The 101,756-nt window shown below is 29.1% G+C and overlaps 9 protein-coding genes and 1 non-coding gene across 13 annotated transcripts in view; 3 read left to right on the top strand and 7 right to left on the bottom strand.

The window, feature by feature from the left end:
- Positions 1–12,580: 12,580 nt before the first annotated feature.
- LOC124932702 (geranylgeranyl pyrophosphate synthase, chloroplastic/chromoplastic-like) lies at positions 12,581–13,902 on the bottom strand. Its single transcript, XM_047473367.1, has one exon. It carries the CDS (start codon positions 13,830–13,832, stop codon positions 12,774–12,776), a length of 1,059 nt encoding a protein of 352 aa, XP_047329323.1. The 5' UTR covers positions 13,833–13,902; the 3' UTR covers positions 12,581–12,773.
- A 16,246-nt stretch (positions 13,903–30,148) lies between these two features.
- Positions 30,149–34,835, top strand: LOC124930942 (leishmanolysin-like peptidase). The gene is made up of 16 exons (XM_047471318.1): positions 30,149–30,513; positions 30,613–30,750; positions 30,982–31,114; positions 31,203–31,316; positions 31,403–31,476; positions 31,575–31,649; positions 31,746–31,838; positions 31,952–32,012; positions 32,091–32,423; positions 32,673–32,799; positions 32,875–32,974; positions 33,054–33,123; positions 33,200–33,352; positions 33,442–33,537; positions 33,789–34,120; positions 34,388–34,835. The coding sequence occupies exons 1-16, from the start codon at positions 30,151–30,153 to the stop codon at positions 34,601–34,603; spliced, it is 2,478 nt and encodes an 825-aa protein (XP_047327274.1). The 5' UTR covers positions 30,149–30,150; the 3' UTR covers positions 34,604–34,835.
- A 216-nt stretch (positions 34,836–35,051) lies between these two features.
- On the top strand, positions 35,052–35,132 carry TRNAL-AAG. The gene has a single exon. It is a non-coding gene; the product is annotated as a tRNA-Leu (tRNA).
- A 213-nt stretch (positions 35,133–35,345) lies between these two features.
- Positions 35,346–36,201, bottom strand: LOC124930589 (pathogenesis-related thaumatin-like protein 3.5). Its single transcript, XM_047470922.1, has one exon. It carries the CDS (start codon positions 36,199–36,201, stop codon positions 35,464–35,466), a length of 738 nt encoding a protein of 245 aa, XP_047326878.1. The 3' UTR covers positions 35,346–35,463.
- Positions 36,202–36,612: 411 nt separating this feature from the next.
- Positions 36,613–39,983, bottom strand: LOC124931977 (probable 1-acyl-sn-glycerol-3-phosphate acyltransferase 4). Of its 2 annotated transcripts, XM_047472571.1 has the most exons (5): positions 39,775–39,983; positions 38,244–38,319; positions 37,564–38,165; positions 37,338–37,468; positions 36,613–37,108 (listed from the first exon to the last, which is right to left on the bottom strand). In XM_047472571.1, exons 3-5 carry the CDS (start codon positions 38,112–38,114, stop codon positions 36,684–36,686), a joined length of 1,107 nt encoding a protein of 368 aa, XP_047328527.1. In that variant the 5' UTR covers positions 38,115–38,165; positions 38,244–38,319; positions 39,775–39,983; the 3' UTR covers positions 36,613–36,683. The 2 variants fall into 2 exon arrangements, with proteins under 2 accessions (XP_047328527.1, XP_047328526.1); XM_047472570.1 differs by lacking the exon at positions 39,775–39,983 and having other exon boundaries at positions 38,244–39,720.
- A 10,531-nt stretch (positions 39,984–50,514) lies between these two features.
- Positions 50,515–51,981, top strand: LOC124931192 (probable galacturonosyltransferase-like 1). The gene has a single exon (XM_047471588.1). The coding sequence runs from the start codon at positions 50,524–50,526 to the stop codon at positions 51,613–51,615; it is 1,092 nt and encodes a 363-aa protein (XP_047327544.1). The 5' UTR covers positions 50,515–50,523; the 3' UTR covers positions 51,616–51,981.
- A 1,381-nt stretch (positions 51,982–53,362) lies between these two features.
- LOC124932198 (type IV inositol polyphosphate 5-phosphatase 11) lies at positions 53,363–55,804 on the bottom strand. The gene is made up of 6 exons (XM_047472815.1): positions 55,454–55,804; positions 55,293–55,369; positions 54,390–54,515; positions 53,954–54,141; positions 53,740–53,877; positions 53,363–53,640 (listed from the first exon to the last, which is right to left on the bottom strand). Exons 1-6 carry the CDS (start codon positions 55,786–55,788, stop codon positions 53,485–53,487), a joined length of 1,020 nt encoding a protein of 339 aa, XP_047328771.1. The 5' UTR covers positions 55,789–55,804; the 3' UTR covers positions 53,363–53,484.
- A 4,137-nt stretch (positions 55,805–59,941) lies between these two features.
- LOC124931653 (60S acidic ribosomal protein P2-2-like) lies at positions 59,942–61,550 on the bottom strand. Its single transcript, XM_047472168.1, has 4 exons — positions 61,448–61,550; positions 61,271–61,364; positions 60,211–60,437; positions 59,942–60,124 (listed from the first exon to the last, which is right to left on the bottom strand). The coding sequence occupies exons 2-4, from the start codon at positions 61,356–61,358 to the stop codon at positions 60,098–60,100; spliced, it is 342 nt and encodes a 113-aa protein (XP_047328124.1). The 5' UTR covers positions 61,359–61,364; positions 61,448–61,550; the 3' UTR covers positions 59,942–60,097.
- A 1,477-nt stretch (positions 61,551–63,027) lies between these two features.
- LOC124932457 (wall-associated receptor kinase-like 14) lies at positions 63,028–66,749 on the bottom strand. Its single transcript, XM_047473087.1, has 3 exons — positions 65,930–66,749; positions 64,416–64,493; positions 63,028–64,332 (listed from the first exon to the last, which is right to left on the bottom strand). Exons 1-3 carry the CDS (start codon positions 66,675–66,677, stop codon positions 63,107–63,109), a joined length of 2,052 nt encoding a protein of 683 aa, XP_047329043.1. The 5' UTR covers positions 66,678–66,749; the 3' UTR covers positions 63,028–63,106.
- Positions 66,750–94,407: 27,658 nt separating this feature from the next.
- LOC124931705 (B3 domain-containing protein Os11g0197600-like) overlaps positions 94,408–101,756 on the bottom strand; it is a 7,870-nt gene continuing 521 nt past the window's right edge. For 2 of the 3 annotated variants that reach the window (XM_047472231.1, XM_047472232.1), the window contains exons 3-8: positions 100,868–101,384; positions 99,725–99,879; positions 97,201–97,672; positions 96,953–97,119; positions 95,752–96,090; positions 94,408–94,738 (exon numbers count right to left, since the gene is read on the bottom strand). In XM_047472231.1, coding sequence (XP_047328187.1) covers positions 95,773–96,090; positions 96,953–97,119; positions 97,201–97,672; positions 99,725–99,879; positions 100,868–101,384 — 1,629 coding nt within the window. In that variant the 3' untranslated portion in view covers positions 94,408–94,738; positions 95,752–95,772. The remainder of the gene's footprint in view (positions 94,739–95,751; positions 96,091–96,952; positions 97,120–97,200; positions 97,673–99,724; positions 99,880–100,867; positions 101,385–101,756) is intronic. The other variant, XR_007098708.1, reaches the window with a different exon arrangement.

The raw sequence follows: 101,756 nt of genomic DNA, 5'->3' as shown, positions 1-101,756 counted from the left end.
ATAGACTGTTAGATGGGGGCATCTAAGATGATCAGTTGATCAGATGGACGGCTAAGATGATTAGATGGGCTAGGGCTACAAATGAGCCGAGTTGAGCTCGAACTCGACTCGATTTAGTATTTATTAGCTCGACTCGAGCTCGAACGAGTTTATAAATTTGAGCTCGATATTGACTCGACTATTTACCTATAAGCTCAGCTCGACTCGAAAAGCTCGAACTCAAACTCGAATTCAAGAAAGATCGAGCTCGAACTCAAACTAAAATTTATTTTCAAAATGAAATATCAAACTTTCATACATATTCAACATTCAAAACATAATATTTAAAATTGAAAATATTAAAAAATTATAACTATTTAAAATTCCAAAATCATAATAATCCAAAAAGCATTCAACCACAATTACTAGTCAAAATTCTAAAATATAAAATTCTAAAATTAAAGTACAATACTATATAAATTGTTTGAACATTCAATAAATTAATATTTTGTAAGTCACTTTCTTCAAACATAGCACAAGTACACATACCTGCATTTAAGCTTAAAAATAATTAATATAAAAAATACATGTTAAAACAAATAACTAAAATTTAACTTACTTTAAGGTTTAAGGGAGATACGGACGAAAACAAATTCAACCTATTTTTCATTAAATATTATTATATATAATTAAATTATTTGGGTACAAATATAACAAGAATTTATTGACTTATTTATAGAAAAAATCTATTAATTTATTTATATATTACAATATATTATTATTATTATAAATTCATTTTTTCTCTCGACATATTATATATAATATATACTAACCTTTTTTTTATCTCTTCGTAACATGTACAAAATATATACTAACATTTTTTTTATCTTTTATTATATATAATATATTAATATTTCAATATATAATATAATATAATATAATATTGTTTACCATAATAGTGTTTTTCTATATAGATCTATGATAAATATATATTAAAAATATTTTTCTATATAGATCTATGAACACTATTAATATATATAATAGTGTTTTTCCATATAGATCTATGAACAATTAATATATATATATATATAATAGTGTTTTTTCATATAGATCTATGAACGATCTATATAAGCACAAATTTCTCATAATACAAAAAAATCAAAGTTATTTAAAAGTATGAGCAATAATTATAGTAGACATAAAAATATATTTAATTTACCTCTAGGTTTCTTGTGAATGAATGATAGAAATAGTGTAGATGAGAGATAACATAAAAAAATGTATATTATGAATGTGTGAAAGTAATGATGAAGACGAAAGAAGAAAAAATAGTAAAGAAGGAAGAAGAAGAAATGGTGGAGATAGAGGAAGAACAAGAAGAAAGAAGAAATGGTGAAGATGAGGAAGAAGAAGAAGAAACGATGAATACGGAAGAAAGAAGAAGAAAAAGAGATGAATAATCACTTATGATTTATACATTAGAAATTAGAGTTTTGTTTTATGACAATATAATATAATAATATGGATTATGGGCCTTCTATATGGGCTTTGAAAATAGAGAGAAAAAAATTGTTTTAAATTTTAAGTTTTTTTTATATTAAATAAATAAATAAATATATTATATATTATCAGGCTCGAAAAAGTTCGACAAGCCGTCGAGCAAGCATTATATGAGTTCGAGTTCGGCTCGAATATTAAACGAGTCGGCTCGAGCTCGACTCGAACTCGATCAAAGTCAAGCTCAAGCCGAACTTTGATCGAGCGGCTCGCGAGCAGCTCACGAGCGGCTTGACTCATTTGCAGCCCTAAGATGGGCATCTGAAGGCAGAAGGCAAATGCTCTTCCAAACAGCTGGCAGCAAAGTCTTCCAAGCAACTGACAAATGAATAACCGCCATGTATGTCATAATTCAAATTGAATGTATTGCATTGTACTACCACGATCTCAAGAATCTTTTTCTGCTATACTACCCAGTACCTCATGGATAGTACATCCAACGGAAAGATGACATGCGTCCAAAAGAAGGATTTGACCATTGAAACTTTTTAAGAATAAATTGCTGCCTAAGACAACGAAAAAAATGGTGGCTGAAAAATACAAGAAAGAGAGAGATGCTTCATTTTTCATTCAAGAAAATTCTTGAAATCAAACATCTCACTTATCATCTAGCTGTGAATACATTGTATTACATACTGTCTTTTCTGTGAGAAAACTTCAGTGCTGTAAGTTGAACAAAGGTTGTTTTGTTCAACAAAGAGTTAACTAGATTAGTGAACTGTATTTGATTCAAAGAAGTATATTGAATCCTTCCGGTGGTTGGAAGAAGGGGTGACGTAGGAGAGTTTGCTCCGAACATCCATAAACAACTTCTTGTGTTCTTTACTTTCTGTCATTCATCTTTCATTGGTTCAAAGCTTCAAATCTGACGAACATTTCCGCACTTGATTCTGTTTCAAGAGTTCGAAAGATTTGTGAAGAATAGAAAGAGATATTAATCCCTAACATAATTTCTATCAAACCGTTTATCCAAAGTCGTCATCAATAGCCAGACCCCGTCTCTATTGGTGTCGCTGATCCTATCAATTGGTATCAGAGCCTCGTTTTCTATTCTCAAGCTTCTAAGGAATTTGAATCATGACTATGACTGTCATCAACAATGTTCCCATGTTCTTAGAGGAAAACTATGTCGTGTGGAAGGCGAGAGTCCACGCTCATCTAGCTGCCATAGATGATGACATGTGGTTTGTCATCACCAACGGTCCGATAAAGATTGAGAAGACTAAATCTGAGTGGACCAGTGAAAATAAAAGAAAGAACAACCTCGACAACATAGCAAAAGACATCCTCTACAAGACATTGGATGACAACATGGTACACAAGATTATCACATGTCCCACTGCCAAAGATATTTGGGAGAAGCTGACTAAACTGTGTGAGAGCAACGAACAAACAAAAGAAAACAGACTCATGGTTGCCACTCAACAGTTCGATAACTTCAAGATGCGTCCTAGAGAGACGATGACTGAGTTCGATGAGAGATTTAGTAAGGTTATCACTTCTCTATCCACTCTGGGAAAGACTTACAGCAACAGAGAGGTTGCGATCAAGGTCATGCGTGCTTTGCCTAGAGAGTAGGATATTAAGACGATGGCGATGAGGGAGTCTAAAGACCTAAATAAGATGGATCTCTTTGACTTGTTGGCCCATCTGAAGGCCTATGAGTTCGAGTTGAACTATAGAAATGAAGAGGAGCACCCCACATCCACCATCATAATAAAGGCATTGGTGACGGCTGAGGAGCCATCTACTATCACTGTTGTGAAGGTTGTTGCTATGCAGATTAGCAGCGATGCCATGGCTCTTTTCATGAAGAAAATCTGCAAATTCATGAAGAAGAGACACTTCAAGGAAGGAAACAGCAAGCCGAAGCTTGTTGAGAAAAAGAAAGATGAGAAAAAGAACAAGAAAGAGCTGAAGACTCTCATGGCGGATGAAAGCAAAGCCAAGTGGGCTGACATTGACTCAAATGATTCATCATCCAACGATAGTGATGATGAAGAGGTAACTTGCTTCATGGCAAGAGAAGAAGAAAACTATGAGGAATCTGAGGTATGTGATTTCTCTCTAAAAGAGTTTACACGAGATGAATTAGTGGCTGCACTCAATGACATGTTCATTGAGTACAAGAAACTGTCAAACACTTTTGATGAACTAAATTTGAAAAACAAATCTGACAGCTCTTCTTCATCTCGAAACAATGATTCTGAAGTTTTTAAAAACAAAATGGCTGAGCTCTCATATGAGAATGAAAAGCTTAAGGAAATGTTCAAACTCTATTTTCTGAAAACCAACGTTTGACATATGTGGTCGGTTCCTGGACGAAGTCTAGAGATGCAGTCAAACAACAGGTAAGTATGCTAAGGCCTGCCGGATGCAAATCTGGTTTAGGATTTGATGGCAATGACTTAGACAAGTCTTGTGAAAAGTTAAACCCAAAAACTGACAAGTTTAAGTCTATAAACTTTGTCAAAGAGAGATTAACTAAGAATGGAACTGATCCAAGCTGTGATGAGTTAACCTTAAAGGATGAGATTACTTATGTTCCGCCAACTGTTAGCTGGCTGAAACTTAAGATGGAAGCAGCCAGTAAGTCTGGCATATTAAAACTTGAAAGGAAGTCAAGGAGTTTTAGAAAAAAACCATCCTTTAAGATTAACAGTTCAGCTGCTAGCAGGAAGACGTCTGCTAAGCCTAAATCATACGCACCGATCACAACGCAACATGGAAAATCCATAAAAATAATCAAAGTATGAATTCCAAAGGGATTAATAAGCCATGGACCCAAAGAAAATTGGGAACCATATTTATTGTCTTTAAATGCAGGTAAAACAGGAAAGAAGCTTGGAAGAGCAAGACGGCATCTGGACAGCCGGCTGCTCGAACATAGCATATGATATTCAACAGCCTGAAGTGGCTGAAATCTTCACGAAGCCACTTCTCGAGTCTAAGTTTTCTTACCTTAGAAATATTTTTAGGATTGTTAGATTATGATAATGCCTAGATTATGTTTAAATCATGAACTCAACTAATTTTAATAAATTAGTTTAAATAATCAAAAAGGGAGAAATTGTTGGATTGAAATTTTTAATTTTTAAACTGGTTTTGATAATTTAGTTTAAATAATCAAAAAGGGAGAAATTGTTGGGTTGAGAATTTTAATTGATTTAAAATAAATTAACAATTTTGATTTGATGATTGATGAAATAGTTTTCGATAATAAATGGATAAAACTAAGTTCAATAATTGTTAGTCATATCAAATATATAAATATATATTTAGATATCAACATCTTAAGTGGTGTAGTGGTAAGCATGTCCGCCTGTCATACATGTGACTTGGGGTTGAATCTCACCAGGTGCAGAATTAATAATTAGAGTTTTGTTAATTTGCAGACACAGCTCAAAGTCAATGCGTAGTTAGACCGATTTTATGAAAAACGTCTAATGTTAGATGGGGCGTCTAATACAGATTGCGTCTAATAGACTGTTAGATGGGGGCATCTAAGCAGATGGACGGCCAAGATGATCAGATGGGGTATCTAACGTCTAAGATGAATAGTTGATCAGATGGACGGCTAAGATGATTAGATGGGCATCTGAAGGCTCTTCCAGACAGCTGACAGCAGAGATCAACAAATGAATAATCGCAACAGCAGAGATCAACAAATGAATAATCGCAACGTATGCCATAATTCAAATTGTTTGTACTGCATTGTACTACCACAATCTCAAGAATCTTTTTCTGCTGTACTACCCAGTACCTCATGGATAGTACATCCAACGGAAAGATGACATGTGTCCAAAAGAAGGATTTGACCGTTGAAGCTTTTCAAGAATAAATTACTGCCTAAGACAACGGAAAAATTGCTGGTTGAAAAATACAAGAAAGAGAGAGCTGCTTCATTTTTCATTCAAGAAAGTTCCTGAAATCAAACATCTCACTTATCATCTAGCTGTGAATACATTGTATTAGATTTAAAATAGGGGCTTTATTTTACTAATCAAGATTTTTCGGCAAGTTCTTGTTTATCCAATGTTGTTCCGGTGAGGGTTGTTTGGGTAGATTGGTGGTCCTAGGATAATAAGGATGAGTTATAAATGTAAACAATAGTATTAAAAATGATAGTTATTTCATACATTTATGGATAATTTATAACATCTTTAACAATAATTACACTAAAACTAAAATATAAACTAACTACTAACCCACTACTAAATAAGATAAGATTAAACTGCACTAAAACATAACTAAACAAAGGCATGTACAAAACATGTGCAATATCATAAACTTAATATAATAAACTATCATTAACAATCTCTCCTTGAACTATATTACATTAGCATTTCGTTATCTTCATTAACACCCATGGCACTTCGTAGTTTCTCAAAAATTTCCATCTTGAATGGCTTAGTCATAATGTTAGAAATTTGTTCAACAGTCTTGCAATGCACAAGTTCTATCAATTCTTCATTGGAAAAATCTATGATATAATGATAACAAATATCTATATGTTTGTTTCTCCCATGCATGACAACTTTTTTAGATAGTCTAATTGTAGACACATTATCACAATACATCAAAGTGCACTTCTTTTGTGGATAATGAAGAGCATCTAAAATCATCTTCATCGATATAGTCTGACATATTCCGGAAGTTGCTACAACTAATTCCTCTTCAGTAGTAGACAATGTTATAATTAGTTGTTTTTTCGAAGATCATGTCACAACAACTCTTCACATCATAAAGACATACCCATAAGTGCATTTTCTATCATCCATATCTCCAGCATAATCACTATCTGAATATCCCATTAGTTCTTATTGACTTTCTCCTTGGTATAAAATACTCATATTCAAAGGCTCACTTATATATCTGAGTATCATTTTCATTAGACCTAAGTGTAAATTTGTGAGTGTCTCCATGTATCGAATATCGATTCCAACAAAGACCATGATATCTGACCTAGAGACAATGAGATATCTCAAACATCCTACCATTTGCTTATGTAGTAGAATCCACTATATTCTCATCTTCATCCTTGCCATTTTTGGCTCTAAGAACCATCAGATTCCTAACTGAATTACACTTAACCAACACAAATATTTCAAGGACTTCCTTTATTTATTTCTTCTAAATAATGAAAACACCAATTTTGTTTTGCTTTACTTCTACTCCAAGGAAGATTCTCATACATCCAAGATCTGTCATTGCAAACTCTTGCATTATATTCTTCTAAAATATCCTTATCTTTTCATCATTGTTACTAGTAATAATTAAATCATCAACATACAAGTTTACAATAAGAATTTCACCTTCAAATTTAAACTTGACAAACAAACTAAGTTTTGCATGACACTTCTCAAAGTCTTGTTGCATAAAATATGTACCTATACGACTGTACCAAGCCCCCAAGGGCTTGCTTTAGGCCATACAGTGTTTTTTACCATTTATAGACTTTAGCTTCCTCCCCATACTTCAAAAAAAACCCTTTGGTTGTTCAACAAATACTTATTCACATATAAATAGTATAGGTTCCAGCCTTGTTAAGAAGCTATCGAAATAAACAACCTTATAGATGTGATCGATTTTTAAAACTTTTCATCAACAATTTTAAAAATTTTGGGATGCTCTTTAAAAGTTGATTTTGAAAATATGAGTGAGGAGAATTAATTTTAAGGTTATCGAAAATTTAAAGTTGAAAAATCGATGTTTTATAGACCACTCCATAACTTACTTTCCCGTAGAATCTGAGAGAGATTGAGAGTTTTTTTAATGGAAGTCGTCATAGGTCTTATTAAAAATTTTCAATATTAATTAACCTCACGACTAAAGAGTCGCCACCTAAGTTTTAAATTATAAAATTAAGAGATTCGAGTCGACGTTTGATTACGTGTGCGAAAGAGATTTTAGATGCTATATTCCACAACGCCCCTAAGGTCTCTACTAATTAACTTTGTAACATTTACGCTTTACGATTTAGAATTTTCCATTTGTAACATTTTAAGGGTTTGCATGAGATAAAAAAAGACAATGAAGGAAATAGATAAATACAAAACTTTAAAAGCCTAAACAAATAATCCACAAATAAAGTTATCCTAAAGAATCAAAACTAAGCACATTATGGATCAACATTTAATTGGCTTAAGTATAGATTAATTTTTAAGAATTTTATTGAAGTGAATTAGCAAATAATAAAGACTCTATTAATTTTTTATTATTTTTTAGTTTTATAAAAAAAAAATTGAGTTCAAGAGAACTCATAAAAGAAAAATCATACGTTTAAGTTAGGGCTAGGTTCAATTTTTAGTTAAAAGTTTGATTTTAATTTTTTTTCTAACTCAGATCAAGCAAGCTGAAAACTTTAGATAAAAAAAATGTTAAAAAAAATAAACCTAAGACTAAAATGCAGAAATATAAAAAATAAATACAAAATTAAAAAATAAATGGGTCGCGGCTAAGCCTTTGCGGTCGAAAAATCAGCCATCGGTCAAAAATCTGACTCAACTCGGTCGTATGCTGGTGCAAGTCCCTTTTATCGGTCCTGGAGTGCATCCTTGGTCGAATAGTGCGCAGTTGCAGCGGTCCTTGGTATCGGTCCTCAGTCTTCAGTCATCGGTACTCAGTCCTGGGTTAGCTTCAGGTGTAGGTTGTAGGTCCTAAGCATCACTAAAGTAGACAAATTATTGTTCTTTTATTTATTTTTTTAGATCATAACTAACTCACTAAGGATTTGGTGATCCAAAAGGATCTCAATTAACACAAAAATTAAATATTTATATAAACAGAAACCCTTAGATATAATCATTAAAAAAAAAATAAAAATAAATAAATAAATTAAACTATACAAAATGAGGCAGATTGTATATCTTTTTATTTTTAGTGTTCTTGGAAAAAATTTCTATTTTTTTCAGTTTTTATTTTTATTTATTTACATGGTACTTTTATTCTACCTATTTACATGATTAAGGTACATAAAATAAAACTTAAACGCTTATCAAAATAATAAATTTAAAGGGAATCATTCATAACATAAAATATAAAGAAAGAAAAATTCAAATTCAAAAAAAGAAAGACAAAAGAGCTTATAAAAGGGTTGCTCTTTTGATGTGAGGTGAATCTATCCAAGAAAACTTTAAACAAGAAATTTAAGACACAACCACATTGCTCTTGTTTAAGTTATAGAAATGGGTAGATTTGGTGTGTTTTGTGGAGGAATGGAAGGGGCAGTCTAAGGGCACTTGGAGATGAAATTTTTTATTTTTTTTCAAGGTACTTAGAGGGTGGTATTTATAGGGAGTCGAGTTAAACATTTAATCCCCAATTGAGTCACCAGAAAAGTTGTAACCCCTAGGAATCCCGCAACAACGCGTATTGGTGGACACATAGCATGCGGGCCCAAAGTGGCTCGAGGTTCGATGGTTTTAACATTGGTTTGCGTTTTAGACATCTTTTTAAAATAAAACATAATTTTTAAAAGATTTTGATAGTACGTGGCATTTTTTAAAATCAATTATGTAAAAATAATTAATTTTGTTCAAATTTTAATAATCTAGGGGATTTGTTGGAATCAAATGACAATTTGTTTTTTTTGTATGAAATCCGATTTAAATTAATTAAACATAACTAATTTAAGAAAAGATTATTTTTTTGAAGACAGAGTCGTCAATTGATTTTAGAAAAATCAATAAAAAAGAGTGTACGTGTATAAACGTATTTTGCACCAGAGTTTCGTTTTGGTTTGAAGTTTGTTGATATTTAGGAAAGGGCTTTCGCGCTATGTTCTCTGTACCCATTGTAAAAACAGTCTCTACTTATAAAGTTGATTTTTTAAAAATCGATTGTATAACATTTGAGTTTTAACCGTTTATTCTTTCAGTCATAATCATGCTTCTAGGTTTATCGTTATTTAAAATATTGAAACATCAATATTTAAATGCTGATACTTGTTGCGGATGATAGCTAGGGTGAAAATACCTGAAGAATGTCAGTCATTTTTAAAGGCATTATGTTTAGAAATAAACACCAAAATAAGCTTTTGTTGAAATTTTTTATGGAAATATCCCAAAAATATTTAAAATGAATTTTCTATTTTTTTTTTGGATTTTTAGAAATGATTTAGGGTCTCAAAATTACAAAAATAATTTTGGATTTTAAAAAATGAAACCAAACAGGCCTTAGGACCGGAGTCCTAAGGCTCGGGTACGTTTGAATCGATCGAGGTCAAAAGACTCTCGATCCGGGTCAAAGAACCTCTCGATCAAAAATGTTCAAAATTTTTTGAACATGTTGTTATATATATATATATATATATATATATATATATATATATATATATATATATATATAATATATAATTATATTAAATAATTAAAATAAATTCGATTAAATATCTTACAAAAGTAAATACCTAGTGAAGTTTGCTTCACTTCTATTAGCGCTGCAAATATTGAGTGAAGCAAGCTTCACTAGGTAGTGCTTGTTTAACTCATTTGAGCGCTGTATATACCCAGGTGAAGCTTGCTTCATCGGGTAACGCTTGTTTTATTTTTTTTTAATTTTTTTTTTGCAGACTTACATGAAGGCATAAATGTTTTTACATTAATGTATAAATGTTTTTACATAAATGTGTGAATGGTTTTACATGAACATTTATATATATTTAATATATAATTATATAAAATAATTTATATAATTTTTTTTAAATATCTTACAAATAAATATTAAAATATTTTATTTTACAAATTCATTTAAATATATTACAAAAAAATTATATATATATATATATATATTTAATATATAATTATATAAAAAATTTAAAATAAATCCATTTAAATATCTTACTTCACTAAATACGTTGTTTCACTTCTATCAGCGCGCTGCAAATATTGAGTGAATCAAGCTTCACTAGGTAGTGCTTGTTTCACTCATTTGAGTGTTGTAAATACCCAGGTGAAGCTTGCTTCATCGGGTAGTGCTTGTTTTATTTTTTTTATTCTTTTGCAGACTTACATGAAGATATAAATTCTTTTACATGAACGTATAAATGTTTTTTTCATAAATGTGTTAGTGGTTTTACATGAACATATATATATATATATATATTTAATATATAATTATATAAAATATAAAATAATTTAAATAAATTTTTTTAAATATCTTACAAATAAATTTTAAAATATTTTATTTTACAAATTCATTTAAACATATTATAAAAAAAATTTGAACATGTTGTTATATATATATATATATATATATAAAAATTATATAAAATAATTAAAGTAAATTCATTTAAATATCTTACAAATGTAAATACCTAGTGAAGTTTGCTTCACTTCTATCAGCGCTGCAAATATTGAGTGAAGCAAGCTTCACGAGATAGTGTTTGTTTCACTCATTTGAGCGTTGTAAATACTCAGGTCTTCACCGAGTAGTGTTTGTTTTATTTATTTTTATTCTTTTGCAGACTTACATGAAGACATGAATGTTCTTACATGAACGTATAAATGTTTTTACATAAATGTGTTATTGGTTTTACATGAACATTTATATTTATTTAATATTTAATTATATAAAATAATTTAAATAACTTTTTTTAAATATCTTACAAATATATTTTAAAATATTTTGTTTTACAAATTAATTTGAATATATTAAAAAAAAATTAAACATGTTGTTATATATATATATATATATATATATTATATAATTATATAAAATACTTAAAATAAATTCATTTAAATATCTTAAAAATGTAAATACCTAGTAAAGTTTGCTTCACTTCTATCAGCGCTGCATATATTGAGTGAAGCAAGCTTCACTAGGTATTGCTTGTTTCACTCATTTGAGCGCTGTAAATACTCAGGTAAAACTTGTTTCACCAAGTAGTGCTTTTTATTATTATTATTTTGCATACTTACATGAAGGCATAAATGTTTTTACATGAACTTACATAAATGTGTGAGTGGTTTTACATGAACATTTATATATATTTAATATATAATTATATAAAATAATTTAAATAAATTTTTTCAAATATCTTAAAATTAAATTTTTAAATATTTTGTTTTACAAATTTATTTAAATATATTTACAAAATATCTTTCAAAAATAATTAAAAATATGTTTTTATATGTATATATTTAATATATAATTATATAATTATATAAATTTTTAAATAATTTGTCAAAATATATTTCAATACATTACAAACAAATTTATGCATATTGAATATATAAATATATACATTATGAAATAATTTGTACAAATTCATTTGAATATATCACAATTATAAAATATAATTATAATCATTCATAAAAATTAATTTAAATATCTTAAATCACATAATTTATGATTATTATTTTAAATAGATCTTGAAATAAAATTATATTAATTCATAATTATAATTATATATATATTAGAAATAAAATTATATAAATTATTATTTAATCATTTAAATAAATCACAAATAAATTTATAAACATAATTTATAAATCGGAGTCAAATGAAGTTCGTTTCACTCAACGGTGAATATATGTCAATCAATTTTACATGGACAATCTCATATAAAAGTCTCTTCAATAGGTCATGTAAAACGGAATGAATCGAATGAAACTTCATCATTTCCGCCTTTGCTGAACCTGGAATGAAATACGGGTTCTGGGTTCTCTCTTCCTTTCAACCCAGTTTTAATTTATTAATATAATAATGCTGTTGAGTTTTTATTAGTCCGCAACATGGAAACACCTAATTCATAATTCATCTTTTATGGGTTTATTAATGGAAGAACTTAATTTAATAATATATTCTAAATATAAATTGACAAGTTATTACACATTTATTTAATAATTATATGTTTAACGTTTTTTAAGTATATAATTCTAAAAATTTAAAATAAATTATTTAATTTAAAATTTAATTATATTTAGTGAAATATCTTATATTTTTAATTATAACAATATATGATTGAATATAGTATTTAAATAATTAAATCATACTAAAATTAGCTAAGCAAATCATCTATGAAAAATTAATAATACAAAAGGACAATAATAACACCATAAATAAAAAACATACCATATCTAATAAATCAAACATGTTTCCAACAACAACAAAGAAAAACAAAGTTTTCAGAACAGTTAAACAAACACAGAAAAAGAACCAGATTGTCTTACTTATTCAACATAAAACAGAACATTTTATGATCAAACATGAAATCTTTTCAACTTTCTCTCTTTTTAATTCTGTCTATAAGCAATATAATGAGTCAAAGCAATCAAAGGGGCTGCTTTCTCTGAATCAAACCCAGAAAGTTGATCAATTGCTTCTTTCATTAACTCCTCTGCAAATTTCCTAGATTTCTCAATCCCCATTAACTTCGGATAAGTCGTCTTCCCCATAGCTATATCTTTTCCGGCAGTTTTCCCCAACTCTGACGAAGTTTTTGTCACATCCAAAATATCATCCACAACCTGAAACAACAACCCAATACACCTAGCATATTTCCTCAATTTCTCAATCTCCTCTTTATCTCCGCCGCCCATAGTTGCTCCGAGCACCACCGCAGCCTCTAGTAACGCCGCCGTCTTATGAATGTGGATGAATTCAAGAAGTTCTAACCCGATATCCACAACCCCAGTTGAGTCAATATCCACAACTTGCCCCGCCACCAAACCATCAGTCCCAATTGATTTTGCCAACTCCCCAACCGCATCTAAAATCCTCTCCGGCGAGACGTCGGATGATGTAGCTGTTGTCAAGTGCTCAAAGGCGAACGCGAGCAAAGCGTCCCCAGCCAGAACCGCTATGTCTTCACCGAAAACCTTGTGGTTGGTCGGTTTTCCACGGCGGAGATCGTCGTTATCCATACAGGGTAGGTCGTCGTGAATGAGAGACATGGTGTGGATCATCTCCACAGCGCATGCAGCCGGCATCGCTTGATATTCCAGTCCTCCGACGAGTTCGCAGGCGGCTATGCAGAGAATTGGCCGGACCCTCTTGCCGCCGGCGAGGAGAGAGTAACGCATTGCTTCGCAGATTTTGAGTGGGGTTTTTAGTATGATGGCATCGTCTAGGGCTCGATGAACAGAATCTCCTTTCTGAAACATGTATGTTTTGAAATCAAACAGAGAGGTTTCTTGTTCCATTTCTTTGGTGAGAATTGCGGAAATGGAGAGAGAAGAAACGGGTAATCGATATGATCTAGAACTGGGAGTTTTGAAGAACAAATTCATTAAGGATTTGCATCGATTAGGTCGACTGAGCACAAATGAATCAAGTGCATGCATTGATCCCATCTGTTCTAGTGTAGTACAAATGTAAAATAAAACTCTGTATTTTATTTTGCTTTACAGAGAGAAGAGATAAGGATGATGAAGGGATTACACGGATAGATAGAGGAACATTTTGGACCGACGTGTGGCCGATGTTTTTGGCTTTTTTTGAAATCACATGTTCTTTTTAGAATATTTATAAGTTTGTTCGGTTCTGGTTTATTTATTGAAATAATTCTTAAAATAATTTTAAAAATGTTGATGTTGGTTAATTTTTAGTAGGTGTTTTTTTTTAAAAAAATATTACAAGATATGAATATGTATAATAATAAATTAAAGAAAAATAGAATGTATTTTAATATTTAGTTATTGAATTAAATGAAATTAATGTTTAATTATGATTGAATTAAAAAAAATAAACAAAGTCATAGTTGATATTTGTAACTATAATTATTGGGTAACTGAGAGGTCTAATTTTAAAACATAGATTTTTTTTTTAATCATTCCGAGTATTTTATAGTTGGATGGTATGGTTGTAAAATAATTTTAAACTTTCAATAATTATCATAGTTTCATACATTTCATTCATAATATTATTATTATTATATTTTAAAATATTTATTCGAAAAATTAGGTATATTCAATTAGAGAAATTGTATTTATCGAAAATTGAGGAAATTGATAATATGTTTGACAACATGATTGTGTTCATTTTTTTCTTTTTTCATTTTTCATATGATTACTTTTTTATTTTTTTTATTTTCTCTATTGTTATTATTGTGTCTATGTGTTTATCATTTATATTATACTGGGTCATTTAAAAATAAAAATAAATATTAAGAAAAGATTGGTAATGTTTTCTACATTTTAGGTTAACAAATGCATGAGGTGTTTTTCAAAGAGTATACTTTTATTTTTCTTTGAATTCACTCCTACATTTACAACTTTAGAGTAAAAGTGTTTTTTTTTTAATAAATAGTATATTATTCATTTATTCTTCATAAAAATTATATTTATGGAAAAAATATTCAAGCAGGAAATTGAGTTCATAAAGCCCATATCAAGTTGGGTCTCTCCAACTAAGAGGACAAAACTCAACAAACTCCCCCAACCAACTAGTTGGAGGACAATGTCAACCCATCAACCGAGCGACATAACTCAAATTTATTTCGTGACAATATTTTTATCATCACATTTTATTCGTTATCATCTTTTCTTTACGAGAAACTTTTTACAACCAATTAAGCCTTATTTAAGTATGCTCATCTTGCTTCAATCGATAAAACCATCGATTTTTCAAAACCTTTTTGCCCTTAAACGGTTTTGTTAGCTAAAAGTGTTATTCACACGAGAAGATTGCATCTCATCCTCCATGGCCTTCTCATTTCTTTTTATTTCCACTTTCCAATGCTTCTTCAAAGCTCTCGGATTCTCCTCCATTAGTGAAAAGTACATACTCATTTGATGGATATCTAAATAAAGGACGTCTATGTCGAGTTGACCGTCTTGGTTCGTTAGAAGACATTGACACCTCAACATTTTCATTATCTTGCGCATTTTCATTTTTAGTATTAAGTTCATTGCTAGAGCCAACATCAACAAAATCATTAGTATTTAAAGGATTACCAACATGTAAATCTATAGCTTGATTTTCAGTTTGATTATTGTTGATACTTATCAAGTTACAAGCAACTGGAATTGAATTCATTTCAACCATCTCCTCATTTACTTGAGTGGAACAACCTCGTCTACCTTGTCGATATCTTTAATGGTGTAAACACTAAAAATCTACACTCCAATTTATAATATTAAAATAATTATTTTTAAATAAATAAGATCAAAATAATTAATCCCATGACCAAAAACATATTTAAAACAATTAAATAATATTGTGTTAATTAATCAAATTAAATAAGAGTTAAGGCCAAAATAAAAAATAATATTAATAATAAAATTATTTGGGGAAAATGTTTAACCCATAATGTCTCAAAATAATTTTAGAAAAATTAAAGAACGAAAATAAATATTCTAATGAATTGTTGTATACATTTCATCTAAAACAAAATTATTTATTTAAATCCTAAAAATATACAAAATAAAATAAAATAAATTGGTAAAATATTTACTATATTTATTTTAATATTTTGTGTATTTACAAAGATCAAATATAAAGTTAAAAGGGTTAAAGAATAATCAATTTCAAACAAACCTTTAAAGTTTTAAATAAAAACAAATATATGTAATCGGGTGTAGTCGAAAACAGATGAATTTATTACAGCTGAAGCCGCGTCCATTGGATGGACGCTGAAAATACATCCAACGCCCAGGAGAGCTCCGCATAGCTGGTTGTAGCCGAGGAGACGCGCACCCGAAGCCATAGTGTAGGAGACGATCGTTAGTTGTAAGGCTCACGACCACTCAAACACCACGGCGTCAAGACGAAATGCGTCTTGACATCCTAATGACGTTGTTTCACCTTGTGATTGCCTTCTTCGTCGCGACGCAGGAATGGATAAGAACGGCCTCCTTTGATCTTCAAGTCAAAGTGGAACTCCTCCGTTAGCCCGCCATTTTGGCTGATTCAAATTCCATAATAATCACCCTACGATGGTGATCATTCTCCCTACAAGAATAGGCCTTGTCATGGCCTTTTCCGGTGATTGTCAGCTTTTGGCTGATTCAAGCCACTAGACTTCTCCAACCGACCTTGGAGTAGTATAAATACCCTTCTCAAGTCATTCTAAAGCCAATCTACCAACATAGAAACCTCAAATCGAAGATAATCGAAATCCGCCGTTAAAGTTTCAAAGCTTCAGATTTTTCAAATTTTATGTTTAATGCCTTCAAGCTTGGATATGTGCATCCAAAAAGCTTTCCTAAGGATCAAGGAGTGTTCTTCAATCCTTAGTAAGGTTCCAATCAACCTCTAATTCATATTTACAGTATGAATTTGAAATTTTTATATTCCAAATTGCATATACTTGTATGCTTGTTGTTTATGGTGTTTTATGGTTGAGAATTCATCCCTGGATGATTTATAAATTATATGGATATGATAGAACTGATCAATCAATCTAAATAACAAAAACCCAAATTTGAATTTAAAAAAAAAACGGGTTTGTTGTTCTTGTGTTAATTCGATCGAATCACAGCCTAGAAATCTTCTCAATGTGATTGTAATGATGCTGGGCAACTATTTGAATTATGTTTGATCTATCCCGGTCATATTTGATCAAAATCAAAAATTTCAAAATAAAATGAAAATTTTGATTTCTTGAATTGGTCAAACTAGCCGTCAATGTTCTTATTTTGGTACAAATCAAGTATATATTTGTTATAAGGAAACTATTGGATAGCTCCTTTCACTTTAAAACAACCTTAAAATCAAAAACCCGGTTTTTTTTATCACAAACTATTTTGAATAAATTGATCATCATCCATGTCGATCCATACATTGAGAATATGATCTACATGTTCTTGGGAGCTTTGTAAAGCTACTCAAGCTCTTAGATCAAAGAATTAGACCTAAAAAATGGATTTAAAAATTGAATCATTGTGTTCTTGAGGATCGAAGCTTGTTAGTCTAGGACCGAGACCAATGACCAATAAAAATAAGTCAAGATCGAGACATAGGCCCCGTGTTCTTGAGTTAGGACTGAGACTTATGATCGATGTTCTTAAGTTAAGACCGAGAAGTCTGGTTGATGAATCTCACCTAGGACCGATAGAATTCGGACCTGGGACCAATAGGTCTGACCTGGGACTAAGACTCGTAGGGTTTACGACCAAGAAATCCAAACTTATGACCGAGACTCCTAGGACCTAGGACTGAGAGGTTCAAACCTGGGACCGAGAATCCCAGACTTGGGATCGAGAGTTCCCAAGTCTAGGACCGAGGAACTTAGCCTAAAGCTAGCCCCGAACAAAGAGGTTTTTATACACCTCTACCGAGAAACCTAGCCCTAGGCTAGTCCAAGACCGATAGGTTTTTACACTTAGACCAGTAAGATTAGAACGAGAGTCCTTAGCACCTCGACTGAGAGACTCCGGTACTCAGATGGAGAGCTCCCGAGCCCAAGCCTAGGGTCTTTGGATCCCGACCGATAAAATCAGACCCATGCCTTAGGACTCCGATCATAAGGCTAGTCTAGTTCCACTTTTCAAAATCCCAAATTATTTTTATAATTTTGGGACTCCAAATCATTTTCTAAAATTCTCAAAAAATTAGAAAATTCATTTTAAATATATTGGGATATTTCCACAAAAATATTTCAGTTGAAAATTACTGATTTCCTTCAAGTATTTCCACCCTAGTTATCATACGTAACAAGTATCAACATTTAAATATTGATGTTTCAATATTTTAAATAACGCTAAACCTAGAAGCATGACTAGGACCAGATGAATAATTGGTTAAAACTCAAACGTTATACAACCGATTTTCAAAAGTCAACTTATAAGTAGAGACCGTTTTAAAACGGGTACGAAGGATGAAGCGTGAAAACCCTTTCTCGAGTATCACCAAACTTCGAACCAAACAAAACTCTGATGCAAAATACGTTTGTATACGTACACATTTCTATTGATTTTTTTAAAATCAATTGGCGACTATGTCTTCAAATAATAATTTTTTCTTAAATTAGTTATGTTTAAATAATTTCAATTGAATTTCATAAAAATTTAAATTGTCATTTGATTTTAACAAATCCATAAATTATTAAAATTTGAATAAAATTAATTATTTTACATAATTAATTTTAAAAGAAGCTAGGTACTATCAAAATCTTTTAAAATAATGTTTTGTTTTAAAAGATGTCTAACACGCAAACCAATGTTGAAACCATTGAACCTCGAGCCACCTCGGACCCGTATTGCCACGTATCCACCAACATATGCTAAAATATAAATTGTATAATCCTCCATAAATACATTATCATGACTACGTAAGTTTTTTATTAATTAGATCAAATAACCGATATCCAAACTCATCTAGTCCATAGACGACAAACATACACTTATTGGTCTTGTCTTCAAACTTTGACCTCTAATCTTTGGGAACATGCACATAAACCATGCTCGAAGATGATCATAAGAGACATTTTTATCACTCCAAACATGGTTTGGCACATCAAAGTTCAAAGAAACACATGATGTAAGGTTTAACACATGTACAACTACACTCAATGTTTCATCCCAAAAGTATCTTGGCAACTTTGCTTATGAAAACACGCATTTCACCTTTCTACTAGTGTCATATTCATTCTTTCATTCAACTCATTTAATTGCGGTGTTTTCAGAGGCAATTTTTAGTGACGAATATCTTGTTGCCGACAATACTCATCAAAGGGTCCAATGTACTCTCCCCAGTTATCTATTCAAATACATTTCAAATGTTTCCCAATTTCCCTTTCAACTGAGGCTTGAAACATTTTGAATGTGTCTAGCACTTGATCTTTTTTCTTCAATAAATAGGCTCAAATCTTCCGAGAATAGTCATCAATAAAGTTTACAAAATAGTACACACCAACAATTGATCTTGACTCCATTGGCCCACATAAATCAGAATGCGCCAAGTCTAGTAATTATAACTTTCTCTTCGATTTAGATGATCAAAATGACATTCATCTTTGTTTTCCAGCCAAACAATCTGAACATCTCTTCAAGTGCACATTTTAGAAAATAAAAATAAAAAATCACATACAACAAATCTTCCATTTTAGTCTTTTAGATATTATAATTACAACGTGTTAAACGTGTCAAAATGTGCCAAAAACGTGAAAAAAATGTCAAACATGTCAAAACGTATTAAACGTACCAAAAACGTAAAAACGTGTGGAAAAACGTGTCAAACATGTTAAAAACGTGTTAAACGTGTCAAGAATGTGAAAAACATGAAAAACATGTTAAATGTGTTAAACGTGCTAAAAACGTGTCAAAATGTGTTAAATATGTCATAATCGTGAAAAACGTGTCAAACGTGTCAAAATGTGTTAAACATGGCAAAAACATGAAAAATGTGTTCAGTGTGTCAAAATTGTGTTAAACGTGCCAAAAACGTGTTAAGCGTGTCAAAATGTGTTAAACGTGTTAAACGTGTCAAAAACGTATTAAACGTGTCAAAAACGTGTTAAACGTGTCAAAAATATGTTAAATGTGTTAAACGTGTCAAAACGTGTCAAAAACGTAAAAATGTGAAAAACGTGTTAAATATGTTAAACGGATAAAAATATGTTAAATGAGTCAAATACATGTTAAATGAAAAAAATAAATAATAAATAATAATTTGGGTTACCCAACCCATATTAGTAAATAATATGGGTTGAATTATGGGTTGGGTAAATTTAATTTAGGTTGAATGTAAGTTGGGTAATACGGGTTGAGTTTACCCGTTTGCTTACCCCTAGTCACGATGTGTTAAATGAATAAAAATGTATCAAATAGGTCAAAACCGTATTTAACTATTAAAAAAATGTGTTGAACAAATTTAAATGTATTAAACTATTTAATCACATAATAAAAATGTAAAAATGTTAAAATGTTAAATGATTAAAAATGTGTTTAACATGTAAAAATCGTGTTAAATTAAGTTAATAAATTTAGTTATATAAAAATGTTATTCAATTTTAGTTACTTGACTGACCCATTTGAATGAATAAAGTAAATTTTAGTTAAATCTAGTTTGGGTTTAATATAGGTAGGGTTTACCACTAATAAAATATTCAATTAAATGTGAAAATAGATAAAAAAAAAAAAAAAAATTAGACATTATTAGTGAAATGTTGTCACAAATAAGACTACAAATTGTAAGTATTGAGAAAACATGCTCTCTTAATTTTAAGTCATTTTTGTCCCATTTTTTATGTGATTGATTATGCATTACCTTTACTCAATTCAAATTGTGGTCATAACTTTAACTTTTTAAAAGAATATAGTTTGTGAATGTGGTTTTTATCTTACCTTCTCAATCAATTTAAAAAAATTTAAGAATATTTGACGATCATTATGATTATTTAAGTGATAGGGGTTTGTCTTTAAATACCAAAAGTATTAAATTCGATTATTATGAATATATGAGTCGTTCTAGCATTTTTATCACTTTCTCAATAATTTTCAATCATATTGTACAAATATTCATCAAATTTTATATGTAATTAACTCTAAAATACCAAAATTTAAATCTCAATTAGGAATTCATGTAGACCATGTTTTAATTACAATCATGTTGTACAAATATACATCAAATCCAATAGATAATTAACTCATAAAATATCAATATTTAAGTCAAGTTATACTTACAAAATAATCGCTCATATTTGAACATAAAAAGTTAAACCACAACTTTTGAAATGGATTTTATTTGAGTTAAAGAAATTAAGTATGCTCTATCCAAAGCAAACTAACAAAGAGCATGTAACAAACAGAGATAAATTATTAAATAACATATACACAAATAATCTATTTTGTATAAAAAAATTTTAGAGTAAATAAAAAATTGAATTGACTCTTAATTAAAACAAAATTCCGGATTAAATATCTTTAGAAGATTATTTAGAGTAACAATATAATTCAAATGACAAAGGTTAGTAAAATGTTATGTTATTTGGTTCTTCATGGTGAGATTTAACATTGATTAGACTTAGGGTTATTCTATTTAAATTCATTTAAATGAATGAATTGAAATTTATATTTTCTACATTAGATAATTTTGAAAAACAAAATCCTAAATTTATTTGGGCTACTGAAGGAATGATTGGCCCGTTTACTTAGTTGGGCTAGAGTGTTTATTTGTTTAGTGGAACTTTGGAAGTAAAAATATAAAAATAACATTTTTTTTATATAAATAGTTAATTCACATTTAATTCAATAGAAGTTAATAATTTAATATATATATATATAAATAACATAAATAATGAATTATTTGATGTGAAATTGTATAATATCAAATTGTATAAACAAATTTAAAAAATAAAATTATTCATTGACAGATATCCAATGATTAAACAATTTATTAAGGGTTATTTCAAGATAAACTAAAATGAATTTTAAATGATGGGTCTCGAAATAAAACAAACTAATGAAACAGTGTCGAAACAGTTTCTACAAACTATTTTTAGTGACACTGAAAATTATCTTTGAACAATAGTTTATAAGAAATGCAGAAAAATGTCATACCAAATAAAATTTACTATCTAGAAATATGACCGAAGTAGTAAGAAACTCGTACGAAGAAACTTGCAAAAGTTCTTCATATAAAAAATAAGTTTCAATAACTATGCATTGCAAAGGTAAATAACATTTACAAATTCTACAATTTAGTATATTTAGCTATTAAAAATTAAACAGGTAAGAACCCAAAAAAGAATTAACAACACACTCAAAACTCAAAATGTAAGAGTAACAAAAAAAAAAAAAATTGATCCAACTAACAAATACCTCACTAAACAAAACATAACACAATCTTAAATTTAAATTGTAGAAAGAGAAACAAGACAATATCTGATGAAAAAAATCATCAAAAGAGAAAAAAAAAATAAAATAAAATAACTTTATAATAATTTTTAAATATATATATATATATATTCAATATGAGCTGATGGCTACAGAAATAGATATAGATAATTAATTGGTTTTTGTAGGCTGATTATTACTTTTAGAATAGGAGGATGTTTATAAATATTTTATTTTATTAAACTAATCACTTTTTTATTTAATAAAAAAAAAAGTTATAGTTTTAAATTTTTCCTCTTAATATTTTCATAATCTCATGTCTACATGAAGTAAATAATTCATTAATTCAAATAGAAGCATCGGAGAACACTTTAAATATGATGATGATACATATATAATTTGGAGAGAGAATAGTTCAATACAATTAAAAAATAAAGTCAATAAAAATCAAAGTTCAAATAGATAATAGTCTAATGGGATAATTAGAAAGTACATACTTTAAAGGAAGATTTCAAAATGTATCTATATTTTAAGTGTTAATATATATGTATTATCAATATTAAATATGTCATAGACAAGGATAGATGCTTAGGAAATTATTAAAAGACCAAAACAACATTAATCTTAATCTAATTATTTTAAGACAGGTAAAGAAGCTGGTCACCTAGCTAGAATAATGCGACCCAATCAACCAACCATTTCTTTATTTAAAGGAGTGTAAGCATCATGGTTTATGTTGGTTAAATTAGGTAATCTAATAATTAATTAATTGACTAATTGATCATATCTTTGGAATTCTACCTAAATTAATTAATGATATATAATAAAATAACTACTTTTTATGTCAATTTCAGCATTACTTATATTTTGTCTAATCTAATATTGATCTTCAATTTCTTAAGACTTTCAACATTCTCTGCTCCTCTCTTATTATTTTGTTTTTATTTTATTTTTATTTATTTATTTTCAATGATGATATTTTTTTTAAAAAAATTGTATTAAATTAATCTTTAATTAAAAAAAAAGTGAGTTATCTATGAAAAACTAATTTGAAAATAATTCAAAATAACATCTACAAAATAAAAACCACTAAACGAAGATATAAATGTTAGATAGTAATAACAAATTTATAAAAAATAAAATTCAATGAAAAAATCCAATCATCATGCAATTTTTTTAGTATGACTACAAAAACAAACTCATTTAAGTTCTATAAATATGAGTGATAAGTAGAGAAAAACAAACCAAAGAAGCCAGTGGTGTCGGAAAAATCTATACTAAATATTATGAATTACGGTAGAAATTGTCCTTACTTGTGAAAATATTTTGTTAAGTGATATCATCATTTATATGTGATCAAAATTAAATGAGAATACATATAAGAGAACCTTCAAATAGAATACAATTCAAATAATTCATTATTAAACAATGAGAAATAATTTCAAATTTGACAATATTATCCTTTTTGCTACTAGGAAAATGACGAATATAAATTCGAGAAAAAAGTTTTCAAAAGACTCATTAAAGGCTATGAATATTATTCGAATTATAAAAATCTGAGACGACAAATTTAATCTGATTAAACATGGTGTCGAATCAAACGAAATACAACATCAATTTAAATTTGAGTGAGGAAAATAAAACGAGATATTTACTAGAAAAAACATTATAAGGGACAAGAATAAAAAAAAATATTTTTCACCTTTTTATTTTATTTAAAGCTTTTGTTTTTTATTTTTAGAGAGGAGAGAAAATTAGGATATGAATAGTTGAATATACTTTAATGATATTTTTAAAAATTAATATTTTATCATTATCCTAATCACAATTATTTTTATAAATTATTTAAATTATTTTGTTTTTTAATTTGATATAAAACATGTGATTAAATTAGATAAAAATAATCAAACTATATGAAGAAAAAAATTGATTATTTATTTTTATTAAACATGATTGATTTTAATTTTGTATCAAATAAAAAAAGGGAAAAAAAATTATAACAAATAAACAAAATATATTTTCATTTAGCTAATTTAACTTATAAAAAAATTATCTCGTCAGTTAATTTGTAATATTTTAAAAAATTCTAACTTTTAATAAAGAAAAAAATTAAGAATAAAAGCATTTTTGTAAATGCTTTATTTTGTCACCATAATTATCACAATAATCATTTAAAATTATAACAAATAAAAATAATAGTAATTTTATTTGTATTTAATATAAAAAATATTATTAAAATGATAAACTTGTTTATGATTGGATTGAATGAAGAAAACAAAGACAATAAATATATAAAAATTACTTTTTTTTGTTTGTCAAATTAATTTAAGAAAAATATCTTAGATAAAAATATTTCATCAATGAATTTTACTTTAGTTTATCACTTTGACGAAATAGAGATACCAAAAAAATACAAAATTCTAGTTATTTTCCTTTCAAAGTAAATTTTTAAAATTCAAATTTCCATTAAACTCTAATTTAAACACAAATGAAGACCCTAAGCAAATACACAAATACACGTACAAAAACAAAATATTTTTATTTTTAAATATCTAAATATTACGAAGTTAACACGATCATGTAATCATAGTTTCAAATTTTAAGATGTTTTTAGTGAAAATTAAACCTAAAACATTTAATTTTTTAAACAAGAGACTTCACCGTGTATTTTTATTATTGTATATTAAGTTTTAATTTTATTACATGTTAGACATTTTTATATAAAATATTTGTAATAGAGAATCGATTTAGTAATTTTATTGCTAATATATGTCAGATCATTGTTTAATGAATACTGTCAATATCTTCTATTTGATATATATTTTGAAAGTTTGTGGATAACTAAAATTTTAGCAAATTCTCTTATTTAAATGTCAAAATTATTTAAAATCCCAATTTGGGGTTGTTGAGTGTCTAAAGTATAAAGATATGTTTTAATTAAATATATATTTGTTTTTATTTAATATACAAGTGTGGTTGTTAGGCTATTCTAAGTTTCTAACTATGATGAATTAATTAAGATTACAATGAAAGTGTTTCATTTACTTTATTCCCATAATGGAAAAAATTATCAAACGTACTATATGATACTGTCGAATATAGGATCTTGACAAAATATAACCAAACTTATTATAGTCAAATTTAAAATTAATTAAAAAAAATGGACCAAATTTAATTTGTAATACTTAATTAAAAGGTAGTGATTTAAGTGAAAGTTAGTAAGGGTGGGAATAATGTTTAGGTTATTGAAGATAATAAATCTTTTATCGGAAAAAATATTAATAAATGTATCAATAGATGTTATTTTATATTCTATCAATTATTAGGTTGGATAAGTTCCCTTGGACCCTTTATTTAATAATCTAAACCAATTAAAAAATAAATGGATCCCTATACCTTATCCATTCTAAATACTATTAGGTACTCAGATATTATTATTTTTCACTATGCAATTTAATTATAAAATATCTATCATGGGTTAAGCTGAACAAGAAAAAATATTAAAACAGTATATAAAGATTAGTTTCCTAAAAAAAATCATATTTAATATATATATATATATATATATATATATATATATTATATAAACTATAATAACAAATTAATTGTAGATCAACTATATTTCTTTGAAGAAACTAGTACAATTAAAAGGATAAATGGTTCGTTTAGGTCAATCAGTTTACAAGTCAATTCGATTTAATCAGTTTGATGGGTTCGATCAATTTTATTTATTTGCCAAAATTAATTAAAATATACATAAAATTTGTTTTTAAAACAAATAACAACAACAATAATAAAAAAAATTACATAAAAATTAGTTTAATTAAAATATATTTTCTTCTTACCAAAAATAAAATGACTTTCTATTATTATTCCTTTTAGTTTTTAAACATTAGATGATTGAAAAACTTAATTATTAAACTGAAGTATTAACTCTTACTCTTAATTATAATTGGATTGTATATATATTTTTAAAATTTTAGTTAGGATTTAGGATCGGTTTAACGATTCCATAGTTGAATCAATGAGTTAAATCATTAAAAAAATGGAAGTCATTCAATTTGATCGATTCAATTGATTTTCAGTTCAAAAATTTAATTTTATTTAAGAGGTTCGATTGATTATTCGTACACCCTTAAACACAATTCTCACATTTCAACCTATATTGTTATGAATGGGAATCGAATATAAGAATTTTAATTTTTTAAACAAATTTTTTTCCCCTTAAACTATCCTAAATATAAAAATCAAAAACAATCTTTACCCTCTCACCTCTTACCCTTAATTGATAATCACAATTAAAAATTATATTTCATTGTAGAAAAAAAAACCAAGCAAAAGAAGTGAATTTGTTTGGATATACATTGTTTTTATTATTAAATTATATATAATTAATATAAACAAAACATAATGGGTGTTTTTTAAATAGGACTCTGTCCTGTCAAGATGTTTTTTTTTGTCCCAAAAGCTGTCAAGGTGATTAAATAAGTCACTGTCCTTTCAATTAAATAGGTGTGACCCAGACTTATCACTTTTATGCATATATAATATTATTTTCAATTATTATTATTATTCTAATTCAATAAAATCTTTAAAAATATTAAGAAGTGAGAAAAATAATTATTCTTATATTCAAATATTTAACTACACAATCAACAATGTCAATTCATTAATAATTTTGTTTGTCAAATAAATTGACTACATTTAAAAATTAATATTTTATTATAATATTTATAATTATATTATACAATATTGAAAATTTATACTGTATTTTTATAATTTTTTTTTGTCAGGTAATATTTGTCTAGTTATATATTTAAACGATTTTTATTATTTTTTATTATACATTGACTATTTACAAGAAAATGTATTATTTTTTATATAGTGTTATTATTAAGACTCAAATACATTAACATTCTAAATAGTAAAAAAAATCATAATAAAATCATATATGTGATTTTTGTTATTTTTGTTATTTTATTAACTATATAAATTAGTTTTTCAACTTATAAAGATCTTTTTTCACTATCATTATAAAATTAGTTTTAGATCAATCTAAATTTTTTAAATCATGATCAATTCAACATTTTTTTATAAGGGCTTAATATTGATCTAATTTAAATTTAGAAAAAGTCACAATTATGAGTTTATTATACAAACTAATAAATTTAAAAATAAGGGAAATATAAACTGACAAACAATATTAGAAAATTAAGGATCCCATTCTTGAGATCCAAAAGAGTGTTGACTATAACATGGTTGATTTGTGTCGTATTATCCAAGTAAAATAAAACAATTTTTAAAGTCACTTATTTTTTACAAGGGCCATTTTTATATTGATAGTTGATAATAATAATAAGACAAACATAATGCCTATAAATTACACAAAAACAAGGGAAATTAATTATATAATTCCTTGCAATTTTTAACTTCAACTATATAAGGAAGTATACCATTTTAATTTGTAACAAAAAGGAAACATCATTAATTAAGAAATGAGATTTGCCATAAATTAAGTAAAAAAACACTTTAATAAATTGTTCATAGTAAATCCATCTAGAAATAGTCATAATAAATTCATCTAGAAGAGATAAACAAAATCTTTAAAGGCCTTTTTGTACCAATCTTAAATTTGGAATTATTTTACCATTCCACATTAAATGTGCTTATATAGAATTATGGTATTTGTTAATAATATTTGAGAAGACTAAATAAGAGGAAATTAATACTTTGCATGAAAGAATATGTTTTAGTTAAAAAGATTCTCAAAGTTAATTAAGAATTAGCTGTAGAAGAAACTTATTTAGTTTGTAAGATTTTTCAATAAAAATTGTGGTTATTAAATAAAATATTAATTTTTAAATAGGTTTGATAGTTAAATGTAGGATGAACATTTAAATCGATCTTATCTACCCAACCATTTTATAGATATAATCTGAACTAAAAATATCGATTACTCGGGTTATCGGTCCGAATATAAAATTTTGATATAAAAGATTTATTAGGATATAATATAGAATATATTAATAACTGAATCAATTTATATTTATTTAATATGAAATTTTGTTTAATTTTATTATATTAAAATTTTTGTGATTCATTTTTTTTAATTTGATTATTTTAAAATATGTTAGATATTAATGATTATACATTATCAAAATCTAAACAACTATTAAACCTATCCCATATATAATACATTAAATTAGCGAAACATATAATCGAATGTAGGATATTCATTGAATATATCTAAATAGTAAAACTTATTTTAAACATATGATCGAATGTAGGGTATTCACTGAATATATCTAAAATAGTAAAACCAATTTAAATTTATCACACCATTCGATCCACATTAGCCCTTAATCTATTGTTTTAAGTTAGTTTGAATTATTATATGAAATATAATATGGATAATGATTAAGAAAAAAAATTCTATATATCAAATGAACCTAAAAATTTGAAGAATTTTGATATATTTTTTTAAATGGTTTAGATATAATAAAAAAATGATTAGAATCCTTAAATACAACCACACAAATATAATATAAGAAAATACAAATAAAAGATTAACTTAACATGAAAATAAGAATAAAAAAATATTATAGGTACAACGAAGTAACAAACCCACCAAAATGGTAGAGTGTATTGGTTCTCTTAATTGAAAAAAAAAATTACAACAAAATAACATTTTTTTTTAATAAGCTTGATAATCCCAGCTTCTTTTAAATAATGATTTTATTACCTATGTCATTTGCTTAACCTAAATGGGGAATTTGAAACATATGGGGACCTATAAATATGATCCTTAATGGGCATGGCCATGTCTTGGTAACCTGGTTGTCTTTTCTCTCTTTCCCCAAGATTTTTATAATATTTTTTTATATATATCATTAAATGCAAATTTATTATAAAAAAAAAAGTGTTTGACAGTTGTTTTAATTTATTCTTGGATTTGAGATTTAAAAGTGTATTTGTTATTTACCTACATACAGTCAATACCCACCTTCACCTGCTCCAATAAAATCTCTTCTCTCTCTTTCTCCTTCAATAAATTTTGCTCCTTTCTTAACCATTTTCATTTTTCTGTTCTGGGTAAGAAAAGATCTACAAGAACCACTCCTCTAAACCCAAAAGAGAAGAAACTCCCATTTTCAGAAAATCTGTCTTCTTTACATTCGACCCAGTTAAGGAATCTCTACTCTTATGCTTCTTCTTCCGTTGATTCGACTTAAACCAGTTCATTGAGGCTGAAATTAGAGAGATTCCTTTTGTTGGAAAGTCATTTGCATGTTAATCAGTCTTGAAAATGCAAACTGACTTGTATTTTTATTTTCTGTATGTTGACACCGATCGGAGAATCGCCGGCGTTTTGACGGAATCTGGTTCGACAGTTCTGCTCTCAAGTCTAACTTTGTAGTTCAGGGTTTTTCGAGGTAGCCGATGTGGTGTTGTTTTCAGAGAAATGAGGTTGTTTCAGTTAACTGTCATCATTTTACAGGTAAAGTAAGCTAATTTTGATTTTGGGGATTTAGGATTTTTAGTTCTTTGTTATTTGTTCATGCATTTGTTGAATCTGAATGGAATGAGCTCAAAGAATCCTTATGGCTGTCTGAAATTTGCTTGAGCTAATGAGGAAACTTTCACCCAAAAATGAACCCTAGAAGGCCTAGAATGCTAGATTTAGGGTTCATTTCAGTGAGGGTTTTCGGTTAATTGTGAAGACTGTATTCCATCAAACTTATATTCAGCTGTCTTTTATGTTAGAACTTCATGGATGTAAAATATAGATACTGTCATTAACTGGTTTGATCCAATGAACTAATTGAATAATGGGTACTTGGAATCTTCCATTGAATTTAAGTAGTGTAGATGATAAACCACATAATTTTTGCAGATGTTACTGATTTTGTCGCGGGAAATACTTTGTTCAGTAGACCAAGAATACCATCCATGGCCAGAAACAGAAACAGAAACAACTCACGATAACAATATAATATCATCGCATTCTTGTATTCACGACGAAATACTCAAACAAAGAAGGCGACCGGGTAAGAAGATCTATTCGGTCACACCACAAGTTTATGATCAGGCAGAAGAAGTCTCTAAGCCCCTTCACCGAAAAGGAAGAACTTTACTTGGATTCTCAACTGCCCAAGAAAATAAGCAAGTGAATAAACCTATTAGGATTTATTTAAACTATGATGCTGTTGGACACACAATTGATAGAGATTGCATCAATGTTGGTGATGTAGTTAAGGCAAGTGAATGCTAAACAATTTTTCTCTAAAAGGTTAGTTTTTTTTACTAATAAGTTTTTTTTTTTGTATTTGAAACTGAATTATGGATCCAAAACCAGCTTGGTGAGCCTGCAAATTCTAATCACCTTATGCCCTTTTGCAATCCTGATGGAAATCCTCAAGTTTCCGGAGATTGTTTGTACAATTGCACCTCAGATGATATATCCGGTGAAGACAAAAGGCATCGTCTTAGAAAGGTATCCATGTGAACTTTGTTTCGAAGAACCCCAATTGAAAATTATCTGTCTTTATAAAAATTGGGATTAAGTGGAAAGAGTCTTGCCTAATAGACCAAATGTATCAAGTTCGATTTCCACTTTACAAGTACAAATTTGACAATTTATAGATCGAGATAGAACATTAAATTATGGATGATGATCGTTTAGTACACTGTTTATTGTATTTGAATCTCTTGACATTTGATATAGGCTTTGGAGAAGACGGCTGATTGGTTCAAAAAGGCTTTAGCTGTCGAGCCTGTGAAAGGGAATTTAAGGTTGAGTGGTTATTCTGCTTGTGGACAAGATGGAGGTGTACAACTTCCAAGGGAATATGTTGACGGTAATATAAACATATCAACAATCAGATGAGATACGCAGATTCAACGCTCCTTGATTGTTCTTATAAGTTCATCTCTCGTTCTTCTTAGATGGTGTTCCCGAAGCAGACCTAGTTCTTTTGGTAACAACAAGACCCACAACAGGAAACACTCTAGCGTGGGCAGTAGCATGTGAACGGGATCAATGGGGCCGAGCTGTTGCTGGTAACTTTTTAAATATTTTTTTTATAAATATAAGTCAATCCTGTTAAAAAAAATGTGATATTACATTTTTAACGTACTAAATGCAGGACATGTGAACGTTGCTCCTCGTCACTTAACAGCCGAAGCAGAAACACTGCTTTCGGCTACACTTATACACGAGGTGAATTGATTATTTCCTTTGACGATGTTATACATCGAGTGCCCTTATGTTCTTCTCAGTTCTCACCATTGAGTTTGCTGAATGAATATGTATCTTAGGTTATGCATGTTCTTGGTTTTGATCCTCATGCATTTGCTCATTTTAGAGACGAGAGGAAGATAAGACGCAGCCAGGTAAATATTGTTAAATCTGTCTTATTAAAACCGAAACCAATAAGATAAATTACCAATACATCTCAAAGTTTTCATAAATTTCAAATCCATTTATAGGTTACGGAACAAGTCATGGATGAAAAAATCGGGCGTATGGTTACACGTGTGGTCCTTCCTCGTGTTGTGATGCAATCACGCCATCATTATGGGGTAACCGACGCTTAATTTATCATTCTTAAGTTCAATTTCAATTCTTATAAAATTATAATTCCAATTATACAAATCTGAACATAGCCTAATTGTTTTACATACCCTACTTGCAGGCATTCTCGAAAAATTTTACTGGCTTAGAGTTAGAAGATGGTGGAGGACGTGGCACATCGGGTACTCATCCTTTCCATATATGTATATAGAGCTTTAATTTTCTTTTATGTTTTGGTGAGTAAGCTTTGTTTTGATCAGGCTCTCATTGGGAGAAAAGGCTTATGATGAATGAGATAATGACGGGTTCAGTTGATACGAGATCAGTAGTTTCAAATATGACGCTTGCCTTGTTGGAAGATAGCGGTTGGTATAAAGCTAATTATAGTATGGCTGATCGTCTTGATTGGGGCAACGGAGAAGGAACCGAGTTTGTTACATCTCCATGTAACTTGTGGAAAGGAGCATATCATTGCAACAATACTCAGGTTTCTGGATGTACTTATAATAGGGAAGCTGAGGGATATTGCCCAATTGTAAGCTATAGTGGAGATCTTCCTCAATGGGCTCGATATTTTCCACAAGCAAACCAAGGTGCGGTTTACACTTTCTCCTTAGTAATATACAATATGACTCGGTGGTGGCTAGAAACATTTTTATATCGGGTTTGAAACCCACCGTTACCCACCCAAAGTAGCTCAAATGATATGGAAGTTGAGAAAATACACTTTGTTTTCAAAGGAGATCAGACCCATATGAAAAAATTAGCTGAAATAATGTTTAGAAACATTAAAATTAGATGGGTATCATCTTAATAAAATGTTTGAAACATTGGGCATGCAGGTGGGCAGTCATCACTAGCTGATTACTGTACTTATTTAATAGCTTATTCCGACGGATCATGTACAGATACAAACAGTGCTCGATCTCCCGACAGAATGTTGGGTGAGGTCAGAGGATCTAACTCAAGGTGAGGTTCTCTTTAACTTTATCTTAATGCTTTTATTTCCTTTTGTGTTCTTTTTTTAAAAATTATAAAATTCAGGTGTATGGCTTCATCGCTGGTAAGAACCGGGTTTGTACGAGGCTCAACAACCCAAGGAAACGGTTGTTATCAGCATAAATGTTTTAATAACTCGTTACAGGTATGATTCTGAGGTATTTTATTATTGTTTGGTTTAATTTAAAATAATAATAATAATACTGGTATTGTTATCTGGTTAGATTGCCGTTGATGGTACATGGAAAGTATGCCCTGAAGCCGGTGGCCCAATTCAATTTCCGGGTTTTAATGGTGACTATTTTCTTCTAGTTGTGTTTTTACAATTTTATGTTACCAAACCCTTAATGTTTCTCCCGGGGTTTTGCAGGGGAATTGATTTGCCCCGGTTTTAATGAACTATGTAGCACGAGACTGGTCCCCGTGTCTAAACAGTGCCCTAATTATTGTAACTTCAATGGAGATTGTGTTGATGGAAAATGCAGCTGCTTTGTGGGGTTCAATGGTCACGACTGTGGTAAAAGTAAACCCGATTGCCCCTTTGTCTTCCCTAAATGCTCTACTGTTTTTTTATACCTACAAATATTTACAATTTTATTGCTTTGTTTGCAGGATTTTGTCCGAATAACTGTAATGGGCACGGAAAGTGTCTTAAAAACGGTATCTGCCAATGCGACAATGGGTATACTGGCATTGAATGCTCAACTGGTATGAAAATGTCAAAAACCGAAACCTTTTTTATTTTTCTATTAAATTTCTATTTCGGATGCAGATTTAAATGAGTTAGAGACACGATACAAAATGATTGATTGTGTTTTTCGCCTAGATTCATGGATCTAGATGAGAAACCATTTGACTAAGTTTTGTTTTCAAATGTGAATCATCTATACCTGATAGTTCAAAAAAATTTATTGACAGTTTCTAATCTGGATCGAATTAACATTGTCAATTGTATGCAGCCGTGTGCGATGAACAATGTAGCCTACACGGAGGAGTATGCGATAATGGAGTATGTGAATTCCGTTGCTCAGATTATGCTGGTTATACATGTCAAAATAGCTCCACCCTTACACCAAGCCTCCTGTTTTGTAAGCAAGTGCTGAAAAACGACGGACCATGGCAACATTGTGCCCCTAGTGAGTTAAGCATATTGCAACAGCTCGAAGAAGTGGTTGTAAGTCCAAATTACAATAGACTCTTGCCCGGTATTGCTACCGGACAATGGTGGAGAAGGCTTGCCAAGCCTCGGGATGGACACTGTAAATCAGCTGCTCAACAACTAGCATGTTGGGTAAGGCTTTCTCATTTCATTAATCAAATTATTCAAATCATCTATCAAATTTCAAATTACCCTTATATTTTTAATATTTTAACAAAAAGTATGTACCTAAAAAATCAAAAGATCGTGAGTTCGATTTTCACTTAAAATACTTTAATTTGAAGTGGATGTTATTGCTGTGTAGTCATATTTAACTTCCTAAATTCAAAAAAATACAAAAAGATATTTTAGTATGAAAAAAAAACCCACTTTATTAATAATACCCTTAACCTGATACAGATCTCGATTCAGAAGTGCGATAAGGATGGTGACAACAGGCTTCGAGTGTGTCATTCAGCTTGTCGGTTATACAACTTGGCATGCTCGGCTTCACTGGACTGCTCGGATCAGACCTTATTTAGTAACGAGAGTGAAAAAGAAGGGCAATGTACAGGGTCGGGCAAGATCCAATTGCCATGGTATTCCAAGTTTAGGTTGTTGAAGTTCTTGATATGATAGGTTCCTAAAAGTGGGTATTTATGTAAATTAATGCAGTTTTTTTTCTTTCTTTTTGTTGTTGTAAAAGGTGGGTTAAAAATAGGTTAATTTTAAGGTAGAAAATAGCACAAATTTCAAAGTGCTATAGAAGTAGAGTGTTTTGTAGAGAAAAATGCAATTAGTTGTATGAAAAAAAAAGAAACTTGGTTGAAATGTTATAATCTATGCCGAAGGCTTTAATTCAATTTTATATTCTCTTTATTAAATACAAATATGACTAAATTATTTGAAAACATTTTTCCCAATGAAAGTGGCACAATATCTTAACTTGTATTCTATACTTTTTACTACAATTTTGACATTTGTGTAGAAAATTTTATACTTACATTCAAGAAAAATTATAAATATCATATTTATTGAATAAACATAGTGTTAAATTTATATTTTATTATTTGATTTGCAACAAGTTGATATGGCCGAGTTGGTCTAAGGCGCCAGATTAAGGTTCTGGTCCGAAAGGGCGTGGGTTCAAATCCCACTGTCAACATAATATTTTTTTACGGAGTTTTGCTTCTCATTTAAAGTGCGATTAATCTATCCGGTAAAATTTTAGTATATCCATTTTAGTTTTACCTTTACAGCATATAAAACACCATTTTTGTGCTACTCATTTTTACATTTACTATTTATGTATTAACAATTTTTAATCTCTTTTTACCTACAAATCTTTACCATTCACTCAATGCACAATTATATGTCAATAAGAATGTTTCTGTTTAGTTTATATATGACAAATAAGGATAGGTTAATAATGACTTCAAAGCCTTGGTTTCATGACAATGTTTTTAAATAACTATGAGATATCATTATATGTAAGTCTATGACCCGGTTGGACAAAACGATATGAGATAATCCGACCCGCTACAAGTGCGTGTGCTCGAAGCATCATCGTAAGCGTAACTATACGCCGTCGGGCACGCGCTCTTGAAAATAGTCGAGTACTCTGTCGGAGAACACGTCGCCGGAGTCGAATGCTCTCCCGTGCAGCAGAACTCCGGCGAATCGAACGCTGCGCACGCGCTCTTGCATGCCACCACTTCTCCGTTCTCCCCCGCGATCCTCAGCTCTGGCGGGCACCCTCCATTCACATCCGCAACACAACCGGCGTAATGACACTCGCCGTCACCCGAGCCGATGGGATGGATCCCGATCCCCACGTTGTGCCCGTCGACGAGACTGACGTCGTAGAAATCTTTCTCGTTGACGGGTCCAGAGCCGAGCGTGAACTCGGCCAGGGTAACTGGAGGTGCGCCGCCTCCGACGCACCTCAAACCAGTTCCACAGTCGCCCGTGGCACAATTCCCTCTTTGAGAATCGTCGAACTGGCAACCGGTTCTTGCCCAGAACCGGCCAGACCAGCCAAATGGTGCGGAAAATTGGGTTGAGGAGCCGGGAGGCAACTCGAGGCCTCCTTCGGCTAAGATGGCGGCTCCATTGGCCGATAACGTGCCTGGCCAGACCGTGTAGCTGCAACGGTTTTCAAGGGTGAAGATTGTCGCAAAAACACGAGTATTGCCTAAGAGAAAAAAGAGAAATAACAAGCGGGCAGGCGCCATTGTATCGGGATTTAGGAGAAAAATAGGTTGCATGGTTTTATTCTAAAATGTTTGAGTTAATGTTGCTATAGTTGAGAGTGAAAGGTAACCTATTTATAGTACTTAGTAAATGATTATTTGATTGGACAATGATAGATCATATTTTAAGATTGCCTAGGAGACAAAGATTGTGTGTCATTGAAAATAACAAAAATTCATCTTGGGTGGTTTACCTTCTAAATCCACAACACCCAATGGCATTACTGTAAATTTCTCCAATATCAAGGCCATTTTTATGTATGTGGATCTCACATATGAAAGGTTAGTTAACTTAAACATTTTTGAAGAAAAGATACCAAAACAAAGATCGAGATTAACACTTAACAAATAGCTAAAAAACCGACATCATAGAGCACAACAATTGACATAAAAACCACAAGAAACGCAATTTTTAATCAGTCTGAAATAAAAATTAAATTGAAGAATATTTAAGAACACAGAAATCACAATTCCTTTTTACCAAACTGTAAAAATGGGAAGGGTTGAAAATCTAGGTAAGTAGCGAACGCGAGATATGCACAGCTAAAACCAATGTAAATTTTGAACCACACAGAAGAATAAAACGTAAGACACAAAAATATTGCAGTTAAAGCAACTACAATTGTGACATTTACCAAGCATTTCATGGTTGAAAGTTCTCCTTCTGTTCCTTCATTTGGAAAATAACCGTCAGCAATAAAATCTGAGAGTAACTGATCCTTTGCATGGAATCTGTCTATTAGCCAACTCGAAGCCTCCTTTTCAGATTCTGGGATCTTATCAACTGGAATACGTTGAATATGGATATGAACTTCTGAAGGATTCACACCAAATGCATTGTCCAAGAATGAAGGACAATCCGGTTTGTATGCAATGGTAATATCATACACTGCAAAACAATCAATCATATCAATCAAGTTAGCGGTTAAGATTTGACAGACCAAGCCACGTTTTAATCAAGGTACTTTTAATGCGAATCAAACTTGGAAGCTCACCACTTGAGTTTAAAATTCTTACCATTTGAGTGGATACTTTATATCTTCTTTTATATTCTTAAAATTTTGTGTGTTTTTTGGTAAGGGGGGAAACAATAACTGTCTGCATAAGAAAATAAATACCTGCATCTAAGGAGTCTCTTAGAATGTCCAAGCAAGCAGAAAAGCCTTTTGTTTTAGGCAACAACACATTCTTTAATACAGGCAGCCCATTATCAACCGCAAACTTCTGGCTTTTTCTGCACTTTTCTTCGCTATATAAGTATAAAACAACACTATCAGTGTCAGTTCAAACAAAACAAAAAGTGATCAAAAGGGTAAGAAACAAACAAACAATAATAATCATTACGTGAAATCAGTTCCTTCTGGGAAAATGGCAAGCCAAAGAGAATCCATTGGATTAGTAAAGGTGGAAAGCTTTTTCTGCATAATTGCTTCGTCAACTTCCCATTTTCTATCCACAGCAATGAATTCCAAGATATGAAATCCCCAACCGAAGACAGGTAGTTTCATCAAACTTCTCTTAAGCACATACTTGATGGAACCCAAACACCCTTTCCTCAATGCAAGATCCCACAAATACATCCAATCAACCTCAGTTCTGTGATTGGAAATGAGTAAAACTCGTTCCCTTGATGGAACAGTTTCCCCCGAAAAAATTACCCTGGTCTTGTTTATCTTTTCAAATAGGAAAGGCCACAAAGCTAGCCAAAGACCAAAAAGAAATGATATTGCTTTTCTACTAAACTGTATACTGAAAAGGCGAAAACCGATTACAGCAATTGGCACAAAATAGACTAAAAACATGAATGCTGTTGTGAGCAGAATCAACAGACATAGGAAACCTCTAAACATTCTAAGAGGTGTCAACGTGTTATGCTTTATTGAGGAACCCTCCATAATTTTCAGATTGTATAAAAAAAAATCTAGTGTTCAACCTTGGTTTCCCTCCTGCACAAGGACAAAACAACTATAAATGAATATCCTGATGATATATTCAATTTGGGTTGAAGAAATTGATAGTCTTACTTTAGTGGTCAAGAGGGAATGAATTGAAGTCAAGGGCTCCAAGTTACTGCACGAAACTGTTACAAGGAGATCACATCTGGAAACAAATTGGTGAAACTAATAAGGCCGGTGCCACATACAAGTGTGGAAACAATGAAAAAGTATAAATATTTGTTTGACAACAGAGATTAAAACAGTATTCGCCCCCATTTGGAATCACCTGGATACAAAAATTTTGAATACATAAATGTATTTGGAGGAGATTGTGTTTGAAAACCAAAAGATTTATTGGTTGTTTCTCAACTGGATATGAACACAAAAACATAAATTATAAATCCTAACAGGTATAAAAAAACTAACCAACCATAATTGAAAAAACACTGAGATAGGACAAATGTAAACGATTTAAAAATTTTATGTTACAAGTAAAAGGCAAAAAAAAAAGACAAACTAGCAATTTTATGTATAAATTAGACTAATTGAAGGTTTGTTAGCTATTTCCTGGATCATACACTACTTGGGTCAGGCATAAACAGTAACACGAAATTGATATAACACCAAAAATGATAAATTTTAACAAAACATATAATTTTCCATGTATCGAACTGCAACCTGCCTCTTAACAATAATTCATTGGTTAGCACGAGATTTATTCGTTCAAACTCTAATGGACATACATTTTAGTTCCAATGTGTAGCAAGCAGAACATCTAGAGCAACATTACAAAGATAATTTATGAAACCACTGTGTAATAGCCAATGATTGTCCGACAAGCTAGTGTATAAAAGTGTTTTCACCGATCAATATTCATAAACTAAAATGCAACCTATGTTTGTAAAATGAAACAATAGCTGATATTGTTTCTACAAGTATACCAAAACTCAATATGAAAATACTAAGTTTATGGTTCAAATTTGAATTAGAAATTAACAGTCATACATCAATAGGACAGACAATTCATCAAGTCTTGAAATGGTCAGGTTACATTTTAAAGACTCAACAAGAGACTGACATAAACAGCATTTCATTAGCATTTTCTTCATAATTTCATAAGACTTTCCTCCTAATAATGGTTAGCAGATCTCTAGCTAATGAACATTTAGCATGACTGAATTCAAAACAAATGAACTTTCACCATAAGAAATTTAACATCAAAGTATGCCAACAACACTCCATAACATTCAAAATTAGCAGGTTTTGTCTGACCCAGAGCATGTCAGAAAGATTGAAAAGAAAGATATGAAGAAAAAAGGAGTGGATGTAAGTCAATTCAGTAGTATTTTGTCACCTTGTGTGTAAAGCTACAGACAAAAATTTATAGATTGCTACAAAATCTATGGAAGCATAATTTCATCACATCAAATATATACTTGATTATGATAAAAAAGAAAAGAAAAGAAAAGGAAACCCATATATATAAGAGCTTGAATTTACAGGATCCAATACAATACAATACATAGAGAATGAAAGACAGGAAATTAAAACTGGGAAGAGAGAAGAACTAGATGGGTGTTGGGCATGAAAGAAAGAAAGAAAGAAAGAAAGAACTTACACCCATTTGAGATAGTAAAATTGTAGAAGATGGGGGAGTCTTATCTTGTGTAAAATGGAGGAATTTGGCGTGAATCTACCGAAAGGATGGAGATATCTGTTCCGATTATGAATGAGACGACCAAATGAGCAAAGACCAGAGAGTATTCATCACTTTGTTTGTTAATAATAATAAAAATACTCCATTTTTGCTTCTTATGAGAAAATAACGAAGCGGATCCAGAGGAAGAATTATTCTGTGTGCACGCGAGCAGACAAACGTACTATGAGCCTCCATTTTGGAAGATTCTTATCAACTCATTCTCTCTATTTTTTAGTAACCTATTATTTTGGGGATTGGGGATTCTTTTATCTTCATTTTTATACACTTTTAATTTTATAAATAAATAAAATTAGTATTTTTTTTAAGTATTAATATTTTGGTATTTTAATTGATACATTAAGGTCTTGTTTGAGAAAGTGTTTTGTTTTTTAAACTTTTTTTCTTAAAACATCTTGTTTGATAAATATTTAAAAAAAATATTTTTTTGAGTTAAATATTAAATTATCTTCATATTTTGATTTTTTCTTTCTTCATTTTTTATTAATAAAAGTTGATTTTGATATTTTATTAGATAAAAAGAATGGTTAGATTAATGAAATAGTAGATGAAAGGATGGTTGGATTTTAAGAAAAAATACTTGAAAAACCAAAAAAAAATAAAAAAAAATCTTTTTGTTTGATTTTTGAGTTTGAGTAGATATTTTGTGAATAAAAATAGTGATTTAGTATTTTGGATAAAAATTCCAAAAGACTTAATATCAAACCAACTCTAAGAGCTCTTCTCATGCTAGTTTTTATTTAGGATGTTTAAAAAAAACATAGTTATATGATTTAGAAAATTTAGTTATTTAAGTATATATTACTTAAATATCTTATAAGTTTGTTTAATAAAAAATTAATAAAAATAATTTAAAGGATAATTTAGTATTTTGTTTAAAGAATATAATGATTTGATTGATGAAAAGATGAGAGATGTGATAGTTGGGTTTTTGAGTAAAATTTAAAGTTTGTTTGATGTTTGGTTATTCGGATAAAACTTAATTTTTATTTCAAAACTTAAATATCTTATTAATAATTTAATAATTAATTTTATTAATTTAAATACCAAAATTATCCCCTCTCTCTACGTCATTTTATCATTTCTCTCTAATCCTTAATTCTCTCACATTCATCATTCATCGTACCCTCTCAACTCAAAACTAAATTAGTCTTAAAATTTTAAAAACCAATTTTTTCCTAATTTTTATCAGGCAATTCAATATGGAACAAGGCCTTATTTGATCTTTGAATTTTTGGGTTTTGTTAAAAGATTTTTACTTAAAACTCAACCATTATTTCATCTATTTAATTACTATTTTAATTATCAAAATTACCATTTATTTAATTATTTTTTCATTCATTCAAAATATATAGAAAAAAATTTAGAAATACTTTTGTTCTTAATTGTTTTGAAAATTTAATCAAACAGGTTTCTTTAGGGAAAAACTCAAAAATTTTAAATAATTTTAATCAAAACTAATTCGAGTTGTATTTAATATCAAACGAGTTCTAACTAATTTGAAGATTAAAATAATAAGATGATACAATAAAAAGAATTATTTATTTTAAATATAAGAAAAACCAAATAAACCTAATCAAACTAGCTTATTGTACTAATAATTCATTAAAAAAAATTAAAAAGTAACATGTTTGACAGTAGTGTTTTGATTAAAGGTGGTTGACATCTAATTTTTGGGAATACAAATTAGGAACATCACATGTAGGTTCTAGCTTCCAACTATTAAAATAAACAAATAAATGTCAATTATGTTTAGAATTGTTTTTTATTTTTTATTTTTTTTATAAATCTTGAATCAATCTTGATAAAAGGTTCAGTTTAGTAGATTATTATAATATTGGCCTAATTTATCATTTTAATAATTGTTTAGTATATCAATTATTTAAATAAAAAAGAGTAAAAACAAATAAAAAAATATTGTCAAAAATAAAATTATTGATATTATTTTATTTTTCTAATTAAATACAAGGCTATCATAATTAATTTAAATTAAATTTTTTTTTAAAAATAGAATGAATATAAATTAGAAAGGTAAGCAGTTAAGTCTTTTTATGGTCATAAAATCATATAGTATTAATTGGTTTTCTAAAGATTTTTATTTTTTTTGTCATCGATTTACGTGGTATTGAACATTTTGACCATATTTCGTTTTCAATAATTCAAAAGTTAACCATGTTGTTTATACGAGAAAAAATAATGAAGACACGAAATGATTCCCTAGGTTAGCCCATGATCTCTTAAATGTTATTATTACGCCCTCTTAAATATGTTTTTAGTGTAAATTGAACCTAATAAATGAATACTCTTAAATATGTTTTTAATATAAGTAGAATGAGAGTTTAACCTTTTTTTAAGTCAATTAATTTGGGTGAATAAATTAGTGACCATGGTTAACTTCATAGAAAAGGTAATTTGGGTGGATAAATTAATTGGAGGATGTTAGTCATAATCTCACTTAAATCAATGTGTTAGCGGTAAGAGTAAACTTAAATACTTTTTTTTATGTTAAATTTTTTTTCTCATAAATTTAATTTCATTCGGAAGCGTTTTGAGTTCAAGTGGAGATCATGATTGTGGGGTGTCATACTAGTTCTCCTTTATTAAAAAAAAAATTCTTCTTAAATTAATATAATTAATATGTAAAATATTATTATCATAAATAGTTAATTATTTGAAAGATAAAACAACATGAGCTAGTGATGACACTTCATTAAAATTGTGAAAGAAGAAAAACATTTTTTAGTTTATGATAATATAATTTAGATTGAATAATTAATGGGTGTGATGTAGAGAGATACAGATGAAATTATATTTTATGTTTATATTGGATTAATACAATTAATAATTAAGAAATAATTATTAAAAAAATTAACAGTTGAGAATAAAATCGTGAGGAAACCCAGTTCATCGTTTTCTGAAATAATTAGTTACGGAACTCAATATTTTATTATTGATAAAGTCTTTTTTTTTTAAAAAATTCAAAAAAATAATTATTGATCTAATCAAACCTTTTATTTGTCAAATGAATGTATATGCCAATTAACATTTGAGAAGCAACTAAATAGTCATAAACATTTTTTTTATAAAATAAATATCATTATGTGACAGTTCATTCAAAAAATGATTAATTTAATTACTAGTTGCTTTGTAAATTTGTAATTCCAAATGGATGAATGATAAATAAATTTGCATTTGGTAAAAGAAAAAAAAAATGTACAGTTATATTTGAGGATCATGTGCAGTTAGGATTTTTTTTTTTTTTTTATCTTTTTCTATAATTTCTTTAAAGTGATAAATTGTAATTTTAGAATAATATAGAATTTATTTTTTTTAAATAATTTATGTATAATAAAATAATAATAACACAAGGTTAATGGACATGAGAAAAAAAAATCACAAGAAAATAAGAAAAAGTTAAAAGCACGTCCCTTAACAATTAACTTTACAAGGATTGTTATAGATTTATTTATAAAATAAATCAACATCAAATAATTAAATAAAAAATTAGATATTAAATACTATGATAAATTTACAAAAACTTAAAATTTTAAAGAAAAAAAGTCTAACAATTTTGTAATTTTTCAAGGAGATTTTAATTTTGTGAGTACTAAAGTAAAGTAACAAAACAAATCAATCAAATATAGTCAGACAAATATTAGAAACAACACAGAGAAAAAGTTATATTAAATGATAACTATAAAAAAAAAATTTAGAAACTCATCAAAATAATAAAAGAATATACCTTTAGGAGAAAATAAGTTAATCTCATTTGCTACAATAAGATAACGAATACGAATTCAAGAAAGGATTAACAAGACCATTGAAGGGTACAAACATTAAACGATTCACCCACAATAGATAATATTATTTAAATTAAGGATGAAACATTCAATCCAGTTAAATAATATCACCAAACAAAATAATACAATTTTCAATTCTAACAAAATGTCATTAAAAAAAAATAGTAAGAAGAAAAAATTTAATATTTTATTAGTATAATATAATTCAAAAACATAAATTAATTGCATTTAAGAAAAGTTATTGAATTATTGTACTTACAATACATACGAGGAATAATTTTAATTTTAATTTTAATTTTAATTTTAATTTTTTTAACCTAATAAAAGATGAAAAAAATTGAGAAAGGGGCCAATAGGCCATTCTAAATTTACTACTTTTAAAGGTACGTTTGTTTCTCTATCAACTTTCTTTATTTTTACTCAGATTTCTCCACCAACCTAAAGCTAGATTTGATATTAGGTTATATGATTTATTTTAAACAAAGAAAATAGTCGTTAAATAATTTAATTAAGCTTATTAGAATAATCTATAAATTATTTTTAAAAATATTGATGGGTGTTAATTTAAAAAAATAATTCTATTAAAAATATATATATCAAATAAAATTTAATACCGACCAATCTAGGTTAAGGATAATATAGGCTAATAAAGCCCACTAAAAATGTTACATAATCTCTTTTTTTTTTTAATTTAATTAATTATTTATATTTAAAATAAAAAATAATACAACCCCTAAATTAAGCACCTCTAAATATTATTTTTCAAGTTCATTTCGACTTTAATTCCTAAACCCCAATAAAAAAAAAGATATAACACAACATCAAACAAGCTCTATTGATGGTAGGTAGAGTAGGATTTGACAGATTGATGGGAAATTGACAACAACAAAATCTACCGACATTTCTGTTGAGGTCGATTGATTCTGTGTTTCTTTAGATTTTTATCTATAATATCTTATTTCTTTTGAACTATACAATTATTTAATTAAAAAATTAAAAATTTATTACTTTATTTTTATAAAATTTAATTTTAAATAAAAAATATTATAATAATTTAAGTAATTGAACATTCAATTAATTTACTTTTTTTTATCAAATAAATTATTTATAAAAAAAAACTGATAAAAATCCTTGCACAACCAACTTCAAACAATCATTTCTCTATTGTTCAAGAAAATAATCAAAATTTTGTTTTAATTTGAATATTAAAAAAATGCCTTAGAATAAAAAATAACAAATTTGGGATTAAACACTTGAGTCTTGTTCGGATTGGAGTTATTCTAATAACCTAGAGGGGAAAATGAGTAATGATTTGGTAATGATTTTGAGGAGATTAGAATATTTTTGGTAAAATTACTTAAAGAGTATTGATATATAATAATAAAATAATAAATAATAATTTAAAATAAATGGTATTTTAATATTTTGGGTAATGAATTGAGTGATGTAATTGATGAGAGGGAGAATGAAAAGATGGTTGAGTGGGTTGGGTTATTTAAATAACTTATTTTAGATTTGTATTAATTGATTTTGAAAAAACACTTGTCTGATGATAAGAAGGGTTATTTGAATTTTTAATTGACTGTATTACTAAAATTTTAGTTTGATTGATTTTGAAAAAACACTTGTCTGATGATAAGAAGGGTTGTTTGAATTTTTAATTGACTGTATTACTAAAATTTTAGTATGTATTTAAAATTATTTTGATGTTTTAGTCTATAAATTAAATAATTGAATTGTTAAAAATAAAATAAATGTAATAGAATATTTATAAAAAAACCATAAATATCCATACCCCTTCAAATTTTATATTAAATTCGGATGGTCATCCATTGCTTTCTTTGACTATGATTTATCATCCTTTCTTTACAAGGAGATGAAAGTCCACATTACTTGTTCAATTGAAAAGAAATTTTAAAATTAACTTTTAAATAACTTGTAATAATTAGGTTTTGTGAGATTTGTTTTAAGAAGTTAAATAAAACAAAATTATTTTTAAAAAAAGATTGGTATATTTGAATTAGAAACGGTTCAATGTTCCATAAACTTGATTCAGTGACGGATTTGTGTAGGATTTGGGAGCCCACTACGAAAAAATTTTACAATAAAATATGACATTACATTCTATTTTTTTAAAGAAAATTTCAATATAATTCACTATTTTGTTTATCTCATTATTAAAAAATTATAAAACTTATCATTTATTCACTCATTTTATCTAATATTTTCTCGTTATTTATTTAAGTTCACCATAATTTTTTTTCAAACTCACTTCTTCTGAATCCTGCTGTCCGTCCTGACTCGATAGAAGAAAAATAGATATTATTATTTTATTTCATTTTGTATATTTTAAATTAATCTAGATAAATATAATAATTTTGTCTCATAAAATAAAATAAAATAAATTATATATTATAATTTGTTAAATATTATATTAAATTATATTATGACTTTAGAAAATTATATTATTGATATATTTTACACCCACTTGAGTTGGATTAGTCTTATTTCTTTTATGTATAATTTAAATGATAAAACTTGTTGAAACACGAAATTAATTGGATTTGTATAAAATTGAGTTGGATTTATAACTTAATTTTATATTTAATTAATCAATTGCTTTACTTTCTTATGCCTCGTATTATGCTCTATATTCCTAATTGCCTTGTATGTGTTCCCCAACCTATCCTTAATCTCATGGACCCTTTTTGTTCAAATTATGCGTCTGCATGTCTTAAAACAAATTTTACACCGACTTTAGTTCGAATTTAAACTTGGTTTGTTGTTTATTATACGAGTTTAAGCCATTTGGAGGCCAAACGATTTAAAAATTTTTCATTTGAACTAATTAATTATTGAGTTCTTAAGAAAAAAATGCATGTGTTAAATATCATATTCTAATTAGTTAGGGAGAGAATATATATCTCTAGAAATTTTTGATGAGAATTTTTCAGCGAAATTTTCTGGTAACTGATTTTTAAAATTTTTTTCCATAAACGTGCACATCATTTTACTCAGCAATAATAACAAATCAGAAACTCAATCACATCAACGGAAGAGCAAGAAACGCCGTTTGTCGATTGAAATACGATCGGCACTGTCGGCACAACACAATCGATGGCACGATCGACACGAAGAGTAACTACTCGGTGTGGGCGTTGAAGATGTGGGTAAACTTACAAGCACAAGGAGTGTGAGAAGCCGTGATGCACGACGAGGTCGACGAATGAAATGATAGAATGAATCTCGCCGCCATCTATCAAGCACTCTCATGGTGTCCGAGAAGAATTCTATCAAGTTAGCGTGAAAGACTCTAAAGACAATGCATGTTGGAGTAGAGAGAGTCAATGAGTCAAAAATACAAACCTTGAAGACACGCGATTCGCATGAAGAACGGGAAATCAATAGATGATTTTGCCATTAAACTGACATCCATCGTGATTGGTATCCGCTCGTTGGGAGAGAAGGTGGTGTAGATCTTTGTCGTTAAGAAATTCTTTAGAGCCGTACCACAAAAATACATGTAGATCGTTACTGCAATCAAGCAATTTGGTGACCTCAAAAATATGACTGTCGAGGAGATCGTCGGTCGTCTCAAAGTCTACGAGGAGAGACTTCGCGGCTACGAAGACCAAGAGAAGGAGCACTTATTTCTCACGCATGATGAATGGATACCAGGAATGAAAAAAAAAAAAAATAGAGAAGTTAAATTTTCTTCTAGATGATTTAATCATTACCCTTTCTAATCTGCATTAATTAGAAGTTTTACATTGTCTCTTACATTATTTTAAAATTTAAAATACTAACCATATTTTAATTATTTTATTCAAACAATTTTAATATATCAGTTTTACATAATCAAACACTTCTCAAAATAAAAACATTTAATAATAATAATAATAATAAAATATATATATACTACCAGTCAATGAAAATGTTAATTAATTGAAAAGCAATTAATTAATAGCTAGAATTAATAATGTGAAAGCTTCCCATTCATCTCTTTTCCTTTTTTCTTTTTCTTTAGTCATCCTAAAAGGAAAAGGAAAAAGAAAAAGTTTATATAAGAAACTTAACTACTAAGGAGTAAGGAGTGTATTTTGAACAAGTATAAGATAAATGTTATTTTATTATATTCTTACATCAAAATCTAACTATTGCAATCAAATCACCTCTTAATAAGATTTTAAATAGGTTCTTTATTAAATTTGTTAATGAATATCTAATTAATATATATATATATATATATATAATTTGTAACATGTGTTATTGTTTATTACTTTACTAATTATTTGAAAATTTATTTTAAAAAATGACACTATTAATGTACCCATAAAATGTAAGTGATGAAACTAAATGCATAAAATTAAATATTCGAAAAACAAAATCATCATATTACTACAAAATAATTTTGTCTAATATTGAAGAATATCTGGAATGTCACTGATTTATTAAATGGTTAAACTTTGAAGTGATTAGAATGGTCCCTTCCATCTAGTGATGGATGATTTAGGTAAGCTAATTCAAAAATAATAATAATAATAATAATAATTTTTTTTACAATAAAAATGTGATATTATTTTTTATTTTTTTTTAAATTAATATAATTTATTTTTTATTTATCTAATTATTAAAAAAATTACATTTATGCCCCTAAATTTTAGAGGCCCACATATATCCTGCTTTCATAGTAAAACAATTTATATTTTTTAACTTTAATTTGATGATTTATTGAAAAATAATACCAAAATTTCTAGGCTATATTGCTTACACTTGTCAATCAAGAATAATTATTAGAATAATCAAGACTTATAAATGTTGAATCCACGTCTTCTTCTATTTAGAATAATTATTTAAATATTTATTATATAATTATCAATCAATTAAGTAAATAATATTAATCTAAAATTAAATATTTTAAGAAAACGATTTTATTTTGAATTTTTTAATAAAATTAATAGTTCTAAATATATATATATATAATTTTATTTATAATATATTATTAAAATATATAATTATTATTTTTAATACTTTGAAATGTGAAAAACTTCATAACAAACTTTGTTCACTAAATTTGAGTAATAAGATTTTTTTATTCAATGTTTTTAAGTTATAATGAAATAATTTATATTAAATTATATTTTAAGAACATTTTCACCATATTCTTGTAATCTTTATAAAAAATATGGATTTTTGAAATAGTAATATCTTTTCAAAAAAAAATCATTACCTACAAATATAATATTTCTCTATTTTTCATTTTTGAAAATAGTCTTATCACTTTTATTAACATTGTTAACGTCAATTTAAAAATAACTGTGTTAACTATAGAAGTTCGTGTGTTTTGTTATGACATATTTAGAATTGGAATTAGATCAATTCAATATTTATTGTATATTTAATGATGCTAACTAATTACAAAAATTAAATACATTTTACACCAAATAATTTCAATTATATATATATAGGATTGTATACTATTTTTTAGCTGTCTCTTTATAGTTTATTAGTTTTATTATATGTTATTAAAAACTTGTCTAATTTAATTTATTTTATGATTTTTATCTTAATATTAAATAAAATGTTTAAAATTCTTATCAAAGGAAAGTAAAGTATTTTAGTAATTATAAGATTTACATATATTAGTAGTTAAAAATAGAATGAAAATTAAAAGAAGATTATATAAATTTTCTTAAAAATCACAATCTTAACATTAAAATAAAATACTAAAAGAAGATTACATAAATTTAATAAAAATATTATTAGTAAAGCAGACACACTTCTTATTATAAACTATGTGTTAATGTAATTATAAAACATTGTAAATAAATTTAATTTAAAATTTGTTCTCATCTATATCAAGATCACACAAAAGAAAAGAAAAATACATTTGTATGTACAAATCAAACTCTAAATATTAAAAAGGAAAAAGAATTACCAAAACTTCATAAAAGTAATAAAATAACTATTTAAAGGCTTATTAAGAAAAAAATAATTTAAAAGTAGAATTATTTCAGAAATTTTCTTCTCAAATAATCAACATTAATAAATAAAAAAAATCTTCTACTTTAATTTGCATCGAAGTATGCCATTTAATAAAAATAAAAATAATAACCACTGAAATAAATAAATTAAAATATCACGTTGAATTCTAATTTAATATATTTACAAACTTATTTTTAGTAATTTAATAAAACCAGCCTCACTTACTTTCATTGATTTTTTGCTTAAATAATCAAAAGCAATTACCAATTTACTTTTTTTCCTTTTTTTTTATGTGTTACTTAATATAAAATATAAGTATAATATTATAAAATTGCAAACAAAATATGAGAATAAGTCCTCAATTTTTTTTAACCCTAAATCATCTATTAACATAATCATGCACTTGAAAATTTACAATAAAGTTTAGTTTGAAGTAAAAATATTATTAATATATATATAATTAAGATATATTATTTTATCCAAATCAATCCCCTCATATTAAATATTTAATTAAAAAGAATGTTTTCAATGTTAAAATCAAATTTAATTTTTATTTCCAAACATAACCCATCATATAAACTAATATGGTAAAACTCCAAATATAAAAATAATAATGAACTAAGAAATTTAATTAAAAGTAGGAAAACATAAAAATCAAACCCTATAATATACCAAATTTTTTATAAATCAAATAAAATTAAACATGAAATATCTTAAAAAACAATTACTTACACTTTTCAACACCATTATTTTATTCTAAATATTAATAAATTAAATTAAATATAATAATTTATTTTTTTCTTTCATTTAAAAACAAGTCGGTCAGTCTTCCACTTGCCCAAAAAAAGATCCTGACCGTAAAACAATGCCTAAATCTCCCTCTCTCCATTTCCAAATCTTTCTCCTCTTCTTCTCTCTCTCCACACTTTCCCACGCGCCGCTGTCATCAGCCCACGCGCCACCATCATCCACCACTTTCTCTCAACAAAAATTCAGAGAAGCCCCAAAATTCTACAACTCTCTCCACTGCCCCATCCTCACCGTCGCCGACGACTACGCCGGCACCGACGACAGTTTCCTCTGTTCAGAAAACGCCGTCCACGTAGCAATGACCCTCGATCTCAACTACATTCGTGGATCATTGGCCGCCATTCTTTCTGTTCTTCAACACTCTGTCTGCCCAGAAAATGTAATTTTCCATTTCGTAGCTCCCATCAATGGAAACCCATCAACGTTACAAATTGCCATCATTTCTTCATTCCCATATCTAAAATTCGATATTTACAAATTCGACACCGCCGCCGTCGCCGGATTAATATCAACTTCAATCCGATCTGCCCTCGATTGCCCACTTAATTATGCTAGAAGTTACCTCGCCAATATTCTTCCATTATGCGTTCGGAAAATCGTGTATCTAGATTCCGATCTGATTCTCGTCGACGATATAACCAAACTCGCCGCCACGCCTCTCGTCGGCGGCGCAATCCTCGCTGCACCGGAATACTGTAACGCGAATTTCACTTCTTATTTTACTCCCACTTTTTGGTCGAACCCATCTCTTTCAATTACGTTTTCGGATCGAAACCCATGTTATTTTAACACTGGGGTGATGGTTATCGATTTAGATCGGTGGAGGGAAGGGGATTATACGGCGAAGATTGAGGAATGGATGGAACTTCAAAAGATGATGAGGATTTATGAACTGGGTTCGCTTCCTCCGTTTTTGTTGGTGTTTGCCGGAAAAATTGCTCCGGTGGATCATCGATGGAATCAACATGGTTTGGGTGGGGATAATTTTCGGGGACTTTGTCGGGAATTGCATCCTGGTCCGGTTAGTCTTCTTCATTGGAGTGGGAAAGGGAAGCCATGGGATCGACTTGATGCTAGACATCCTTGTCCTTTGGATGTATTATGGGCACCTTATGATTTGCTTAAATCACCATTTTTGATTGATTGAAGAATTCTTAAGATTCTGCTTATTAGATGAGGAAAGTAAAAAGAATAAAACTTTAGGGATTGAACAGAGGAAGAAGAAGGAGCTGTCCGCCGGAGAACCGCCGGAGAAGGAGGAGGATGGAGTAAATAAAAATATTGGTCATGAATTCTTGCTTCTTTTGGACTTGTCGGGGAAATGGGGATGAAATTAAATTCATTTTATAAATTCAAATTGTAATCTTTTTTTAATGTGATATACTTGATAATTGGAATTTTTTAATTAATTCAATATCCTTAGTTGAATTCAATCAATTCATTACAATTTGACTTTTAAATGTTTGAATTTGTGTTTCATCTTTAGAGTTTAGTTTCTTTGTATTATGAATGAAATTTTGTAGCGATATATCAGTCTTTTCGGTAGTTGCTGAAAGATTATTTGAATTGTAATCGATGTTATTTTTTGTTAGACTATAATCGTACTTTCAATTATTGTAGTGACATTATCTAAATTTTGTTCTAGAAAGTATGTGAGGTCGTGGGGAAATTCATCGTATCGTGGTTTACCGTTTTGTTTTATATTATTTTGTTGAGATTAAAACACTCATTTTTTTTATATATTATTATCCTTAAAAGAAAACAACTAAGTTGAATTCATTTGCATAACCTTCTAATACTCAAATCTTATTACTTTCAATATGTAATGGGTTTCCATTTGTTGGTTTTGTTATAGTAAAAATATTTTAATAATAACAACATTTTTTTATAAATAAATTATCTAATATAGTATCACATTGATTATATTATTGGTTTGCATAATAGTAACTTTATTAATATAATATTTAACATTTAATAATTCTCTTTGGGAATGAGAATATGAAGATAAAAAACTATAACATTAAATCGACTTGTCATATTGAAAACATCTTTTTTATTTTACAATGAACAAATTGAAGCTAAGTATAAATAAGTGGTCAAAATGGAAAACTAATAATAAAGAAATTAGTTTATTTATTATTAGTTTAGACGGCCAATAATTTCATTGATTTTGTCAGAAAAAACATATGCTGCCAACTAACTGTTTCTGGCAGGAGATTTGAAATTTTGATTTATAATATATTGTTATGGCCTACTCTTCTATTCATGTGGTTTAAAATTTAAATCTTAAACAAATAACCAATATTAATATTTCATCAAATATCTATTCTAAACATGCAGTTTTTTTTTTGGAAGAACTTAAGAAAATATCTTTTTCAGAGATTTTTTATTTATGAAAATAAGATAATTTCCCTATTAATTTAGTTCATTTAGTGAGAAAACCACTAAAAGAAATAAAAATTAATTCTTTAATATCTTTCTTTCTTCAAATGAAACATTTTTTTCTTCAAATGAAACGAATAAAGATCTTATTGTTTATTTTCTCTCTAACAAATGGTTAGAACTTTATTTGAGTCTTTAATAGAGTAGAACTAATATAATTAATCAATGTGATAAAATTATATTACAAATTATATGTTGTCGGATATTATAAACAAATTTTGACAACAAAGTTTAGTTTAACATTAAGGAAATAATTCATATTCTCGCACTTTCAATATCCAAACAAGTCAGTCGAATCAACTTGCTTGAAACTTTTCATGAGCTTTTCACAATTTCGAAAAGAAAGTTTTCTAAGCTTTTGAGGTAACTCTAAAAAAAATGTTAGCAAACAACTTCGCCGCCATAAAATGCATAGATTGATGCGATTATATTTATACAATGGATCGTACACATTACATTACTTCAATTTAACTGTTTTTTAGAAGAAAAATTAATTGTTAGCTAACACAAAATTTCATTCAACATTAATTATATATGTAACAAAAAAAAATGTGTCAAGTTTCCACCATCGAGCTTATTTTCTCTCTTTTAAACATAGATGAGCTTTGACGGGTTTATGGTCAGAGCTACGAACTGTATCAATAGAGTCATAAGAGTGTAAACTAGCCACAATTTTGTTGTTGTCTTCGATCTTGAACAATATCCGATCGGTCCACGATGGCACCCTTACCTTAAATAAAACAAAACAAAAAAGACTAAATAATTCTTCACAATACCTAGCTTACTTACTAATAGAAGTTTTTAATATTTAGAAACTAAATAAACATACTTTATGACTGGTGTCATATGTGCTGCTCCCAATATCAAATTTATAAGTTGGTTTAAATGCCAAAGTTCCCTCAAAATACCCATTAAAGATTTCTCCTCTTTCTGCCTCTTGTAATAGCTGATCATTTTCAGTCAACATCTAGCCAGAAGTTGTTTAAGGATCAAAAACCATTATTCAATGAATTGAAGAATAAGTTAATGAATTACTTACTTACTTGATGAAGATCACTATGAATTAGGCTTCTTGCTGGGAAAGTGTTGATCCCTTCAAGTCTATAGTTTAGATCTCCTAACCAAATTGTTACTTGGGATGTTCTTCCATACGGGTTCCAATCTTTCGCAAATAGGGCCCTTCTTATATCTCTTAACTGCGAGTTTCTTTCCTCCACGTTCTTTGCGTGAGCTGCGTAAGTTATTTTTAATTGATTTACGAAAATAATTATTTCTTGGGCTCATTTGGAAACATTCTTAAGCTTGATTTGAACATATGTATGAATTTGATAAAAAAAAATTAAATAAATTTATAAGTACATGTCTAATTAAGTTATCTTTCAAACTATTATTTTATATAAATCAATATTCATACGAGATACTTGACATTCAATATCATTCATTATATAATTAAAATGAAAGTGAGATAGTGAACAATACCAGAAAGATGACAAGAAATGAACTCTAAACGGAAGGCTTTGTAGTTGATTCTAATGGCGACGGCTCCTTTCTTCCTATTTATCATTCCTCCCCATCCTCCCGTTGCATATTTGTCTCGTTTCAACTCTAAGATGATTCATAAAAATCGTAGTGAACATTCGAACAAATCATTTCATTAAAAGTTAATACAAATCTCAAACAAAAAAAAGTTATTAGCTATGTGAAATGAATTATTTGAATTAAATTCAAATAATCTAAGACCTTGATTTGTCATCATTGTTTAAATTTAATCTTAAAATAAGTCATGGTCAATTTAGAAAAAAAATGTGAATTTGGATTGAGTCTGAATTTGAATGAGAAAACATAGTACAATGAAGTTATGTTCAAAATGACATCTTATCTAAAAATGTTCAAAATAAATGTTTGACTATTTCACTTTGAAACCCCAAAAATATTTTCAAAACAATTAATCAAATTACTAATCAAAATATTTTTTGTTTGATTTTTCCTTTGTATTGTAATATAGGCCTCACTTTGTAATGAAATTAATTTACCTAGTTACACCTCCTCCCTCATTAGAAGAGATGAAGCTTACAAGATGAAAAAATTATTCTCAAGACAAACTATCAATTATAAATGTCTAAAACCAAGAAAAGTTGTCTCTTATAATAATTGTCCCTATGTTATAGGGAGGGTGACAATTTAGATCACATATTTTGTGATTGTGTACTTTTCTTCTAATTTTATTGAAAAAAATAAAAATAAATTTTCAATAGTTTACATCAAACAAGATTATTTGAAAAGAATTTATTATGAAAATAACCAAATCCAACCATGACCAAAATCAATCAAGATCTAAAAATTAGAGATCATGATAAGGTAGGTAGAGAGGTTTCATCATACCTTTGACAAACATCTGAGAGTTTTTGGGTCCAAAAACATAGAGTTGCAGAGATTGCAGAGTTGATTCCCCTAACAAACTTATTAACCCAAATCACCATTAATGGATGATGATCATGATGAAGATGAAGATGGCGATTAGAAAGAAAAGATAGGAAACTTACAAATGAGATGCAGAAAGAACTGATTCAAACATGGTTATAACATTATACTTAGAAACAGCCTCTTGTAAACCAACAACCAGAAGATCATATCCTCTGTTTTTTCCAACAATCTTCTCCACATCTTCATATGTAACATGTCCATTCATATTCCATGTCACAATACACAAACACAAATCCGAATTATTCCCCGAAAAATCGCAACAAGTTGATTGAACTCCTATTGTCTTTATCCCCTCATGATGAACTTTCATCACTTGATCATGATCATGATCATGATCATGATCATGATCATTACTTACTAAATTCCCCTTTGAATTTGATCTCAACTTCTTCATTACCCATAACTTTCTTCTGCAAAATAACAAACCCTATAAGTAAATCATTAGTTTTCTTTTGGATCAAAACTGAATTCAAATATTTATATATACCCCTTAATATTGATTGGAGCACAACAGAAGCAGCCCATGATTATGATAGATAGGAGAGAGAAAAGAGAGATTGATATGATGAAATGAGAGATTTAGAAATATAAATTGAGACTTTCTTTCAAGTGATATTTCATCACATTTATTATAAAGTGATTTTTGGTTTGGTAAGAAAATTGTAATGAAATTAATATTGAAACTACTTTAAAGTTTACTACAAATTAAAAATAATCACTTCTAAGTGTTTCCAAATAAAGTTCAAAAATTATTTTAAATTTGGCAAAAATGTGATTTAATTAATAATGAAACTTTTTAGTTGAAAAGTGTACTAAAAATAATATTTGTTTCCAAATTATGTTGTAAAATATTTTCTCATTTAATTTTTTTTTTGATTTTTTTGCAAAATAAAAAGTTCTCTACTAATAAACTTTCTTTATTTTTGAGTGAGGGATAGTTTTATTAAATAAAAAAAACATTAATTAATATAGTGAACCAATTTTCATGTATCTAATCAGTCATCATTTTAAAATGTATATTTGTAAGACAAAACAACAAATTTCATTAAGGTTAACTAATTAAATTCAAATTATATTTTTTTTAAATAATATTGTGACTTGTGTTTCACTTATTAGGTAGCTAACCATAGACATTTAGGGTTGCATTAATATTGGAATTGACTATTATTCATACTAGTCTTTCTAAAAGTCCCTTTTAGAACTTTTTTTTTTAAATAAATGTAACACCATTTCACATACCTCATTAATTTAGTAAAAATTAAATATAAAACTTTTATTTGTTTGGATAAAAAAAAATGATTTAAGTTAGTTTAATAAAAAAAATTCTCCTTTCATATATTTATAACAATTACAAAAATGTTTGTAATATAAGATAAATTGAACAAAAACAAGTCAAAAAGAAGATCAAAGTCAAAAATAGACATTAAATTAATAAAAATCCTTTATCTACATTGTTCCTCCCCACCTATAATTACATAATCCTTTGCATCCAATGCTTTTCCCATTTAATTTGAAATATTTAACTATTTCATGAAAGTGATGTTTTCCATTTCCTATCAAAATATAGATTCTTATCAAATTATTGTTACAATATGATAGTCTTACTTTTATATATAAATTTAATTATAGTGTTTTTATTTAATTAAAGTATTTCTATTTAGATAAGAAATAAAATGATCAAAACTTTAAAAGTTTTAAATTATAAGAGTGAAAATAGATGAATTTTGAGTTAACTCATTAATGTAACTTAAGTAACCTAGAGCGGTTCCTAATAGATCAAATGTCACTGAGTTTCTCGAAAGTCTTAAGTTAAAATGAAGTTCATAGTTGTGGTCCTTGTGGATCAATACTAGTTTCCAGCATTAAAAAAAAGTCACTTTTATTTTTTTTCTCATAAGTGCAATTTTCCATAAAAGTTCTTAGACTAATTTGTTGGTTTATTTGGTATTATTATATATATATAGTAGACAAAAAAAAAAAATATAGTTGAGAGTTCTATATGATAATTTTGTGAAAGATTAGGATAGTTGATGTTCTTTCCTTTTCTATTAAGTATTGAATATATAAGCTTTGAAAATTCTCTAACAATTAAATTCTAATAAAAAAAGACAAATAATTTTTAAAATAAATCTTTTTATATGAAGTGGGCCCAAATAATAAATAAAATTTCAAATGATGCTTCCAACTTTTTTTGTGTGGGTCTACAACTTTTAGTCCTATTCAAATCCAACCACATCTCCACATGTCTATTTCTTCTTTTCTACTCAATCATATTCATTATATTTTATAAGTTTTTTTTAATATAACAATGTTTAAATTACTCTTAATCAAAATTTTCTTTTTTTTATTAAAAAGTATATAGCTTTTGTAAAATGATGATTTTATGAGATACATTTGAAAAAAATATATAAATGAAAAGAGAAGCATGAAAAATATAGCAACAGAGAACTAAAAAAATAGAATGTATTATGAATAAACACTACAAATAATCATAATAGCACTAAATAGATCAATCATAATGTTGATGAGAATACTCTAAATGAGAATACAACTTCCATTGGGTATGTCAGTGTAGTCTAGTGTGATGTTGAGTCCGAGTGTGCTGTTTAATCTGACCATGAAGATTGAACTAGTAATCCTGAGGAAAGAAATCGCAACGCCCATTTGTGAGGAGGTCTTACTTCGTCTCCTTGATGAGAATACTCTAAATGAGAATACAATTTCCCTTGAGTATGTGAGTGTAGTCTAGTGTGATGTTGAATCCGAGTGTGGTGTTGATCCGACCATAAAGATTGAACTAGTTATTTCGAGAAAATTGCAAAGCCCATTTGTAAGGAGGTCTTACTAAATTACATAACTTTGAACCGCTGACTAAAAAAACACGAAAAATGAGTAAAACCACGTGAAGAATGAAGGAAGGATAGTAGTACAAGATCGCTTGTAAATTGAGGAAAAGTTACTAGATGAGATTTAACTTAATTGTTGTGAAACATAATGAATTAGAATTAGATAGCGGTTCAAAGTTATGTAATTTACTTGTTTAGAATTAGAATTAGACATCTATTCTTTACATTTGAATTACTTGTATTATGAATTTTATTTTATTTTGTATACTAAACAAATATAATAAGCTATGAATTGTCTTCATATATAAATTAAAATCATCAATTTCACGTTTTTATTGTCAATCACATATCCTCCTCGTGATCATATAGTTTATTAATAAATTTTGAAAATAAGTTTACGTGTAAGCTTTGCTTTTGGCAACTAAGAAAGAGGCTAATAAATAATCTTATATAGTAGGATTAATTTGCATCACATGTTTGAATTCAAATTAAAGATGACCTTACACGTGTCAAGAAACCAACCGTAAGTTGCTGAGAAACCAAAAAAAAAAAGTATACCAAATAAGTATAGTTAACTTTCTTCCATTTACGAAATAGATCCATAACTCATCTAATAATGTGGTACATTTTACTAATTAAGTAATGCTTATCATAGCCCTTTTTTGGAACAGATTCAATGTTCGAGATCTAGGCATGACAATGGATACACATCGGGTCGGGTATGCGGTCACTCTGACCCGATTGTGTTGGGTAAATCGGGAACCAAAATTTTGGGGTTAAAATCGGGTCGGTTTCACCTCGGATTATTGACTAGTCGGTACCCTCAATCGAAAAAGTAGGTACCCATAAATTTTTTTTTTTGTCTCATGTCAAGATAAATTAATATCCCAACATAATAGTATTAACGTAATATTTATTTGGTTAATACATAAAATTTCGTTAAAAAAAAAAGGTAATCCTTTTGTGTTGAATATTTTGTTTTTAAATTTAATTTAAAATATAGAAAATGATTAAATACATTAAATTAGATGCGTAAAAATATTAATAAAGTTGTTATTTTTAGGTTGAATTATAACAAATAAAACAGTTGATAATAGCCTAGATCTCTCATCCAAAAATATATGATTCAATTGTTGTTATATATGACATGTTATAAAGTTTAGCAATGATCAATTTAGATCACTTTTAAATAAATTAATTATGAGAAAAAGCTTCTTAATTTCCCTTTAAAATTGGTAATTAGATTTTTTTGGGTATGTTATTATTAGTTTTATATTTATTGTGGATGAAATCCTTGTGTTTAATAAAAGGTAATCAACTCAATATATATTTATTTTTAGTAAATGGAATATCATAATATTAATTGTATATTGTAAATAATTGTTTATTTGACATACAAGGTTTTAGAAAGATTATACTAGTAAAACTTATTTATTTATATTGTAAAATTTGTACCCTTTTAAATAAAATTGTTTTCCAAAATGAATCCCACAAGACACTTAAACTAAGGCTTATCAAGTAATATCATTTAGTAATAAACTACCAACATTCCAATAACTTCTAAAAACTCAATATAAAGAAGATATTTTGATTGATTACTTGAAAAACTATATTTATAAAAAAGATGAGACATTTTTTGAAATTTATTCAAATAACCCAATTCCTAACACAGACAAAAAATCATACTTATAAAAGCTCTAATGCAAAGGTAACCACAAATTTGTGGAATTACTATTGAAAATTTTCAGGGAACTACATCCAGTATTAGTCTATAAATAGAAGAATGCTCAAAAAGTCGGGGCGATAAAAGTTCCAAAAAAACGAAAATAAACAAACTAACTTAGAATTAATCTTCACTTAATCAAATAAACTGAAACCCATATCCTGCAAGGAAAAGAAATAAATTTAATCAGACAAAGAAAAACATTGTAATCCAAAAGATGATAGAAATGTTCAAAAATATAACTTACATCATCAGACTCCTCTTTCTCCACCACCTTTTCTTCTTTCTTTTCTGCAGCAGGTGCAGCAGCTGAAGCACCACCACCGCCAGCAGAAACCGCAACAGCAGCACCACCTCCACCTGAAGGAACCGAGGCTAACTTCTCCCGTCCAGCAGCAATCAGTTCAGTGATATCTTTTCCCTTAACTTGAGTTAGGAGCAACTCAATTTGTTCATCTTCAACCTCAACTCCAACTGTGAATCAAGCAAAAAACAAAATTTATGTATTTTTTCTTAGAAGAAGCTGCCAATCAATTCATCAATGATTGGAGCAGAAATTATATGGAAACATGGAATAAGGGGTTTAAACAACTTATTTATGAATCAGGTCAATCCCCAAATATATATATTAGAAAAGAAGTTTGCATCAAATTCATGCTTTGCTTCTCTCAAATTGCTTGCCAAGATCATTGTTTTACTCTCAATTATATAAATATATACTTCATGAATTCAATCCCTAAATATATATATATATATATACTTGATGAATTTAATCAAATTCTTGCTTTTCTTCTCTCAAATTGCTTTCCAAGATCATTGTTTACTCTCAATTGTTAAAAACTCCTTAAAATTAATCATGAACTAAATGATGTTAACAAAGAAATCACCAACAAAAACAACATGAGCTATTTTCTAAAGATTAGAAAGCAAAAGCATGATGATACATGTAGTAACAGCAAAACAAGCTATTTGATGCAAATTTTTGAAGCAAAATGAGATCATTTCCTATATATTATACAGATAACACTTCATTAGTCTGCAACATTGGCTTCAAAAAACAGCTTCTAAAGATCTAAACCCAATGCATCATATCTGTTATACAATGTTTGAGGCATAATCAATAGCTAAACAACAGAGAATCTTCACCTGATAAATTGCAACAATTTGAATGAAAAAACAGTCGAACAGAATCGAAAGATGAGGAATTTACGGCAAAAACATTAATTCAAATCTACATTTATTCAGCAGAAATGTTTCAGCATCCATAATCGACATCTCCGTCAACAAGAAAACCAAGAAATCAATACCTGAACGAAGAATAGTCTTCAGATCGTCAGAGGCTGGGCTGGAGTTGCCTCCCAAGACAGCGAGCAAATAAGCAGCGATAACCTTCATTTTTCACTGTAGACGAACAACAAATCGAAATCATTACACGTTTACAGTAAAAGAAAACAATGAAATGGAATGAAAGAGGAAATAAGTACCTGGAAATGATGCTCTGCTTTGGGCAGGAGAGAAATGGAAAGTAGAATGAGATCGAAGAGAGAATTTGTGAATTAGGGTTTCATATATATATAAAGGGTACTCTAGTCTAGGGCTTGTAGAGCAATTGGGCATTTTTTTAGGTCATTTATATTTACTAAGGGCCTAAGGCCCATCCATGTGTTCTGGATCACACCTTTATAAATGAAAAAAATAAAAAAATAAAGTATATTTTTCTCAAATATTGAACATTTCCATGTTAATTAATTAAATTAAATTAGTTACTGATAAAATGTTATATATTACTATACTATTTTATAAAAATGTTCTAAAGAATAAAAAAAATATATAAATATGGCCTCAATTATGTCCAACTCATAGGGTGAGACCTATTCTCACTTGAACTTCTATATGATTTTGAATATAATATTATAGAGTCAAAATGAGAATTTATTTGAAGTTGGAAAAGTTATTTTATAATATTATATTATTATTTATATATATAATTGAGTATTTATACCTTTATTAAAAAAAATACAATTAAATATAAAATTAATTAAAAATAATAATAAATAAATAACATTATAAAAATAATTATTTGCATAATTAGTTACATTAATTCATTCATTTGTTTATAAACATAATTTTCGTAAAAATCAAATTATTTATAAACTCATAAAATCTTAAATTCAAAATTCTTAAGAATTTGTTTAGTTTAATAGTTAGAATAATTAATCTTCTTTATAAATTAATAAAATTTTAAAAGTCAAAATAAAAATTTTAAAAATTTAGTTCAAAATAATTCATTTTAAAGGTGTTTTTAATCTTAGATCAGTTGTATCATTTAAATTCATTGTATCGTTTAAATTCATTGTATTTTTAGCAGCAAGCAAGAAAAAAATGAGATCCAAAGTTAATTACTTTTCTTTTTTATTAATAAAAAGTTATTAAAACTATATTTAATTTGGAAGCACTCTTAACGGTATTATTTATCTATTGATATAAAATTCTCATTATTTTGAATATATATACATGTAGATACAATTTAATAGCATTATCTTCTCATTGCTCACATATAAGGATGTTTATATATAGTTGCTGAAAATATTTGATATTTGATAAAGATTTTTTTCGACACCTAAATTTTTTTTTATTCGTTTTGAGATTGTTTATGCTATTTTATATTATTTGTAAATTATTTTTTTAATATAATTTTTTATTTTAATTAATAAGAATTCATTTCTTAAGTATAATAAAAACAATAATGAATAATATGAAGAAAAAAAAATTAAAAACTAAATTTTTTTTAAAAAATTGCAAAATCACAACAAGAATATATTACCAGATTGTCTATAATTGTTAAGAGTTAATACAAAAATAAATAAAGGCGTGAACTAACTCCATACAAAAATCTCATCAACTACCAATCAACTCTTTTGACATAACCAATGAAACCGTTCAAAAAAACTCATAATAAAAAATCTTATGTATCCAAATAAATGGTGTTAACACATAAATTCAATTCAACACAAAAATAAAACTCCTAACTAAAAAGAAATTAACCAATATTAAATTCACATGGTTCAAAACTTTGCATAAATAAGATAAACTTTGTTCAACACAAACATTAACCTTTTAACATAATCTTTCAATAAGCCTTTTCAAATTGATAATAGTCCTCCTTCGAAATTGGTAAAACCCGATGCTGTCGACGACGACGACGATGAGCCATGATCACTTGGACCGGAAACCCGTGCTGAAATAATCGTTGTTGGAGACTGAGAAAATTCCTTAATCTCTTCTATCGCATTACTTAATTCAGTAACATTCACCTTCAGCTTTCTTTCACTTAACAAAACCGCACTTTTATCATCCAATCTAGTTTGCCTTATCCTCTCCAACTCAACCGCGACTTCTGTCATCGACGGTCTCATATCCCGATTAAACGTAAGACATCTAAATGCCAATTCAGCCGACCGATGAATCGACAACAAAATCCCCTTATCCCAAACCTGATCAATTGAAGGATCAATTATCTTCTCAAGTTCCCCTTTTCCAATCCTATCCATAGCAAATACAGCTAAATTGATTTCCTCAGCAGGCCGAGAGAAATCCACCGCCTTTAATCCTGTTATCATCTCCACCATAAGAACACCAAAACTATAAACATCGCTCTTATCAGAAAGCTGATAATTTTGATGATATTGAGGATCAAGATACCCCGGAGTTCCTTGTGGTGAAGTCGAAATATGAGATGTTTCCACAATTCCGACCCTAGAAAGACCAAAATCCGCGACTTTACATTTGAAATTGAAATCGAGAAGAATATTACTCGATTTAATATCTCTATGAAATATGGGTGGATCCGTTGAGGAATGAAGATGGGCTATGGCCAGAGCAGTGTCTACAGCTATGTCAAGACGAACAAGCCAAGGAAGAACATCGTTTCTTCTTTCTTTATGTAAATGTTCGGATAAAGTCCCATTAGGCATGTATTCATATACGAGGAATTGCCCACCTTTGTCAATCGAACAACCCATAAGTTTAACCAAATTCGGATGAGAAACAGAGGAAATGAGTTTGATTTCGTTTAGAACTTGGTCTGTTGTGTTTGTATCACGGTATTTTAGTCGTTTGATTGCGACCCATTCTTCGTTTAGTTTTCCCGCGTAAACGGTGGCGAAAGCTCCGGTTCCTAGCCGTTGTTTTTCGCTGAAATAGTTTGTGGCTTTTTCAATATCTTTGTAGGGATAGATTGGTATCAATATGCCTGTAGCTTTGGATAGCCGTTGGCTGGTTTTGTTTCGTTTTTGTATTTCGTTTACCTTTTGAATGTAGCAACATATTAGACCGGCTGTGATCATTAAACAGGCACCAACTATAATACCTAATCAATCATTATTAAGTATTTTATTAGGGATGAAATTAAACATGTTTAATCATATGATAAGTTTAGTTTGTTTGTTTTACCTCCAACTAGAACAACAACTCTTGCTACACCGGTACATTGGCCTGTTATGTACCTTATTAGAGTACATCCAAAAAGTCCTGCAAAAATATTCGAGAATGGAGCTATTACCAAATTGCAAAGACTTTTCGATGATCGATGGTCCGACAATTCAATGAAATTTGAACAATTTAGATCGCGGGCGAGAGGTGTTGCAAATTTTCAATGTGACATTTTTCGTGGAAAAAATCATCTAACGAAGTTCTTAGGTATCACCATAAGAATTTATTAATCTATAGATGTGGTGTCCAATTAGGGTATGTAATCCAAAATTCATAGGTGATTTTCTAATGAGACCCAATTCAAGTAGTTTAAGATGCAATTTTATTTATAGTTTTCGAATGAAATTAATTATCAACTAATGAAAAAAAGTATTGTCTAAGATATTAAAGATGTTACGTTTAATTCTTACTATTTAAGTGAGAATCTTTTTAATCTATTTCATATAATAAACATAAGATCCTAAGATAGTTGAAACCAAAATATTAAGTTAGCTAAAACCAAAATAATAGTGTTTAAAAGATTAAAAATTATAAGTTCGATTTTCATTTAAAATATTTTAAATTAAAATTTTAATAAAAATATATTTATTTAAATGAGAATCATTTTAATATGTTTCAAGTAATAAAAAAACATAACAATAATAATCATGTTTAAAAGATAAAAAAATGTCACTAAAATGTGAATAATTGAGGTGATATGCAGCTTCTTAAATTAAAAAAATTAATAATAATACAAAATCTATTTAATAGAAGTCAAACTATTCATATAAAAATAACATTAATAATAAAAACCCAACTAAATTCATAATAAACCTCTTTATTAACTTTCACACACATGAGGACTAAATTGCACTTGTGTCACATGATAATTTTTTTTTTATATTATAATGTTAAATACATATTTTTCAATTATTTAAAATTTTTAATTAATTAATTAAAATATTACTAAAAAAAACAAAATTACTTTCATTTAAAAAAAAATAAATATATAAAATATAATAATAATTCAACAAATTAAAATAATTTAATTTTTCATTACTCCAAATAACCCAACATCAAACAACAAGCTTAGTAGTGAAATCAAAATAAAAAATAATTGGTAACAATATCTTTCATGGAAAACAATCCTTATATATTATATATTCCCAATTTCTTATTAAGTATTTAATATTCAAACAAATGAAGAATTATTTCCTTTAAACTATATTGGGAACATGAACACAAATATTCATTTTGTATATAATTTCTTGACTAATGTTTTCATTCACCTAGAACCATCTCCTTTGAAAAAAAAAAGTATTATGAAAATCTAATAAAACATAACTACAAATAAGATTGAGAAAAAATGCTATAATATTTTTTAAAAAGAAAGTTAGGATGACCCAAAAACATAAACAAAAACATTTTTAGTATATTATGGTAATATTATGCATTGACTTGAATGAAGATTATAAAATTAAAACCGACATACATACCTGTCCGGCAGCCTAAACCGCCTTCATAACCATCTCCGACGAATCCATCCAAACAAGAACAGCGATGACCTAATTTACCATCAATCGGCGACACAATTTTAGTACAATTCCCATTTGAAGAACAATCACAATCTCCATTAAGCCACCATCCAAGTTGAAACAATTGAACACCAAGTGATATACCAGAAGTTTGCACATTTCCAAGTAACTCAGCCGAGATTGACGAAAACAAAAACCCACAATCAATATTCTTCAAATTATTCAAATTCATAAACGAACGATTACTACCCATCTCCGAATAACAACTAATCTTATTACTCGAATCTGTATTAGACCCACAATTGCTCGATTCGAAATGGGTTTGAACCATAGTGGTCGGGAGAAAACAATTGTTTATAGATTTACTACAATTCAGAAGAAAAACAACGTTTTCAATCGTTGGTGCGATGTTTGCTTTGAATAGACGTAAGATTGATTGCAAAGGTCTTTGACATAGGGTTGGAATGTTGATTATTATTGAGTCGTCGGTGAAGGATTGGATCGGAAATTCGTCGACGGCGGGGGTGGTGTTTGAGATGCAGTTTAATTGGATTGGACAACCGGAGGAGAACCCAAATGGGTAAGGGACTGGCAGTACATTATCGCCGGCGCCGCATGAATGGATGCAGGGCGGCGGCGATGATGAATGGGTGTAGATTAGTAAAAGAGATAATATGGAGGATGAGAAGAAGATGGTTATTAGGTTCATGATGATGATGATGATGGTGAATTGGGTTTTGTTCACAATTGATTCTTGACAAAAACCCTAATGAGAATTTGTGATTTCTTTCACCAATTTGAAAAGGGTTTCTATGTTCTTATGTTCTTGCAGATTGAAGAATGAGTGTGTGTTTGTATGTGTGTGAGAGATGGAGAGGAGATTTTAAAGGATTAATTTTGATTTGTAAAATAAATGTATTCTTAGTATTATAATTAGAATGGAAAATGTTTTAGTGAAAAGGGAAGATAAAATTACTACAAAAGATTAAGCAAAATCCCATACAATTTAAGACTTATTTGTTTGGCTTGTTTTTTAATAATACTTTTTTTTATTATATATTTATTTATTATAGGTAATTAGAGTTTGAATTTTAGTTGCTAGCATGATTTAATGACGCAAAAGTGTGATATTATCTTAAATATTTTAATTTTCAATTTGTTTCACGATTTATTTTTTTAGTTCTTAAAAAAATAATAAAACCTACATTTGTTCATTTATTTTATCAATAATTTTCTCATTATTTTTTAAACACAACTCAATTTTTTTTAAGTTAATTCTAACTCTGATTTCTAAATTCATATCCGATTTTGAGCATAGAATTTCTAAATCTAGAGTATAATTGAATTTGAAATGTGTAAATTGAGGCCTAACTTATGCAAAATTTAAAAATTATAGCCTTAGGAAAATAAAATTCAAAGTACTAAATCACACAAATATATAATTTTAATTTGACTTAATTATTATTATTATTTAAGACTCAAACTTTAACTGTTTTTATGCACTTGGGTTTGAACTATGCAATCTAACACTTTTTTTTTTCTTAGTCATTTGTGATATTTTCCTAAATAATTTGCTCGTAAGAGAAAAAAAAAATATATTTTTTAAATTCAAAAAAATAAATAACATTAAATAATTACAAAGTAAATAATAAAAGTGTAGTAAAATACTGAAAAAAATAATAAAATTATTAAAGTTAAAACCTTGTAATTGAGGTTTGAAGTTCTCTTTTTAATTTTGTTTTAGAGATTAAGATTAAAAATGTGAATGTGAATTTTAATTTGTGTAATTTAAAAATAAGTATTTTATCATAATCAATATTGTATTGCACTCGTAATTACTTTTAATATTTGTCAAAATTTAAAAAATACAAGCAACTTTGTTTATATTTAGTAAGAGAAATATGAATTAATTAATTTTAAAAAAAAGTCAAGTAAAACATAAATTAAAAAATAATTTCTTAAATCAAGCTGCTTACACAAATTTGATATTTTGTTTTACCAAAAAAATGTTTTTATTTTTTAACAAATAAATAAAAAACTCTGTTTCCATGTGACCTAATTAATTAACATATATTTGTTTTTTTTTGTTAATAATAAAGAGCAATATAGGATACCATATAGTATATGAGCAATTTTAAATTTAGAATATAAGTAGTTTAAGGAGAGAATATGATTATCATATTAATGTATATGAAAGTACTAATATAATAATAACACTACTCATTTAAATACTTAAAACTTCAATTCTAAAAATATATTTCCCTCTAATATTTATAAACAAATGACCTCATTATGACGTGGCATTTTATTAATTCGTGTATGGAGTTATTTTGATTTATTAATTAGTATATTTTTAAGGTAAATAATCATACTGAACCTATTTATAGAAATTAATTATTTGATTATTTTTTATAAATAGTAGGATAAAAAATATATATATATTTTGAATAAACAAATACTTACACGAATTATATTAAGAGTTTACCCACAAACTTATTTAAGTTGTTAATTAACCATTTTCTTTAGTACTTTTCCTTTGATGAAAAAAAAATCCAAACAAGAGTAATTAGCCTTCCTCTCTAATTCTAAAACCATCAGATTTCATTCCTAAAAAGACTGATAAGATATTTTATGTTCTTTTATTAGGACCTTGTTTGTTTTTTTTTTATTAAATTAAATTATAATCAAATATCACTCTCCTCGCTCATAATTTAATCGGTTAATTCATTAATTAAAATATTATTTATTTAGTAAAACCAACATTTTCAAAATGAGCTTCCAATCAATGTTTTTAAATAAATCTAAAATTATTTAAAATTATTCTAATTATCATTTTGAAAAAAATAACTAGTAAAAAGATTAAGTGAATTGCTTATATAATTTCAGGAAAAAAGAAATTATATTAGTTTGTTTCATTCTTAGAAAAATTGGTCATATGCCCTTTTGTCCTATAAATAGAAAAGTAATACTTTGGTTAGGGGTACAGAAGGGTACTACACTATTGGTATAGTATAAACTATATCAATAGTATTTTAATATGGTGTTCTTTTATATTTTTAGTGTTGGTATAAATTATACCCTGTATAATTTATACCTCATATCTGGTATAAAATAGTAACTAGTCCCCCTAGGTACAACACTATCTTATATAGTTTAATTTTTAATTTCTTATTATATCTTTTATTAATATTATATATAACATATTATTATATAATATATTAAATATTTTATTTAGTTTTAATATTATTATTATTATATATAATCATTTTTAATATATATTTTTTTAAATAGTCAATATTTTAATTAAAAAATATTTATTTATTTTTATAACGATAATTTTATTAATTATTATTTTCTATATTTACTTATATTATAAATAATATTTTTATTTTAGTTTATTTTATTAAAATTATTAATAATATTAAAATTAAATAAACATAATTTATCATTTATATTATAATTAATTTTTTATATTTTAATTAAAATTACATTAATTTTTAAATAATAACAAAACAATAATTTATAATAATAAACAATATTATTTATATTATAAATAAATAAATAAAATAATAATATTAATAATAATTTTAAATTAATATTTATTGTTTATACAACTTATAATATATTTTTATACCAAACACAAAATTATAAATCATATACAACTTATACCATTTTTTATAATTCTTACCAAACATCAATAACCTATACAACTTATACTACCCTGTATTATTTATACCTCGTTACAATTTATACCTTTATACAACTTATACCTTATATAATTTGTACCACGTACCAAACACTACCTATATATATATATATTATTATTTGATTAGATTTAATTTCAATTAACGTGGATTATTTGAAAAAACAAAGTCATGCATAAAATTAATTCAGGGAAAAGTGAAATTTTTTAGAATATATATATTTTTATTATTTGATTAGATTTAATTTGAATTGACGTGGGTTATTTGAAAAAACAAAGTCATGCATAAACTTAATTCAGGGAAAAGTGAATTTTTTTAGAATATATATATTTATTATAGGAATTTATCACCATATCATTTATCATTTGAATTATTAGAGTGAGTTAAAATTATTTAAATTAAATTATAAAATATTTGTTTATATTTAATATATGTATATATATATATAATGATATTTTAGTAAATAAATTAAGAAATTTAATAATATAATAAAGTTTTATTTTGAAATAATTAAATACTATAGATTTCAAGCTAATATGCACATTTTATGTATTTTCTTATATCAAGATTGTCCTTGTTAAATTTTAAATCAGAAATAACACTTTAATTATTGCGTTAATAATAACATATGCACTTAAAATAGTAGTTAATTATATTTAAAGTTGAAATTTAAGCATAATATTAACTACATTTATGATTATATTAAAAATCCGTTTTTGAACGTTAAGTATGATATTTGGTACTTCACTATTATTCATATTATTTTTTAAATTATTATTTAAATTATGTTTTAAAATAGGGAAAATTATCTGAAGGTACTTTTAATCGCTTACTTTTAGCTTTTAAATTATTTTTTAAAACAAATCGTCCCTTCAACTTTTAAAAAGGTCATCAATTGCCATTCCATCAACTTTATAGTTAAATATAACGGATTAAGCTTAAAATAGTTTTATATATATATATATATATATTATCATTAATCATTATTTTTTATATTTATATATATAACTATTAAATGTTTTTTTATATATATATATATTATCATTAATTTTTATATAATAATATAATTATTAAATTTTTTTTCATATATAGATAAAATATATATATTATTTAATTTTATCTATATCTATATCTATAAAAAAAAGTTTAAAATAATTTATATATATTATTTTTAATCATTAATTTATATATAAATTTATATAATATATTTTAAAAAATAATTTGAAGGTTAAAAGTAAAAGTGACATTCCAGCTACTTAATTACTTTTAACCCTCAAATTATTTTATAAAAATAAATAATATATATTTTATCTATATATTATATAAAAAATTTAATGATTATATAAATATAAAAATTAATAATAAAAGATATATATATATATTCAATTTAATAATTATATATATATATATAAAATAATGATGGAAGATAATATATAAAAAATAATATTTTAAACTTAAACGGTTAGGTTTAAGCAATAAATTGATGGAAGGGTCATTAGTGACCTTTTCAAAAGTTGAAGGAACAATTTGTTTTCAAAAGTGAGTTATTGGAGTAATTAAAGGACCACCTAGATAATTTGCCCTATAAAATATTATATTTTTAAAAAATATAACAGATTTATCCTAAAGTGAGATAATAAATATTTTCATTAATACTTTAAGATATTTACGTGTTATCTTCCCTAAATCCTAAAATTGATAAATATATAAGAAACTTTAATCTATAATCTTAACAAATAAAATTAATTATTAAATTGGATTTTTTTATTTGTCAGAGTTATAGAAGTAAATATTTATTTAAAATTGAATTAAATGTAATATTAAAACATAAAATTAAAAGAAAATCTAATATCTCTTCTCAACCATGTAGTTATAATAAATAACTAATTGTTTCCATAAATAAAACTTCTTAATAGACGGACAATTGATGGAAGATTTAGTATTTGATATCATTTGTGTATATATTTATTTCTTTTTATTCTCATGATTTTTAGGTTTTCACTTTGTTGTCTTGTTAATGATATATATATTTTCTCTCTATTTGTTCTTTGTTTTTTTTAATCGTTTTTGTTTAAACAATTTTTTTGAATGAAATAAAATTTCTTTAAAAATAATAATAAATGATACTAAAATATAATCATATAAATAAAGAAATATAGAACCAACACCTTTTTAAGAATGAATGGTGACTGGTCACCTTTTGAATATTGTGACATTTGGGTTATTTATAAAATCTTATTAAAAAAATAGTTATTCAACAAGGATATAAAAGTAGGGTTAATAGATTATAAATATATTGTATAGATTATTTTCTTGAATTTGAATAACAGTGATTTGCTAATATTAATATATATATATATATATATATATATATATATATATATATATATATATAATATGTTTTCTTCAAAGGTAACCATACCTGATTTGTAACATAGTGACTATAATAGGGGTTAATTGTTAGTATTAATCCTGCTGCTGTTACAATTACAATGTTTACAAATAAATGGAAGATCGGTATTAACGAGGAAAACGGTAGATTTGTAATGATGAAGAAAACAAAATATTTGCAATAATGAGGAAAATAGAATATTTTCAATAAATTTCATTAAATTAGAAAATTAAGAGTTTTTTTTTAATTTAGTATAAATAAAGTGTATGTTACTCTTATTAGAGGAAGAAAAATAAGAGAGATAACAACTCTTGTAATTGTTTTTTTAAAGATTTTATAGAAATTTCTCAAAGTTTTGTGAGTGATTCTCTTCCTGGGCCAACATTTGGTATCAGAGCATCAGGTGAATGCCCAAAATCATCCGGTGGGATCAAATGTCGAAGGGTGCAGGATCATCAGGGGCGCAGCAAAACAATGACATATTCCACTATCCGCAGCTAACACACACGAACTACATCAGTTGGGTGATACGTGTACAGGCTATGATGGAGGACCAAGGAGTATGGGAGGCAGTCGAGTCAGTAGAAGGCACAGAGATTGATGTCCGACTTGATAAGAAGGCGAGGTCACATCTTCTGCAAGCACTTCCGGAGGATCTTCTAATGCATGTGGCAAATAAGAAGACGACGAAGGAAGTGTGGGATTGTCTCTAGACGAGGTTCGTCGGCGCAGACCGAGTGAAGAATGCACGATTGCAGACATTGAAGAGTGAGTTTGATAGGATACTTATGAACGACAGTGAGTCGCTCGATCAATATGCTGGTCGACTCACATCCATATCAGTCAGGTACTCAAGCCTTGGAGAAACACTAAATGATATTGCGATAGTAAAGAAGCTCTTCGACACCGTGCTAGAAAGGTTTATCAGTGTGGTAGCCGACATCGAGCAGTTTTACAACCTCGAGACGTTAACATTTGAGGAAGCTGTTGGAAGGATGAAGGTCTTCGAGGAGCGTACGCGCAAGAAAAACACAAACTTTGGAGGAAACGAAGGACAAGTGCTACTCACTCAAGAGGAGTGGAAGGCACGGTTTAAAAAGGACGAGGAAGACTCATTGAACAAGTGGAAAAAGGATTCCACAGATAGTGGGACCCGTGGTCAAGGAGGTAGAACCCGAGGTAGAGGCCAAGGGAGAGGAGGCCGAGGAGCACCATCTCAGAAAGACAAAGAAGGTGATTCAGGTGGTGGAGGAGCTCCTCGAGACAAGAGTCACATTCGTTGTTTTAATTGCAACGAGACGAGACATTACTCAACACAATGTCGAGCAAAGAAGAACGAGGTATCACACCTTACCCACGCAGACAACGTCGAACCAGCATTACTTATGGCAATCTCGGAGGAGATTCCTCCAATCAATGTTGTCATGCTGAATGAAATGAAGCTGACTCCAGAAATTCTAGAAGCTAAGAACGATGAGACATCAAGAGATGCTTGGTTCTTGGACAATGGCGCTAGCAATCACATGACTGGCGATAAAGAGAAGTTCTTTGAACTAGACGAGGCAGTCACTAGAAAGGTGAAGTTCGGAGATGGTTCCACGGTACAAATTTGTGGTAAAGGTTCTATCATGTTCGAATGCAAAAATGGAGACCAGTGGCTTCTCGAGGGAGTTTTTTTCATTCCTTCTTTAAAAAGTAATCTAGTGAGTCTCGGGCAACTTACCGAGACAGGTCACAGGGTGGTGATGGACGGAGAAGAGCTTGAAGTCTTCGCTAAGAACCCTTCATGCCTTATCATGAAAGTGAGACGAACGCATAATCGACTATATCAAATTTGCTTGAAATTAGCAAAAACGGTTTGTCTTTTAGCTAATCTTGAAGATCCAGCATGGTTATGGCACGCTCGTCTCGGTCATGTTAACTTCCAAGCACTAAAGTCCCTCATAAATAAGGGAATGACTGCTGGTGTTCCAAAAATTTCTCCTCCAAAACAACTTTGTCGAACATGCCTAGTTGCAAAACAAACGAGACAGCCGTTTGCGTTAGAAGCCAAGTTTCGAGCGAAAAAGTCACTCGAATTGTTGCACATTGACTTATGTGGGCCAATCATGCCATCAACCCCAGGAGGAAATCGATACTTCATGCTGATTGTTGATGATAATTCCAGGTGGATGTGGCTCCATATGTTGAAAACAAAGGACGAAGCATGCTCTTCGTTTAAGAAGACGAAGCAGTTGGTCGAGAATGTGACCGGACTTCGAATCAAAGTCCTTCGTTCAGATAGAGGAGGTGAATTCTTCTCGAGGGAATTTAGAGAGATGTGTGAAGAAGCAGGGATAGAGCGACAATTTACAGCACCATACTCTCCTCAATAAAATGGTGTGGTGGAGAGGCGTAATCGAACAGTGATGGCCATGGCTAGGTCGTTGCTCAAAAGCATGGCAGTCCCGAGCAAGTATTGGGGGGAGGCAGTTTGTCATGCAGTCTATCTTCTCAACCGGGTTCCAACCAAAGCTGTTCGAGACAAAACTCCATTTGAGATGTGGACTGGAATGAAGCCACACTTAGCGCACCTTCGTGTTTTTGGGTGTACTGCGCATGCCAAGGTGACCACTCCCCATCTAAAAAAGTTAGACGACAGAAGTCAGTCGTTTGTCTATTTAGGTGTCGAAGAAGGAAGTAAGGCACACATGTTGCTCGAACCACAAAATGACAAGATCCATGTGAGTCGTGACGTTGTGTTCGAAGAAAGTGCAGCATGGGATTGGCAAAATGAAAAGAGTGATTAACCCTTCAAAGTTTACGAAGAGGTTAATCACGAGCATGTTGGAATTCGAACGATCCCATTTGAGAGTGGATCGACAAGAGGACAGTATACTTCAGAAATGTTCCAAGAGGCTGTCTCGAATCCTCCACAGCTCGAGCAAGTGACTGAACAAACAGACCAAGGCGATGGTTTACCCACTCCATGGTCAGGTGGACACATTGGGAGTGATGAAGGACCTGTTCGATACAAGAATATGACCGATATCTTGGAAGAAACACCTCGAGTGACACTTGATTTTGAAGACTTGATGTTAGAACAGACGGAGGAACCTTCTTGCTACAATGAATCGGTTGGACAACCACAATGGGAAGAAGCAATGACTAAAGAAATTGAAGCCATCGAGAAGAATGAGACGTGGTCTCTCGTCCCATTGCCAGTCGGACACAAGGTAATTGGACTCAAATGGGTATTTAAGCTCAAGAAAAACTCAGATAGTGAGGTGATCCAACACAAAGCTCGTTTAGTTGCAAAGGGATATGTGCAACGACAAGGCATTGACTTCGAAGAAACCTTCTCTCTAGTTGCTCGAATGGACACAATTCGAGTCATTCTTGCCTTGGCAGCCAATTGTGGTTGGAAAATTTATCATCTCGATGTAAAGTCAGCTTTTCTCAATGGAGAACTGGAAGAGGAAGTGTACGTAACTCAACCGGAAGGATTCAAGGCAACAGGGAAGGAGAATATGGTGCTTAAATTAAAAAAGGCATTGTATGGCCTAAGGCAAGCTCCTCGTGCGTGGAATCTAAAGTTGGACAAAAGTTTGAAGAAAATGGGCTTCGAAAAGTGTACACAGGAGCAAGCGGTGTACACAAGAGGCAACGGTAATACCTGAATTATTGTTGGTATTTACGTGGATGATCTTATTTTAACAGGTGGAGATCCAAAGGGTGTCAAACTTTTCAAAAAGCAGATAATGGGGGAGTTCGAGATGAGTGATCTCGGATTGCTTTCATACTACCTTGGAATCGATGTAGATCAGTTCGAAGGAGGTGTATCGATCAAGCAGACAACATATGCCAAAAAGGTGCTGAACCAATTTGGAATGCTTGATTGTAACTCAACAAAGGCACCAATGGAGCATAGGGCTCAACTCTATAAGGATCCCGAAGGACAACCGATTGATGCAACTGAATATCGAAGAGTCATTGGTTGTTTGCGATATCTCCTTCATACAAGACCAGATCTTTCTTATGCTGTTGGTGTTGTTAGTAGATTCATGGAGATGCCAACTGAGATACATCACAAGGCAGTGAAGCAGGTGCTTCGATACCTTCAAGGCACTATACACTTAGGTCTAGTGTTTCGAAAAGGAGGCGGTGACGAGGAAATAGTGGGTTACTTTGATAGTGATCTCGCAGGTGACCTAGATGACCGGAAAAGTACGGGGGGCATGGCGTTCTACATTAACGATAGTCTTGTTTCGTGGAACTCCCAGAAACAGAAAACAGTGACATTATCCTCATGTGAAGCAGAGTTCATGGCTGCAGCAGCGGCAGCGTGTCAAGCACTTTGGTTGAAATCATTGTTGTTTGAACTAAGTGGTTCGAAACCTAAGGCAGTGAAGCTCTACGTTGACAACAAGTCTGCACTTGCACTCATGAAAAACCCAGTTTTTCATGGTTGTAGCAAACACATCGACACGAAATATCATTTCATTCGAGAGTGTGTTGAAGGAAGTCAAATCAAAGTAGAATTTGTTCGAACGGATGAACAGAAGGCCGACATACTTACGAAAGCTTTGCCAGCATCAAAACTGGTGATGATGCGACACCTGATTGGTGTTCGTGATCTCGAACCACGCCAGGACTAAGGGGGAGAATGTTGTATTACTCCTGGCTGTTACAACGTTTACAAATAAATGGAAGATCTGCATTAATGAGGAAAACGGCAGATTTGCAATGATGAAGAAAACAAAATATTTGCAATAATGAGGAAAATAGAATATTTTCAATAAATTTCATTAAATTAGAAAATTAAGAGTTTTTTTTTATTTAGTATAAATAAAGTGTATGTTACTCTTATTAGAGGAAGAAAAATAAGAGAGAGATAACAACTCTTGTAATTGTTTTTTTAAGATTTTATAGAAATTTCTCAAAGTTTTGTGAGTGATTCTCTTCCTGGGCCAACATTAATCTTATGCTCTCAATATCTTTATTTAACTTTAAAAATTAACATGATTTTTACGTTCATTTTTTCAACTTAACATATTTGTAGTGGAATCAAACCAGGGGCGGAGCCCGGATTTGAAACATAAAAAAAATCTATCCGAGCTAGTTTTATAATAATATTAAATAAGCAAACAAAATAAATTAAGTTTACTGTCACTAGTGCCTTTTAGTGACGGAAAATAATCAATAACGACGATAATTTATCGTCGTTTGATAAAAACATACATGATATTTAGGGTTACCCGGACTGGCCGGCTTGTACTTGGCTTCGCCCCTGAATCAAACTTTATATATTTATATAGAATTGATTTAAAAGTAGTTGACCTATAATTTTGAAATATAGTCGCAATATTTTACCTTCTAAAGGTGACTTTAAAAAATTTGTTCTTTAAAATGAAGGGACGAATTTTTTCTTTATAGGTACATGAGTTGCGATCAACTAGAGAACAAATAAGGGATCAAATCACAATGATGATGAACAAGGAGCAACAATATCAGTTCTAACACATTTCATTTGTTGTATCATGAAAATATATTTTCTTTTCAACATTACCTTTGAATTCAAGTTTTATTTTGTATTTTTACTAAACTAAATTCATTGTAAGTTCCATTTACTTGGCCTAATTTTAAGAGTGTTGGACCATTATTTTTGAAATAAGTTCTCTAAATAATTCTCACATAATTTTATTATCTTTTTATTCAGTATTTTATTAATCACTTTTTAACTCTTAATTTAAGTGGTAAGAAGGATTTGTTGGGTTTTACAACAGCAAAACTATGGATCTTCTTCGAAATCAAATCTGTAACAAATTAGTTTCCAAATCGTCTATGACGACAAACAGATTACGAAGACTGAAATAGCACAAAGCAATAAACGACAACACAATATACGTGGTTCGGTCAAAATCGACCTACATCAACGGGAGGGATAAGTTTCACCAAATCAAAGAAATGTCAATATTAGAAACTTACATGCCCTGCTCTCAAATAAAAAAAGTGATTACACTAAGAATGATTGGACTACTCCACAATCAAAAGCTCCCCCAATATTTCTATCTAGATCAGTCAAAGAACAAGAAGAAGAAGGAAATTAGAAAACCCTAGATCTGTAATTCACTCTCTCTCAACCTTACTCTGTTATGAGAAAAATACCCAAAAAATACTCTAACCCGTTTTCATAACAGAAAACCCTGACCCGTTTACCCAGAATTTAAAAAAAAACCCGCCCGCAATGGCAAAAAACACCTCAAAAATTCTCTCCCTTCCGAGCCATGGGAGAATGTTGCTATAAACATTCATCATCATGACGCTCCTACCAGAACCATTCCGGCTTTGGCACAACATATCTCATGCTTGCCTCTTGGCAAGCCCTTTGTCATCATATCTGACCTGTTCTCATCTGTATGCACTTTCTCCAAATATAAATCCTTCTTCTCGAGCACTTCACAGATCCAATTGTACCTTCTTTGGATGTGTTTTGAACGTGAATGGAAACTTGGATTCTTGCTCACATGTATAGCACTTTGTGAGTCACTAAACACCACAAACCTGTCTTGTGTAATGCCTATTTCTTTCAACAATTCTTTCATCCATCTCATTTCCTTACAACATTCAGTAATGACAATATATCCAGCTTCTGTAGTAGACAAAGCAACACATTTCTATAGACGAGACTGCCATGATACAACTCCTCCTCCAAAAGTAAACAAATACCCTGAAGTTGATCTCATTGTGTCAATATCACCACTCATATCTGAATCAGAAAATCCTTCAGCATGTGGCTTTCCAGTACCATAACACAAAGCGTATTTGGAGGTCCATCGAAGATATCTCATTAGCCACTTAACTGCTTCCCAGTGTGTCTTACCGGGATTTGAAAGAAAACGACTAAGTACTCCAACCGCATGAGCTATATCCGGTCTTGTATAGACCATTGCATACATCAGACTGCCTATTGCTGAAGCATATGGAACACTGTACATTTCTTGTCTTTCCTCTTCATCCTTGGGAGACACTGTCTTGTTTATTTTCAAGTGTGTAGCCAATGAACAAGCAACTGACTTTGCCTTGTCCATACATAATCGTTTTAGAATCTTCTCAATATATCTCTCTTGAGACAATCATAGCATTTTCTTCACCCGATCACGAATGACCTGCATTCCAAGAATTTGTCTTGCTTGAACCAAGTCTTTCATCTCAAAAGACTTAGCCAAATCCTTTTTCAACTTGGCAATCTTGAGCTTGTCTCTCCCAACAATCAGCATGTCATCAACATATAGGAGAAGTATAATAAAATCATTAGAAGCAAACTTTTGCACAAAGACACAGTGATCTGTAGACATCTTCATGTACCCATGGATGGTCATAAACGACTCAAACTTAAGATACCACTGCCTTGGTGCTTGCTTCAAACCGTACAGACTTTTGACAAGTTTGCACACCTTGTTTTTCTCACCTTTCTTATTGTAACCTTCATGTTGCTCCATATAAACATTTTCATCCAAATCACCATGGAGAAATGCAGTCTTGACATCAAGCTGTTCAACCTCAAGATCCATACAAGCAGTTAGACTTAACACCACCCGGATAGAAGTCATCTTCACTACCGGTGAGAAAATCTCATCATAATCGATTTCATGTCTCTGGTCAAAACCTTTGACAACCAGCCTAGCCTTGTATCTTGTCTTGCTATCATCACCTTCTTGCTTGATCTTGTAAAGCCATTTATTTTGTAATACTTTTCTGTTCTCTAGTCTTTCAACTAGATCATATGTGCCATTTTTTAGCAATGATTTCATCTCTTCATCCATGGCAGCTAGCCATTCTTTCTTATGAGAATCCTCAAGAACCTCCTTATAGCATATAGGCTCCCACAATCAGTTAGAAGGACATACTTTGTAGCAGGGTACTTAGAACTTGAACTTTTCTCCCTAGTAGACCTCATAAGTACCTCTATTTGTTGATTCTGTTGATTTTCATCTTCTTGTTGAACTTCAAAATCAACCTCAACATTATCACCAAGATCAGTTTCAGTATTAGTATCATTTCCATGGTCTACAGCTTGACCCTAAGGAACATCATCATCACTATCTGAGTCTAAAGCTACATGTGGCCTTGTCTTTTCAACATCATGAGACAACTCAAGACCAGAAAGATCACGTATGTATGCATTAAATTTTTCACCATCTTCAAAATTCTCAATAGTCTGATCTTCAAGGAATACCACATCTCGGCTTCTCAAAACCTTCTTGTCAACTGGGTCATAACACATGTATCCCCACTTTTCATCACCATACCCCAAAAATATGCATTGCCTGGTTTTTGCATCTAGATTAGACCTCTCATCTTTTGGAACATGCACAAAAGCTCTGCAACCAAAAATACGTAAATAGTCATAATTAACATCTTTACCTGACCAGACGCTTTCTGCACACTTATTATTCAATGGCTTGGAGGGAGAACGGTTGATCACATACACTACAATGCTCATGGCTTCAGCCCAGAAATGCTTAGCCAACTTGGCATGTGAGAGCATACTCCTCATCCGTTCTAACATTGTTCTGTTCATCCTCTCTGCCACACCATTTTGTTGTGGAGTCTTGGGCACAGTCTGTTCATGTCGAATACCCTGCTATTTGCAATAATCATCAAATGAGCTTATGTACTCTCCCCCATTATCTGACCGCACCCTCATCAGTTTTCTTCCTATCTCTCTTTCAACCAGCTTGTGAAAGACCTCAAACCTTGCAGCAACCTCATCCTTGGACTTTATAGCATAGGCCCAAACCTTTCTAGATGCATCGTCTATGAAGGTTACAAAATAGGAAGCACCGCCTATGGATTTAATCTTCATAGGACCACAAACATCTGTATTAACCAGTTCAAGGACATTCTTTTTCAGTTCAACTTTTGACTTACTGAAGGAGACTCTGTTCTGCTTACCCTTCAAGCAATGCTCACAATTTTCAAGATGGGCATCTTTGAGATTCAGCAACTCATTCCTCTTGATCAAAACATTCAGCCCCTTTTCACTAATGTGACATAGTCTCTTGTGCCATAACTCAGAGGATGACTCCATCAAAACAGAATATGCTGCATCATAGACAATTTTCAATTTTGTCTTGTATAAGGAACAACATTTATTACCTCGTGCAACAACCAATGAACCCTTGCTTAGCTTCCATGCTCCACCACTAAAAACATTATGGTAGCCTCCATCATCGAGCTTACCTGCTGAAATTAAATTTATTCTCAAATCAGGAACATGTCTTACATCTTTTAATGTCAGGAAACAGCCCATGTTTGTCTCGATTCTAACATCACCAAGACCAACTATCTTGAACACACCACTGTTACCCATGCGAACCTCACCATAATCACCAGCTTTGTAGGACTGAAAGTAACCTTTTTGTGGAGTAATATGGAATGAGGCACCTGTGTCAACAATCCATGCTGTTTCATTTGAAGATATGCTAAGACAAGAGTCTTCACAGTTAAAAGCATATGTCAGTTCACCATCTGAAGCATAAGCAGATGTATCTGCACTCTGTTCTTTTTTTCTCTGGGCTTCACTGTACCCTTCGCTTTATCATTTTTACATTTCCAGCACTCGTTTTTCCAGTGACCCAATTTGCCACAGTAATGGCAAACACCATCCTTCTTTGGAGCTCTAGACTTGCTTCTAGACTTTTCCCTACTCGAACCACTTTTATTATCCTTTAATCTTCCTCTATCAGCCACCAACATATCAGACTTAGAGGGTTTATCCCCCTTTCGATTCTCCTCATCAAGTAAGGAACTGGTGACAAATGCCATGTTGACTTTACCATTTGGTGCTGAGTTGCTGAGAGTGATAATAAGTGTCTCCCAACTTGCAGGAAAAGATCCAAGGACTAAAAGTGCTTGCATCTCATCATCAAAGTTTATCTTCATACTACTCAACTGATTCAAAATATTTTAAAATTCATTCAAGTGCTCAACAATTGATTTATTATCAATGTACTTCAGATTCACCAGCCTTCGTACCAGTGCTGCTTTATTCCCTGCTGACCTCCCAACATAGACAACTTCAAGTTTGCTCCACACACCATATGCCGTAGTCTCATTCTCAACATGGTGCACAACATTTATACCAACCCAGGAACGAATAAAGCTGTAGTCCTTTCTATCTATCTTTTTCCAATCAGCCTCTTTTGTAGTCTCAGGTCTAACACCCTCATTTTCAATTGCTTCATTCAAATCATCTGAAACTAACAGATCACTAATAATCAGTTTTCATTTCCTGTAGTTTGTACCATTCAGACTCACCATATTAGGTCTAGATTTCCTCATTATTACCGCCTTAACAACTGATAAAAACTCCAGCAAAGAAACCAGTTGATCTCTTCTATGAATTTCTCCAAATAACCAGCAGAGCACTCTGCTCCAATGTTAAAATAGATAACCAATCAATACTGCTCTGATACCACTGTTGGGTTTTGCAACAGCAAAACTATGAATCTTCTTCGAAATCAAACCTGTAACAAATTAATTTCCAAATCGTCTATGACGACAAACAGATTACGAAGACTGAAATAGCACAAAGCAATAAACGACAACACAATATACGTGGTTCAGTCAAAATCGACCTACGTCCACGGGAGGGATAAGTTTCACCAAATCAAAGAAATGTCAATAGTAGAAACTTACATGCCCTGCTCTCAAATAAAAAAAAGTGATTACACTAAGAATGATTGGACTACTCCACAATCAAAAGCTCCCCCAATCTTTCTATCTAGATCAGTCAAAGAACAAGAAGAAGAAAGAAATCAAAAAACCCTAGATCTGTAATTCACACTCTCTCAACCTTACTCTGTTATGAAAAAAATACACAAAAAAGTATTTATACTCTAACCCGTTTTCATAACAGAAAACCTTAACCCGTTTACCCGGAATTTAAAAAAAACGTCCGCAATGGCAAGAACACCTCAACAGGATTGTACTTGAGGTATAAAAGATTACTTTACCTGATTAATTTTTATTCAAAAACGTCTTAAATTTAAATAGAATAATGGGAAGTTCAATTTCCACTCAACAAAAACGCATTAAATTCAAATGAGATCATAACTCGGGTTCTATATAAAATAAAATAAAACATTAATAAAACTTTTAATTAAAATATCAAATTATTTAAATAATCTCAAATAACATTTTCTTTGAACGGAATTTAAATTCTGATAACAATGAGAGAGAATAGGGTAGCTTGTTTGAAGAATATTTTTATATAATCTTGGCTTTGTTCTTTTAAGTTTTTTTTTAATCTCCACCAAACTACTTTTCAAATCAATCCACTCTTATCCATCACATCATTTAAAACAATTTCCAAAATACTAAAATACCCTTTTCATTTTAAAATTATATTTTAAATATTACATATTTTAATATTAAATTATAATAAAAAAAAATTATTCTTTTCATTTTATTTGTTTTTTACTATATTAATTTAATAAATACATATTGCTTTTATTATATTCTTAGTAAGCCTAAATGATATGAAGGATAAATATGTAATATGAAAGGTAGATTCAGGATGAATCTGTAAATATATGAACGAACAATAGAGAAAACTTTAGATTCAGATGAATCTGTAAGAATGATATGGAGAGAAAAGACGATTGCGAGAAGACAATTGAGAGAGAAGACTCTAGAAATTGATAATAAATGATATGAAGGATGAATCTGTAATATGAATAATATTGAGAGAGAAGACTTTAGAAAGATAATAAATGATATGAACGAAGAATGAAAATCTGAGAAAAAGTAAAAGGAAAATTGCATTTAAGAAGATGGGTAAATAAAGAAAAATGAGTAATTATTATTTTAATATTAAATAGTACGATACGACTCTCTGTTGGTAATAATTACTTTGAGTTTTTAAAATAACCCGAATTGGAACAACACCTTATTTGATATTTAAAAAATAAATAAAGTTAAATTTTATTATTTTTTAATAATTAAATAAACAAAATAGTGAATTCTATTCATTTTTTTTTAAATTAGGATAGATCCGTCCCTATATATATATATATTTGGGAATTTGGTGTAATTAATAGTGCCGAATGATGTGCTGTATAAAAAATAAAATTTCTATCTTATATTATATTTAAATCTAATAATGTGCACATACACCAAGTTACATCTCTATCATTAATTAATATATATATATATATATATATATATATATATATATATATATATATATATATATATATATATATATATATATATATATATTTAAATAACCTAATAACCAAAAATCATCTCTTATTTTTGGCTTACTTGGGACACTATCATATCATAGATCTAAATATTATTTAAATGAAAAAAACACCTAAAAGAATATAATTAACATCTCTATCCTTGTTCTCACTCTTAAATTGTTTTTGTGATAAAACCTATTTTTTATCTCAAAATTCAAACATTTTATCAATCATCAAATTAAATAATTTTATCATATAAATATTAAAATTACCTTATAATTTTATCCTCTCTATTTAAATCATCATTCTCTCACCTACACTATATCCTTTAAAGTTAAAAGGTAAATTAGTCTTCTAATTTTAAAAACCATTTTTTTTTTTAGTTTTTATCACACAAATGTTTTTAAGATAAAACCCAAATAAAATCCTTTTCTCAAACAAGCCTTTAGTCTATTCCATATTGAATATGGCTGGTTTAATTAGTAATATCACGGATTCAAAATTCCGTGACTTTTAAAATAGAAAAGAGAATATTTTATTGACGAAAAAAGAAAATGTTACAATTAAAACATATATTTACATTAATAAGAAACCACGAGGATGTTTGATCTCTAAGGAGCGGAGAAAGCATCGTCTGCCCATCTTCTCCTATTGACAGAAGCGATTTTGCTCGGGCTATTAGTTTCAGACGGCGAGGTTAGAATCGTCTGAACAACAGTTCGAGCAGTGTTCATACGCGTCCGGTGAATACGCATACGTCGAAGAACCACATGTTTCTCCACGGACCAACCTTTTCCCAATACCTCGGGCATCGGCCTCTTCATTATTAATTGAATATATCTACTAACTTCTAGTTGCCCACTTTGACCACCATTTTCGTCATCGTTATCGACATCTTCCTCGCCCGTTACACCTCTTTCTCGGATAGATACATCGGAAGTCATTCCCAATTATCTTATTTTTAGAATATCTAGCTAGATTTTCTTAGTTAACATTTGATTTAAGTAAAAATATGAGAAGTGAGATACTAATGTTAAGAGGCCAAATGTGCCCATTTATATGCCATGGGGTGAGTGAGACAATGAGAAGTGGGGGGTATAGTTAGGTAATGAGTCACCTTAAATATATAATATTATTGCATCTATATCTATAGATACCCATCCTCCTAAATATTTTTTTTTTATAATAATATCAAATAGTTATTGTATCAAATTAATATTATTTTTTTAAATTAACCCATTAAAACAATTAAAATATAAGAATGGTTTCTAAGATAAAAATCACATGTTTAATTCCTTCCTAACGTTTAAATTGAAGTAAAAATTATAAATGATAATAGTGAGTCATGCTAATTTTTCATTCAAAACTCAATTTAATTTCTAAAGATTTTTAAAATAACTCAATTAAATTATTTTGATTTTTTTTTTCAAATCATAACTAACTTCATTATTTTGTCTTGAATGGTTGTTTTTATTTTATTTGTTATGGTAATAAGGTGACATGAACCTACTAATTTTTTAAAAGCAAAACTCACTTTTATTTATAACTTTTTATTTATTTCTTTAAGCTCAACCAAATTTTAATTTCTGAATTCGTACCAATCTCGTTTAGAGATATACCCCATAATGGGTCTGGAATATCTTCTAGAAAGGTAATTCTTTTTTATTTCTCCGATTATTAAAGTTACTCGGGTGAGTCCTTGGAGACATTTCCAGGTTCATACCCTTTATCTCTCCGCACATCCATCGCGGATCACAAACTTCCCTACTATCTGGAAGACTCGCCGACAAAGTCCAGAAACAATGGAGCGTGGAAAGGTTGCTGATATGGAGGTTACAAAAGCAAGAACCACCTTCTGCACCAACAAAGCCCGAAGAAAGGGCCGATCCACCCACTATACAAATTTTAAATTTAGTTTAAAAAAAACGTGTAACTATGTAGAATCTTCAATTCACATCAATAGATTTGATGCATAAAGTTAGTGGATTGAGAATATGATGCAGTTGGCTTTACCTTATAAAATATTTAGGGGACCAAGTTACTTTAATATTTCATTTTGAGGAATACTGTAACCTTTTCTACCAGCTCCAAATTAAAGGAATTAGAATCAGTTCTTAAATATGTAGATTCGTGATTATCTACATTGTTTTTTTATTTGTAGATAAAGATGATTATTATTATTTTTTATTTTGTGTACAAACCTATTTATTTTCGGTGGCTAACATGACTCTCGACAAAACTTGAAATGTTGAACTGCTGTTTTCTTTTTCACATTAAAATTAGTAGTGACCCTCTAAAATTAGTAAAAATTCTTAGTTTTTAAAAGGATTTCAAATTATTATTTTATTTGTTATGTTGGCATATATATATATATATATATTTTATTTGTGGATTAAGTTACTACCATTTCAATTATTTTATTCTTTGTGGGTACTTTAAGACTATTTTTGAAGAGAAAGTGATACAACATATGCATACGTATAGTTTCACCCACCTAAGAGGGTAACCAATTAAGTTAAATTAATTAATTTTGTTAATTTTCATTATATTGTATAAGTTGATGAAGAATCACAAAATAGATGTTTTAAAATGATTACTTTGTTGGAATTATTTCCAATATTTGGGTACATATATTATTTAATAATTGTATATTATTTGTTATTATAATAAAGATTAAAGCTCAATTAAAGTGATTTATTAAAGTATAAAGGTTAGGGGCTTATTTCGACATTTATAATAAATATGGGGATATATTTGTGTAAAAACAAAAATATCATTTATTATTTCGTTGATAGACTGAATAATAAATTAGTATATTAGGGCTAGGTCCCCAACCCATATAGATAGCCTACCTTTTGTTTCTCTCATCGAACAAAATGTTTATGTTCATCTCTCAAGAACACTCAAGAAGGCTATCGATAAAGGGTTAGAAGACTTAAACCCCCACTTATATCAGACATTACGATTCATGTCTAGATTCAGAACAAGAAGATCCAAGAACAAGAGATGATCCACAATCAAGAGAATATCCAAAATCAAGACAAGATCAAGAAGAAGAGAATAACGACTTAATGGACCGTTCTTCATTCAAGATCCATGTACGTTTCTGCAATTACAGTTTATCTCAATTTATCGACATAGAGTATTTATATTATAGACTTAAGCATTAAAAATTTAAATTAAAGATTCTAACAAGTGGTATCAGAGCCTCTCTATGTCAATTTATTGAGATTTAAGTTTATGATAATTTTTTAAGAATATGAGCAGACATTTTTTTTTATATGTTCTTGATCTAATTTGGTTATAACGGATAATGATAGAATGAATTAATGAATAGTAATAACAATATTTGATGTATATATTGATCTAAAATTTTAAATTAAATTAAAATAAAGAAAATACATAAGTATCTAAATAATTTTACATATTTCAGATGAACATATTTTGTTTAAATAATGGTTCACATTTAAAGAATTATGATAATTCTCTAATTAGATATAATATATGAATATCTAATTAATTAGAAAAATAAAAAAGTTAAAATAGCATTTGTTTGTTTTAAAGAAATCGGGCTAATATTAACTATAAAAAAAAGTAAAATGAATCAATATTTTAATATTAATTAATATTATATATATATATATATTTTTGATGTTCAGTTATATAGAATTATTTAAAAATTCATAAAAATTATGGTTTCTATCAATTATATAAATTATAAATTAAGGAATTTAATGTTTTAAGAATAATAATTAATTATTATTTTTATTAATCAAGAAATTAGATATATATTGAGGAATTAATTAGGGAATTTAATGTGTTAAGAATAATAATTAATTATTATTATTATTAATTAAGGAATTAGTTATATATTGACTAATTATGTTCAAATTCTAATTGAGTTTTTTTTCTTTTTTATATAATTTAATTAGATATTAATTATTTATAATATTTAATGTATATGTTTCATAATAACGTCGGTTTAGAAACGAATTATTATTAATAAAAAAGAATAATAAGAAATTATATATATAATTATTACTAAAGAGATTCGATAATAATAAAGAATTATATATATAATTATTACTAAGGTGATTTGAAGAGTTATATATATAATTAAGAAATTAAGATATGAATATTTAATTAAGGAATTCAGTTTTAAAATAATAATTAATTATTATAATTAATTAAGGAATTCAGATTTTTTTAATTAATAATAATTAATTATGACTAATTATTAATTAAAGAATTAAAATAATAATAATTATTATTTTAATTAGTTAAATATTAAATAACTGCTAATATATAAAGAAAATATTTAGTATTATTATTTTTATTATTATTAATAATAATTTATAATTAAAGAATAAATAAAAAAAAACTCTTTGTTATATTTATCAATAATTAAGGAAATAAATTATGATATATCAATTAATATAATTATTGATAAATTTAGAAATTTAGAGTTATTTATATCTTTTATATTATATTTAAATGAATAATCAATCATGTTATATTACACATTCGAATATGTATATACATATTTCGGTCTTTATGTATATATTGTGTGGATGGATATTAAGAAATGTTTGAGTATTTAGTAAATTACAATTATTTGTTTTGTGTTGCACGCATATGGAATTTATGCGATTTTGATACATAAAATAATATTCAGATTTTCGGTATTAATAACCCATTCAAAATTTGGTACAATTTTAGGCCCACTTAAATTTGTAATTATGCGGTTGTTAATCAGCCCAAAGAAAAATTAATAATTGATCGGATTGCAAATTTAAATAAATGTACAAATTATTAATTTAAAGAACATATTTGTTTTATAAGATTAAGACGGTTATGTTTGTAACTATGCCATTATTAATCGGACAAAAAGAAATTTAATAATTGGTCGAGTTAAACACTTAAAGTATGTACATAAATTATTAATTTATTAAATCAATTAATTGAAACAACATCCTATCAAAGTAGGCTCTCTTGTGTAGATTAATATATTTTATAAATTAAGAAGGTAGTGTGTATGTAATTCATGCGGTTATTTAATCGGTCCAAAGGAAGATAAATAATTGGTCAGAATAACATTATGCACACGTGGTAATAAATATGTAACAATTATTCGGTGTGCCATGTGAATAATTGGACTATCCAAAGATAACCAAGTGTTTGAGAGGACTTATTGTTAATATTTGATTACTACAAAAGAGTACCGTTTGCAAGTTAATATTTAATAATCAAAGACTAAATATTAATGTTGCGTTTGGTATCTTATGATGAGACGTACCATTATTTTGAATTTATGTGATTATTAAAATTTTGTGGGTATGGTTGTTCATTTGTTTTGTTATCTAATTAAGTTAACACTTCTGCTTATACGGATTTTTTTTGTCAACATTTTAAGTTCATTTTATATTATGAAGATTTTAAGGCGTATCTAGAATTTATTATTTTTTTAAGAATTATATCTAAAAGGGTTAAAATTGTTAAGGTTATTATTAGAACAAAGATTTCATAAAAAAAAAAATACGCCATATGTTTTATTTTGTCTCAAAAGTAAATGCATTAAAGTTAGAGTTATACTAATGTATTCTCATGCATCTAATTTGGATTTTCTTATTCACACTTAAGTTAATTGATGTGAATTGCAAGACTTAGTCTCTATATGAACTCACGTCATATTATGTGTAAGAAAATAAAAGATTGAAACAAAAATAACATAAATAATGTTCACTTAGAAAATAACTTAAAAGATAATAAAAAAATAAAGTTGTAAGAATTGCAGATGTTGCACCTAAAAGAAAATTATTAAAGAAAGTGGTGCATAAAAGAATACATATTACAATTTTTTTTGTTCTAAGAGTAATTTAACTTCAGTTTCATACACATTTGATGATAAATTTCAGTAATACTAAAGTAAATGTGTTGATGTACGGTTGAGTTAATTGTCAAAAGTCAATTGATGGTGAAAAAAATTATATCGGCCTGGGCATTGACAATTAATATTAAAGATAAAGAATTAAGGAACAATTTCAGAAACTCTTTATTTAGAAACAAACATTTAGGGCATATCTCCATATAATAAATTTATTTGGCGAGAATAATTAAAGAACTACAACTTATATACGGAATAAGTTTCAATTAAAACAACTAAATAAATTCTTTTTGGGTTTTCCAGTTAAGGTTAGTCCTTACATGCCTAAAGAAAATAAATGGGACTAAAGAATGATTAAATGGTAATTGTTGGATATATATATATATATATATATATATATATATATATATATATATATATATATATATTTTTAAAAAAAAGTCTAGAGACAAATTTTAGTCTCATATAGTGAAATCGAATCGGATAGAGATCATTTGGTATATTGATTCGAATTTTGTTGGATACCAAAACAGTCGGAAATTCGTGCCACATAATTTTAGTTTAAAGAATTAATTCTTGTAAGAGTGTTAAGCAGACACTCGAATTATTTCAAGTTGATGACATAATTTATTAAGTGTTTTGTGACATCCAATTAAAGAATCTAACTGCAAAGTTTTGTCACGGGATTGCAAATTATGAATGATACAGAAAGACCATTAAAAATATTACTTGACAATAATTTGCAGTTATTTTAATTTAAGAGTAATACGAGTTCGACTAAGTCGAACTATTTGAAAAATAAAGAATTCAGAATGTTTACTTATCTATTGAGCATATTTGGATAAACTCTAAAATTACGGATCAGTTCTTTAAATATTTGCTATCTGAGGTCTTTCATGAACATATTGTTCATATAGATATTGCATATTTAGATGATATATAGTTTTAGTGAGAGTTTGTATTGTGATGCTTGTATAGATATAATTTAGAATTTATGTGCACATCAAAAAATCAGTTTCTAAAAAAATTAAAGATTTAGTTTCTTTTAAAGAAATCAAGATTATAAAGTTATTCAGATTGATCTCTATAAGCAATAAAGGAGGACCAGTTGGTATTAGACATGTTAAAGATCACACTACATGTTAATCCACACTACACACCCATGTTTAATCTATGTCATTTGATTGTATTGACATATGTGACTATTGATGGTTTAGTTACGAACTAATGTAACAAAAATCGATTTAATCCTATGTTGATATAATTGATGGACGAGATTGATATAGATGTATTTGGAAATGATAACAATATTTTGAGCTTTTAAGGTTATAATATACAATTGAAGGAAATATTATATGACCCAAGTGGGAGATTGTTGGAATTATTTCCAATATTTGGGTACATATATTATTTAATAATTGTATATTACTTGTTATTATAATAAAAATTAAAGCACAATTAAAGTGATCTATTAAAATATAAAGATTAGGGGGCTTATTTAGACATCTATAATAAATATGGGGATATATTTGTGTAGAAGCAGAAATATCATTTATTATTTCGTTGATGAGCCGAATAATAAATGGGTATATTAGGGCTAGGTCCCCAACCCATATAGATAGCCTACCTAATTTGTTTCTCTCATCAAACAAAAGGTTTATGTTCATCTCTCAAGAACACTCAAAAGACTATCGATAAAGGGTTGGAAGACTTAAGCCCCCACTCATATCAGACATTACGATTCAGGTCTAGATTTAGAACAAGAAGATTCAAGAACAAGAGATGATCCAAAATCAAGAGAATATCCAAAATCAAGACAAGATCAAGAAGAAGAGAATAACGACTTAATGGACCGTTCTTCATTCAAGATTCAGGTATATTTCCGCAATTACAGTTTATCTCAATTTATCGATATAGAGTATTTATATTATAGACTTAAGGATTAAAAATTTAAATTAAAGATTCTAACATACTTTGCATCCCACAAAACATACAATTTTAGTTGTTCCTTCATCAAGATCATTCATGAAACTCCAAACAAAAGATGAATGGATGCATATGATCTAGGGCGGTAAACGAGTCAAGTCAGCTTTAACTCGAGCTCGACTCGATAATGTATTTTTTAGCTCGACTCGACTCAACTCAAAAAATTTGAACTAAAATTAAATTTTCAAATATTTGTGAATAAAAAATATTTATTTTAAATTTTAGGTTTTAATATTAAAATAAATAAAAATATATATTATTTATTATTAGCCTCGAAAAAGCTCGATAAATCATCAAACAAGTGTTATATAAGTTCGAGCTCGACTCGATTATTAAACGAGGCAGCTCGAGCTCAACTCAAATTTAATCAAAGTCAAATTCAAATCGAACTTTGACCGAGCGGTTCACGAGCACCTTGACTCATTTCACCAACTAGTCATTTCTCAACTTTTTGTTATTTTACAATCTCATGTTTTAAGTCTATGAATCTGTCCAACCCAACTTTACTTTTGCAAGAATGTTACGGGATTCTCTAAGAATTTCCTTCCATCTACCGATTCAAGAGTCTGAATATAAGGCTTTCAAATATTTCGAACAAAGAGTAATGTTTATGAACTCGGACCTCATAATGAGTGGAATTCTTTCTAACCAAGGATCCTGCCAAAAGAGCATAAACTTCCTATATTTTATGTTAAAATCGAAAGATTACATGCAAGAATCCCAATTTTGAAGTATTGTTTGAGCATTGAGGTGTCTTTACTAAAATTTGAAAAACCCTACCACATTGCCTCTAGTTCACCGTCATCGAGTCCTCTTTGTTTCATGATTATGATCGTGTTTCAATCTTCAAGCCACGTCTCCACTTAATCTTCTTATCTCCCCTTCCACTTGTGGCAAAGATAAGTTCATCTTCTTTGCGACTTTCTTAAGAACTATGAAGTGTATGACACCAAAAACTTTGAATGTTTAAAAATATGCTGGTGGTGAACAAATTTCATATCATCCCAAATAAGAAAGGTGTTTTATTCCCAAACTGTTGATTGTGTGTTTCGAAAGCTTATAAATAAAATAGTTTCTAATTACTTTCTTTATATGTTGTTGAAATTATAAATGAATTTAAACATTTTTATGCAAATATTTTTTATTATAAATTTATTAGTACATAAAAATGTACAACTGTTACATTTAGAAATATGTCTACTTTATAAATAAAATAAATATTTAAACAATTAAATATTTCTAAATGAACACAATGAAATCTTGTTTTAATTTTAAATTTGAATTAAATCCAAACTCTCATAAAACCCATCTATTAATCAATTCAAATTTTCCATCAAACAGTGACACATTTTAAATGATCAACTAAATTATAAAAATAGAATTATTTTAAAAATAGTTATAAAAATATGTAAAAATAAATAAATACTAATTATTTTATTAGTTAACATTAAATAATACTCTTCAAGATCATAGTATCTTAACTGGACTGAATTCAGAAAATAAATAAAATTTAATTTATATTATGAAAAATAATATATTATTGCAAAGTAATATTTTATTCAAAATTTTAATTTCATACTTAAGTTATATTTTAAAAAAATGTTTCTAAAATTTTTAATTGAACAAGATCAAAACCTTTTCTTTTTTACTTCACCCTACTTAAATATCTCATTCAAACATTAATTTAAATAAAATAATGTCTTAATAATATGATATATATTTATAATTTCAAAAAGTATTTTTAAATGGGCCAAATAACCCAAACCAAGTACTCATTCATTTATGCCATAAAACATCAACAAACAAATACACCAAAAGGGCAAAAAGAAAAAAATTACTAAAAATATTTATTTTGGATAACCATATCAAAGTAGCAAGTTCATAGAATCTCCATGCCCCTTTACCAAAGGGTTCAAATTACAGCCACAAAGAGACATATTCAATGCCCTCCAAGAGTATGTTTGATGTAGTTCTTTTTTTCCATCCTTTTAAAATAATCCGATTTTTTGGTTAAAAATAAATCTTGTTATGGTGGTGCGACAGGCGAGAGAGTATTGTCATTCAGAGTGAAACTATAAAACAATTAGACCTAAAAACATGCTCGGATTGAAAGGGGTCATCACTGTGCGGGTAATGCTACTGCCAGCCACCCTTGGAAACAAACCCGGGTCACAAAAAAAAATGCTAGCACTAGTGTAATCCTTCCTCTAGCAAATTGCAAATGCTTATTTTGGTCTTAACAGCAAAAAAAAAATGTAACCTCACATGCAACCTTTAGATAGGGAGTTTTCAAAAGAGAATATTACATTTTGCAGACTGGAATGAAAGTTGCATCAACAAAACTAACCTAAAAATGAAAAATTGGTCGATTAGAATATGAGCCATTAATCACACATCTACATTAAGCATAACAAGGTAAATAAATGGGATATGAATACTACTTACTAGTTACAACCGAATGAGGCCGGAATACTTGAGAGATTACATGTTTTATAAGCATTTCAACATTACTACCGCAAATACTCAACAAAACTTTCCCAATTTCTTTATCTGTTCAACAAGGAAACCCTCCTGCATATAATGTAGTAGTCATAAACTTCTATCAAAAGTTTGTTTGATCTAGGGTTGTTTGAATAACCTAGTTTCACATATTTGGTGTTTTAGTTGATGATTTGAATGATGTGCTTGATTTGATGAATAGATTATTGATTAAATAGTGGGGGTAATTAGACATTATTCTCAAATTACCCACATCAAACAAAACTTATGAATGATTGGGCTAATCAAATACTAATATGACAAGTCTCCAAAAGTTGCCTAATGATATGGCCAGACTCGATTTTCTATAGTAAAACTGAGTCTGATTCTTATTTGTGTCAACTGAGTATATCAGCAAACAAGGAAAGGAAAGAAACCACTATTTTGAATCAATTGAAGAAAGTTGTGAATGCCAAAATAGAAAATAAATCAAATTCTAGATAATAATTCTAAACAATATGTTACTTACCAGCTTAAGATCTAGGATATGTAGAAGAAATGTAGATGAGACTAAGAATAATAATAGCCTAAGCCTGAGAGAGATAATCCAGATTTAATAACTATTTCAGTCATTCATTACTTCAAATATTACAAACTTTACTATTTATTTATAAACTACTAACATACTCTACTACTCATATACTAATACTATATATCATACTACCCCTATAAGCAATGACAATCAAGAAGCGTAGTTAACCGGGATTATTCAGTGTGCTTATGGGTTTTTACATCATCTCTCATATTTTACTGCAAATTTTATTTACAATTTATACAAGATAAATTAATGAGATGAACAACTAAGATTTGACAAAATGGAAATTCTAGAAAATCACGTTGATAGGACGAAGACTCTACATTTGTTTGAGTCATATTCTTATTATATATATATATAGAGAGAGATAAATAGATTTTCCCCTAATAATAACATGCCTGGACGAGGAATATATAGAGGGGAACTATTCAACTTCAAAGAATTCCTACTTCAAGAATTAACATTGTGAAAAAGAATGCAATTTGATATCAAAGTTAGACAAGAAACTCACCAGGAAACAGGCTAGGTGTGGTCAAAATTCAATGATCCTAGTTGTTTCCTCAGAAACTGCATTTCCATTTCCATTTTGAAAGTAAAGACCTTTCTTCCCAAGCCTGGATATGTGCACACGCATTTCATGTTTGTCAACAAGTTCAAAGATTAATATGTCTCCTAACTGAATATTATTTTCACGAACAAATGCCATCCACCCTCCACAGAAAGTATGTAATGTCTGCACTCTTATTGAGGGGACTGAGTTCACAGTCCAGCACTCTCCTCTTAAGTTGCTAAGAACTATCTCTGTTTTGCAATCAGGAATGTGTTCCATCGAGAACTGATACGGAATTTTCTGTACATGGAGAACATAACTTCTTCAGTTTATAGCATATGAAGAAATGATATTGAACTCCTAGTAATAACATGCCTGAATACCATGAAAGACACAGAGAACTCACAATATTGCCCCTAATTTCTTTAAGTTTTTAAACCCTCCACATCAAAACATTTCTTTAATCATAAACTTGAGTTTTTTTAATACTTCCAATTGATTTTTTTTATTTGTTTCTGGGAACCAAATATGTTTGGAATCTAAGCTTATTTGGTGAAGTTTTTTTTTAATAAACCAATTGGTTTAGAAGAGAAATAAACTTTGCTCGATGAAAAAGTGGATTAATTGGGATTAGTTTGGATTAGATGACTAAAATAGCCTTTGTATTTAATATTTAAAATGCTATAAAAATAAAGTAAGGGTATTTTAGCCGCTGATTTGAATCATTTGATTGATGAAGTTTGATGATGGGATAAGGGAAATCCAAACAAGACCTAAACATAGAGCTTGTTTGATGTAGGATTATATGGGAAAAAATTGATGAAAAAGTAGATTATTTGGGGTTAATTGAGTTAAATGACTGAAATGTCAATTAAATATTTAAAATATTATAAAAAAATAAAGGGTAATTTAGTATTTTCATTGATGATTTGAATTATACTATTGATGATGGGATAAGGGATCTTAGTCAGAGTCGATTCATAAATTCACTAGTTGTTTCTCATATTTATCCACCAAGAAACAAGAATTATAGTTTTTTTTTTCCAAATGGGGCCTATGTTTTCACAATTAGTATCTGTTTAAATGCAGAATTGAGGATCTAACAAAAACAAACTCAATAATCAGATACTTAAAGGCACAAGTAAGAATTGCATGTACTCACCAAAGTGTATGAACCACAGACATTGAACTTCTTCATAACTCTGAAGAAATGAGGAAAACTAGAGCTAAAACATTGAGCAGCTAGTTTCTCTTCAGGTGCTGACTTCATAGACATGCATCCCTTTGTATATGAACTCTGCTTGTCTTCTAAGTTGATTTTACTCCTGACTACACATTTTCAGTTTTGTAGCTCAGAAACACTTATCTAATAATTGTAGGATGATTATCCAAAAAAGAGAGAAAGCTTACCTAATTTTCCACTCCCAGCTTTTTGAGACATCAAAAGAGAACTCTTTGACGCTCTGCTATTTAATTTATCGTCCCAACTAGACATTTTATTATCATCAATCATGCTTAGCCTTTGCAACTGAATTTTGCGACATTTCTTTCTATTCGTCTTTTCCTGCAACGTTGCAGCTCGCTCGTTGGTTAACCCTTTTAAAGCAGGTTTACCACTTTGACAATCTTGCAACTCCTTGCCAACCCTAAGAATGTACACACGCAATTCGCACTTTCCTACTAGTTCAAATATACAAATGTCTCCAAATTTGATGTTGTTATCACGAACGAAAGCCACCCATCCTCCACAGAAAGTATGGGACATGTGCACCTTTGTACTTGGTATTGAATTGACTGTCCAACATTCTCCCTGTAAATTACGGAGAACAATCTTCACTTTGCACTTTGGAAGATGAGCCAAAGAGAACTGGTGTGGAATGTTCTGCATTTTATTTGAGACTAATTCATTAAGCAGCATGATCAAACAGATAAAATTGAGGTGATAAAACAAGAAGAAGACCATTGATCTTAGAAAAAGACCCTTAGAATGATACTCAAGTTCATAAGCTCCAGCTCATTTTATAAGATACATATATTTGGAAAATAGTATTTTGACACAATCAAGATTTCTCATTGAAAAATCGTCAAAGTGAAAATTGAAAGTCATTTTTGGTATGGTATAAGAATTTTTTTGATCATGGTCAGGTTATTTTTTAAAGCATGATCTAGATTATAGTGTGATTTTGTAACGTGATCATAGGGTTATTAGTTAGGACTATAAATAGTGAAGAGGCCCTTAGATTTATTATATTAGTTAATATTAATCCTCCAAGTTGTTAGGGGTTGTTAGTTGTTAGAAAAGGTGGCACCCAGTAGTTATAAATAGGGTGACCCAGCTGAAAGAGGAAATCAATTCATTAATGAATATCAAGAGTTTTACACTCTTCTCTGTGCTTCTCATCTAACATCTTAGGTCATTCCTTTCTCATCTTCTTCAATCTACTCTTATCTATTACAAAACCCTGACCCTTAATCCAAGAAGTGTTGCATTGGTATCAGAGTTGATATTCCTCTCGCCTGTCAAATTTTTCTACTATCATAGCCACCATTGATTTCCTACTAAGAACAGCAAGAACATCATCAGATATCTCATCCGCAATATTTCGTAAACAAAAAGTGTAGATCTTACCAGAATGGGCAAGATATGTATCGGGGTTTATTATCCAGATCTAAACTAACGTCAATAGATGGATCGAGGAGACCAAACGTTTTTTTGATGGGAAGAGATATCGATGGTCGACAAACTAGGTTATGTAGTAGATCATATCTCTGGAGCTGCTAAACTATGGTTTAATTCTTTTAATTAAGTATAAAAGTTTATATTATGCTTTAACTTGGGAAGTTCCTAACGGAACCAGTGAAAATGAAATTTGTCCCAAACTTGTGAAGAAAGGATAGTTGATTCTGAAACCAGGTAAGCCATCTGAAGTATATGTTCAAAAATCTGTTGAAATTTTAAAGGATCTTTTGAAGATAGAGAAACATTCAATAGGTTTTATTGAAGAATTTGTTAGCCTGTTATTTGCAGAATCCTTGGTTAATGTCGTAGATCAGATTGAATGGAAACATGAATGTTGCAAGAAGAGACTCTCCTGGACTCTTTAGCATTTGTAATCAACAACTTTCTAGAGTTATCCAAGGAGGTGGAGCTATATTCCACAGAGGAAGGAAAAACAGAAAAAGCATCTGAGTGTGTCTTCTTTCAAAGAAGATAAATCGGAATTTTAAAAAGAAGATGAGAAAAGAATGACCTAAAATCTTAGATGAGATGCATAGAGAATCTTGCCAAGAAGAGTGAAACTCTATTCATTTCCTCTTTCAGCTAGGTCACCCTATTTATAACTATAGGGTGCCACCTATTCTAACAACTAACAACCCCGTTGTGGGAGACTAATATTAATTAATATAATAAACCTAAGAGCTTCTTCACTATTTAGAGCCCTAACTAATAACACTGGGTCACTAACCTTATTAACACATTACATATTTTTGTTGCTTCATTTAGTATAAAATTATTTTGTAGATAGATAATGATCTTAATTATTTTTCTTTTTGCTTCACTGATATAGAGAATTCTTTCCAATCACAATCATATTATTTTTACATTGATTTTTGGCAAGTATAGATCTTTTTCGTATCATGATCAACATGGAAAAAATACACCAAACCAGCCCATAATCAGGACTAAGATATTAAAATGATTCTGGAACAAATATTTAGAAACAGTAATACAAAAGAAGCAACCAAGTCATGACATAAGTAACTAGAAAAGGAAAGTTCCATGTGTTAATTGCATGATAATAATAATAATCGCTAATTAGTAGGCTATTTTATGCAGTACTTCCTCCAAAGTGCAACATATACACATCATAAAATGGGACAGGCATATTTGAAAATGAATATAAGAAACAGAATATAGCAAGAGAGAACTTACCAAGGTAAATGAACCACCAACATTAAACATTTTCATAGTTTTCCTAAAGTTTGGATTAGAAGAAGAGAATGATTGAGCTAGCCCCTCTGCCTCGGAACATGATAATGTGGTCAAGCAACCTTCAGCAGATGACGCCATTTCAGTCTCCTTGTTTCCTACAATTTTAAATTTGCTTCTGCTTAAATTTTTGATAACTAGTAAAAGTATTTGCAGAGTTATCTCATTAATTATAAATACATGAAAAACAAAAATTACTAAATGAATAGTAGTTTATCTGAACCACATGAACAGATGAACTACGAAAATAAATATTTCCCCTTTAAGAAATCATGGCTTTATTTGATGACGGGTTCTCCAAATAAACCTTTATCCAATCATGAACCAACCAAATTACCCTTTACAATATTTTATAACATTTTATATATTAAATAGAAAGTATATTTTAGTCATTTAACCAAATAGCCCCAAATAACCCACTACTTCATCGGACAAGGTTTTTGCAAAAAAAATAATTTAATTCAAGAAACACCCTATATTTGAGATTAATTCCAAATAAACCACTATCCAATCAACAGTCTACTTATTAATCACATTGTTCAGATGATCAACTAATTACCCTCTATTATTAAAAAAAGTATATAGTGGTTTTCAGTATATATGTCACAGTTAATTTATACTAGCAACTAGACTGGTGCACAGGGTTTCGCTGTCTTCTTTTAGTTTCAAGGCAACGTGCCCATTTATTAGTGTAATAGGATGTTCTCTGTTGTTAGCACCCTGCTAAATCGCCTATGGCAGCAGCTAGGGTTTCGTGTTTAATGTGGTGAGGTAGGTAGTTATTAGGTTATGCTGAATATTGTGAAGAAACGATGTATCCTAACCTCTATCAATCTTTTCTCATCTTAACTAACATTTTATCATCTCCGTCTATATGTACCTTCTCAGTTCATTGTATCATTGATTTTAACTATTACAATATATTTATAACGTTAATGTCTTTTCACTGAAATAACCTAATTTTCAATAATTACATCAAACAAGGTTATTTGAAAATAACCATTTGAATATTCAAATAACCCTAGATCAAACAAGGACAACAAACAAGCTCGAGATTTCAAAGACAATTAACTATTTTGTGTTCACCTGAACCATCGTGGTAGAATTTTGCTTCAATAGGCATGGCAAGGCTGACAACATTCTGTGATGCAGTGCAGCAATTTCCAGATTCATCAGCACATTGTTCAAAGCTATTGTTCAAAAACTCATAATGTCCTTGGGAACCCCTAATCTTCTTAGGTAGACTCTCAAAAGAGCAATCTAGAAACGAACCTACATTTACCCTTTCTCTTTTGTTTCCTATAAGCTCGTCCAAATGACTAACATCTTGACTGCACACTGCGCTGAAAGCAGCTTCTTTCTCACAGGAGCTTTGATCAAAAATTTGCACAGTGAAGTAGATGTCACCATCATACCTGAAGACCAAGGAATCACCACATTCTATAAAGTTGTCTTGAACAAAAGTTGTCCATCCTTCTTGGAGATATAAGTTGTCATCAGATTGGACCAGACTGACATGCCAACTTTTACCACTTGGCCCCAGCAATAAAATAGTTCCATTGCTCTTGCCTCCCAATTTAGCTACAAACTTGGATGGAATTTTCTGTTTTAAAAAAAGACAGTACGAATCCATCCATCAGGTTCAATGGAATTTCACACTAATATTATCGAGATCAGGCCCAGCATATACATCAAAACTTTTTCAAGCAGTTACTCTAAGGACTTTTCTGATGTGGGTTCTATGAGATTAATTTCAAATAACCCACAATCAAATAACCCACAATCTATTCATCATTCACATACTCAAATCATCAACCAAAATACATGTGCTTTCACCAAATAATCTCAAATAACCTGTTTTCTAATAACCTACATCAAACAAGATTATTTAGAAATAACCCAAGATCAAACAAGGCATAACTGCAAAAATTGACAAAAATTGATCCATTTTGTACTATTTGATGGTTAAGAATCA

The sequence above is a fragment of the Impatiens glandulifera genome, chromosome 3 (genome assembly GCF_907164915.1).
Source record: "Impatiens glandulifera chromosome 3, dImpGla2.1, whole genome shotgun sequence".
Lineage (NCBI taxonomy): Eukaryota > Viridiplantae > Streptophyta > Magnoliopsida > Ericales > Balsaminaceae > Impatiens > Impatiens glandulifera.
This window is presented reverse-complemented; position numbering and strand designations above follow the sequence as displayed.

Coding starts and splice junctions, on each gene's coding strand:
- LOC124930589 (XM_047470922.1), bottom strand. CDS start 36,201: ATGGCGCCTGCCCGCTTGTTATTTCTCTTTTTTCTCTTAGGCAATACT.
- LOC124932198 (XM_047472815.1), bottom strand. CDS start 55,788: ATGAAGAAGTTGAGATCAAATTCAAAGGGGAATTTAGTAAGTAATGAT. Junction 53,878..53,953: donor TTCATAGTGATCTTCATCAA/GTAAGTAAGTAA, acceptor ACTTCTGGCTAG/ATGTTGACTGAAAATGATCA. Junction 53,641..53,739: donor CATATGACACCAGTCATAAA/GTATGTTTATTT, acceptor GTTTTATTTAAG/GTAAGGGTGCCATCGTGGAC.
- LOC124931192 (XM_047471588.1), top strand. CDS start 50,524: ATGCCTAAATCTCCCTCTCTCCATTTCCAAATCTTTCTCCTCTTCTTC.
- LOC124932457 (XM_047473087.1), bottom strand. CDS start 66,677: ATGAACCTAATAACCATCTTCTTCTCATCCTCCATATTATCTCTTTTA. Junction 64,494..65,929: donor CGGTTTAGGCTGCCGGACAG/GTATGTATGTCG, acceptor ATATTTTTGCAG/GACTTTTTGGATGTACTCTA. Junction 64,333..64,415: donor AGTTGTTGTTCTAGTTGGAG/GTAAAACAAACA, acceptor ATGATTGATTAG/GTATTATAGTTGGTGCCTGT.
- LOC124931653 (XM_047472168.1), bottom strand. CDS start 61,358: ATGAAGGTTATCGCTGCTTATTTGCTCGCTGTCTTGGGAGGCAACTCC. Junction 60,438..61,270: donor GAAGACTATTCTTCGTTCAG/GTATTGATTTCT, acceptor CTTGATTCACAG/TTGGAGTTGAGGTTGAAGAT. Junction 60,125..60,210: donor AGAAAGAGGAGTCTGATGAT/GTAAGTTATATT, acceptor TTTTCCTTGCAG/GATATGGGTTTCAGTTTATT.
- LOC124931977 (XM_047472571.1), bottom strand. CDS start 38,114: ATGGAGGGTTCCTCAATAAAGCATAACACGTTGACACCTCTTAGAATG. Junction 37,469..37,563: donor CCAGAAGGAACTGATTTCAC/GTAATGATTATT, acceptor ATACTTATATAG/CGAAGAAAAGTGCAGAAAAA. Junction 37,109..37,337: donor AAGAGACTCCTTAGATGCAG/GTATTTATTTTC, acceptor ATTGTTTTGCAG/TGTATGATATTACCATTGCA.
- LOC124930942 (XM_047471318.1), top strand. CDS start 30,151: ATGTTACTGATTTTGTCGCGGGAAATACTTTGTTCAGTAGACCAAGAA. Junction 31,477..31,574: donor CGGCTACACTTATACACGAG/GTGAATTGATTA, acceptor TATGTATCTTAG/GTTATGCATGTTCTTGGTTT. Junction 33,124..33,199: donor TCAATTTCCGGGTTTTAATG/GTGACTATTTTC, acceptor GGGGTTTTGCAG/GGGAATTGATTTGCCCCGGT.
- LOC124932702 (XM_047473367.1), bottom strand. CDS start 13,832: ATGGGATCAATGCATGCACTTGATTCATTTGTGCTCAGTCGACCTAAT.